The 125767-nt window shown below is 28.7% G+C and overlaps 13 protein-coding genes and 2 long non-coding RNA genes across 20 annotated transcripts in view; 7 read left to right on the top strand and 8 right to left on the bottom strand.

Annotated features, from left to right (window-relative positions):
- Window positions 1-224, bottom strand: part of LOC137830419 (inosine triphosphate pyrophosphatase) — a 6745-nt gene extending 6521 nt beyond the window's left edge. Inside the window, exon 1 of the mRNA XM_068637741.1 lies at window positions 71-224. Within this exon, the coding sequence (XP_068493842.1) occupies window positions 71-127 (57 nt within the window). The 5' untranslated portion in view covers window positions 128-224. The remainder of the gene's footprint in view (window positions 1-70) is intronic.
- A 6320-nt stretch (window positions 225-6544) lies between these two features.
- Window positions 6545-7018, bottom strand: LOC137829986 (uncharacterized). The gene is made up of 2 exons (XR_011084122.1): window positions 6889-7018; window positions 6545-6774 (listed from the first exon to the last, which is right to left on the bottom strand). It is a non-coding gene; the product is annotated as an uncharacterized lncRNA (long non-coding RNA).
- Window positions 7019-11157: 4139 nt separating this feature from the next.
- On the bottom strand, window positions 11158-11621 carry LOC137830208 (uncharacterized). Its single transcript, XR_011084170.1, has 2 exons — window positions 11497-11621; window positions 11158-11382 (listed from the first exon to the last, which is right to left on the bottom strand). It is a non-coding gene; the product is annotated as an uncharacterized lncRNA (long non-coding RNA).
- A 22082-nt stretch (window positions 11622-33703) lies between these two features.
- Window positions 33704-40015, top strand: LOC137830420 (protein PAM71-homolog, chloroplastic). Of its 3 annotated transcripts, none has more exons than XM_068637744.1 (10): window positions 33704-34025; window positions 34579-34741; window positions 35654-35834; window positions 36412-36459; window positions 36985-37081; window positions 38559-38722; window positions 38917-38982; window positions 39255-39305; window positions 39410-39514; window positions 39594-40015. In XM_068637744.1, the coding sequence occupies exons 1-10, from the start codon at window positions 33905-33907 to the stop codon at window positions 39657-39659; spliced, it is 1062 nt and encodes a 353-aa protein (XP_068493845.1). In that variant the 5' UTR covers window positions 33704-33904; the 3' UTR covers window positions 39660-40015. The 3 variants fall into 3 exon arrangements, 2 of the variants coding, with proteins under 2 accessions (XP_068493845.1, XP_068493843.1); XM_068637742.1 differs by having other exon boundaries at window positions 33720-34025; window positions 34573-34741; XR_011084214.1 differs by having other exon boundaries at window positions 33738-34025; window positions 34573-34741; window positions 38917-39168.
- A 1331-nt stretch (window positions 40016-41346) lies between these two features.
- LOC137830421 (beta-glucuronosyltransferase GlcAT14B) lies at window positions 41347-45528 on the bottom strand. Its single transcript, XM_068637745.1, has 4 exons — window positions 44612-45528; window positions 43761-43836; window positions 43511-43626; window positions 41347-42309 (listed from the first exon to the last, which is right to left on the bottom strand). The coding sequence occupies exons 1-4, from the start codon at window positions 45216-45218 to the stop codon at window positions 41798-41800; spliced, it is 1311 nt and encodes a 436-aa protein (XP_068493846.1). The 5' UTR covers window positions 45219-45528; the 3' UTR covers window positions 41347-41797.
- A 2338-nt stretch (window positions 45529-47866) lies between these two features.
- Window positions 47867-52273, top strand: LOC137830422 (uncharacterized). Its single transcript, XM_068637746.1, has 3 exons — window positions 47867-48180; window positions 50271-50659; window positions 51253-52273. The coding sequence occupies exons 1-3, from the start codon at window positions 48140-48142 to the stop codon at window positions 52074-52076; spliced, it is 1254 nt and encodes a 417-aa protein (XP_068493847.1). The 5' UTR covers window positions 47867-48139; the 3' UTR covers window positions 52077-52273.
- A 994-nt stretch (window positions 52274-53267) lies between these two features.
- LOC137830423 (hydroxyethylthiazole kinase) lies at window positions 53268-58583 on the top strand. Of its 2 annotated transcripts, none has more exons than XM_068637747.1 (3): window positions 53268-53867; window positions 55973-56392; window positions 56871-57011. In XM_068637747.1, exons 1-2 carry the CDS (start codon window positions 53430-53432, stop codon window positions 56363-56365), a joined length of 831 nt encoding a protein of 276 aa, XP_068493848.1. In that variant the 5' UTR covers window positions 53268-53429; the 3' UTR covers window positions 56366-56392; window positions 56871-57011. The 2 variants fall into 2 exon arrangements, with proteins under 2 accessions (XP_068493848.1, XP_068493849.1); XM_068637748.1 differs by lacking the exon at window positions 56871-57011 and adding an exon at window positions 58367-58583 and having other exon boundaries at window positions 53359-53867.
- LOC137830424 (dirigent protein 16-like) lies at window positions 56912-57827 on the bottom strand. Its single transcript, XM_068637749.1, has one exon. The coding sequence runs from the start codon at window positions 57825-57827 to the stop codon at window positions 57084-57086; it is 744 nt and encodes a 247-aa protein (XP_068493850.1). The 3' UTR covers window positions 56912-57083.
- A 677-nt stretch (window positions 58584-59260) lies between the features above and the next one.
- On the bottom strand, window positions 59261-60177 carry LOC137830425 (dirigent protein 16). The gene has a single exon (XM_068637750.1). The coding sequence runs from the start codon at window positions 60111-60113 to the stop codon at window positions 59379-59381; it is 735 nt and encodes a 244-aa protein (XP_068493851.1). The 5' UTR covers window positions 60114-60177; the 3' UTR covers window positions 59261-59378.
- Window positions 60178-61509: 1332 nt separating this feature from the next.
- LOC137830427 (uncharacterized) lies at window positions 61510-66585 on the bottom strand. 2 transcript variants are annotated; one of them, XM_068637752.1, is made up of 12 exons: window positions 66475-66585; window positions 65944-66020; window positions 65540-65699; window positions 65321-65345; window positions 65154-65243; window positions 64596-64767; window positions 64287-64360; window positions 63667-63736; window positions 63097-63168; window positions 62586-62719; window positions 62393-62466; window positions 61510-61771 (listed from the first exon to the last, which is right to left on the bottom strand). In XM_068637752.1, exons 3-12 carry the CDS (start codon window positions 65682-65684, stop codon window positions 61680-61682), a joined length of 948 nt encoding a protein of 315 aa, XP_068493853.1. In that variant the 5' UTR covers window positions 65685-65699; window positions 65944-66020; window positions 66475-66585; the 3' UTR covers window positions 61510-61679. The 2 variants fall into 2 exon arrangements, with proteins under 2 accessions (XP_068493853.1, XP_068493852.1); XM_068637751.1 differs by having other exon boundaries at window positions 66312-66549.
- A 4536-nt stretch (window positions 66586-71121) lies between these two features.
- LOC137830429 (PHD finger protein ING1) lies at window positions 71122-76723 on the top strand. Of its 2 annotated transcripts, XR_011084215.1 has the most exons (8): window positions 71122-71273; window positions 71401-71472; window positions 73814-74001; window positions 74466-74529; window positions 74684-74786; window positions 76144-76306; window positions 76391-76617; window positions 76668-76723. XR_011084215.1 is itself a non-coding variant. In XM_068637755.1 (7 exons), exons 1-7 carry the CDS (start codon window positions 71246-71248, stop codon window positions 76499-76501), a joined length of 729 nt encoding a protein of 242 aa, XP_068493856.1. In that variant the 5' UTR covers window positions 71122-71245; the 3' UTR covers window positions 76502-76723. The 2 variants fall into 2 exon arrangements, 1 of the variants encoding a protein (XP_068493856.1); XM_068637755.1 differs by having other exon boundaries at window positions 76391-76723.
- Window positions 76724-76993: 270 nt separating this feature from the next.
- LOC137830428 (chaperonin CPN60-2, mitochondrial-like) lies at window positions 76994-81614 on the bottom strand. The gene is made up of 18 exons (XM_068637753.1): window positions 81380-81614; window positions 81100-81124; window positions 80823-80954; window positions 80371-80530; window positions 80043-80218; window positions 79860-79955; window positions 79572-79676; window positions 79361-79447; window positions 79189-79278; window positions 79021-79101; window positions 78869-78937; window positions 78579-78656; window positions 78366-78461; window positions 78166-78265; window positions 77984-78087; window positions 77661-77766; window positions 77475-77553; window positions 76994-77333 (listed from the first exon to the last, which is right to left on the bottom strand). The coding sequence occupies exons 1-18, from the start codon at window positions 81415-81417 to the stop codon at window positions 77228-77230; spliced, it is 1728 nt and encodes a 575-aa protein (XP_068493854.1). The 5' UTR covers window positions 81418-81614; the 3' UTR covers window positions 76994-77227.
- A 1473-nt stretch (window positions 81615-83087) lies between these two features.
- On the top strand, window positions 83088-86616 carry LOC137830433 (NADH dehydrogenase [ubiquinone] 1 alpha subcomplex subunit 13-A). Its single transcript, XM_068637759.1, has 3 exons — window positions 83088-83539; window positions 86077-86148; window positions 86249-86616. Exons 1-3 carry the CDS (start codon window positions 83325-83327, stop codon window positions 86391-86393), a joined length of 432 nt encoding a protein of 143 aa, XP_068493860.1. The 5' UTR covers window positions 83088-83324; the 3' UTR covers window positions 86394-86616.
- Window positions 86617-90889: 4273 nt separating this feature from the next.
- On the top strand, window positions 90890-105048 carry LOC137830431 (protein BLISTER). The gene is made up of 13 exons (XM_068637757.1): window positions 90890-91437; window positions 93829-94525; window positions 94673-95175; window positions 96464-96583; window positions 97240-97305; window positions 98084-98194; window positions 99551-99627; window positions 100625-100692; window positions 101619-101723; window positions 103090-103268; window positions 103442-103510; window positions 103899-104054; window positions 104374-105048. The coding sequence occupies exons 1-13, from the start codon at window positions 91360-91362 to the stop codon at window positions 104452-104454; spliced, it is 2310 nt and encodes a 769-aa protein (XP_068493858.1). The 5' UTR covers window positions 90890-91359; the 3' UTR covers window positions 104455-105048.
- Window positions 105049-106968: 1920 nt separating this feature from the next.
- On the top strand, window positions 106969-114813 carry LOC137830430 (7-hydroxymethyl chlorophyll a reductase, chloroplastic). The gene is made up of 19 exons (XM_068637756.1): window positions 106969-107108; window positions 107221-107308; window positions 107626-107710; window positions 108146-108257; window positions 109375-109459; window positions 109570-109611; window positions 109716-109794; window positions 110683-110734; window positions 110833-110895; window positions 111050-111147; window positions 111349-111384; window positions 111469-111530; window positions 111671-111698; window positions 112477-112556; window positions 112727-112796; window positions 112873-112930; window positions 113110-113174; window positions 113261-113355; window positions 114432-114813. Exons 1-19 carry the CDS (start codon window positions 107054-107056, stop codon window positions 114523-114525), a joined length of 1347 nt encoding a protein of 448 aa, XP_068493857.1. The 5' UTR covers window positions 106969-107053; the 3' UTR covers window positions 114526-114813.
- Window positions 114814-125767: the final 10954 nt, after the last annotated feature.

Below are 125767 nucleotides of genomic sequence, written 5' to 3' on the forward strand. Positions count from 1 at the left end.
TTCAATTTTTCTCCATGGGCATCACAGAAATGAACTGGAACTTAATTCTATGAATGAATGCTCTTCTTACCTGAAGGAGCGCGCTTCTCCTCAGAATCAAACCATATTCATCTATATTTATAAACATTTTAATGCAAGTATGGCTAAGCGGTCAGCCCGCCCAGCAGGCCCTCCCGCACTTGACCCACAGAATAAGGGTTGGATTGGCCCGTCCCACAGATTAAGGGCTGGTTCACGATCTCTGGATCAGCCTGCATTTAATTTTTTTATTATTTTCAAAAATTTAATGATTTCTTTTTATTTTATTTTTAAAAAAAAATTGTCATAAAAAACAAAGACATAAAGATTAATTCAACTATAAACATTAATGGAATGTTACATAATTCAAGTATCAATCTTTCAATATTTTTCACTTACTCTCTGTCTAATATATCCATTATTATTTATTACAAATTACATGAAAAATATCATATCTCTATTTTTATCCCTAAAACTAGGCCAAAAAGGAGTCTTGAGGAAATTATAACTCCAATAATCCTTGTAATTTTCTATCCCAAATTGAAAAATGAAGAAAAACATAACATTTACTCTATTGCTGCCAAAGTCAATTTCTTTTTTGGCTTGCAGATCAACCTGTCCCGCCTGTTGCTGGCCCGTGCGGACTGCGAATTATGCGGGGCGGACTAATGCGGGTTAGCAGGTTCGCGCGGCCCGTCCCACATTTTTTACCAGCGAGTCGTTGTCATCCCTTTGTATTCTTAAATTTATTTTAAATAAATTAATATTAATCATAGTTATACATATATATTAACAAAAGAAAAAACAACACTATTGGGACTTTTTTTTGCAAGAGATGATATGAAGAATAAGAATAAGAATAAGAAGAAAACAATAATTTTCGTTGCACAAGAAAATTATTAAATAATAATTAAATTTAGATATAAAAATAATTAATTATTATATTAATTAAATTAGATATTAATTTAAAATTAATATATTATTATTTTTAAAGTAGTTTCTATTATTAATAAAAAATTATAAAATGATTTTTAAATTTGCATTTAAATTAACTACCTAAGTTATTAGCTACTAATATTTTAAATATCAATTTAAAAATTATTTTATAAATTTTTATTAATAATATAAACTATTTTAGATATCAATAGAATTTTTTTTATTTTATAAACTGACATCTAATTTAATCAAATATTAACTAATTATTTTAATTTTCAAAAATAATTCTATTTAATAATTTTTTTAGTGTATATAGGTTATGACACTTAGATCCTTTGTGGTAGTTTTTTTTTAACACTTTTATGATATATTTGTTTGTTGACATGTATTTATATATAATATACATATACTTTCGTTTGAAATACACCTATTATACATCTTTTGTGTTTTTTTTCTATTTCTCTCCTTTTATCACATTATATATATAATTTAAATTTTATTTTCATAATAGTTGTTAAAACTGTATATAACTTAATAATTATATTTAATAAAAAAACTTCAAGAAATCATTAATAATGTTTGAGTGTTGTACTTAGTAAAAATTTATGTGTAATATATAAAATAAGTTGAAAACTAATTATTGATGTCAAATAATACTTTTATTTTAATATTTGCAAATCTGAGGTTTGTTTTTTATGCCTCGAGGATGCACTTTGTTCCAATCTTCTATAATACTTGATGGATTAATTATTTTACCGTATAACTTATATTAGTCAAATCATTTTATACTTTAAATAAAAAGTTATTTTATTATTTATGAATGTTTTTGACAAAATAACAAATATTGATGTGTTTTATCTATTATATTGAAACATAGTATAAAAATAATAAATTAAATTTTTATACCTACTCCAAATTAAACATTCATTAGATTAAAAAATAACAACGTAAACAAAGTTTATGAATAACTTTGAAAGTTAAAAGTTACCCTTATTTTTTTTTCTATTTTTAATAATGACAACAAAAATAAATTTTAGTCAAATATTCAAGACAAAATTTAACATAATGGTTAAACAAATATCATAATATTAGTCAAATAATGAATATTTTTTTAGTACGAATAAAGAACAAATTTTATTTGTTTAATAAAAGAAATTAAAATTTTAGAGTGAATTATAATTTTTAAGTAATGTAATTTTAAGTTTATTACTAGTTAAAATAAGAGTATATTTAATATATATATATATGTAATTTAGTTGTAATAAGGTTATAAACGTCATGTTTATATATTATTGAAGGAATACATTCTTTGGTCGCAACCAAATCCAGTAAGATCTAAATTAAGAGAATTGTTGAACATATTAGGAGCAACAACATAATGTCCCTGAACATTTCCCTCCCACGTAACCTATGACCTTGCAGTGAGCATCACAGTCAGGAAATTGACCACATGTTCCGTGACAGTTTGGCGGTACATGTTGACTCCCAACACCTACATTATGGATTATTCAAAACTAAAATTAGGAACAATTCACCAAAACCAAAACTCAAAGATAAAACACACATGTTTCACAAATATATGTTCTAAAATATAATTTATACATACCAGATGAAATCACAACAACAATTGTTGCTAAAAGGAGAACTTTGAACAAAACTATCCAGATTTGTGAATAAGCAGACATTCTTACAATTTTTGTGATTTTTGCTCAATATACTTTGTTTGATCTATCTATATCTAATCATGTACATTTGCCTTTATATACATGTGAATTCAAATTGAACATATCTAATACTTATTTTTCATAATAAATTAATATAATTGAATACTTGTGAGTATTAATGTGTAAGTTTTAAATATTAATTAAAAAAAATTACATGATTTTCTTTAATTTCCATTACAGAAAAATCATTAAATAGAAATCAATTTTAGAGAAAAATAATAATTAATTATTTAATTAAATTATATATTATTTTAAAGACTAAAATAATTGATTGGTATATAAAGTAGTTTTTATTATTTATAAACTAGTCTTTAAATTGATATCTGACTAATTATCAAGATTTTAGCTGCCAATTAATTTAGATTTTAAAGTTGGTATCTAAAATCTTAAGTAATTAATTATATAGTAATTTAAAAACTAATTTATAATTTTGATTAATAATAATTATTTTAGATACTAATATTTTTTAATTTATAAAATAATATATATTTTAGTAATATAATAACTAATTATTATTTTTAATTAATTATTATTTAATAATCTTTTTATTGTTTATAAAAGTCAATGTATCTTTTATGTTATCATTGCCGAAATATGTTAATTCAGGAAGATTATTAATGTGTAGCTTTTAAATATTAATTGAAAAATAAAAATTTATATGACTTTTATTAGTTATTAATTTTGTAAAATTCTATGTATCATTTTAAAGATTCGATGTATCTTTTTAGGATATTTTCATTAACGAAGAGTTATGCGTCATTATATAAACTAAAGAAGTTTATACATGAACTATTAATGTATGATATTTAAATATTAATTAAAAAAATTACATGACTTTCATTGATTTTGTACAATTTAATATATCCTTTAAAAACTAATTATTAATGTACAAAGAGAAACTTTCATTTTAATATTTATAAATAAAAAATTATTTTTTGATGATTAAAGTGATGAAATTTGTTTAACAGACATACGTTATAATGTTTCTGTTCTTGGTTTTGTGTATATCAAGTTAAAAATAGGAAAATAGATGTTTAATGAATAAAATAATTTTAATATATAATTTTTATAATAGTTTAATATATATATAATTGAATATCAATTCTTACATAATGAAAAAATTTAAATATTATCATCTATTGTTATTAGCAAAGAATTATATAAAAATATAATAAGTTTATTTATAGAGTATTAACGTCTAAGTTTTAAATGTTAATTGAAAAAGAAAAGTTAAGTGTTGTTATTAATAAAAATTTATGTATAAATAATAGAATAATTTCATTTATGGAGTATTGACGTGTAAGTTTTAAATGTTAATTGAAAAAGAAAAGTTTATATGACTTTTTCTTAATTTTTGTAAAACTCAATTTATCCTTTTAAAGATTGAATGTGTATTTGTTTTTATGTTGTTATTAATGAAATTTATGTGTTATTATATAAAATAAGTTTATTTATGAACTATAAGTGTAATATTTAAATATTAAATAAAAATTAAAAATTTACATGAATTTAATTAATTTTGTAAAAGTTAATATATCCTTTTAAAACTAATTAATTCTTTGCAAATGAAAACTTTCATTTTATTATTTATAAATATGAATTAAAGATTAAAGGGATACTTAAAAGAAAAAAATATGAATCATGTTTAATATAGTTTCACATTGTTTAGTAGTCGAGGTCAAAAGCAGTTTAGATACATATTTCTCCCTTAACTACAAGAGGTGCCTTTAAAGGACAAAATTGTTACGGATTTCCGAATTCCAAAATGAACAATACCTCGTATGCGGGGGAATCCTCCCCTTAGATCTCGTTTGCGGTGATTGGATGTACCTCGTATTGTATAATTGTATAAGTTTGAACTTAATTAAGAGAAGTAAATTATAAATTTTGTTGTTATCTTAATGTAGATGATTTGGAAGTAGGTTTAACTTAGTCACAATATTAAGTAGGTATTGTATTTGTTTGAGAATATTTAGAATGTTTTAAACTTTGAAATTTAATAATTATATGTTTATGAAATTTGAAATGTTTGAGTTAAATGTTTTTATGTTTGTAATATAATTTAATACTTCTAATATTTAGTTAGTGGTGTATTTATGATTCATATGTTGGATTATTGAAAGTAAATATCATATGACAAATAAAATTGGTTTAGTTTGAATGGATGAAGTTAAAGTAAGACATGTTATATGTTTATTAATTAAATAGGTATACTATTGTAATTTGGTCAAATTGGTTGAAGATGATGTTATTTTTAGGAACACATTACTCCGTTTTATTTATAAGAAGGAGAATAGAATCCAGCTGGATCAATTTGGTCAACCTATACAATTTTGCAGAAGTACGAATTATGCAGAGCCGATGGACAATCACTTTATTCACCCAACAAAATTCAATTAATTAATTTGAGAGATTTAGTCATTGGGCAACTAATTTATCTGCATAACGAAATTCAATTTATTGAAAACTCGAGAAATTTATTTCTTGAATGAAAAATTTGTTTACCCAACAATATTCAATTAATTAAAAATTCAAGAGGTTTGGTCATTGAGAGAGTTTACTCCTTTAGCTGAATAAGTAGAATGATGAATGAGTAAATTTTAAGGTATTTTAAATTCCCTAGAGAAGTAAAGTGGTGACTGAGCGAGAATGTTTTATCATTTATCAATATATTATGCTTAATATTATTATAAGGGGATGAATGATAAATTTGTAATTTATTAGTCTTTAAATTGAGTTGAAATATATATTAATGAAACCATATGATGATATGGTTGTGATGTGATATATGGTGTTTATAAACATAGTTACTTTCAAGGAGGAAATACTATGCTGAGATGTTTATGTTTTGTATTAAATTTGACTTTGAAGGAGATGGTTCTACCTCTATTGATATTGGACTCATATAGAAGAAAATATTTGGTGGTGAGAGTCAAAGGAGATTACTATGACATAATTTGTGGTGTGTAAAAAAGAATTGTATATGATAAGTCATATGGATTTAACCAATCCAGTCACATGATTGGATTCATCCTATTATGTAGCATTGTTGCGTGAGACAACTTAGTAAAAGTAGTGTGATATGTGTATATATGTTGTGATGTTAATGTCGATGACATATCAATTGTCAATAATATATAAATACTTTGTTCTAATTATCTACCTATCAATATTTGGAATTATCAATAATAATGAAATAAAATATGAATCAAATTAAATATGTTACTTAATGTACTAATAATTTCGTGATACAGGTTGGATAAGTAAAATAAGTTATGCGATGACTATTGATTATAAATGTTTTTGATCTAAAAACAAATGTTTGATCCAATAGTTCATATCATGAATTCATCGACATATTTTACATACAAAGTAAAAATAAAAAAATTTATCTATTATATTGAAAAATCGTATAAAAGTAATAAATTAAATTTGTATACATACTCTGGGTCAAAGACTCATTAGATTAAAAACAACAACAAACTCATTAGATTAAAAACAACAACGTAAACAATAGAGTAACCAAAAATAAAAATTAAACATGCAAATATTTGATCTAATAAGTTTTTGAATAACTTTGAAAGTTAAAAGTTACCCTTAATAAATAAGTTTATCTTTTTTTTTATCTATTTTAACAAGAACAAAAATAATGACAATAAAAATAAGTTTTAGCTAAATATTCAACACAAAATTCAACATTAAGCGGATGTTTTTTAGTACGAATAAAGAACAAATTTTATTTGTTTAATAAAAGAAATTAAAATTTTAGAGTGAATTATAATTCTTAAGTAATGTAATTTCAAGTTTATTACTAGTTAAAATAAGAGTATATTTAATATATATATATATATAATTTAGTTGTAATCAAGGTTATAAACGTCATGTTTATATATTATTGAAGGAATACATTCTTTTGGTCGCAACCAAATCTAGTAAGATCTAAATTAAGAGAATTGTTGAACATCTTAGGAGCAACAACATAATGTCCCTGCGCATTTCCCTCCCACGTAACCTATGACCTTGCAGTGAGCATCACAGTCAGGAAATTGACCACATGTTCCGTGACAGTTCGGCGGTACATGTTGACTCCCAACACCTACATTATGGATTATTCAAAATTAAAATTAGGAACCATTCACCAAAACCAAAACTCAAACATAAAACACACATGTTTCACAAATATATGTTCTAAAATATAATTTATACATACCAGATGAAATCACAACAACAATTGTTGCTACAAGGAGAACTTTGAACAAAACCATCCAAATTCGTGAATAAGCAGACATTCTTACAATTTTTGTGATTTTTGCTCAATATACTTGGTATGATCTATCTATATCTAGCCATATACATTTGCCTTTATATACATATGAATTCAAATTGAACATATCTAATACTTATTTTTCATAATAATTTAATATAATTGAATACTTATGAGTATTAATGTGTAAGTTTTAAATATCAATTAAAAAATAAAATTTAGATGGTTTTCTTTAATTTCCATTATAGAAAAATCATTAAATAGAAATCAATTTTCGAGAAAAAATAATAATTAGTTATTTGATTAAATTAGATATTATTTTAACGACTAAAATAATTTATTGGTATATAAAGTAGTTTTTATTATTTATAAGTTACTCTCTAAATTGATATCTAAATAATTATCAAGAATTTAGCTGTCAGTTGTTATCTAAAACCTTGGTAATTAATTATATAGTAATTTAAAAACTAATTTATAATTTGTATTAATAATAAAAATTATTTTAGATACTTTTTATAAAATAATATATATTTCTGTAATATAATAACTATTTTTTTTTCTTAAATTAATTATTATTTAATAATTTTTTTATTGTTTATAAAAGTCAATGTATCTTTTAAATATTAAATGTATCTTTTATGTTATTATTGACAAAATATGTTAATTCAGGGGCATTATTAATGTGTAGCTTTTAAATATTAATTGAAAAATAAAAATTTATATGACTTTTATTAGTTATAAATTTTGAAAAATTCTATGTATCATTTTAAAGATTCAATGTATCTTTTTAGGATATTGTAATTAACAAAGAGTTAGCGTCATTATATAAAAGAAGTTTATATATGAACTATTAATGTATGATATTTAAATATTAATTAAAAAAAATTACACGACTTTCATTGATTTTGTACAATTCAATATATCCTTTAAAAACTAATTATTAATGTACAAAGAAAAATTTTCATTTTAATATTTATAAATAAAAAAATAATTATTGATGATTAAAGTGATAAAATTTGTTTAACAGACATGCGTTATAATCTTTTTATTCTTGGTTTTATGTATATCAAGTTAAAAATAGGAAAATAAATTATTAATTTAATATCACCATAATCATATTCGTAAGTTTTATTTATTTTTTGTTTGTTTTGGAAAAAGAGTGAAGAGAGAAAGTGTTTTACAAGCATGTCTTTAACACCACCGAATAATACTTATTAAGAATATTATAAATAACATTTATTATACTAATTTTTAATATTATAGATACTCAAAGTTTGAAATTTTTTAAATAAAAAAAATGGTTTAGTTTGAATGGATCAAGTTAAAGTAAGACATGTTATATGTTTAGTAATTAAATAGGTATAATATTGTAATTTGGTCAAATTGGTTGAAGATGATGTTATTTTTAGGGACACATTACTCCATTTTATTTATAAGAAGGAGAGTAGAATCATGTTGGATGAATTTGGTGTCAACCTATACAATCTTGCAGAAGTACAAATTATGCAGAATCGATGGACAACTACTTTATTCACCCAACAAAATTCAATTAATTAATTTGAGAGATTTAGTCATTGAGCAACCAATTTGTCTGCATAACGAAATTCAATTAATTGAAAACTCCAGAAATTTATTTCTTGAATGACAAATTTGTTTACCCAACAATATTCAGGTAATTAAAAATTTGAGAGGTTTGGTCATTGAGAGAAGCGACTCCTTTAGCTGAACAAGTAGAATGATGAATGAGTGAATTTTAAAGTGTTTTAAATTCACTAAAGAACACTACAAGAAAATCATCAAATAGAAACCAATTTTTAAAGATCAAAATAATTAATTGCAATAGTAACTAAATTAGAGACCATTTAAAAAAAAAGGTTTCTAAATTAATTTCTATTATTGTTAAATAGTTTCTAAATTGGTATCTAATGGTTTTAACTACCAATTTATAAATCATTTAACAATAATAGAAATTAATTTAGAAACCAAAAATTTATTTAGTCCCTAAAATGGTCTCTAATTTAGTCATTATAACAACTAATTAGTTTTTGTTTCTAAAATTGGTTTCTATTTTATGATTTTCTTGTAATGGAAGTAAAGTGGTGACTCAGTGAGAGTGTTTTCTAAATTTTGAAAAACATGTTTTAAGATATCTATAAATATTAAAAAAAATATCTTTCATTTTATTATTATATTTTATCAATATATTATGCTTAATATTATTATAAGGGGATGAATGATAAATTTGTAATTTATTAGTCTTTAAATTGAGTTGGAATGTATATGAATGAAACCATATGATGATATGGTTGTGATGTGATATATGGTGTTTGTAAACATAATTACTTTTAATTAGGGAATACTATGCTGAGATATTTATGTTTTGTATTAAATATGACTTTGAAGGTGATGGTTCTTATTCTATTGATATTGGACTCACATAGAAGAAAATATTTGGTGGTGAGAGTCAAAGGAGAATCCTATGACATAATTTGTGGTGTGTAAAAAAGAATTGTATATGATAAGTCTTATGGATTTAACCAGGCACATGATTGGATTCGTTCTATTATGTAGCATTGTTGCGTGAGACAACTTAGTAAAAGTAGTGTGATATGTGTATATATGCTGTGATGTTAATGTCCATGACTTATCAATTGTCAATAATATATAAGTACTTTGTTCTAATTATCTACCTATCAATATTTGAAATTATCAATAATAATGAAATAAAATATGAATCAAATTAAATATATTACTTAATGTACTAATAATTTCGTGATGCAGGTTGGATAAGTAAAATCATATTTTTGACTTGTTATACTCTTAAGTAAAATAAATTATGTGATGACTATTGATTATAAATGTTTTTGACCTAAGAACATATGTTTAATCCAATAGTTCATATCATGAATTCCATCGACATATTTTACATACAAAGTAAAAATAATAAATTTTATCTATTATATTAAAAAATCGTATAAAAGTAATAAATTAAATTTGTATACATCCTCTAGGTTAAAGACTCATTAGATTAAAAACAACAACGTAAATAATAGAGTAACGAAAAAATAAAGATTAAACATGCAAATACATAAATATTTGATCTAGTAAGTTTTTTAATAACTTTGAAAGTTAAAAGTTACACTTAATAAATAAGTTTATCTTTTTTATCTATTTTTAACAAGAACAAAAATAATGGCAGCAAAAATAAGTTTTACCTAAATATTCAAGACAAAATTCAACATGAATGGATGTTTTTTAGTACGAATAACTAAATCTTATTTGTTTAATAAAAAAATTAAATTTTTAAAGTGAATTATAATTTTATTGTTAATTTATTACGAGTTAAAATAAGAGTATATTTAATATATATATATAATTTAGTTATAATTAAGGTTATAAATGTTGTTAAAACTGTATGTAACTTAATAATTATATTTAATAAAAAAATTTCAAGAAATCATTAATAATGTTTGAGTGTTGAACTTAGTAAAAATTTATGTGTAATTATATAAAATAAGTTGAAAACTAATTATTGATGTCAAATAATATTTTTATTTCAGTATTTGCAAGTATGAGGTTTGTTTTCTATGACTCGAGATGCAATTTGTTCCAATCTTCTATAATACTTGATGGATTAATTATTTTGGAGTATAAATTAGATTAGTCAAGTCATTTTATACTTTAAGTAAAAAGTTATTTTATCAACTATAAATCTTTTGACCTAATAACAAATGTTGTATCCAATAATTTCACGAAATTCTATTGATATCTTTTATCTATTATATTGAGACATAGTATAAAAGTAATAAATTAAATTTGTATACATAGTCCAATTTAAACATTCATTAGATTAAAAACAACAACGTAAACAAAGTTTATGAATAACTTTGAAAGTTAAAAGTTACCCTTAGCAAATAAGTTATCTCTTTTTTTTATATTTTTAACAATAACAACAATAATGACAACAAAAATAAATTTTAGTCAAATATTAAAGACAAAATATAACATACTGGTTAAACAAACATCATAATATTACGTCAAATAACGGATGTTTTTTTAGTACGAATAAAGAACAAATCTTATTTGTTTAATAAAAGAAATTAAAATTTTAGAGTGAATTATGATTCTTAAGTAATGTAATTTCATTATTAGTTTATGACTAGTTAAAATAAGAGAATATATATATATATATATATAATTTAGTTGTAATCAAGGTTATAAACGTCATGTTTATATATTATTGAAGGAATACATTGTTTGGTCGCAACCAGATCTAGTAAGATCTAAACTAAGAGAATTGTTGAACATCTTAGGAGCAACAACATAATGTCCCTGCGCATTTTCCTCCCACGTAACCTATGACCTTGCAGTGAGCATCACAGTCAGGAAATTGACCACATGTTCCGTGACAGTTCGGCGGTACATGTTGACTCCTAACACCTACATTATGGATTATTCAAAACTAAAATTAGGAACAATTCACCAAAACCAAAACTCAAACATAAAACACACATGTTTCACAAATATATGTTCTAAAATATTATTTATACATACCAGATGAAATCACAACAACAATTGTTGCTACAAGAAGAATTTTGAACAAAACCATCCAAATTTGTGAATAAGCAGACATTCTTACAATTTTTGTAATTTTTGCTCAATATACTTTGTATGATCTATCTATATCTAGCCATGTACATTTGCCTTTATATACATGTGAATCCAAATTGAACATATCTAATACTTATTTTTCATAATAATTTAATATAATTGAATAATTATGAGTATTAATGTGTAAGTTTTAAATATTAATATTAATTAAAACATAAATTTTAGATGGTTTTCTTTAATTTTCATTACAGAAAAATCATTAAATAGAAATCAATTTTAGAGAAAAAATAATAATTAGTTACTTGATTAAATTAGATATTATTTTAACGACTAAAATAATTTATTTGTATATAAAGTAGTTTTTATTATTTATAAGTTAGATGCCAATTAATTTAGATTTTAAAGTTGGTATCTAAAATCTTGGTAATTAATTTTATAGTAATTTAAAAACTAATTTATAATTTGTATTAATAATAAAAATTATATTAGATAATAATACTTTTTTAATTTATAAAATAATATATATTTCTGTAATATAATAACTATTTTTTTTTCTTAAATTAATTATTATTTAATAAATTTTTTATTGTTTATAAAAGTCAATGTATCTTTTAAATGTTAAATGTATCTTTTATGTTATTATTGACAAAATATGTTAATTCAGGGGATTATTAATGTGTAGCTTTTAAATATTAATTGAAAAATAAAAATTTACATGACTTTTATTAGTTATAAATTTTGTAAAATTCTATGTATCATTTTAAAGATTCAATGTATCTTTTTAGATATTGTAATTAACAATATAAAAGAAGTTTATATAAGAACTATTAATGTATGATATTTAAATATTAATTAAAAAAATTTACATGACTTTCATTGATGTTGTACAATTCAATATATCCTTTAAAAACTAATTATTAATGTACAAAGAAAAACTTTCATTTTAATATTTATAAATAAAAAATTAATTCTTGATGATTAAAGTGATAAAATTTGTTTAACCTGCGTTATGATGTTTCTGTTCTTGGTTTTACGTATATCAAGTTAAAAATAGGAAAATAAATTATCAATTTAATATCACATGATCATATTCTAAGTTTTATTTATTTTTCGTTGGTTTTGGAAAAAGAGTGAAGAGAGAAAGTGTTTTACAAGTATGTCTTTAACACCACCGAATAATACTTATTAAGAATATTATAAATAACATTTATTATACTAATTTTTAATATTATAGATACTCAAAGTTTCAAATTTTTAAATAAAAAAATAATATTACAATGAAATGGAGATTAATGAGGGTTAGAATTAAAAAAATCATATAATAAAAACATGTTTTACTATGTTTATAAATACTATAATTTGTTTATCTTTTTCACTATATTATTATATTTTATTAATGTATTATGTTTAATATTATTATAAGGGTTTTTCACTATATTATTATATTTTATTAATGTATTATGTTTAATATTATTATAAGGGAATTATTGGTAAATTTGTAATTTATTATACATTTATTTTTAAAAAAGGATTACTATATAGAAATGTTTAAGTTGTGAATTAAATTTAAGTGCTTTGATATTGAATTCACATATAGAAAAATATTATGTTCTTGAAGAAAATTTTTATATGTGGTGTGAAAAAAGAACGGTGTATGGTATGTCCGATGAATTTTTCTATCACATTAATGAATTCGTCATATTATGTAACATTATAGTGTGATACGTGTAGATCTATGGTATTGTGATGTTAATGTCAGTAACTTATGATATGAGAAGTAGTCAATTAGGTGAGAGTTTAACGTGGTGATTCAAATAGATGTTTAATGAATAAAATAATTTTAATATATAATTTTTATAATAGTTTAATATATATATATATATATATATAATTGAATATCAATTCTTACATATATTTAATGAAAAAATTTAAATATTATCATCTATATTTTTTAGAGTGTTGTTGTTATTAACAAAGATTTATATATAAATATAATAAGTTTATTTATGGAGTAATAACGTGTAAATTTTAAATGTTAATTGAAAAATAAAAGTTAAGTGTTGTTATTAACAAAAAAATTATGTATAAACAATAGAATAATTTCATTTATGGAGTATTATCGTATAAGTTTTAAATGTGAGTTGAAAAATAAAAGTTCATATGACTTTTTCTTAATTTTTGTAAAACTCAATTTATCCTTTTAAATATTGAATGGATATTTTATTTTATGTTGTTATTAATGAAGTTTTACGTGTCATTATATAAAATAAGTTTATTTATGAACTATAAGTGTAATATTTAAATATTAAATAAAATTTAAAAATTTACATGAATGTTATTAATTTTGTAAAAGTCAATATATCCTTTTTAAAACTAATTAATTAAATGAAAACTTTCATTTTATTATTTATAAATATGAATTAAAGATTAAAGGAATACTCTTTGTTTCTAACCACCACTTTATAATGTTGATACTTAAAATTACCAATAATACACAATGAAAAGAAAAAAATATGAATCATGTTCAATATAGTATCACATTGTTTAGTAGTCGAGGTCAAAAGCAGTTTAAATACATCTTTCATCCTTAACTTCGAGAGATGCCTTTTAAGGACAAAATTGTTACGGATTTTTGAGTTCTAAAATGAACAATACCTCGTATGTGGGGAATCCTCCCCTTAGATTTGGCTTGCGGTGATTGGATGTACCTCGTATTGTATAATTGTATAAGTTTGAACTTAGTTAAGAGAAATCAATTATAAATTTCGTCATTATCTTAATGTAGATAATTTGGACGTAGGTCTAACTTAGTCACAATATTACGTAGGTATTGTGTTTGTTTGAGAATATTTATAATGTTTTAAACTTTGAAATTTAATAATTATATGTTTATGAAATTTGAGATGTTCGAGTTAAATGTTTTTATGTTTGTAATATAATTTAATACTTCTAATATTTACTTAGTGGTGTATTTATGATTCATATTGTAATAAATCTTATTTGTTTAATAAAATAAATTAAATTTTTTAGAGTGTTATAATTCTTAAATAATGTAATTTCATTGTTAATTTATTATAAGTTAAAATAAGAGTATATTTAATATATATATATATATATATATATAATTTAGTTGCAATCAAGGTTATAAATGTCATGTTTAGATATTATTGAATGAATACATTGTTTGGTTGCAACCAGATCTAAACTAAGAGAATTATTGAATATCGAAGGAGCAACAACAATATCTCATTGTGCATTTTCCTCCATCGTAACCTATAAACTTGCAGTGAGCATCACAATCAGGAAATTCAGCACATGTTCCGTGACAATATGGCGGGATATGTTGACTCCTCACACCTACATTATGAATTGTTCAAAACTAAAATTAGGAACAATTCACTAAAACCAAAACTCAAAGATAAAACACACACATGTTTCACAAATATATGTTCTAAAATATAATTTATACATACCAGATGAAATCACAACAACAATTGTTGCTACAAGGAGAACTTTGAACAAAATCATCCAGATTTGTAAATAACCAGACATTCTTACAAATTTTGAGATTTTTCTCAATATATAGTCATGTACATTTGCCTTTATATACATGTGAATTCAAATTGAACATATCTAATACTTATTTCCATAATAATTTAATATAATTTAATACTTATGAGTATTAATGTGTAGGTTTTAAATATTAATTAAAAAATAAATTTACATGATTTTTTTTAATTTCCATTACAGAAAAATCATTAAATAGAAATAAATTTTAGAAGAAAAAAAATAATGAGTTACTTGATTAAATTAGATATTATTTTAAAGATTAAAACAATTTATTGATATATAAAGTAATTTAGATTTTAGCTACCAATTAATTTATATTATAAAGTTGGTACGATAATTAATTATATACTAATTTAAAAACTAATTTATAATTTTTATTAATAATAAAAATTATTTTACATGCTAATAATTTTTATAATCTCTAAAATAATATATATTTTAGTTAATATAATATAGTAACTAATTTTTTTCTCTCTTAAATTAATTATTATTTAATGATTTTTTATTATTTATAAAAGTCTATGTATCTTTTAAGTTTTAAATGTATCTTTTATGTTGTCATTATTAATTATTACTGTATCCTTTAAGTTTCATCACTTTTATTAATTATTAATTTTGTAAAATTAAGTGTAGCATTTTAAAGATTAAATGTATCTTTCCTTGATTTTGTAAAATTCAATATATCCTTTAAAAACTAATTATTACTTTACAAAGAAAAACTTTGATTTTAATATTTATAAATAGGAAATTGATTATAGATGATTGAAGTGATGAAATTTATTTAACACAGTTGGGTTATAATGTTGATATTTAAAATTATCAATAATATATAAGGATGGAAACAAAGTATGAATCAATTTAAAGTATTATAAGTTTTTTTTTTCTGGATTTGATGTATATCAAGTGTAAAATAGGAAAATAAATTATGAATTTATTTTTTATTGTGTGAAACAATTTGTACACCTAATATGGGAAAAAGATTATTTGACAACTACTTCTCTATTGCACCATCAGATTACAAACGTTGACGTTTGGTTAATTATATATTCAAAGTATTTTTTACCATTCAACAAATTTATCCTCTTTATCTTATTTTGACTTTTGTTATTGTAATAGATGTACCTAATCTATACAAAAAATGCAAAACATTATCAAATATTGAAGTCAATCAAAGTTTTTAAATAAAAAAAAATCATATATTCTATTTTTTAAATTATAATTTATTCTTTATTCTAACAAAAATATTTGTTTAACAACCGTGACAATTGTGATGTGACATTTTTCTAAAGAATTACAAAATTAGAAAATTATTCTTATGATATTTTAAAAAAATTATTTTGATAACTTTCTTTTCTGATTTTACATATTAATTATTTTCAACTAATAGAAAACTTTTTAATCTCACATTATATATAATATCACCATTGTCAATACTTGTATATATAATGAAATATCTTATACTTAAATTAAAAAAACTAAAAAATATAATTAAAATTTTGATATTATTAATTGTTAAATGTAACACCCAAAAATAAATCTAACTATTACAATACAGGTTCTATGTATACAAGCTAAAAGTTTTTCAAAACATTCCTAATATCTGATTAGGACGCATAGAAAAACAAATATTTACAATATAAAATTCAAAAGAACATCCTAAAGCTTTCCGGGACCTCCAACACCTGTGTGGTCATCTTGCTCGTGTACATATAGTACAGTTATCACAGTTCACAACATAGCAAGAAAAACAAGGGTAAGCTAGTGAAAATAAAATTTTATAATTACATAATTAAATTTAAAAGAGAAAACCAAATTACATGATCAATTTATCAAATTATTCAATCTTCTTCAAATCCCAACAATAAAACAATCACATAGATCTCACATGGATCTACACATTCAGGATATTCAACAAACAAAATAACATCTGGCACCTTCCGGAAGAAGTAAATCCTACCAGATACTAACACTTGATCCAATGATTACTAGTGAATCCAACAGAAATGATCATGGTAAGTTCAATACAACCCAAGTCGTGCATCTCATATGTCACGGTGTGCATGAACTCCCCCGTCAACTTTTCATCGCATGATATCTTAGTCTATGTGACTTAGATCATCACTGTTACCACATATGCATCAATACTTAATACACATACAAACATCAGTCCATGCATTATCCCAAATGTATGAATTCAATTCCATTCAATTTTCATCGTACAATATCATTCAAAACACGATCCACAATATTCAAAAGTCTATTTAACATAAAAAGACAACACTTAAATACTAAACCATCAAAATTTAATATTTTTACAAGTTTAAATAATATATAAACAAATAACACAATATATAAAGACACAACATCCTACAAGAGAAATTGAATATTGGGACCACGTCCCTTCCACATTTAGATCTTCTATACTAGGGTGCTATTAAAAATTAAATTTAGCTTCCATTACCTTAATTGCCAACAACTTCTAGAATTTTATTCCCCACCGTCCGGATAAGCTTCAAGATTTACGGGCCTAATGCAAGTTATTCAAATAGAACAAAAATTCAGTATATAATAAAATAAGTTGAGAGAATTAATCTTTTCAACTAACCCCACCAAGATTGATGAATAAATTCTAAGAAAAAACAGAGAACAAAAGATCTTTAGAGCAAAAATGAACTTACTCTGTTTGAAAATCTGATCGGGTAGAAATGTTCCTTAACTCGCCAATGAAGATTGGGAGGGGAAAATAAGGAGGGGAAATTAAGAGAGAAGAGAGAGATTTAGAGAGAGAATGAAAGATAAAGAAGAAAGAAAAAAAAAATGGTGTGTAGGGAGGGGTCTGTTGGGTAAAGAAAAAAAAGCGTTGTTACATTAAATAATTGATTTTTTGAGATATTAAATTTTTTTATGTAATTCGGAAGTGTTAATTTTTTACTTTTAGACTACGTAATTCAGTATGTTTATTTTCTTAAATAAGTTATTGATTATGTAATCCGGTAATGTTAGTTGTTAAAAAAGGTTCCGGATTACATAATTCAAAAGTGGTAATTTTTTATTTCTGGATTATATAATCTGAAAGTGATAATTTAAATAGGTTTTGGATTCCATAATTTGGAAGTGATAATTTTTTATTTCCAGATTATGTAATCCATAGTGTCAAACATTACTTATATTTTTATCTTTTACTAAAGGATAATTTTAAGAATTTGAAAACTTATGAAAGTGTCAGAAGAAGAAGTTATGGAGGTGCAGTAAAAAAACAGTCCTGAACCTACCTTCTTATTTCAAACTGTCTAAGCACAAGAAAGATTGGCCCAGACCAATAATACAAAATGACCTAATATGTATATAAAAATATCTTCTCTAATAACCATCATCATCAGTTTCCTACCATAGTTTCAGCCTATTTTAAGAAACCATATGCTTCTTCTACTTTTCTACATCAGTTTTATGCTAAGTTCATCTCAGCACACAATGGTTAAGGGTGAAAATGAACTTACATGTAAGTCCCTGAAAAAGTTTAAAACAATAAATCAAAATGTCAGGTTGTATAATAATGCTAACTTTCATGAAAAAAAAAACAAAATAATATCTACAAGATATAATATACTTTTTGTAAATTAATTCCATTAGAAGTTTCTTACATGTAAATTCCTTTTTAAACATGTTTATATAAAGAATATTTTAGTTTATAAATAAAAAAATTATAGTTTAATATGTTTTTAAGTCCCAAGTGGACCAATAAATAAAGTTTAATTATGGTAGATTGTCAATTTTATTTGCAATTTATTAATTATGGTATTTTTACAAATCTAATATATTCACTAAATTTAATAGATATAATATATATTTTGATAAATTTGTTAACAATAAAGAAAAATTAAAAACAGTGACGAAATAAATATATGTTTTAAAATGTAATTCCTGATGAAAATACAAGCACAGTAATTTTGGTTGGAGATAAACTTTCAATGAAATCGTTGAGATAACTGAATAATGAGACATTCCTGTGTATGTATGTATAGTATATAGGTTATGACACTTTCCTTTGTTGTGTTTTTTTTAATACTTTTTATGATATATTTGTTTGTTGACATGTATTTATATATAAAATATGATATACATATACTTTCGTTTGAAATACACCTGTTATACATTTTTTGAATTTTTTCTATTTCTCTCCTTTTATCACATTATATATAATTTAAATTTCATTTTCATAATAGTTGTTAAAACTGTATATAACTTAATAATTATATTTAATAAAAAAAACTTCAATAAATCATTAATTTCAATAATTTCATGAAGTTTTATTGATGTCTTTTACATGGGAGACTAAAAATAATCGTATAAATTTTATCTATTATATTGAAACATAGTATAAAAGTAATAAATTAAATTTGTATACATACTTCAAGTTAAAGACTCATTAGATTAAAAATAACAAAGTAAACAACAAATATATTTTTAATCAATGCAAATACAAAAATGTTGGATCAAATAAGTTTTTGAATAAATTTGAAAGTTAAAAGTTATCTTAGTATATAAGTTTATCTTCTTTTTTTTTTATCTATTTTTAACATAATAATATTCACAACAACAAAAAATTAGTAAAAATATTCAAGAAAAATTTAAACATACTACTTAAACAAACATCATACTATTACATTAAATTAACAGAATTTAATAAAAGAAATTAAAATTGTACAGTGAATTATAATTCTTAAGTAATGTAATTTCATTGTTAATTTATTATTAGTTAAAATTATAGTATATTTAATATATATATATATATATATATATATATATATATAGAGTAAGTTTACTTGTAATGAAGGTTATAAACGCCATGTTTAGATATTATTGAAGGAATACATTGTTTCGTTGCAACCAGATCTAGTAAAATCTGAGAATTGATGAACATTAAAGGAGCAACAACACAATCTTTCTATGCATTTTCCTCCCTCGTAACCTATTAACTTGCAGTGAGCATCACACTTAGGAAAATCAAAACATGTTCCGCGACAGTTCGGCGGCACATGTTGACTCCTCACACCTACATTATGGATTGTTCAAAACTAAAATTAAGAACAATTCACTAAAACCAAAACTCAAACATAAAACACACACATGTTTCACAAATATATGTTCTAAAATATAATTTATACATACTAGATGAAATCACAACAACAATTGTTGCTACAAGGAGAACTTTGAACAATATACTTTATATGATCTATCTATATCTAGCTATGTACATTTGCCTTTATATACATGGGAATTCAAATTGAACATATTTAATACTTATTTTCATAATAATTTAATATAATTGAATACTTATGAGTATTAATGTGTAAGTTTTAAATATTAATTAAAAAATAAAATTTACTTGATTTTCTTTAATTTCCATTACAGGAAAATCATTAAATAGAAATCAATTTTAGAGTAAAAAAATAATTAGTTACTTGATTTAATTAGATATTATTCTAGAGACTAAAATAATTTATTGGTATATAAAGTAGTTCTTATTATTTATAAACTACTCTTTAAATTGATATCTAACTAATTACTGAGATTTTAACTACCAATTAATTTAGATTCTAAAGTTGGTAGTTAAAACCTTGGTAATTAATTATATAATAATTTAAAAACTAATTTATAATTTATATTAATAATAAAAATTATTTTAGATACTAATAATTTTTGTAATCTCTAAAATAATATATATTTTAATTAATATAATAACTAATTATTATTTTTTCTTAAATTAATTATTATTTAATAATTTGTTATTGTTTATAAAAGTCAATGTATCTTTTAAATGTTAAATGCATCTTTTATGTTATCATTGACGAAATATGTTAATTTAGGGGGATTATTAATGTGTAGCTTTTAACTATTAATTGAAAAATTAAAATTTATATGACTTTTATTAGTTATTAATTTTGTAAAATTCTGTGTATCATTTTAAAGATTCAATGTATCTTTTTAGGATATAGTAATTAGTGAAGAGTTACGCGTCATTATATAAAACAAGTTTATATATGAATTATCAATTAATGTGTAATATTTAAATATTAATTAGAAAATAAAAATTAACATGACTTTCATTGATTTTGTGCAATTCAATATATCCTTTAAAAACTAATTATTAATGTACAAAGAAATTTTTTCACTTTAATATTTATAAATAGAAAATTAATTCTTAATGATTAAAGTGATGAAATTTGTTTAACAGACCTGCATTAATAATGTTATTTAAAATAACCAATAATATATAAGGAAAGAAAGTATGAACCAATTTAAAATATTATAATTATTTTTGTTCTTGGTTTTGTGTATATCAAGTTATAAAAATAGGAAAATAAATTCTCAATTTAATCTCACCCTAACCATATTCCTAACTTTTATTTATTTTTCGTTGGTTGTAGAAAAAGAGTGAGGAGAGAAAGTGTTTTCCAGGCATGTTTTTAACACACTACTGAATAACACTTATTACGAATATTATAAATAATACTTATTATACTAATTTTTAATTGAAAAATAAAAGTTTATATGACTTTTTAATTAATTTTTGTAAAACTCAATTTATCCTTTTAAAGATTGAATGTGTATTTTTTTAGGATGTTATCATTAATGAAGTTTTCCGTGCATTATATAAAATAAGTTTATTTATGAACTATAAGTGTAATATTTAAATATTAAATAAAAATTAAAAATTTACAGGAGTTTCATTAATTTTGTAAAAGTCAATATATCTTTTTTATAACTAATTAATTCTCTGCAAATGAAAACTTTCATTTTATTATTTATAAACACTACAAGAAAATCATAAAATAAAAATTAATTTAAAAGTAAAAATAATTACTTGCTACAGTGACTTTTCTAAATAGTTTTTATTATTGTTAAATAACTTCTTAATTGATATCTAATTAACTACCAATGTTTTAACTACCATTTATTTAGATTCTAAATTTGATAGCAAAAACTTTGGTAGCTAATTAGATACCAATTTGATAGCAAAATTCTTAAGTAATGTAATTTCATTGTTAATTTATTATTAGTTAAAATTAGAGTATATTTAATATATATATAGAGAGTTTAGTTGTAATCAAGGTTATACGTTCGTGTTTAGATATTATTCAAGGAAAGGAATACATTGTTTTGTTGCAACCAGATCTAGTAAGATCTAAACTAAGAGAGTTGTTGAACATCTTAGGAGCAACAACACAATATCCCTGCGCATTTCCCTCCCACGTAACCTATGAACTTGCAATGAGCATCACAATCAGGAAATTGACCACATGTTCCATGACAAGTCGGTGGTACATGTTGACTCTTCACACCTACATTATGTATTGTTCAAAATTAAAATTAGGAACAATTCACCAAAACCAAAACTCAAAGATAAAACACACACAGATGTTTCACAAATATGTTATAAAATATAATTTATACATACTAGATGAAATCACAACAACAATTGTTGCTATAAGGAGAACTTTGAACAAAATCATCTAGATTTGTGAATAACCAGACATTCTTACAATTTTTGTGGTTTTTGTTCAATATACTTTATATGATCTATCTATATCTAGCCATGTACACTTGCCTTTAATTGAATACTTATGAGTATTAATGTGTAGGTTTTAAAAATTAATTAAATTTTTTTTACATGATTTTCTTTAATTTCCATTACAGAAAAATCATTAAATAGAAATCAATTTTAGAGAAAAATAATAATTAGTTACTTGATTAAATTATATATTATTTTAGAGACTAAAATAATTTATTGGTAGATAAAGTAGTTTTTATTATTTATAAACTACTCTTTAAATTGATATCTAACTAATTACCAAGATTTTAGCTACCAATTAATTTAGATTCTAAAGTTGGTAGCTAAAACCTGGTTAATTAATTAAATAGTAATTTAAAAACTAATTTATGATTTTTTTTAATAATAAAAATTATTTTAGAAACTAATAATTTTTTAATCTTTAAAATAATATATATGTTAGTCAATATAATAAGTAATTATTATTTTTTTCTTAAATTAATTATTATTTAATAATTTTTTTATTGTTTATAAAAGTTAATGTATCTTTTATGATATCATTGACGAAATGTGTTAATTCAGGGAGATTATTAATGTGTAGCTTTTAACTATTAATTGAAAAATAAAAATTTATATGACTTTTATTAGTTATTAATTTTTTAAAATTCTGTGTATCATTTTAAAGATTCAATGTATCTGTTTAGGATAATGTAATTAATGAAGAGTTACGCGTCATTATATAAAATAAGTTTATATATGAATTATCAATTAATGTGTAATATTTAAATATTAAATAGAAAATAAAAATTTACATGACTTTCATTGATTTTGTACAATTCAATATATCCTTTAAAAACTAATTATTAATGTACAAAGAAAAATTTTCATTTTAATATTTATAAATAGAAAATTAATTCTTGATGATTAAAGTGATGAAATTTGTTTAATAGAACTACGTTATAATGTTGATATTTAAAATAACCAATATTTTATAAGGAAAAAAAAAGAGTATGAACCAATTTAAAATATTATAACTGTTTCGGTTATTGGTTTTTTGTATATAAATTAAAAATAGGAAAATAAATTATCAATTTAATCAAACCCTAACCATATTCCTAAGTTGTTTTTTTTTTTTAAAAAAAAAGAGTGAAGAGAGAAAGTGTTTTACAAGCATGTCTTTAACATTACTGAATAACACTTATTATGAATATTATAAATAACATTTATTATACTAATTTTTAATATTATAATACTCAAAATTGAAAACTCTTTAAATAAAAAATAATAGTACAATGAAATGGAGTTTAATGAGAGTTAGAATTAAAAAAATCATATAATAAAAACATGTTTTACTATGTTTATAAATGTTATAATTTATTTATTTTTTCACTATATATTGTTATTGTATTTATTATATTTTATTAATGTATTATACTTAATATTATTATAAGGGAATGATTTGTAAATTTATAATTTAGGTATAATTACCTTATTCGTCCTTACATTTAGGGTCAATATTCAATTTAGTATAGTGGTTTTTAAAAGAATAAATTTGGTTGCTATGTTTTTAAAATGTATCCAAATTGATCATTTTTGTTATATACTTATGTGGCAGAGAGATGTGCTTATGTGGAGGACACGATGTATTTAAAGTCATTTGTATTTAAATTTGCTACCTATGAGCGACTAATATTTTAAATATCAAATTAGAAATTATTTTATAAATTTTTATTAATAATAGAAACTATTTTAGATATCAATAAAAAATTTATTTTATAAAATTATCTCTAATTTAATTAAATAGTAACTAATTATTTTAGTTTTAAAAAATAATTTCTATTTAATATTTTTTTTTAGTGTATATAGGTTATGACACTTAGATCCTTTGTGGTGTTTTTTTTTTTAATACTTTTATGATATATTTGTTTTTTGACATGTATTTATATATAAAATATAATATACATATACTTTCGTTTGAAATACACCTATTATCTTTTATCTTTTGTGTTTTTTCTATTTGTCTCCTTTTATCACATTATATATATATAATTTAAATTTTATTTTCATAATAGTTGTTAAAACTGTATATAACTTAATAATTATATTTAATAAAAAAACAAATCATTAATATTTTTTGAGTGTTGTACTTAGTAAAAATTTATGTGTAATTATATAAAATAAGTTCAAAAATAATTATTGATGTTAAATAACATTTTGATTTCAATATTTGCAAATCTAAGGTTTGTTTTTTATGACTCAAGGGATGCACTTTGTTCCAATCTTCTATCTTCTGTAATACTTGATGGATTAATCATTTTATACTTTAATAAAAATTTAATTTATCAAGGATAAATCTTTTTGACCTAATAACAAATGGATGCAATAATTTCATGAAGTTCTATTGATAAAGTAAAAATAATCATATAAAAATTTTATCTATTATATTGAAATATCGTGTAAAAGTAATAAATTAAATTTGTATACATACTTCAAATTAAAAACAACAACGTAAACAACAAACTAACAAAAAAGTAGAGATTAAACATCGAGCGGATAAAAAAAATGTTGGATCAAATAAGTTTTTGAATAATTTGAAAGTTAAAAGTTACCCTAGGAAATAAGTTTTTCTTTTTTATCTATTTTTAACAAACAAAACTAAATTTTAGTCAAATATTCAAGACAAAATTCAACATACTACTTAAACAAACATCATAATATTACATTAAATTAACAGAGTTTAATAAAAGAAATATTATAATTCTTAAGTAATGTAATTTTATTGTTAATATATTATTAGATAAAATAAGAGTATATTTAATATATATATAGAGAGAAAAAAAAAGAAGACATAGAGAGAGTTTAGTAAACGTTGTGTTTAAATATTATTGAAGGAATATATTGTTTAGTTGCAAGCAGATCTCAGGAGCAACAACACAATGTGCCTATGCATTTTCCTCCTCCAATGTAACCTAAGACCTTGCAGCGAGCAGCACAGTCACCAAATTCATTACATGTTTCGTGACAGAACGGTGGATGACGTTGACTCCTCACACCTACATTATGGATTTTCAAAACTAAAGTTACCAACAATTCACCAAAACCAAAACTCAAAGACACACAAGTTTCACAAATATATGTTCTAAAATATAATAATAATAATAATAATAATAATAATTTTTATATACCAGATGAAATGACAAGAACAATTGTTGCTGCAACTTTGAACAAAATCATCCACATTACTGAATAACCAGACATTCTTACAAATTCTCTGTTTTTTCCTTAGTATACTTTATATCTTCTATCAATATACATTCACCTTTATATACATGCGAATTCAAATTCAACATATCTAATACTCAACTTTAAACTTTAATTTCCTAATAATTTAATATAATTGAATATTTATGAGTATTAATGTGTAAATTTTGAATATTAATTAAAAAATAAATTTTACATGATTTTCTTTAATTTTTATTCAAAATCATTAAATAGAAATCAATTTTAGAAGAAAAAAAAATTAGTTATTTGATTAAATTAGATATTATTTTAGAAACTAAAAGAATTTATTAGTATATAAAGTAGTTTTTTATTAGTTATAAATTACTCTTTAAATTGATATCTAACTAATTATTAAGATTTTAGTTACTAATTAATTTAGATCCTAAAATTAGTAACTAAAATATTAATAATTAATTATATACCAATTTAAAAATTAATGTATAAATTTTATTAATAATAAAAAATATTTTGGATATTAATAAATTTTTAAAACAATATATATTTTAGTCAATATAGTAATTAATTATTTTTTATTTTTAAAATTATTATTTAATAATTTTGTTATTGTTTACAAAAGTCTATGTATCTTTTAAATGTTAAATGTATTTTAAATATTAAATGTATTTTAAATATTAAATGTATCTTTTATGTCTGGCTGGAATGTAACTCTGTCTTGGTTTGTGCTGCGTTTACTGTTAGGACCAATGTTCCTTAGATGCTTCGTAATCGATGAAATACTTATCTTAATTACTGTTAACAGGTGTAGGGTTACTCATATTTTTTGTGAAGGTATGTATATGCTGATAAGTTGACTAATTTAAGATTTATTCATAGAGAATCCTTTATTTGGTATAATAGACTTCCATCTAGTCTGTTTTTTTTAGAATTCTTTATTAATAGGTATAGTATACTTATGTATCGTTTTTGTTAACATATGAGTTTTGGTCTAGTCCCCCCATATTTTTGTATTTTTTTTAATAATATTTTTTATGTGATGATAAATGATTGTTGTTACCTGAGGTGTCAACCTAGTTGAGATGTCAAGTAACATAGTGATGCCTAACATGAAAGTTTTTTATAAAAAAAAATGTATCTTTTATGTTGTCATTGAAGAAATATGTTGATTCACGAATTATTGATGTGTAGCTTTTAAATATTAATTAAAAAATAAAAATTTATATGACTTTTATTAATTATTAATTTTGTAAAATTCAGCGTATATTCAATGTATATTTTTAGGATATTGTCATTAATGAAGAGTTACGGGTCATTATATAAAATAAGTTTATATATGAATTATTAATGTGTGATATTTAAATATTAATTAGAAAATAAAATTTACATGACTTTCATTGATTTTGTAAAATTCAATATATCCTTTAAAAACTAATTAATGCTGAAAATTTTCATTTTAATATTTATAAATATGAAATTAAAGATTAAAGAGATGAACTTTGTTTCTAACCCACGAGTTTATAATGTTGATATTTTAAAATTACCAATAATATACAACGAAAAGAAAAGAAGTATGAATCAATTTATTATTGTATAAGTTTAGTTTAAAGTATTTGTTCTGGTACGTTCATTATAGTCCCATATCGCTCACTAGTTAAGGTGAAAGACAGGTTAAATACATTATTCATTTAACACTGAAAGAAGTTTTTTAAGGACAAAACTGTTATAAGTTTAAATTTGATTAAGAAAAATCAATTATAAATTTTGCTATTATCTTAATGTAGATAATTTGAACGTATGTCTAACTTGATCACAAAATTAATTATTTTTGTAGGAATTGTATTTGTTTGAGAATATTTGGAATGTTTTAAACTTTAAATTGAATAGTTATATGTTTATGAAATTTGAGATATTTGAGTTAAATGTTTTTGTGTTTGCAATATAATTTAATATTTTTTATATTCAATTAGTGGTGTACTTATGATTCATTTGTTGGATTATTGAAAGTGAATAATATGACAATAAAAAAAATAGTTTGAATGGACGTAGTTAAAGCAAGACATGTTGTATGTTTAGTAATTAAAGAGGTATTGTACTTTGGTCAAATTGGTTTAGGGTTTAGGGTCAAATTGGTTCAAGATGATGTTATTTTCAGGGACACATTACTCTATTTTATTTATTAAAATGAAAGTAGACGCACTTTGTTCCAATCTTCTATCATACTTGATGGATTAATTATTTTACGGTATAAATTAAATTAGTCAAATCATTTTATAAGTTATTTTATCAACTATAAATCTTTTTGACCTAATAACAAATGTTGGATTCAATAATTTCATGAAGTTCTATTGATGTCTTTTACATAGAGATTTAGTTTGGTGTAAACATTTTTTTGACTGGGAGAAACCTATGGTGGATTAGTTGTGTCAGGCTTTACTTGAGGTTATGATGGATTTGGGAGAGGGCGATAGGTGGATTTGGAAGGTAGGGGGTCTTCGGACTTTACCAGTCAACTCTGCATATTCTCTTGTTAGGAGGGATTGTGAGGCAGATTTCTCTCCGGTTGTCAGTAAGTTATGGAGTTGTTGGAGGGTGTTGGAGAATAAGATTGCTACTGGGGTTAATTTGGAAAGGCAAGGGGTGTTGGTTGAAAGTTCTTTGTGTGCTTTGTTTCCCTTTTCCAGTTGGTGTTTGGAACCTTTGGAATGTATGAGAATGGTTGTTTGTTGTAGTTTAGGTTTTCTAGTACGGTTAGTGCTTTTGTTTGTTAGTTTGGTAGCTTTAGTTAGATGTTGGTTATTGTATCTTTTGTATAAGGGTTGAATTACCCTTGAAGGGATACAAAAATATTGGATCAAATAAGTTTTTAATTAAAATTGAAAGTTAAAAGTTACCATTAGTAAATAAGTTTATTTTTTATTTCTATTTTTAACAATAACAACAATAATGACAGCAAAAATAAATTTTAGTAAAATATTTAAGACAAAATTCAACATACTGTTTTAAACAAACATCATAATTTAGTACGAATAACCAAATCTTATTTGTTTAATAAAAGAAATTAAATTTTTTGAGTGAATTATAATTCTTAAGTAATGTAATTTGATTGTTAGTTTATTACTAGTTAAAATAAGAGTATATTTAATATATATATATATATATATATAATTTAGTTGTAATCAAGGTTATAAACGTCATGTTTAGATATTATTGAAGGAATACATTGTTTGGTCGCAACCAGATCTAGTAAGATCTAAATTAAGAGAATCGTTAAACATCTTAGGAGCAACAACACAATGTCCCTGCGCATTTCCCTCCCACGTAACCTATGAACTTGCAGTGAGCATCACAATCAGGAAATTGACCACATGTTCCATGACAAGTCGGCGATACATGTTGACTCCTCACACCTACATTATGGATTGTTCAAAACTAAAATTAGGAACAATTCACTAAAACCAAAACTCAAAGATAAAACACACACATGTTTCACAAATATATGTTCTAAAATATAATTTATACATACCAGATGAAATCACAACAACAATTGTTGCTATAAGGAGAACTTTGAACAAAATCATCCAGATTTGTGAATAACCAGACATTCTTACCATTTTTGTGGTTTTTGCTCAATATACTTTATATGATCTATCTATATCTAGCCATGTACACATGTCTTTATATACATGTGAATTCAAATTGAACATATTTAATACTTATTTCCATAATAATTTAATATAATTGAATACTTATGAGTATTAATGTATAGGTTTTAAATATTAATTAAAAAATAAAATTTACATGGTTTTCTTTAATTTCTATTACAGAAAAATCATTAAATAGAAATCAATTTTAAAGGAAAAAAAAAACAATTAGTTACTTGATGAAATTAGATATTATTTTAGAGACTAATTTAATGGTAGATAAAGTAATTTTTATTATTTATAAACTACTCTTTAAATTGATATCTAACTAATTATCAAGATTTTAGCTACCAATTAATTTAGATTCTAAAGTTGGTAGTTAAAACCTTGTTAATTAATTATATAGTAATTTAAAAACTAATTTATAATTTTTATTAATAATAAAAATTATTTTAGATACTAATAATTTTGTAATCTCTAAAATAATATATATTTTAGTCAATATAATAACTAATTATTATTATTTTCTTAAATTAATTATTATTTAATAATTTTTTTATTGTTTATAAAAGTCAATGTATCTTTTATGTTATCATTGAGTAAATATGTTAATTCGGGGTTATTAATGTGTAGCTTTTAAATATTAATTGAAAAATATAAATTTATATGACTTTTATTAGTTATTAATTTTGTAAAATTATGACTTTCATTAGTTATTAATTTTGTAAAATTATGTGAATCATTTTAAAGATTCAATGTATTTTTTAAGGATATTCTCATTAATGAAGAGTTACGCGTCATTATGTAAAAGAAATTTATATATGAACTATTAAGGTGTGATATTTAAATATTAATTAGAAAATAAAAAATTACATGACTTTAATTAATTTTGTACAATTCAATATATCCTTTAAAAACTCATTATTGGCGTGCAAATGAAAACTTTCATTTCAAATTTTATAAATACGAAATTGACTCTTGCTGATAATATCAATTTAAAGTATTGTATAATTGTATAAGCTTAAATTTTAAATTTAATTAAGAGAAGACAATTATAAATTTTTACACTATCTTATTGTAGATAATTTAGATGTAAGTGTGAGTGGTCACAATATTAATTTTATTTTTCTGGAGGAATTTTTTTTGAAGATATTTAAAGTGCTTTCAACTTTGAGATGAATAATTATGTATTTATGAAATTTGAGATATTTAAGATATTTTTCTAAATTTTGAACGAGAGTGATTTCTAAATTTGGAAAATATATTTTAAGATATTTTTAAATGTTAAAAATTATTTATCTTTCATTATATTAAAACATATAATGTTATGGTTATGATATGTGTATTTGTAAACATAGTTAGTTTATTAAGGAAATACTATTTTTTATTTATTTTATCTTATAAGTTAGTAGGATGTTACAATTAATATTTAACACATATATTAGTTTAATTGTGATTTTGGAGTTGTTGAATAGGAATTCATTATTTAATTTTTTTAAAATTATCTTTTGATTGAATATTTTAATACTAATAAGACTATAAGTGTTTTGTTAATTTGATATAAAAAAACTTGAAAGAAACAGTTTCATAGTTCTTCACTTTTTTTTTCTAATGTTACTATCGTCCCTAAATGATACCATCTTAACCATTAAATATATAAAAATAACTAAAGTAATATACATTTAGTGATTTAAAAGATTTAATTATAATTCCAGAGTGTATAAAAAATTGGAAAATAACTCATTAATCAACTTACAATAGAGATTATGATATCATCTTCGACCTAAAACATTATGATAACGAGTTTCTGATTTTTTTTTATTCAGTTTTATTTTATTTCAACTCAATAACTCGTACTTAAATTCTGAATAATATAATTTTAATATTTTGAGCGTGAAATAATGTGTTGAAAGCGATTATTTGTACGATGAAATCCAAACAATATTAAAAGAAAAGTAGAATAAAATAAATGAAATTAATGAGAATGAGTAGGAATGAGTTTTATTTTTTAATGGATGATTATTGAAGAAATACATTGTTTGGTTGGAATGATAAAGAATTATTTGGCATAGTCTTAAGAGCAACAACCCTATTTCTTTGTTGTTCACTAACGATTTAGGAGTTAAAGTTTAGGATTTAAAGTTTTTAATGATTTAAGATTTATGATTTATATTGATGTTTATCATGAAAGTTTTTATAGAAAAAAATTATTGATAAAATTTCATAAAATCGACATATAGGATGAAATTTTCACCCACTAATATATGTAATATATTTTTATAGAAATGTTAAGAAAAAGTAAAATAAAAAAACGTTATTAAAATAAATGTGTTTTAAATTTTAATTTGTACAAGGAAAATAGAACAAGAATTGCAGCAGCAAGGATAAGTTTAAGCAAAATGGTCCAGATATTTTTGTGTATGTATAAGATATGAAACTTTGGATCCTTTGTGCTTTTTGCTTAATATTTTATATAATATCTATCTCCTTCTCTATGTCTCTATATATTTATACTAAGAGTTAGAACCTATTGTAGCCCATAACTTCAAACTTTTTTCTCGTAATATTAATTGGAATAATAAAAGCTTACATGATTTTTAATAATTTTGTAAAAGTCGATACATGAAGACTAATTAATGTTGTGAGAAAAAAAACATTTCAACATTTGAAATATGAAGTTGGCTTCTGAACCGTCCCGGATTTCATCGGACATATACCGATCAAGTTCAAGTTGAATGTATTCTATTTCAGTCTAAACCATGAGAAAGTTAATGACAAAGTAAAATTAATCATGATTTTTGTGACTATTATTATAAACCTCCACATAATTATGTTAGTGTAATAATATTAATTTAGATAAATATATTATGAAAATCAATTTTATTATGCACTTATAATATATCATATTAAAACTTGAAGAAACTAGAATTAAAGATTAAAGTCCATGAAAACTTATAAACACATGACAATTCAGAGGAAGTACTCTCAACTTACTTGAATTTTAACAATATATTTACTATATACACAAGATTTGATGTTCTTATTGATTTGAGCATATTTTCTCCACGTGGAACTCCCTCATTTCGTGAAAGTTGAATATATTCAAAACTCATCTAGATTTCGACCAATCTCGTCTTGACAAAAACAACTTCTAATAAATTATTTAAAATTATTAATGATATATAATGAAAGAAAGTATGAGTCAGATTAAATTATTGGATATTGGATAACACATTATCGTTTAAAGTTTTTGTATATATAAATTGGAAATATAAGAAGAGTATTATTAAGTGTGTCCTTGATGGTGAGACGGTTAATGTAATAATCAACATCTTATTCTTTTATGTCGGTTGTAGAAAAAATCAATATAGAAAATGTTGTACCAACACATCTTTTACTAGTAACTAGATAAAGTTTCCACTTCACCTGCATCTATATGCTGATTTTAAAATTAATATTATGTGATAAAAATAATAACCATTTAAGAAAAGCAATATCGTACTCTTTATTTATAACATGTAAATAGATAAAAAAAATGTAATTATATATAAACCAAATTAAAAAAAAATATATTTTTATTTATATATAAACTTTTAAAAGTCTAACCTGATATAAATTATACACATTACACATAATTTTTATTAAAAAAATAAATTTAACTTAATCTTATAAAATTGAATTTAAAAAATAACATTTATCACTAATATATATAAAATATATATTTATGAAAGGTATGATAAGGATTGTTTAATAAATTTTTACTTAAATAAATTTTAAATTATTAATTCTTATATATTATTAAAAGATAAATTCAAAATTTAATTTAATTTTATAAAATCAAACTTTTTTTCTCACTACATATTAAAATATGAGATCTTTAACATCTTTCAAACCAGATTAAATTTTACCCTAATAAAAACATAAAACCACTAAAAGTAGAATAATGTTTTAGAGGTAGTTAAATAAAGACAAGAAAATATTTACATAGGCTTAAAATATATCTAAAGGGATAATTTATAATATTAAAATATTTATAATCATGAAATGTATAAAAAGTATTTAAAAATGAGCTCAAACATACATTTTCTCAAATTACAATTTTTAATTATAATTAGCAAATAATTTGAAAATAACATTTCCATTCTCTGAAGATGGTAAGAAAAAGGCATGAATGAATGCGTGGCCACTTCATCCATAATTTGGCTCTCCCCCTTTGCATACGTGGCAACCGTCAAGAACTCTTGTTCTAGCACCACCCTTAGCTCAACTTGTTTCCTTCAAAGTTTCTGAGTTTTGCAGAACCCATTCAACCCAAAAATGGAACTGTAGAACCACTTTCACAGAAAACATGAGAGGTTTAGGTCCTCATGCCCCTTTGGTTTCTAGGGGAAAGCCTCCTCCTTCCTTGGTGGTGGTGGATGCGTTGCCTTGCTCTTCCCATTTCACCAGAACCACCATCCTGTACCCATGTAAGTTCTAACCAGCATCTATGCTGTTTTCTTACACCCCATTTCAAAAGTTTTCATTTTTATGAATTATGCTCTCTCAAGTCTTATCCTTTAGTTTTAAATTCACATGCTTTTTTTGGTGGTACTTGTTAAATGGGTTTTCTTTTTGTGACCATGAAAGGAATTTGCTATGGGTCAAGTCGAATTTGGTGGGTCAATTTCAAAATCATCACCCTTTGGGTGTTTGATGAGAAGTTATGTTTTTCCAAGTAATTATGATAACAAATTTAAGATTTTGTCCTGTGGTTTTTACATTTTATGTTGTAGTTTGAAGTGATGTTTCTTTGTCTTCAATTGGTGAGATTAATGCGTAGTTTAAGTAGTTATGGTTGTATTCATATGTTTATCTCTAATTCTAATCCTTGAAGTCTGAATCAAATCTTATGAGTGGATTTTGTGCTCTCTTACATTTATTAGACAACGGTTAGCTGCTTAGAGTTCTTTATGTGGATTATATTGTTTGTACTTATGATTGTTGGCTTAGTGAGTGACATTATGCCTGAATTAGATATAGTAAGACGCAGACAGAAATCAGGGTTGAGCTTTGCCCGTGGCACAGTTCGAGCCCTAGCATCCAATATTAGTGGTGTTCAACCAGGAGATGATGGAAGCCATAATGAGAAAGATGGCCACAATGTCTTTGAAAAGAATGCCATAGAGGACAGTTCTTCTAAAGTGTGAGTTCCACAGTTCCACTTGATTGATTTCATTTGCTATGCAACAATGAAAGGTGGCTCTAGGAACTTATCACAGTGGACTTTTAGTCTTAGCACTTTCAGTGGTGTAATGTTCTTTTGCTTTTCTGATTATATACTTCCTTGAAATCCCTGCTTTTATATGTAAAATTAGGTTGTAAACTTGCCATATCACATGTATATTTATGAAATCGAGGTGTGGGTGGAATTACATGCTTCAGTTCTTCTTATTTCTACACTTGATATTAGAGACTTGTAGTTGAGGTTTTTGATGGACAAGGTTACCAGCCACAATCCTAATTCTTAACCTCAAATCTCAAATTGGCAACATGAGCTTTGGGTCAATAAACCTGGTTCCTCTGCAGCACAATCTTTCTCCTCCCAAATTATTTGTTATCAGTTTGAGCCTAATCAAGCATGGCCATTTCCCGTTAGTTTTGTTCAAACAATCTTAGATGATCCTCTGCTTCATTTGGGATCAAATTAATTTGTTTTTGAGGAAATTGCATTCCTCCATGCAGTAAAACACTTATCATATGCTCATACTGGCTTAGCCCGATGAATCTATTAAAGTGCGAAATATATTTCTTTAGCAGATAAGATTTAAAAGATTTGTACTATAGTAGGTAAAAGTTTGAAGAGAAAATTGACAGTATTCATATCATCATTAATAAAAGATTAGTTATTTAAGCCACACATGTGGTTGCATTCAAAGGGAAACATTCTCCAATTTATTTAGCAGATTGACGTTAGTTTCTGCATCCATTATTTAGTTTTGTTGAGTGAATTAACATGTCAATCAAATCTTTTCGGTTGCTTTTTTAAGTTACTATTATTATGATTGTTCATGGCTCTATGACAATTCTAATGCGCATACATTTTATGGTTTGGCAGTGTGAAACCTCCTCAGATCCCTTATCCTCTCTCTATAGCTTTTGTGCTGTTGGGATGTGCTCTTGTCTTTTCACTAATTGCCTTTGTCAAAGGGGGGCCTTCATCAGTTTTAGCAGCAATTTCAAAGTCAGGATTCACTGCTGCATTTACATTAATATTTGTTTCTGAGATTGGAGACAAGGTAATTAGCTATTATTATTTAGACTCTCTTGATCCTTTTTCTTCACATTAACTTCTCATGGGTGCCACTTAGGCACTTTTTTCTCCAAAAAAAGGGAATTTCTTGTTCTGTAGCTGAGAAATAAAAACTTAATGAGCTACTATATGAATAGTTTTTAAGTTTTTCATATACTTGAATGAGCAGAACTCTTCAATCTGAATGTTCTTAGAAAATATCAGCTTTATTACGAAAATCCTGCAGTGACTAACATTTAACATTTTTTTGTTTTGTTTTTAATCCTGATTGGAGTTTTACGTGTTGAGTTTTGTAATGCTACTAAACCAAAATAACAAAATTTTAATCAATAGATATATTTAGTTTGTCCAAATAGATGTCACTAAATTTTTCCCGCCTCCTACATCAACTTTGTTTAGATTTTTTTATCATTATTACATTGAAATTATTGCATTGCTTTTTACCATATGGATTTCTATAACCATGACAACTACAGGTTTAGTTGTATTATAGTTTTTTATTAAACATTCATTTCCCCTGCATGTATTCATGGACCTAAAGTTGGCATTTATTCTTTTGACAGACATTCTTTATTGCTGCACTCTTGGCAATGCAATTTGAGAAGGGATTGGTGAGTCTTCTGACTTCTTTTTTCAACAATTTCTCCCTCCCCCCTCCCCCGTTTCCCAGCTTTTACTGCAATCCAGTCCATCATTGATGTAATATTATCTAGTTTTCTTTGTTATTGTTTTAATTTTGTTGGCCTGTATACTCCTAAATTTTAGAATTGAAATAATTCTTCTCTTTATGGTTTATTTTCTCTCTGTTCAACAACCTCATCTGTTTCTGTTACATTATTACATGTGTCTTTACTATGTTTTGTTGTAAAAGGCTAGACAAACAATATTACTTAAATACAGGTTTCTTAACTTGTGTAGCAGTCGTCCTTTTCCTTCCTGCGCACACTAATTTGTTTGTCAATTCAGTAGTTTTAATATTAAAATAGCATCTGTTTAATTGATAATCTTGTAGTGTACTCATTTTGGGATTGCCATACATCTCAAAGCTCATAGTTCTAACTAATTGATTTTCATAGCAGTGTAATTTGTATTTTGAAACATCTTATATTTTTACTGAGATTTTATGTATTAACCAGGTCCTATTGGGTTCAATGGGTGCTCTTGGACTCATGTCAATTCTATCTGTTGTTATTGGCCGAATCTTTCAATCGGTGCCTGCTCAGTTTCAGACAAGTAAGTTGTAGCATATGGTATTTCTCGTACTGTTCAGATTTACCATATTTTAGTATGTCTTTATAGTGAAGGAATTTGACTCAACATTTTAGGCAATGCATTCTGTTCTGAAGTACTGTTTTAGTGTAATCTGTTTGATAAACATAGACTAAAGCTTGCTATTGAATTAATATTTTGTATGAAGTGGAGTAAGAAAATTACTATATCTTATATCTTATGCTTTTCTGAAAAATTTCATAACTTTTATAGTTTAATGAGAACTAGTGATTGATTTGTGTCATTATTTTTTTTTTCACAGTATGGCTTGCTTTAACCTCTCCAATTATATCCACATATTTGTCTCTTGTTTTAAATCTGTTTTGATGTACAGCAATCAGTACTACCAACTGTAATTAGCTACCTAAAATTGGGCTTCTCATGGAATGAGCTCCATCTGGTTGTACACACTACACATTGTTTATGGCTTTGGAAGCTCTTTCCAAACTGACATTATGATTCAAGTAGGTAAAGTTCAATTGGTCGAGCAGTGAGTGAGTTGTTGTAAACCCTCTGGTACTCATGTGAAGTACTATGATAAGTAAAAAACTGACATGATGATATATTTTAAAGAAAAAATAATTGCTGCTGATGCAGTACAAAACCATCTTTTTCACTGTTCTTATTTTCAATCAAAATATGATGTAATTGTCCATTTGCATCTACATGGGCAAATAAAAAACCCTCTTGATTGGCCATTGTTAAATTAGAAGCGTTCCCTTGGCACATAATTTAACCAAGTCCACATGCATGCTAACATCTGTCTCCCACTCTCCCTTCACAATTAAGATTAGATGGATCATGTTGGAAATGAAATGATAACAGTAGAAATTATAGCTTTGGAGAACTGTTGAGATGTCCCACATTTTCCAGTAATATGGCCAAAGTATTCCCTATAAGACTTGGCTAATCCTGTGTTCTTGAACTAGCTTTTGAGATTGAGCTTGGCTCAGTTAATTTCTTTCAGAAACATTAGGATTGTATACAGAATTAGCCATTGGGAACATTACCGGGATAGAAAATAATCAATTTTTTTGTTCTTACAAATATAAGTTGGAAGTTGTTTCAAGTATCTGAGATTAGAATGCAAGTTACAATTACCTTCCTCAACATTGATATAAACAGAGCTGTCATGTTGGTCCTTCTGAAGTTCCACTACAAGAGAGCTTGAATTTTATTGATCTGCAATAAGTAGCTTTCGATTTTTTCAGTGTGTCAATCTTCATTATTCACTGCACTTTTACATCAGATAGAAATATCTGAAGTTTGTTTTTCATAATTTTCTTTCATCTTTGTCCTACTTTAATTCAATACTTTTAGTTTCAGGTAATCTCTGTTCTGTAGTATTGAATTCTCTTTTCACCCTGGCAGAGTGTTGATCTAGATCATTTGTTATGGTAGTAAGTAACTGATGTTTCTGCTTTATGTGGTCTACCTACAGCCTTGCCAATCGGAGAATATGCAGCAGTGACCCTTCTTTTGTTTTTCGGCTTAAAATCAATAAAAGAGGCATGGGATCTTCCATCAGATGTGGTTAAGAAGGGTGATAACAGCAGTCCCGAACTTGATGAACTTGCTGAAGCAGAGGAGCTTGTGAAAGAGAAGGTTAGAAACCCTATGCATGGCCAACAGTCCTGGATATTTGTGCACATGTAAACGTTTTGGTTAAGTTTTTATGATGCACAACTCAGTAATATATCCAAGGCCGGCAGCATATGTGGTTACATTATTCTACCTTCATATTGGCAATTCAACTGTCATGTATACCCTTTAACCATGTCTTTCCGAATTACCTTCAGGTATCAAAACGACTTTCAAATCCTCTAGAGATTGTATGGAAGTCATTCAGCCTCGTATTTTTTGCAGTAAGGCTCCTCTTTTTCATACCGATTTTATCAAGGAACAATTTAGCATAAATTTGTGATTGGAAAATCACCACTATAATAAAAAAAAGTGTGTTAGTTAATGCATTGTGAAAATCTTACTGAATCTTGCTTTTGCTCAAAATGTTCCCCCTGATCAATATGCTGAGTCTATGTTGTTGGCACTAGGTACTGATTAATCAACACTTAACTTATATCATGAAGCAATTGTGTTATCCTGCATGAATTTTAATTTAGTTACTGGAATTATGTAGGAATGGGGAGATCGCTCTATGCTTGCAACTATTGCACTAGGAGCTGCTCAGGTGCACTTTTAAATTCTGTGTTGACCCAACACTTTTTACTTTATATATATATATATATATATATATATATATATATGACATGAATAATATGTTATTTGTTTCAGTCTCCTTGGGGTGTGGCAAGTGGAGCCATTGCTGGACACCTACTGGCAACAACTATTGCCATTCTTGGAGGAGCATTCCTTGCTAACTACATTTCTGAAAAACTGGTAAAAGTCATAACTTAATTGAACATTGAATGATTGAATTTGTAATTTAATATCTAATAATGCAATTTACTTTCATCAGGTTGGCTACTTGGGTGGAGGGCTGTTCCTAACTTTTGCTGTGGCCACCTTTTTTGGGGTTTTCTGATTCATTGTTCTCTATCCTCACACCTTTTTTGTATGTAATGTATCATTTATGGACTTAGAAGGAATAAAACATACTCAAAACACAGAAAGATTGGTGAGAGAACAGAGAAAAGCTGATATTTTAACTTTGTTAAATTTCTTTAGCAGACATTAGGGGCAAATTGCTCACATTGTTAGAGAATAAGAAGCATGAAATGTGCCATTAGAGAAACTTGTGCAATTCTTTCTGGAGACTAGCTTTTGTGGGGGTGTGCTGATTTGTTGTATTAATAAAACTATATCACAGATTCAAAGACTATTGAAATTCTTGCTAATGATAAATATCAATGAGAAATGTCATCATGGTTGGATTCTTAATGGGCACCACCTTGGTTGTAAAACACTAAAATTCACAAATTTCACATTCACTTTAATTAGTAATTCCTTCCAATACTATTTAGTTAACCCTGAAATCTTCCAAATTTCTTCTTCTGTTGATTGTCAGATTAATTTAGAGTAATTTATGATATTAAGACTTTATCATAGCAATGTGTAGACTTTGAGAATGAACATAATGTCTCTGTTTGATATGTGAAATTAATATGCAAATTAATGAAAAACCGAGAAAGATCTTAGTCATGAAGTTCTGAAATAAAATTTGAAAATCAAAATTTTATTTTGGAATATCAATTTCATAGTGCAAAAGATACGTTTTTAAAAAAAAGTCGAAAAAATCTCAAAATATATTGTGGAAAAGAGATCTATAATCCATAAACTGTTCTGGAAATTTAAATCTGAAAAGTATTTTTATCCGCAAAGAAATTCCGAAATGTATTTTTATCCGCAAAAAAAACAAAATTTAATTTGTACATAGAAATATTGTAACGCCAAAAATTGGAAAACAGACTATTAATTAGAAAATTATTGTAAGGAAGATATCTATATGCAGGCTTTTACTTCCTGCACCCCCTAATTTGGTGAAATGACCAAATTACCCCATCTGCTTCTCCTATTGCAACCCACCACCACTACAAATGTTGCAAGAGAAGAAGATAAAAAATATCTCTGGAAAGCTTTTTCCAAAAACATTTCATTTAATTTAAATTTAATTTAATGTATTCCAAAAAACTTGTTTTGGAAAATTCATTCTGGAAAATGTATTCCACGTATTATACATATTCCAGAAATCTTGTTCCATAAATGTATTTCATATGTTAATCTTGTTCTAAAAATCTTATCCTATTCCGGAAAACATGTTCTACAATATATTTTATGAACTCTAGAAAGTGTTTTGGAAAAGCTTCTAAAATAAGCAATCCAGGAGTCACTTAACGAAATGGTAAAATAGTCATTTTAAAAATTGTGCAATGCAGATTCAGAAACAGGGGTGCAGGAAGTAAAAGCTTCAATTCCAATAGGCACCCAATCTGCTATTAAAATGACAAAAAATGCCCCTTCTAAATGATGAAAATAACCTTACATAAAAGGAGGGTGTAAATGAAAATTACTTCCAAAACCTTTTATCCAGAAATATCTGAATTTCAATTTCCAGAACACATTTTTGAATTCCAGAAATTCAATGCATTTTTAAGTGTGTTCCAGATTTTTTTGTCCTGAATGTATTTTTTTACTTTTGAATTATATTTACTTTTGGAAATTTGAAGAAAATGATAAGGCACAGGTTAGAATTGATATGGTACAAGAAGAAATTGCCAACTAAAAAATATGTTCTGGACTACACAATCTGAAATATTTCCAATCCATCAATAATTTAGATTTTTCACAGGTGGAGGAAGAAGGTATGGAGGTGCTAAAAGAAATTAGCTCCTAATTAAAGACCGAGATTCAAATATCTTCCTCACAAGCTAATAGTACATTTTAATGGAAGGTGTGGATACTCTGATATGCACGTTCCAAAGCTTTAGAATGATTGATCTAAGATTTAGTTGTAAGTAACTTGGAATCCATGTTGCAAGTATCTGAAGGTGAATGATAAAAAGGGCACTCAGAAAGAACTGCAAAATTTTCAATGATGCTAACATAATACATACCTATCTTGTGTAAAGATCTATACCCTGATTATGCTACAAGAGTTTCAGCAGACAAGGCACACAAACCATTGTTACAGTGTTGTGATGTGATGTGAGGCAAGAGTCAGGTTCATTCATATATGCACTGGTGTGATCGGAATATCCCATTTGCCAGCACTTCAACAATCGCCTTCTCAAGCCGTTGAGAACCTGTTCCAGGTCTCAAGATCTTGGCATCACCCCATGTTAAACAAGTGTTGTTCCCAGCCTCACCTAAGCACCATCCACCGGGAACAACTGATCTAGGAGTTCGACCAAGAAGATTTTGGTCAATGAGATCAAGCACAGGATCGTCTTTCTCGAACTTTTCAGCAAAGATAGCTCCACTCCCAATCATGTCATCCAAATCTGTGGAATTAAGTGATCGAAGATCATTTCTGTGGCTGTCTTGGACACCATATAGTAAGTTTTGATTTATGACTGTTCTGTTAAACTGCCGGGAATTGCAGAGAACTGTGGGGAAATAGTTGGACAAGGATGAAGGTGTGTTTGCAAAATACATCAGTAGAATCCTTGGGAGGTTGTCTTCTCCCAGGATGCAGAACTCCATGAAACTGCGACTTAAGATAGAAAAAGATGAACCTGCACAAAAAAGACCAAGATTTACCCAACCCTTTTCACTGAGAGTTGAGGCAAGTATAATTATAGTGAAAAACAATGTATGCAGAAAGTAACAAGACAACCAATGTCTGTGCATAAGTACAAGATAGAAACTCCTTTAAAGCAATCATAAATGAAATACCAAATCTATAACCTTCAATGTATAATGAGTACTTTGTGTGACCATAAAAAGCTTGTAATATGTTGTAGGGATTAAAATTCTAGGCATTCAATTGCAATGGCAAAGGAAGAGATGAACACATACAAGAGGATGTTGCAATAGATGAGTATGTATGACAGTTTGGATAGAATAGGAATGAGATCTTTCAGAAAGGAGGTTGGAGTGGCTCCTATAGAGTGAAAATCTTAAGATGGTTTGGGCAAATGAAACAATCTATATATACCTGGGTAAGGAGATCCTAGAATACTGACAATGCCCTTACAAAAGATGTTAAGTTGGAGTTATTAATAGCATACCGGAGAATGGAGACTACCAAGAAAGATCTAAGGCACATTGTTATGTTAGTTTTATTCCATTTAGTTGGATTTCAAACAGAGTAAAGGCACATTTAGATTCAGTGTCATTGATAGTAAAGTTTTACACTGACAAGGAACCATATGTGACGCGCATAAGAACCAATAGAAGCTATTTTTGCAAGTGAAGCCCTTTAGTTATTACAATGATTTGCTATTTTCTTGTTTTCTGATAGTGCAAAAAATTTGTTGTGCGCCACTGAATCAACAACTGAACATTTATGATAATTTCTGATGCGTATATATGCTTACGTCAACCTCAACTTTGCACTAAAAGATGTTAATCAAAGTTCTGCATATCTATTCTGATTTCTCCTGTCTTCCTCTGCTAAATTTAATTGGATTACCTTTCATTTGATCCATTTTCTAATTAGAGCCTATGCTGGTGTTTTACTCAAATGTCCAACCCACCATAGACAATTTTCTCATCTTCTCCTCAATACATATACAATCCAACTTTGTCCTAAAAAGTAAAAACATTTGATCTTGATGTTATCTTCCTTTTTTCTAAATGAATGCCAATCATTCATCAGTACTTAACCACTACAGCTCTTTTCCACTCTTGCAGTCATTGGCACATTAACTAAATAAAGTGAAAAGCCAAAAATATGCAGAGACTCAGATACATTACACTAAAACACATTAATACCTGTGAACACACGGTAAGCACTAGGAAGTTCTCTCTTCTGAGTAGCATAAAACATTTCAGTCCCTTCAGATAGATACAGTCCAGGATCAACGATAATAGGTTTCAATTTCCTTGCTCTACATCACCAAAACACATGGAAAACAAATATCATTGTTGCAGCCCATATAACATCAACCGCTAATCATAACGGTCCCCTATGCAAAACAAACAATAACAACAAAAGAGTAAATATACAAGAAAACAAACTTACTCTTTCCATCCAATATAACTTGAATGTTTCACAAAGTTCATATCCTTAGGCAGAAACGACAAAATGTGGAGAAGATCTGACATACCACAAAAGATTCATCATCAAAATACCAAATACATGGTTATAGGCAACATATAAGAAAAGCATAACATCATTTTAGCACCTGAAAGGCAAAAATCATCATTTTAATCCCTGAAAAATGAAATTTCCAACCATTATAGTCCTTTATTTCAACATCAATTTGAACACTTAAATTACTAAATTGATTCACATTTTAATCTTTTAGGAGGTTAAAATCATGATTCCATCTTTCAAAGACTACAACAGACAATGAATCTTTCAGTACCTAAAACTAAAATATTTTGAGTTTAACTTTTAAGCCCATCATTGCACTGTGAACAAACTTAACATACACAATTTGTGATTGAATTAGATTATTAGTACACTCACTGCTAAGTCCAAAAGCTCCAAAATCTGAAAAACACCATTTTCACACCTCAAGACTAAAAAAGTCAATCCATAATTCCGTATAGCTCTACATTTAAACCCAATTTAGTCCCTAAAAACAACTAAACCAATCTAACTCTATTTTTCCAGTAGAGAAGCTCTCAAAAGCACTTTTACCTCCTAACCAAACATGTCATCAGTCACATTATTCCAAAAGACTAATTTTCTCCTCTCAAAATTAAAAAAAATCTATCAACACAATGCAATCCTTTAATCTCAACATTTCAGTACTCTCTAAAGACAACAAAATCCACACACATTTTCGTCTTTCAAAACGACCACCACCACTTTCAAATCTTTGGAACCAAAATGGCATTTCACTCAAATTCATTCAACACTCATACCATCTTGCGTAACAAGAGGGTAAGCATCGGCGCTGAGGCTAACGAACCAGTCCCAGTGCCGCGAGAGGCGGAGCAAGACGGAGGCGGCGTGGAGGCGCAGCGAGACAGGGGAGGACCCTTTGGGGTAGGAGAAATCGGGCTTCCCCACGACGTGGACGTTCTGCGCGGCCTTGAAGATGGGGTGGGACTGGACGGTGACGGCCACCAGCTCGCGCTCTGCATGAGGGGCGGAGGGGTCAAGGTGGAGGAGGTAGATGTTGAGAGGGTGGTAGGTGGCGTGCAGGAGGCGGAGGATCCGTGCGGCATCGCCCCGGGAGCCTGAGATTAGGTAGGCGACGGCGGGCGGAGGAGGGGGAGAGGGTTTGTGGGGGTCAAAGACGAGGCGATGTGTATGGGTCGGGTGGAGATACGGGTCGGGTCCTGAGTGGGTGGGGATGGTGGAATGGGAGAGGGTGAGTATGAGGGTGAGGGAGAGGAGTGAGAGAAAGAGGAAGGTGCAGAGAAGGATAAGGGTAGGTTTTGGCTTTGGATCTCTTAGGTTGAAGAAGGTGGAGGAAAATGATGATGACGGTGGTGGTGGTGGTGGTGGTGAACTTGGGTTCTGCATATTTTTGGTTCTTCTGTGTCTGATGTGTAAAAATGGTTACTTTTTTTTATTCTTCTAGTGAGATCTCTCTCCTTTGCTTCACCTTTGATGTGATCAAATGTTGGTTGGTTCAGTTCTGGTTTTTTTTTCAAATGGGATCTCTCCTTTTGCTTCAACTGTGGATTTTCATGGTGATGAAATGAAAAAAAATGGTGTTGGTTGATTCAGTTGTGTTTTTCCCTGTTGCTTCAGTTGTCTCTGTTTTTCTTTTTCTCTGTTTGCTTCAGTTGTGGGTTTTGGATTGGTTCTCTTCATTCTTCCCTTCACCAACTCAACTAAGGACATGATCTATTTAGATGAAAAAAAAATCATAATAATATCTAAAACAGAAAAAAAAATATAAGTTAATATTAATTTGTATATAAGTAAATGTGTATAAATAATTAATTTTAACTTTAAAAAAAATTACTTCATTTTTTCTATTGAAAGCTACCTTAATTTGAAAATCACTTTCCCCACATTCTTAGATATTGTCATTAATGGATCTTATATATTAGATTTAACAAAATTAATACTCCTTTTACTGGTTTAATTCGTTAGTAATTTCATCGCCGAAAAAAAAATTATTACAATTTTATTAACTTTTTTTTATAAAGCTTTCATGTACAATTTTACTAACTTTAGAGATCTAATTTTATTTTAAAATTGTAAGGACAAGATTCAATTATAAATATTTTAAGCTTAACGATGTATATACTTGAGAACTGGAAATGGCTTTATATTTTTATTTGTGCTTTTTCAAATATGATGATTTTTTGCATTTTGATTTTGAAGAAAAAAATATGGAAAACGTGTATTCTAATAAAAATTGATTGAATAACTTCATTTAAATGGTGATAGCATTTTAATGGTTAATAAAATTTAACTACTTGTTTAATTAGTAGTATACTTTATTAAACATTAAAAATATAGGAACCCTATTTTTATTATTTTTATAGTAAGTTAAAAGTTACAAAATTATAATTAAAACCAATCATAAAATGGAAGAGAAATAATAACATTTCATAAAATTAGTTTTCAATATTTTCAAAATTATTCTGAATATATTTTGGAGTTCTATTTGAAATGGATGATAATTTTGTTTATGGTGAAAGTGTTCTTCTAATTAATTATTCAGTACCAAAATTAAGAGGAAGATAATTAGCTTTTTTCAACAATTGATATGTCATCACCAAAGTTTAACTTTTTTTATTTTTACTTAATCTAAGATTAAAACCCACACTAAAATTTCTAATAACAAATTAATAAAAGAGCAACCTTAATTTCCATTAAAAAAATTGTTTTTCTCTAAATTTACGGTAAAAAATATATCAATGTTAAGTATAGGTAGCTAAAAAAAATTAGATAAACAGTTATAAAACAAGTTAGTCATTATTTTTTATTATACTTGTAAGATAAACCTCTAAACTTAAGTTTGTAAAATCCATTTCATTAAAGTTCTTTTAAATGTATAAATGACAGTTTTAAACAATCTAAGTATTAATTTTTATTTTTTCAAAGTATTTAAGAAAAAAAAATCTAAAAAGGAAAAGAAAAAAATTCAAATAATTTAGATGATATTTTTAATAACTACAAGTGAATTTTTGTATAGAATTATAATAATACTTTTATATTATAATTACTCTTTTTTTTAAAAAAAACTAAAAAAATAAAAACAATACATCCTAGATTAGAGAGATTCACACCTACTAATAGATGATTTCGGTGGAAATAGCATGAATGGTTTTTAATTTTATTCATATTTATATAAAAAAAATTATGTTGAATTTACCCCTCTCATAAAAACTAACTACAAATACGTATTATGGAAAGGATTATTAGTTATGTAACACTGAAACGAATACCGAAATGAATACGGATACGGAGATATGTTTTATCTCTAAAATGTAGGATACGGAGACACGGATTTATATATTATATAATTATGAATTATATAAATTGGTAATAAAGATTTATGTGTACAAGTATGTTTCAGTTTTTTTAGCATAAATATATTTTTTATGGCTAGTTCAAAAGGATTTGTTACTTATTTTAATAATCATACTAAAATTACATACAATAAATTTGAATTTTTTAAAAAATTAATGTGTTTTTCCTTTTTAAAATTGTGTTAAAATCGTGATAGAATTGTCAGAAATCCAACAAATATTTTTGAATCAGACACTTCACCCATAAGTGTCCTACAATTGTCTTTTGAGTGTCGATGTCCGATATGTGTGTCTGACACGGATACACCATTTAACATTTAAGAGGAGTGTTTGGACCTAATAGATTATCAATAGTGAAAAAACAATAATATTTTAAAGAGGGATAAGTCGCCATTGACCCAAATAGATCCAAGGGATCATAATATTTGGTTTCCACATAAAACACAAAAATAAAATGAGTAAATGCTAGTATTAGTTAATGTATAGTATTTATGTATTACATAATCTTCTTCTAAGTTTTTTTATATCATGTGGTATATATTTTAAGATGTTCTAATAAATTTGTTTCAACAATGAAGTCTAATAATAAAAACAATATTTTTATAAATTTTTTACTTTTATTTTAACTTTTTTTTTATATTAAAAATTTAATATATTTGACTCTTGAAATTTGGATATTCTTAAATTTGAACCCTGGTTAAAAATCCTCGAGATGCTCTTAACCCCCTTCTCTATATCAACAATTATGTCTGAAGCATTTTTGGTTTCTCATCCCCAAATCGCTCCTCCTCTCCAAACGCCGTGACACTCTCTCCGGCAACCTACCACACGACGGTTTGCCCGGGTTTTCCCCTTTCTTCTTCCGCGGTGTCCCCTCCGATTCCCTTAATTCCGACATTTCCAATTTCTGCGTATTTGTCCCAATTCATCGGCGACCATTTTCCTCTTTCACCCATGGATCTCTCAGACACTCCAGAAGCTCTCATTCTTACTAGGTTAATTTTTGCCCCCTTTTACTTCTCAGTCCTCTTTTCTGTTCTCACTCTTGTTGATTTACCATTTTTTTTCAAGCTCTTGTTAAAAAAAAGCATCTTTTTTTATTTTATTTCTTTTTGGGTTGCTTGCTCTGGTTTTTCTTACCGCTAAAGAGAATGTGTGCAGTTATGAAATATGGGGTTGGTTGTTACACTGAGATCAGATAAGCCATGCGTGCCTTTTTATTTATGTTATGTTTGGATGTATGTCTTGGGATCCAGAGGCACTTGTTGGAGAAGACAAACTTCTCGAAGAAGAGTTGGAGGAGGGGAAAATAAGAAAAAAAATGCATTAGATGTTATATAGTTTTTTTTTTTTTTTTTTTAATTTAAACTTTTTAACTTCTGCATGAGCTAATTTAACTTACCAAGAGGATTCATTTCATTTCTTATTTTTCTCTCTTAGGAGTACTTCTGTAAAAGTTGTCCAAACAAGCCCAAAAGGAGGGAAATGAAAATGATTTTTCCTTTTAACCTTTGAAGGAAGTCAAAGATTCATTTTTTAAGCTTAAAAATTAGTTATTAGAAGAAGAAGAAAACAAATATAAGAGACCTGAAAGAGCTACCATGCAAATTAGAAGTTAAGAGATCTTTACCGAAAATATAGTTTTTATTTTTCTAACAGAAACTTCTCAAAAACTGTTCTAGCTTTGGGTTCAAACTTAGTCAAATGAACAGTTTGTTTGGTTTCATTGGTATGTTTAGGTGAAATAATTATGAAGAAAAACACGAGCATGTTTCTCTAAAATTAAAATTATTTTATGTATAAGTTAATTAATTGATATGTTGTAGTAAAAGATGATTTCTAATTTGTGCTCAAACTTGTGAAGTTTATTCAAACATAACCTCAAAATAAACTAATTTTAGTTTAGGAATGTGTGTTTTCATTTCTTTTTAATTCAGGATTATTTGTTGTTTTCCTTGTTGATTTCTCAGTTGTTGACCATAATTGGGTTGTTCATGTCAAGTTCTGTGTTCTGTGAAAATTCAATGAAGGTCTTACCCGTGTAGTGGACTTAACGGTTAACTATCATGAATTTCTGTGCTTTTATATAAGAATGTTGGGCGTTGAAAAAATAGTCTTGTTGTAAGGGCCATGCTTATTTGGATTAATTTATTTTGAAGAACACTTTAAGGAAAAAGAAAGAAACTTTTTTGAGAATTTTCTTTTTTCATTTTTTAAAGGTGGGAGAGTCCTTTTGATGTTGTTGTTGAGGATGTTATTGAGGGAAAAAATTTAAGGTAAATAATATCTACTAATGTTTGGTCTTGAATTGAGTCAATGGTGTCATGTCATGTGTGATCTATGCAGTTCATGTGTGGGTTTCAATTAAGAGAGCTCTAAACTACTTTTACTATCAAAGAAACATATTTTTCCTTCTTCATTTTGTACAATGAACTTCAGAATTAAGTTGATCCTAGAAGTACTTTCCCATCTTTTATCGAAACATGGCCTTAGTCTACTTCACCAAATGGGATAACGCTTTATTCTTTATTTTTTTTAAATGTTCTTTCTTTTAAACATGAGTGAGCAAGACAATCGAAATGTGGTGACCGAGTAATTATTGAAGGCTCGTAATACTTTTTTTCCACCACAAATCTTTCACATATCAATCATTTTTTGCCTTACTGGAGTCTGTAAAGCTATTTTTTTTCATTTATGCGGTTTATAACACATGCCACACTACTAATAAGTTAATAACACATGTTAAATCTCGGTGAGATTATGTTAAGCACTGATTGTTGGCCCGTGGTCATGATATTACTATTTAGCTCAATTCCTAAGTAAGTGGTGAATGAGGTCAGCAACATTTTCACCTGTGTACCCAGTATTTTGTGATCATCTTCACACTAGTTGGCTTACATTTGCACAATGGAGTGACTTAAGTAGTGAGGTTAAGTTATAGGAAATTTCATTTGTATCATCAAATTTATTCTACAAGCACATGAGTACATTAACAATTATAACGTGCTAATATACAGGAAAAAGTAACCAATAGTGTGTTTCTATGGACTCTTCAGCAGTTGGCATTGTCTTTTTGTTATTGCAGTCTTCAGGATGAAAAGGAACCCTTGAAGGATGACTCTGCAATTGGCAGCAATGCTTATAAGGATGTGACAAAGGATAAAACCTTTGATCTTCAATCTGTGTCATCTTACTCTTCTGGCGAAGGTTTGCCATATGCACCTGATGGGTGGCCAAATGCTGGTGATGTATGGGGCTGGAAAGTGGCGGGAAGGAGGTCCAAGGGTGGATATTTTACTGACAGATCCCTTATCCCTCCAGCATCTCTTCAGAAGGGTACTCGCAAGCTAGAGTTTCGGAGCAAGGCTGATATTAAGAGATATCTTCATTCAAATTTTCCTAACATGACACTTGAAGCATTCTTTGCTTTATTTAGCTGGATGATTCCCTCAGCTGAGGAAACCCCCACAAAAGGTTAGCCCAAAACAGTTTCACAATTTTCTTTTTCAACCCTGTGCTGTTATTTTTTCATTCATCGTTGCCTAGTTTCTTTTAATTGTTTTTATTTTGGTACTGTTTCGATTGGCTGTAGTTTAAGTATTTCAAATTTTTTTCCTGCATGAAAGCCCTTCTATTTTGTCTCAGTTTACTTACTCTTATACTTTTCCTCCATGGTTATCATGAGCCCCTACATTGTTTAACATTTACTCCCACCAAAATGATTCACGGCTTTTATTATTTGTTGGTGGACTTTCTTCCTTCACGCTTCTCCTTGTATGAGGGTGAGCACTAGGAGGCCAGTGATGGCTCATATTTTGTATGTTTCCTCAGTTTTTTCTTATTGTGTGGTGGGTCAGTTGTTTTTCTAATTGATGAGATGAGTTGGGATCTTATTTGCTAGAAAGGAGCAAAGCAAGAATCTTTTTGGTCTGAAGTTCCTCTTATTATCTACATAGTAACTTGACTTCTAACTCGTACCTTTGCAACTTTTGTTGCCCTTCCATCTTGTGTATTTCTCTTATTTCATGATGTATATGTCCTTCTAACCTTACAATCACCGGAGACAGTAGAAGATGATGATACTGGCTCCCAGAGAAAGTCAAGACGGAAAAGTGTCGGTCGCCCGAGGAAATCCTCCGCCCTAGTTCCTGTCAGGCCCTGTGTAACACCTGATCAAGTTGCAAAATTTGATGCTTATCTTGATAACTTGGATGACATGCTTGATATGCCTCATACTGAGACGACAGCATCGGATCACGCTACTTGTGCTAGTGCGTTGGATGCTGAATCGATAGAGTGTTGCAAGAAGAAGCTTTCCTCCCTTCTTGCTCTAGATTTCCCTTCATTGGTCTCAAGCAATGATGTTGCAGAAGTTGCAATACTTGCATCCCAAATTCGTGAAGATCCCAATCTCACTGTTGATCAACTGTTTAAGTTAAAATTGGTGGAACAAGTTCCCTTAGCCGGTGAGGCCTTCCTTGAGGCCAAGGAGAGCATTGAAGAGGCAGACAAACGCATGGCTGACCTTCAGGCAAAGAAACTCGAAATTCCAACTCTGAAAAAAGAGTACAACGAATTGAAGGAAAAACTGTCTGAGAGAGAAGCTGAAATGGACATAAGTACTTTATCTATCAAAGAAATTGATGATCAAATTCGGCAACTTCAATTGAAAAGGAACCGAATATCTAGTGCCCTTGAAACCATGCAGAAGGATAAAGATAAGCTCACTTCTGAGCTATCAAACGTTGCCAACTCAATTTCAACCATTGTTAATGAGATTCAGTCGGGTTTATCACAGAAATCAAAATGGGATCTGAAGAAAGCCAACAATGTCCGACGTGTAGCTGAGATACAAGAAAAGTTCGTGACTTTAAGAGGGTTAACGTTTTAATGAAACAGTTGTGGAGTTTCTGATTGTGTTAAGAACTCTTTAGGATAGTAACTATTTATGACAGTGATATGTAATGTATCTATCTATGTTTCTAACTAATCAGTCTGCATCTATTGGAGGCTTTGTGATATGTGGTAATGCCTGTAGTCAACTTAAAACTGCAAATCACCTGTTTTATTTTAACTACTCTTTCCTTATGATACCTTTTTTTTTTTATAATTTTATGTAGATTTAATATTTGATTGATGATATATATATATATATATATATATATATATATATATATATATATTAGAGTAGTTTAAACGAAAAAAAATGTCTAAAATGTAGATTACATTGTAGAAACTAAAAGTGAAGCAAAAGTTGTTTTTTTTGGTAAACACTCTTCATGGTGTTAAGTGGATATGTAATTTAATTTTATAAATTTTGTAATTGTTCTTCATATTAATGCTTAAAATATCTTTTTTATTAATTTTTTATCATTCAAAAGTATAATATCTCTCGAGCAACGTATATCATGTTATGTTTTTGATAATAACCAAATCATTTAATTTAACCTCCTACCTTCTTTCGCATGTTTTTCAGATATTTTTTTTAAAAATTATTCAAATAAATTCATTGTCAAAATATTTGGCAAATTCTCCCTAAACCTTCATCTAATTTTTAAATACTAATAAAAGAATATCTAATTTTTAAATACTAAAAGTATCCTCCTTTTTAAATTTGGTTTGAGGTTCTAGATTGACTAATATGGTATTCATTTCAAAAAATTATTTCAATACTTATGCATTATTTAAAACAAATTATTGTTGATGGAGTAATTTATTTATTTTTGTTTTTGGTGGCGAAGGAGTATAGTTGAGAAATTGTGTAGATCGAATTTATAATCTGGTTTGTGTTTTATATTTACAAATTGGATTGTATAATTCAAGATACAATCCTAAATCCAATTTAAAATTTTGGATTGGTTAATTCAGTATTCATTTAAAAAAGTAATAAATTTAATATTTTAAATAATGTAAACTAATTAAATTTAATAATTTATATATACATTTTCATAAATTAACATTTTTTACGTTTTTCTTTTTCTAAAATTGTTTGTCCAAAAAAAAACTGAAAAAAAAAATTGAAGGCAAAAAAGTAGGGTTTTTGAGATTCAATTTCTACTCAATTTCAATCATAGTTGAAAATAGTTAAATTTTAATTAAGGTGTGTTTATGTTAAACATTCTTAAAATGTTAAGAAAACGATGCTTGGTGTTCTAGTGAATTCAATATATTGTTGTGTTGTTTGTGTTATGTAGTTATTTCTTCTTCTTCTTCTTCTGCTTTTTCTTCTAGATCTTTCTTCTCTATGGACTCAAACCAAACACAGTGGGCTTCCAAGGCATGGCACCTTCTATCTCTGCTTCGCGCCCAATCCCCTCTCATCCAATGCATAACCAACTTCGTCTCCATGGATATCGTCGCCAACACCCTCCTCTCCGCCGGCGCCTCCCCCGCCATGATCCACGCCGTCCAGGAGCTCCCTGACTTCACCCCACGCGCCGCCGCCCTCTGCGTCAACGTTGGCACTCTCACCCCCTCCTGGCTTCCCGCCATGAAAGCCGCCGCCCAAATCTGCAACACGCTCCGCACGCCCTGGGTCCTGGACCCCGTCGCCGCTTCCGCCTCCTCCTTCCGCTTCGAAGCCTGCCAGGAACTGCTCCGTCTCCGGCCCACCGTCGTCAGGGGAAACGCCTCTGAGATCATCGCACTCGCTTCTGCGGAACCGCACGCCAATGCTTCCAAGGTAATCAATCAATCAATCCATCCAACAATTTAATTTCTAAACTATCAATAGCAATGATTAATTGACACTAAATCATATTAAGTTGTAATATTTATAGATTAATTTATAAACTTTTTCCAAATCTAACAATTAAATTAGAATTTTCTTTATTTTAAGGACTAAATTGTGACTTAGGATCACGGGTGTGGAAGGGACTAGACCTAACCGAGTCAGCTGAATCCGACAATTTTTTTTCTTCTGTCATTTAAACATTTTTTGTTCCACTAACTTTCACATATTTATTGCATATATTGATTGTATTATTAAGTGATTTGGTTTGAGATACTTATTATAAATAGAGTAGAATCACCTATTCCACTAAACATGATACACAATTACGAGATAATATTACACATATGTACCTGAAAATATGATACACAATTAGGAGATAATATTACAAATACATGTACCTAAAAATCAAAGTGTAAACCTATTTAAAAGGGGCGAAAATAAGTGAAGTCTCCAAACTAAATTATAATGTCAACTTAAATAAATAAAAATAGTAAATAATTTGTTTCTGTAAGTTCAATGTAGTTAAAAATGATAGTTTATATACATTTTTTTTACATAATTATGAATTTCAAAACGGATAATATATTGAATATAGTTTGAATAGTGATTGACCTAGTGTTATTATCTCAATACTTAAACACACTTGAGGCCGGATAATTATAATAGAAAAATGATTTTAATGATCGTATATTAGTATCAATTTGGGTATTTTATCTTATACTTTATTAAAACAATTTAAACTAATGTAATTCATACATTTTTATTCTTAATTTTTTAAAAATTAAAATATCGATTCAATTATTTTATTAAAAACAATAAAGTGAGACTATGTTTATAAGCAACCGGATCCTATAGAAGATATTAAACTTATTTCTAAGAAACTCTACATGTAAATTGTTCTAATGAGAAAATAATAAGATGTTGAATCTTAAAAGGATATTTATGGTTTTGTTAAAGATTCTGTAATTAGTGTAATACAGTTTTATGGTTACGAGTCCTATGTTTACACTTTTAGCCAATAAACATTATCGTTGATATGAATTTTAAGCAGTTAATGATAGATAATGGTTTTGCATCATTGACATATAAACTATTTTTCATCATAAATTTTAATGTGTAGTTTTTTTATAATTTATATAATTTGTTATTGGTTGATATGGTTAATTTTTTACACTATAGTACATGAAAATTAAACTCTAGTTTTATATTTTTCAATTTTTTTAAGAAAGAAAAAAATTGACAAGTTTTGTTGGCTCATTGTCATAGGAATTAACAAACATATTAAACTTTTTCATTATTTATAAAAGTATACAAAAGTAAACATAAACATAATATTCTATTTTTATTTTTACAAATATTATATATATATATATATATATATGTGTGTGTGTGTGTGTGTGTAATTTTAATTAAAAAAAAATATTTTTTCAAAATCTTCCAAATAACCTCTTGATTTATGTAAAATGGAACTGGTGAACGGGTTGGAGTGATTTGTTTTGTTCGTGATTGTTTGTTCTGGGTGATTATTTTTGGAGTTTAGAAGCCACAATTGGGTTATATATAGATTTATAGTGGATCACGAGGGTAAGGTGCTGCTGTGGCTGAACGAGATAATTTACTAGTGCACACAGCATTTCTAATAGGCTGTAGTCTCATAGATTATCTAATACCCTTTAACATTAGCCCCATTGGTGAATTTTGTTCCCTAATGGTATAAAAATGGAAATATAGTACTTGAATTTTTATAACTCAGTTATGGGTAAATCAACTTTGTTAATACCAAATATTGTTAATAATGTCTAGGGATTGATCGGTGGTACCAATTTCGTAGATTAAATTGATGTTTTACTTATTCTTCCAATGATTTTCTTGGAATAAACGTTAGAATGCATGTAAAAGAGTTATGACTACTGGTCCAATGTATCTTCAAGAAATGAAAGAAAAAAGGATGCTTGAGGCTCACTGAATATTCAACTAAACATTTATAATTTGTTCTCTCCCTTAAATCTGATAAAATTTGTCATTACACTATGTAATATAGCTCCATTGTCCAGGGTGCGGACAGTGTTCACGACTCAATGGATGCAGTTGAAGCAGCAAAGCTCTTAGCTCAGACAAGTGGTGCCGTAGTTGCAGTGTCAGGAGCCACTGACATTGTCACGGATGGAAATCGAGTTGTTGGTGCTCTCAATGGGGTGGCCATGATGCAAAAAATAACAGCAACTGGGTGTTCAGTCACTGCACTGATTGCTGCCTTTGTTGCTGTTGACAAAAGCCATGCTTTGGATGCGACAGTGTCAGCATTAGCAGTATTTGGTGTCGCTGGTGAGCTAGGAATGAAGATGGCCAAAGGTCCAGCATCGTTGCGAATGCACTTGATCGATGCACTCTATGGACTTGATGAAGCTGCCTTGAATTCTCATGTTAATATCACCAGTCTGTGTTGAAAATATGAAGATCCTGCTTGCGAATTGGTAATTATCATAAAATTCTTGTGTCATAATTTTCTATCTATGGTGTCCATTGATTGAAGAGGAATGTGGACTGTTAATTCAATGACATGGTGCAGTAGAGATCCCTCTATAATTTATGATAACAATCACTGGTAGCTACTTAGTAACAACAGAATCTTCATATAGTTTTAAATAACTCACCATTTCACCCCTTTCTTAGTAGAATGGTCATCATTGTGTAAGTATAGGTTTTTGTGTTCAGATTTAACTCCTAACGAGTGTATGCATATGAACTAATAAGTGACCGTTTCTTCCATTTCATGATTCATATGCAGTAAAAAATTTCATTGTCTGAATTTTTCTTGATTATCTTTCATCATGCTTTGTCTTTTTTTCTCTACAGCTTATGTTGACACCATACAGCTAATGCTTTTTTAGAACATAATGATAGCTTATTACTGATTTGCTTAATTTTATAGTTTTACTTGTAAACTGCCAGGCAATTATTGCTTCTGCTTGTATTCAAAAATCAAAATCCGATCAGAAATAAGCGCCACAATCTATCATTTTCTGTAAAGAAAAAAAAGAAGCAAAGCAGCATATGGTTTCTTGGGAATACAACTAGAATTTCAAATACATCATGCAAACAAAGTATCAAACTGACAATATACAAGACCAATCTCAGTCATCACTGATCAAACAGCACCCAGTTTTAGTATTTCAAATAGATAGTGATCCTCAGCAAGGTCTCTGCACCATCAGTGGAAATCTGTCCTGGTGGGATAAGAGCTCTCAGTTCCGCAAAACCCCTTGCATTCTTGAACTTCCCTGTGCCCCCTAGTACAGATATTCGTGACATGGTGCTTCCTATCTTATACAGGCCATAAAAGTTCAAGCTATCACCATATTCCCCTCCTTCAAACAGGGCTGTAAAAGCCATCATCTGTCTAGTCCCATCAGCTGAACTTGCCACATACACTCCTTGAGCCTTCCCAACTAGTTGGGACCCCTCTTCAGGTTGAGAGGTCAGCATATCATCAATGACAGTAATTGTACCAAAGCTTAGTCCCAGTCCATCAGGTCCTAACTGCAGCTGGGCATTGTTTTGGTTGTTGTTAGCCGAGTTTGGTGCAAATGAAGTACCAGCCAATCCAGTTCCTAGTGGAATACCAAAAACTCCATTGACAGTGGGGTTAGCACCGTTGGCATTGGGGATGGGAATCCCACCTTGGGGGGTGTTGAATCCTACTGGCGTTGCAAAGGGTATTTGACCACTGTATATGCTTCCCAGCAAGCCGGTCACTGGTCGAGCTGTCGGGTTACTACCCCCCAGAATGTCGTGCATGTATAACTCAATAACAGGTTCTTTCCCAGTGGCTGCAACTGCTGCTACAGTTATGGCCAAATTTGCACAGGCAAGCAAAATTGCAAGGGAAGCTGCAGTAAAGGATCCCATAACCGTCTTGTTTACTAGTGTTTCATAGGTATTCTTCTATATGGTAATGAATTTTATGAGAGAATGTGGAATCAAATGCATGTCTTAGTGTTATATAGGAGGGAACACACAGTGTGTTGGAGTGGTTGAGACACTGTCGATAATGAAGTTGTTGAACATAACAGGAAAGTAGATTAGTTGTGCCTTATACTCAACCAAATGAGTCAACATTTGTGTTCAATGACATTGTTTAGATGTAAGGAAAGAAAGTGGCTGTGCTATGAGGTTCATTGTGTAGGATTCCATGGAAGAAAAAAGTAATAGTGTGCTGTGTCACAACCACCCTATTAACCTGTAATAATTTACATAAAAAAGATAAACCATATATTTTAATGGAAATTAAAATATTAGGATAGCTTTCTGTCACAAAACTTATATCGTCTCAGGGATAAAGAAAGAATTTAGAAACATGAAAAATGAGAATTTTCCTGCTAATGCAAACTGTTAGAAATAGCAGTAGCAATGTAGCTATGAATGTAAGGAAATAACGATCATTGCAGGAAGTAGAGTTGTTGTCCATGTGATGAAAAAATAGATTGAGAGAAGATGAAGCCCTTGGAGCATATGATGTGTACAGATAGACAGTTCCACATATGAAGTTATTTTTGATAAATTTTTCCATTGGTTGCTGTTGTGTAAGTTCATTCCGAAATGGTTCTCCAATTTCTTACTGAATGGGCAACTTAAGTTGAATAGCATATAAAAAAAGTCAGTACACATAACATGCATTACATTTATTGGTACCTTATTAAGGTCATATTAACTAATTTACATACCCAGGGTATATCGTGAGCACGTCTCAATATGTAACCACCATGTTCAATATGGCTAACTCAATCAAACTCTTCCGCAATATACATAAATGTATATTTAGAAATAAACTAACACATTTTTATACAAACTCACATAAAAGGGTGTCTCACAACATATAAATTCTTCTTAAAAGATACTCTTTAATTTCACTGTACTGCAATATTGTTATGCCCCAACAAGTATGTAAGTCTTCCATATTATTTTAAAGCATCCATGTCAAATTCGAATGAGCAAATTCAAAATTGGAAATTAAAAAAAAATGTGATGAACAAGTTTTAAAGTTCATTCATTAAGTAAGAAAATCATTCAAATGATGATTTAGAAGTTATGGATGAAAACAGGTTGAAAGGAATACCAGTAGCAAATATCCATTATATTTTTCATCTAACTAATTAGCTTTAACCCTTTTGAGTACCTTATTGCCAAAGTATTTGTAAATTCTTTTATACTCTCGTGCATGTACATAGATACTTTTCATTTATTTATTTATTTTCGATTAAAAAAATTAAGTTGTCCCATTATCAATAATAATATATATGATACACTGTTAACCAACTTAGTCCAAGTTACAGATTCTCATGTAACAATTCACCAACAGGTTTTTTCATGGGATTATAAGTTGAAATACATTGAGAAAAACACAAGACAAAATAATCTGATAAAAACAGAACTAATCACAAATGCATCCACATCAGTAGTTCAATAAAAGTGAATAGTGATTCTGAGCAGTGTCTCAGCACCATCAGTGGAAACTTGCCCTGGTGGGATAAGAGGTCTCAGCTCAGCAAACCCCCTTGCACTCTTGAACTTCCCTGTTCCCCCTATCACAGACAATTTCGACAAGGTGCTTCCTATCTTGTACAAGCCATAAAAGTTCAAGCTATCACCATACTCTCCTCCTTCAAAAATTGCTGTGAATGCCATCATTTGTCTGCTCCCATCTGCTGAACTAGCCACATACACCCCTTGAGCCTTCCCAACCAGTTGTGACCCCAACTCAGGTTGAGAGGTCAACACATCATCAATCACAGTTAGTGTGCCAAAACCAAGCCCTAACCCATCAGGTCCTAGTTCCAATTGTGCACTGTTTTGGTTGTTGCTGTTTGGTGCAAAGATGGTGCCTGCCAAGCCAGTGCCTAGTGGAATGCCAGTGACTCCATTCACTGTGGGAAAGGCACCATTTGCATTGGGGATGGGAATTGAACCCTGTGGGGTGTTGAACCCTATTGGGGTGGCAAAGGGCACTTGACCACTGTATATGCTGCCTAGCAACCCTGTCACCGGGCGTGCTGTAGGGTTACTGCCCCCAAGAATGTCATGCATGTACAATTCCATCACAGGTTCTGTGGCTGCCATGCAAATTGGCACTGCCACAAGGGCAAAGGCAAACAACATTGCAACACCAAAAACTGTGGCAGATGAGCCCAAAGACATGTTTTGTACTTAGTTTGTTTGTTTTAGGAGAATAGAATGGTTATTTTGAATTGAGTGAAATGGAATTCATCTCTTGGTCTTATATAGTACTAAGGAATTAATTCAGTGTGTGTGTGTGTGTTGGAGTAGTTGTGAGAAATGGTGGTAATGAAGTTGTTACTGCCATAACATATTAGTTGTGCTTTCAGCAATTTGGATCAGTCAATTTTAATTGGAAAAAGTTTCTTTAAAAACATATATTAGACAAACATTTATATTAATATAATAATATTTTGAATTAAAAATAAAATGAAAATAAATAAAATATTAATTTATTGAAATGTGAAAGATATGTTTTTACTGTTTACAGTGTTAACATATTAGCATCTGAGTGAAAGGATTAATCGAACAATTGCTTTAACCGGATACCAACTTCTTTCAAGGATTTAAAATTTGCTACCTAGAAACTTCAACGTGGTACGACTTTTAATTCTTTTTTTTTTTCTGTTAAGCAATATTTTAAACTCTTTTTATGCAAAATATATGTATATGATTTGCAACTTTAATCATCATAAAAAATTAAAATTCATTAAAATCTCTTCATCTCTAATTTCTAACTGATTTAATTTTTAGTGTTAATATTTTTTTTAAAGTTCGAAACTTAATAAATTTATTTTATTTTATTTTAAATATATGATATTGTCTGAGTTAATTAGTTTCACTGCCCACATGTTTATTGAGTTAAAATACGTATTGCATTGTCCAAAAATACTAAAAAATTATATGTATTCAATTTCTTTTATTACTAATATCATCAGTATATGTCATTATATATTAGTGGTTATGATAAAAATTAAGTTGAGCAACCAAAAAAAAAATTCAAATATTTTAGGATCATTGAAAGAGCCAACAATAAAAACAAAATATAAATAACTATTTCTTTTCTAGAAAAAATTTCTCGTTTATTAAACACCTAATTCAAAAGGAAAGTTCCTGGTTTTCAAAACAAATATATGTTACATATTTTAATTCAAAAGTTATATATGCTTTTAAACTTTAATAAATTTTTACTTCCAAGGAAAAAAAAGTTCTATACATATTGTTACCAAGTAAATAAATAGGTTTTATATATAATCCATTAAAAGCATAACTGTTGGGTGAATTTATACCAGAAGAAGTTGTCAACCATTTTTTTAACATAATCATGATGTAAATTTAAATAATGAGGTCAACAAACACTTAATACAAATTGCTGCCAACTAAACCATTAGTTTGTGGTCCTCAAGAGCTAAACCAATTAGAACTCATATTACATCAGATCATAAACCTTACTAACCATGATTTGAATTTAAATACTGTGGTTATAAGCACAAAGTGATGAGATATGAGAACCATGAAGATTTGAAAATGTCAGGTCTACCTCCTAAAGCAAAATATTTTATCATTTTATTGCAATCTCCACTTTTTTGCCTTTCAACCATTAAAGAATAAGTGAGTTGAAGAGTAAAATACTATTATGGAACAGAAAAATTTTAAAGGGAAGATTTTTTGTGGTTTTAAGAATGTTGGTGATTTTGTCTTTGTTAATCATGGCATAACTGAGTCAACTGTCTCCTGCACAGATCCACCATTATCCATGATTTTGTTCTGTCTCACAATTGGGGAAATCAGCATCCATACTGTTTCAATCAAATAAATTTGAAACCAATTAATATATGAATTGGAAAGGTGGGTGAATTATTATATGTCTATATTAGATAAGCTTGTTTAGAAACACTTTAAGAGAAGAAAAAAAATAACTTTTTTTCATAAACTAAAATTAGTTTATTCATAGCTTAATTTTGTAAAAATATTTCCATATTAACTCCCCAATAAAATGTTTTTTATTTATAAATAAACTTCATTCTTTCCTCAACAAAAGTTTAGCAAAAGTTTCACTTGCAATCCCCAATTATTAATAAGTTAACTTTAAACTTAACTCAACCTTACAAAACAAACTTATAAGAGAGGTTGTGAAATCTCTAACACCCCTCGTATCGAGACTATGTATTTATGGATGGTTCGATAGCGAATGACTTTCCAACACAATTCTCATTAGAATATGTTATAAATAATATATTAAGAAGTCGACTTTTAAGCCTAACTAACTCAATTTTACAAAACAGACTAAAAAAAAATTTATACTCACTTATCTATTATAAAATGTTTTATCTGTGTTGTTAATATGAGTAGTGGTTGAATCTATTGAAAATTTGGAAAACAGTTTTTTCTACAGATGTAGATAATAGTGATTCACTTACTGTAAATTGTTGCTGCAAACCACTCATTGATAACTCTCACCCATGCACTTATCCAGCCAACATCAATGCTCCACCTGGTGTGGTTTGATGTGTGCATGATTCATAAAAGTGATGAAGAAGATGTAAGATGTCATAAATTATCATGATCATACAGAATGCATAGAATGACTATATTATGAATTAGGTTCCTCACTTTCTGGCTGAGTTATTCAGATCCCAACTGATGAATAACATTGCAAAGTACATTGCCCCTAAGGAGAATACCAAATGAAAAAATCCATAACTGTAAGGAATATCATCTTCATGTTCAACTTTATCTTCTGAAAACTGAAAAGGACAAAAAAATCGCTTCAATATGTGGGCAAAAACATCATTTTACGATTTTATCATCATAATCACACTGATCTTTTCTATCTGTCACAATAAGGAAGTGGCTTTGCTTTGATTAAATAATGTTGTTTTGGATATTGAGAAAGCCATGAAAAGATTATGGTCTAACTTTTTCACTGATCATAGAGGGATAATTTTCTCTTGACTTTTTAAAGAATTTTTTTTTCAACTTGCAGCATGCTTGAGTTGTCTTGTTAGATCAAAGAATAGAGATTCAGAAACTCCTTAAAATGTAGGAAAGGGTTGAAAATGGAATTTTGAAGAAACAAAAATTTTCTGAATTTAATGGGGGAAGACTCAGAAGAATGATTCACCTGAAAGGATTTGGAATCAATGCCTGTGGAAAAGGCTGCTATCACAATTGCAAATATGGCGATAAGGAAGCCCTGTTAAGAAAATAATACATGATGCAAAATAAACAGGTGGACTAAAACATTCAGGTAAAGAAACATCAATAGTATGTGAAAATGTGCATATTAATTGTAATCCACAAAACACAAAAACAAAAATATGAATAGAACATTATGAACCAAAGTGATTTTCCTCAATCATTATTTACCAAGCATTTACTCAAAATGTTAATTTTGTAGAGCTGCAGTTAAAATAGAGGAAATAAGCATCCCAAGCTACTTCTCATGCAAGAAAAAAAGACAAATATATCACCTTCACATAATAAACATAAGATATACACCTACTTCTACTTAAACATTCTGCCAAATCTGCCAATACTCAAACAGAAAATCTACTTTTGTTAACCTCAATAATTACCTATAAAAGACTGAAGAAAGAATGAATGCTTTGGAGTTTTGGACTCTAGAGAAGTGAAGAGGAAGTAAACAAAGGTTTTTTTCAAATTTAACATGAAGATAGACTCAAAAACTTACAATTATAGTTATCCAATCACTGTTTCCTTTCTCTTGATTCTCTGTAACACATCTTGCAGTTGCAGGTTCACTGAAACTCCATGATGGAGATCTATAAGTATACAATCTCTAGAAGGAATTTCCAAATAAAATATACGATTTGAAGTTGACACTGAATTATGTTAGTACATATATAATTCAAATTAACCCTCTTTAGCAAAATCAAAGTAATGATCATGGAATCAGCCACAGCTGAGTATATTACATTCCATGTAAGAAGGAAATTTTGATCTATCTTCATCTAAACAACATATGCTAACGTGAGTCATACATAAAAAGAGAAGTTATGCTTCACAAAACCTTAATTTTGAAACAAAATAAAAGAAAAGTGACAATTAATCCACTGAGGTGGTAAAACAAACACAAAATTACAGGAATCAAAGGTGAAGAAAAAAAATTAGTGACAAAAAATGTGACTATATTTTATAGATTAAATACATAATTAAGTTAAAGTGATATATAGTGTGTTTGGTTTGACTTTTGAAATCTCAAATCCACATTTTGATGTGAAAAACTGAAAGCTATTCAAAATAGACATGTATATAATATCCAAAATTAGACAAAGAAATGAGAATCCTGACCTTCTCATTGCACACCAACAAAGGAAAACAATGTAAGAAGCCATAATCCCTGAAGATAAAAGACCTCTATTAACCTGTAAGAATTAAACAGATAAATGATAAACCACACATTTTAGTTATTTTAATGGAAATTAAAATATTAGAACATCTTTCTGTCACACAAAAATTTCTCATTCTATATATAAAGATTAAAAACATGTTTAATCCCAACTTATATCATCTCAGGGATAAAGAAAGAAATTAGAAACATGAAAAGTCAGAGATTTTTCCTGCTAATGCAAACTGTTAGAAATAGCAGTAGGAGTGTACCTTTGAATGTAAGGAAATAACCATCATTGCAGCAAGTAGAATTGCTGTCCATGTGATGAAAAATAGATTGAGAGAACATGAAGTACTTGGAGCATATGATGTGTACAGATAGACAATTCCACATATAGAGGCAACATAAAACAATGTTGACATTAGAAGTCCAAAGGAGCACCTGTGAAAACACACTATTATTGATTATCTCTGATTTACAGTTATATTCCTATATCAAATTGACCTAGATTTTATCATTCATAAGCTTTAAACTTTGATGACTTTATTATTAAAAAATATACATAAATAAAAATCACAATGAACTGGTAATAGGTATTCACTAGTATGAGTATTAGTATACATTTAGTTAACAAGGGGTAATTAAGATATTTATTCTAGTTATCTCCATCTCCAGGTATTCATTAAAAACACCTATTTTATAAATTGTATATATTGAGAATTTTAGATGCAGATATCCAGTCAACAATCTCTAACCAGAGTAATGAAAACATGAAAAAGTTGATTTTTTAAGTTTAGCTATGAACTTTTGCAGCAATATGTACCTACCTCTGCTTCCTTTCTTGATCTGGAGTCCAGTAGTTATTCCACCAAGTGATAAATTGGATGACACTCACAAGTTGTAGAAGAAGAAAAATTCTGTGTGGGCATGAACCACCACATGCATGAACAACCTTGTATTGGTAAAAAAAAGTGAAAGATTTTTTGAAGCTTACCCTGCACCAATACGAGCAACCTCACCTGCAAGATTGTACCTATGTTAAGATTCTTATCCAATGATATTCAAGGAAAAGGCAAAGAAAGAAAGAAGTTCTGTTTTCAATGAATGAAAAATAATATTGTACTCAAAGCTATTTGAATGATAACCGCTACTTAGAAGCATCACTATTAGTACTATGTGATAGTCAAAATTATCAAAAAAGCAAAAAACTTACCATATATTTGAACAAGTTCTGAAGGGAAAAAGAATGGGAGTGCCATTGATACAAGCAGTATAATAGACTTCACTTCCCACTTCCCAGAATGCCATAAATTCCGTTGTTCATGTAATTTTCTTGTTTTGACTGTTGTGACTAACATAACTAAGAAAAATATCTGTTTCATCGTTAAGGAAGATAGTTCTTGTTATGAATCAACATTCTAGCATATTCTGTTGGGAATCCAAATCAGAAAGTTATAAATTCTGTTGGCATTTCAAGGATGTTGGCAGAAGATACAAGATTACTATATAGTAAGTTAATAAATAAACATTGCTTTGTTTAGAGGGTTATATCCAGAGATACAGTGACAGTATATAATGATTCGTCATGGAGCTGAAACTCTGATAACTGAAAGATACATAGCATCCTAAGCTCACGCGAAGAACTCCCAATGCATGAAAACAGTCTTCTCCTTCTTTTCCACAAACTTTGATATCTGTACAAATTAGAACAGTATGAACAACAAGAATGAGTAACAAATAGGTCCATGAAAAATGTTTAATGGATTGTTGTTCCACTTTGAAAGCTTCATCATGAAGAAATTGGATTATATAACTTTTGGCAACAAGAAGCGTATTTATTTTAAGATTTTTCTGGGAGATACAAAAGCATTTGCCATGACCCTCCTGATCAACTTTGAAGTATCCATTATAGGCATGGAAGCTTAATCATTTCAGTGAGAATCTAGAATTCTTTACCAAGGTATAGAAGATAGATTTACTCTTACAATGAATAAATGGTAGAACACCTTGTCCATAGTCACGGAAAAACCAGGCAATAAAATTCATTATCAAGAATATAATGCCAAAATAATAGCGAGCTCTCAGTGATTTCTTTCTTCCCACTGCATAATCAACCCTGTTTAACTCCAAATAAGAAACCACTTCTACCTGAAGCACACTCTCTGTGTCCCTTAGATTAGCATGTGCTGCTGTTGCTTCAGTTGTTACTTCAGAGGCACTCATTCTGCAATCAAACCAAGCAATTTATCAAACACTGGCAGTGTCACATACCAACAGTGTTTCAAATATTACCAACTATCAAAATGTGTAGCAAAACATTAGCCTAGTGTTACACTAGAAACTAGATTTAAGTTAAAAGATAGTGAAATGTGCTCAAAAGATGGAAACACCCAACAAAGATGCTCATCTTACAAACTACAGAAAGGAGAACAAAGCCAACTTAATGATGCTCACACAAGAAACATTCAATAATTGACTAAAAATAAAAACTCTGATTACAAGTAGACCATGGAGTAAGAGTTATGAACTCAATGCAGGAAATGCCTTTTAATGCATGAACCAAGTACAAAGTTCTCGCCTTCTTTTGGTTAAGAGTGCACTCAGAAGCAAAGACACAGTTGAAATAGAGAAATAGAATAAGGGTGTTGTTGATCCTACTTGGTAAAAGAAAATGCCAAGTCTCAGCTTGAGAAGCAGCAGGTTGAGAAGTGTATTTGAAGACAGAAGAAGGAGGGTATGTGATATGTAATGTAATAGCTTGAAACTGGTGTTTTCACACCCGTTGGAATGGATTCATTGGAACAATTTTGTTGGTGTCCACATTTGACATGTTGTGATACTTTAACACATCAAATATTTGTTTTTGTCCTTTCTTTTTGACTTTCTGCATCATTGTAGTAAATCTTCACATTTTGGTGCAGCTCACTTATGTAGAAGCTTCCTCTTCTTTCCATAATATTAATTTACAGAAAAACTAGCCAAGAAATATAATGTTAACAAACTAAGTACCTTCTACAAGTAGAAAAAGCCAGCTGTTTGATGAAATTTTCACAAGATGTAATATTATTTTTAGTCCTTGTGCTTATGCTAGTTCAAACTCCTATTGTAAAATTCACTCAACTGTTGTGTTTAAACTTGATAGCAGCTAAAACAAGAAATTATTGGGTGGTTAAGAACTATGACCCTTCTATGGTCGCAACCAATACATATATTTAAATTTTTAATTTATGATCAAAGTTAATAACATTCAATTATATGTCATGCACAGATTAACAGGGATCATGATAATATACCATCATCTAATCCTTTTTGCAATAAACAGATTTCAAGAATCTATATTTAATATCCAAATAATTTGGATATACACTAAATTGAAACCAAAGTTTTATGACTTATATACTATAAGGTGATTAATATCTGAACAAAACTATATGATCTTTTTCTTTTAGAATTTTCAATTTAAAGAGTTTGGAGTTTATCCAACTTTGAGGTATGAATACTCTTCTATCTACTTTATTTTATTAAAAAATTATCATTAAATTTGTCTACTATTTTATTAAAAAATTTCATTAAATTTGTCTACTATTTTATTCAAAAATTATCATTAAATTTGTTTACTATTTTATTTTATATGTATAGGATTATTTAAATAAACTTATTCTAAAAGAAGAAAAAATCTTTTTTAGCCCTTGAGTATGTAAGAAGTGTGATTATGTTATTTCAAAATCAGATTTTAAGTTTAAATGTTATTTCTATTCACTTTATATATTATCATTTTTTTCATATCTTTAGTAAATGTAAAATGTTGAACAAATCAATTTATATATTTTTTATATGAATTAAATTAAATTTTTTATTATATGTTTGTTGAAGATTTCACATCAATTAATAATATATAAGTGAGTGTAAACCTAAACTTCAGTTGATATTGTAAAATTTGATTAGACTTGCTTAATAATATTAGTTTACATATTTTACGTATTTTAAGTAGTAAATTGTTGATTTATTTGAAAGCTAATCTAGATGAAAATGTACTAGATGCATGATTGATTGAGTAGAGTGATTATTGTTAAAAATGTTGGAGAAAAATGAGATTGGAAAAGGTGTTTGTTTGAATGAAAAGAAGTTTTGGACATTAAAAAAAGAAGTTAGAATATAGACAAAGAAGATGAAGACAAAAATGGGTAGCCACATGAAGAACTTTTCCAGCATTTGCTACATCATTTCAAAAAATATATCCAAACACGTCCTAACGCTTATTCAAATAAGGATTAGTAACCGTTGAATGTATCTTTCGCGTACCAACTTTTATTTATATTTTTTTAAGTTATTTAAGCTTCAAAAAGAAACAAAAACTTAATAAACTTTTATGTACTTTTTTTAACATGTATTATTATTAGATTGATTTTATTTGGATATCCATAATTGAAAAGTAGATATATTTTTATATCTATACAAAGAACAAGATTCATAAAATTTATTTAAAAAAATAAAAAATTAATTAAATTTGAAATATCTTATAAATTTAGTATTTTTAGTTAGGTTTTTTATTAAAAAAATAAGTATTTCTTAATGTTTTTTTTTAATATCTGAATAAGTCATTTTATTTAAATTAGTTGATGGGATGACTATTAATTAAATTTACTTATTTATTTTTAAATATTTTATTTTTATAAAGTAAAAATAGTTAATAGTTGGTTAAAAAATATTAAAATAGGGATAACAAATTAAATATAAGCTAATCAAATAATTTATAACTTATAAACTAAAATCGTTTAAAATAAAATATTTTACTCAACACTTTTATGGTGATAAAACTAACAAGTCACTAAAATAAAGTAGTAATTAATTTATTCACTTCAGAAAACATTTTTTTTTTCATTTATATAGTGTTATACACTCTAACATATACCTCGAACACATTATTAACTAAAATCTAATAAACACTATAAGTGAAATTCTTCAAGATTCTTAAAGGTGAGATTTATTAAATTTTATAATTTTTTCTAAATAAAAAAACAAGATATTAAAAAGTGTGTTGTTAATATTTGTAGAATAACTAAATCCATGTCCTATCTCAATGAGATAAAAAAAAATTCTATACAAAGATTTTAAAAAATTAAAATAAATTTTCTGTAAATTCAATTAATTTATTTATAAGCTATCTGTTTTTGAATAATTTAAATAAAAAATTGTATAAAATAGTTTATGTTTAAATTTATGAATAAATTATTTTATATTTTTGGATGTGAACCTGAGTTGTCTTCTTCATTAAATTGGTGTATTCTATTTACGTACAAAAGTATAAATAAAATTTGTGTTTGTTTAAAACGAATTGAAAAAAAAAAATTATAGAAATCTCAATATGAAAGGAAAATTTAATTTTTTATATATATTTTTTTTTCCATAAAAGATTACATGTTTTCTTGCTATATACTTTGCCCGTATTCTTAAGCACAAATAACTTATTTGTAAAGAATTTGAATATGTTTTGAAGTTAGGTATGTGTTCTTCACATACTGAGTCACAAAACTTGCAACTATGAAATTTATTTGTGAAACCATGCAGATTATGTTTGGTGAAAGTTGATAAGAATTAATTTGAAAAATATGTTTTTTTGGTAAAGAAAAAGACCAAGAGTAACAAGATTAATAAAAAATATAGAGAGAAAATATGAAAATGAAATAATTTATCTTTTGTTAAAAGACTTTTTAAGTACAAAACGTTACAAAGTACTAATTTTTAAAGTGAACAATATAATTTTCTTTTGCTATTTTAAAAATTCTTTAGTTAATCTCATTTTTTTAGATAAGTTTTATATATATATATAATATTTTGTCAAATTAATGTTATATATCAAATATCAATATATTAACTATACAACTATAAATTTGATAAAAGTATTATTTTTAAAAAATAAATTAAGATTACTTATAATAATAAGACAAAATTATAAAAAATTAACCAAAATTTAATTATAAAAACAAGAGTTAAAAAAAATATCTAGTAATTTTGGACAACTAACATTTCTACGTAAACCTTAAACCTTAAATCCTATTTGCGAAGATTTATCTAGATGATTAAATACTAATCATATAAAAATCTACTATTAAAATAAAAAATCAATAATAAAAAATAGTTGATAAAATAGAACTTTATTATAACTTAGTATATAAAATTATAAATTACATATATCTTATATTTATTATTAAAATTATTTGAATGCAATAATAATGTGATCTAATAAGATTTTTGCTTTCACAATTTGTAAAGATTAACAAAGAAAAAAAAATCAGATTGTCAACAAGAAAAAAAATATCTATGACATCATTAATACCTAGTACTTCTAGACAACATTTGTCAACATTAGTTGTACTTTAATCATATAGCGATTTATATATATTTATATATATATATATATATATCAATTTTTTTTACTATAACACATATAAAAGTTAATTTAATGAAAATTGTAACAAATTTGTAGAATTAATCCTACTTTGATGTCTAACAAATTACTAAATTATGTAACTGTTCAATTCCGGACAAATTTTTCTGTTCATAATATTTTTTTATACTAAAAAACAAAACAAAAATGGTCATGGTGAATATTTATAAAATAGAGACAAAAAAAGTGAAATATAGTAATTTATCATTAAGATTAAAGTAATCAAGATTTTTAAATATATGTAGATTCTTTTAAAAAAAATTATAGATTAATACATCTTATTATAGTAATAGATTAAACTTTATGACATTTTAATTTATTTTAAAAAAAATATTGATACAGGCAAAATTAAATTCATCTCCTACCTTCATTGTTTTTGTGATCAATTGTTACAGAAAATATTTTGATTTTTCATCTTAAACTGAACTCGACTACTCCGATTCAGCTTTCTGTCCACAAACCCTAACCCTAATGTCGTTCCTCGAGGAATTTCAAGCCAGTAATATATTCCTTCCTCTATTTCTCCATTTCTCTTTTCCCTTTTGCAGATTAGGATTTTTAGGGTTCAATCATGTGTTTGTGCTTTCAATTCCCAATTAACAAAATCACTCTGTGTTTTTCTACAGATTTGGATTCGCTGCCCGTTATTCTTCAGAAGAAGTATGCGTTATTACGTGACTTGGATAAGAGCTTACAGGGTAATTGTAACCATAAAATTCTATTTATTTATTTATCAAGAGTCTCTATTTTTTTTAGGTTATTTTTTTATGCGCTGTCAGTGAAAAAATGGTTACACAATCAAACAATAAGAATGTACAATTGTACAATTGGAAGTAGTCGTGTAAGAAATCAATAAACATGTACAATTCTTATCTATAACCAAAATGAAGATCATTGCCCTCAAAGGTTTTGCATTTCAAACTTTGGGAGCTGCTGCTGAAACTTGAATAGGTGGACACATGTAGCCTATTCATCAAGTAAAACCACACTAGACCACCAAATATTGTGATGATAAGACTCTTCTTCCTTCTCACATGTTTGTTGGGGATCTTTTCAGGAAGCATAGACTATGCATGGCTGTAACTTTAGGTAACTGGACCTACCTACCTTTTATCAAAGGGGTCTTAGCATCACTGCATAAAGAGAGATGAAATGTTGAGTTTATTTTGTGAAGTTTTTGGAAGGTGTAATTTGTAGGAAACTGAACCTAATTTTTTCAGAATCTTATAGGCTCTGAATAAGTAAGAGCAAGATTTTGAGTTTTTGGGAGTTGGAAGACAGGGCTAGAAGAGCGAAAAAGGGAGAACAGTAAAACAGAATAGAGAAGAGACAGGGAAAGATGAGAGAAACTAATATCATATAATTTATGCAGTGCACTTCTGTCATTAACATTCAATTTACATTCAATCTGTACAGAATACAATAGCCTACATTATTCACAGGCAGCTACCAAGCAGCTATGAACTAATAGTGTCTAACTAATTAACTAACATCATTCTCTTGTTTACATTTACATATCAGATAAAGGTTGAATTTCTAAAGAATTTGGATTGTCCTCTATGCATAGTTGATTTCAGAAACCCATGGTTAGTGGCCACCCGGATTCAAAAACTTGTTTTCGAGATCAATTTTGCATATTCTATCTTGCAAAAATAATCAGGATACTACATTGACATCAATTATTTGGTATAATATGTGAACTTTGCATAGGCAAACTCTAAAGCATAGTTATTATTCACCGATAGTAGCACATAGTGGTTATAACATGATAGCAGAATAGTGTGATAGCAGATAGTAGGATAATCACTATTCTGAGGAATGTAGATACTGGCTGAATAATTATATTAAACATATATAAATGCTAAAATAACTAAATATTTATGCATGATGAAAATATATTTATAATTAATAATCAGAAGCTACATTCTTAAGCTAAATACGCAAGTCAATTAGAACAAAAATAAAGAAATTGATTAAGTATAAGGTTCCCAAGTGGATGATGCTACAGCTACTTAAAGGGTGACTGATTAAAAAAAGACAATCAAAATAGAACCGAAACATAGAACAATAGGGGTGAGTGGTAGAACAGACCAAGAGATACAAATAAAAAAGAAAGGTGTGAGAACTGAAAGAAGTAGAGGATGAGCAGACAATTGACAGAACAGAGTTCATGCAAAATAGAGAAGTTTTGGCTGAAAACAACACCAGAAAGGACTGGAGTTTTTTTGTGGGTTGTGTGAATAAAGCTTTCAACAAAGTTTCAAGCAAGGTTTTGTACCCATCACAGTGGTGCCACTATAACGCTGAGTGAAATGTTATAGTTCTAATGTTATACATTGGTTAGACTAGAATTTTTAACTTTCAATGATAATTTCAGTATACTATGATAAGTTTGTGCTTGGAATTTTGAAGATCTTATTTTTGGTTTATTTGATTGATCATGTCCAGTCAATGCTATTGTTGGAGATTTCACATGAACTAAAAATACACTAAATTATAGTGTATAAGTAGTGCAAACCTCACCTTGCAAGTCAATTTTTGTGAGATTGGATTTGGCTTGGCTTGAAGTCCAATTTCTAGGATGGTATCGGAGCATATTCTACTAAAGTTTATTGGTTGGACAACCCACAAATATCTAGTTCTAAGTTTGAGATGTTTAGTCCTCGGTGTGAGAGGGTGTGTTGGAGACCCTATACCAACTAAAGACATGGTCAAATTATAGTATACAAGTGGGTAAAAATCTCAATGTGCAACCTACTTTTGAGGTTGTATTAAACTTAAAGTTCGCTCTTTACATTTACAATATGATATATGTTCATTATGTTGCTCGTGATTACCCATAGATATATATATTAAACTAAAGATACAGTGCACTATTTTTCATATTCATGATCAATATCTGCAATTCCCATTCTTCTATTGATAAATGAAAAAGAAGAAAAACGTAGTTGTGTGTGTCCGTTTCTATTGTTATCATATCACATCTTAGGTCTTGTTTAAGGTTTCCACTCAACATAAGCATTGTGTGTGTGTAAACAGATATTCAAAGGCAAAACGAACAGCGTTGTGAACATGAAATTGAAGATATTAGGCGAGGAGTTAGGTCTGGAAACATTACACCTGATACTTCAGTTATTAGATTCTCTGATGAAGCGCTTGATGAGCAAAAGCATAGTATCAGGGTTGCTGATGAAAAAGTTGCCTTGGCTGTCCAGGCATATGATTTGGTAGTCCACATTTATCTTGTTACATTCATTTTTAAGACCTTTGTTAATGCTTGGCTTTGAATATGTCTACTTGCACTTTGATATTGTGGTTTTTTTGGTAATACCTACTGTGATATAGCTGGATCAAAAGATTGTATTTCCACAACCCAGCTATCTGTATCTTGCTTCTTTACTGGTTTTTTTGTTCTTTTTTGGGTTGTCGATGATTTTCATTACACTCAGGTGTTCGCATGTGAAATAGTTATGCAAACATGGTTCGTGTACATTATTTTCCTTTTATTACGCACTTGTTTTGGCTATTGGAAGTTGGGTAAGGAGTTACGTATGCAAGTATTGTTCTTTGGTAAAGAGAAATTCAGTTCAGGAATAGATATTGGAATAAATTTACGGTGAAGTTAATGAAAACTGGTTTCTTGTTTTATTTTCATGAATTTAGTAATTACATATTTATGATTGTGTTGCAGGTAGATACACACATACAACAACTTGATCAGTATCTTAAAAAGTTTGATGAGGAGCTTCGGCGTGGTACTGCACTTCCTACCTTTTTTGTGCAACTTATAATCTGCAGTGTAAATGTTGTTAATAGTCTTCTATATGTGATATAGTTGAAGTGTATTGTATTTGATAACAAACTAATCCTACTTGTGAATAAAACCTAATTTTATATGATTAATGACAGAAAGAGAAAATGCTGCAATAACTGGAGTGCCTGCTTCCGGTCCCGAGGGTAATACAAAACCTGGAAGGGGTAATGAAAGTGGGACTGGTAGAGGACGAAAAAAGTATGTCTCTTCTAGAAATCATTTTAATCGATTTTCTAATAGCTTATAACTTATCCTTTATGCTTTTTTACTGTCACGTGCATTTCCTAAATAAGGATTCTTGCCTTTATGATACTGTTATGTGCTGAACTCAAGAATTACTTCTTGAGTACAAATGTGGGGTTTCCACCTAATAATATGATACCTTAGTTCCCTTTAAAGTCACCCAAATTAATATAAAATAACTTACTGTCACGTCATAATAACCTATAACTGCCTAATCCAAAATTAATGCAAAAATAACTTCCTATTACAAATTATAAGTGCCTGAATCAGATTTGGTCCTAATAATGCCTTCCGGTAAAGCACCTTGTCCTCAAGGCCTAAAATAATAAAGAAACTATTCCTTGCTGATCAACACTGAATTTGGTTTCATCAATTCAAGACCTTTGAATCTTCTCTTCTGTTATAGTCTCCCCCCAAAATAAGCACTCGTAACTTCCTTTTAGAACACCTTCAAAGGAGCCCAAATGGCTTGCCAATGGCCACATTGAAAAGAACAACCTTTTCTTCCCCGTTTTTTAACATACTCTTGATAAGGTAAATGCTTACTTCCATGATTTCTAAACATTTTTTTTTTCTTAATCATTAGCAACAGAGCCTGTACCTTGTATCTGCTCCCACTCCCTACGTGAAGAATAGAATGTCGTTGTTACTTGAATTCAATTTGTGATACCTAAAAAGCATTGACTCAGAAGTTAATGAATAGGCAGATATCAATTTTGATGGAAGAAATATATGATAATTTTCTGCTATCATCCCATGTTTATATGTTTTTTCTTCATTTAATACTTTCACGACACTTGACATTATGGTATGGTTCTTTGTTGTTATGTGCTTGTACATTGCTATCCGGATACCTTACTGTCATCAATCATAGCATCTATATGTAGTTAAACCTCAATTGATCCAAAATACTTTAAGTATATGAAAGTTCTAGATCCTCAAGTACTACTTATTCTGATACAAAACCCTAGAAGTGAAATATTTGGAAGCCAAATTTATTTAAAAAAATATTTACCATAATGAAAAATCCTTATGATGTAATAAAATGTCAGAATTTCGTTTTATAATTCCTTATGACTACCTTCGTAACAACAGCAGATTTCATTTTACACTTAAAAGAGCATTATCCTTAAACATTTAATAAATAAGTTTATGAAATGAAGAAGTGGTATTTATATATAAGTTTAGCTTTCTCTTTTTTCTTCTCCTGTTTTCCCATTAGAATACACTTATGCTTCATGTATGCTAAAATATATCAAACATAGCAAGCAAGAGCTTACAATCTGATGCATTTTTTGAACTAACTCTCCAGAACACGCCAAACCACATTGGTCACAGCGGCAGCAACAGAAGCACAAACCACAGCAAAGCCAACTGGCATGGATTTAGATTTACCTGTTGATCCAAATGAACCCACATACTGCTTTTGTAATCAAGTTAGCTATGGAGCGATGGTTGCATGTGATAACCCCAACGTAGGTGTTTGTTTTTCCCTTTTACATTTTTTGTCCATTTTATCTACATTGCTTACATATTTCCTTATCTATTCAAATTGACAGTGCAAAATAGAGTGGTTCCATTTCGGTTGTGTTGGCCTGAAAGAACAACCAAAAGGAAAATGGTATTGTTCAAATTGTGCAGCAACCAAAAATCGGCGTAGAGGCAAATGAGGCTGAAAGAAGTCTAAGAATAATTTTAAAAATGATTCAGTGTGTATATCTTCATATCTTCAGAAGGGTTTTATTTATATTAACGCGCAGGGCCTAGAAACTTAGCTTATGTAGCTGTTATTATTTGGGAAATTTTGAAAGTGCTAATTTCCTTCGACTTGTGGTGTATGTTTTTGCACAAATTTCAGAGCTATTATCAATGCTCCAATTGTTCTTCTCCAAGTCATAGAATAATGATTCTGCACAAATAATAAATCTAAACTAAACGGTAATAAACCAGATCTTGACCATCAAGGGTCAAAATAAAAGTGAAACCCGTAAGCAGATGGGAACTAACTTCATACTTTTCGACCAGATATGACCATGGAGTATTATTGTTTACATATAAACTGATTCATCGAGATATTCCTCATGTAAAATCCGGTAAAAAACTAGAACTAGTTCGGTTAAAAGATAAATTATGAAGATTGTTTTCAGTTTTGGAGAGTGTACTTGTACTAAATATGGACGGAATTCCTTAAATCAATTCAGTTTTGGGAGGAAAAAATTGTTCCAAATGTCTTGTAATTGGAATTATTACAGTCAAATTTTCTTACCTACATCTCGTTCTCTCACTATGATTACAGTGATGCCTTCACACAAATAATTTAACAACAAAAAAAGGTTGTGAGTGTGGGTTCAGCACCAATCTATGTCTTCAGGTGCAATGAAACCAATCGAAGCCGGTTAATAATCCATGCCACCCATTCCTCCAGCCATAGCTGGAATATCCTTATCATCCTTAGGAAGTTCAGACACGACAGCTTCAGTTGTTGTCATCAAAGATGATACACTGCAGAAAAAGGGTCATAAGCATTAACCAATATACACAAAACAAAAAGGTACATATCTAGAAGTCTGGTTATAACCAACTACATAACAAACAAACAGTTAAAATGCATCAATATCTACATAAAATTTCAGAATATCCTACCTTGCTGCATCAACCAAGGCTGTCCTAATCACCTTCAATGGGTCAATGATTCCAGATTTAACCATATCCACATACTCACCTAATTTCGGAATAGAAACAAAAATAAAAATATATCAGCAAAATCAGTATCTCTTCTGTCGAGGAACAAATACACAACAAGAGAAAATGAAATAAAAGAACACTAACCATTGGCAGCATCATATCCTAGATCAAGATCGTCCTGTTCCAATAGTTTGCCAACAACAACTGCACCCTCAACTCCCGCATTTGATGCAATTGTGAGCACGGGTGTCTGCATTATATTTTGGGGACAAGAAAGAATATAATGGCAACCCAAATTAGCAATTTCAGTTAAAAGTCTTAAACAATTTCATAGATCTTAAGAATATCAATTCATATAGCAGAATGAACACTAGGATGAGAAGAAAATCGTGGAGCAAGTTTTGCTTGCACAAGTGTCAGAATCAAAATGTGATATGGAGGAGCATAAGAGCAAATAAAAAACAGACCTTTAAAGCATTTTGGATAATCTGGACGCCAATCTTCTGATCGAAGTTAGCAGTTTGAAGTTTATCCAACTCTTTTGATGCATATAGAAGAGCAACACCACCACCTGAAATACCAGAACAAATTGAGGTCAGATATCATTCATGATTGTAAAACTAATAAACTGTTAGCATTAATATTTTACCGGGTACTATGCCCTCTTCAACAGCAGCCTTAGTTGCATTCAAGGCATCTGTCACTCTATCCTTCTTCTCACCAACTTCAGCTTCACTGGCTCCTCCAATCTGTAGAAAAGTATTTTTCAAATGTTACTTTTGTCAAAATAGAACAACAGTGGGATGTTCACCGCAGACAAACCATGAAACCAAGATGAAATAAGTATACCTTAAGCACTGCAACACCACCAGAAAGCTTGGCTAATCTCTCCTGTAACTTTTCTTTGTCATAATCCGAGGTACTGTTTTCAATTGCTGATCTAATCTGTTTATCAAAAGTCAATACAATCAAGTCAGATATGGCATTAAACCTGACATGTTGGCTGGAAATAGAATACATGTATTACGGGAAAACCAAATTTATAGATCAACTAAGTCAAACCTGTTCGCATCTTTCCTCAATTGCTTTCTTGTCACCAGCTCCATCAAGAACGACAGTGTCATCCTTAGAAATAGTTATCTGCAACAATAAATGAGTTGTCCACGTTAACCCTATGCACTTTCATGATAAGAACAGAGAACACAATGAAAATATATTCCAACATCAAACAAGAAAGTTGCTCCAGGAAATTCAACATCCTCTACCAGAACCAGTAAACAACATTAACTGGGAAAAGGTACAAAAGTTGTAAAGTGGATTCAAATTTTTTACAAATAAAGCTAAATTCTTACTTTTTTGCAACTGCCAAGCATATCCAAATCCACTTGTTCAAGCTTCAAGCCAAGTTCTTCAGTGATAAGCTATTGGGATACAGAAAAACTATCATTAATAAGTTCACAAAATAAGATTTAATGCAGCAGTAACCTCAAAACAGTAAACTTACTGCTCCTCCTGTGAGAACTGCAAGATCTTGGAGACCAGACTTCCTATTTTCACCAAAACCAGGGGCCTTAATAGCACATACCTACAGCAAAGCTTCATATATAATAACATCAACTCTGACTAATAATCCAAATAATCAGGAACCTACAGTCAAGCAGGCAAAACGAACCTTAATTCCAGCCCGAAGCTTATTTAGAATAAGTGTTGCAAGAGCATCACTTTCAACATCCTCGGCAATAATCAATAACGGTCTTTGTCTCTGAAAATGAGAGCAGGTGTCAGTCAGCCAGTATCAATATTTTAAAAGTCAGAGGCAAAAGAAAGTGAATGACACTTCTCACCTTCAAAGCTAACTCTAATACTTTAACTACAGCATTTATACTCGAGATTTTCTTCTCATGGATTAGAATGAGGGGATCCTCAAGTTCCTAGAGGCACAAGACATGCATGGTGGTAAGTATATAAAACAAACAAGTATTCATGAGCAAGGGATTTAACAGACTGCTTTTATAAATAGTCTAATGTTGCGAAGTACATAGATAAAGAACATACACATTTCTGGTTCTTATCATTTGTTATGAAATAAGGAGATATGTAGCCCCTGTCAAGCTTCATTCCTTCAACAACTTCCAACTCATTATATAAAGTTTTGCCATCCTGAAATAGTTCAATGATCAAGCTCATAAGCTACAAATATAAAAGGGGTACAGATCTAAACTACTAAACAACCCTCACACTTATCTCCACAAAGAAAAGCAAGACGTAATAAATTAAAATCTTTCTACAAGTAAAAATAGGCATGTAAAACACTAATATATAGCATGATCAGATAAAACTTACTGAAATAGTGATAACTCCCTCTTTGCCAACTTTCTCCATAGCTTTGGCAATCAGCTCACCAATTTCACGCTCTCCATTAGCAGATATTGTCCCAACCTATCAATTCAAATTCAAAACTCAGAGTCTATATTAGCATCTCCTGCAATATGCAAGGAAAGGCATTAACAGAGTTGTTCCACAAACCTGTGCTATTTCTTCAGATGTGCTAATCATCCGAGCTCTACTTTTCAAGTTTGTTACAACAGCATCAACAGCCATATTTATACCACGCCTCAGGTCCATTGCATTCATTCCAGCAGCAACTGATTTGCAGCCTTCAGCAAATATAGCTCGTGTAAGGACCGTGGCACACGTGGTTCCTACAAAACAATTGAAATGCTCCCTCATTATTTCAGTCACGGTAAAATTTAAATTACTACATAATAAAAGCTTGCTAAATGTCAGTGTGCAGCCTACTAGCATCTATACCATGTCCTGATATAATAATAAGATGTTAGATATGTCAGCTTACCATCACCAGCCGCATCATTAGTAGCATTAGCAACCTGCTTTACGAGACTGGCACCAACATTCTTAACTTTATCCTTGAATTCAATGCTCTTTGCAACAGTTACTCCATCTTTGGTTACTTTAGGGCCACCAAAACTTTGCTCAATTACCACATTACGCCCCTTAAAGAGAATAAACTCAACATCAATAAACTATTGAACAGTGACAATACCTCAAAACAGACTAGCATTAATATCGTTCATTATTAGTCAAATAGTACTTTTGTCCCTCTAAAGCAAAAAATTGACTTCATAGACAAATGAGATTCAGCCGTGATCATACAGAAATGGCATTCCTTCTACACTTACCACTTATTCTACCTCCTTTACAAACAATAACTCTCCCCATCTAACATCAACAAAAGAATGTAAGAAAACAACAAACACAAAGCAAACAAATAATCCACTTAGTTACCTTGGGACCCATGGTTACTTTGACAGCTTCTGCAAGCTCTTCAACACCCTTAAGCATCAGAGCCCGAGCCTCCACACCAAATCTAATGTCTTTAGCCGCATAATTTCGGCTCCAGCTCAACCTACTTCCAACCTAAATCATGCAGCAAAAGATAACAGACCAAAAAAAAGAACATAAACTAACGGTTTACCCTCACAAATCTCCAAAAAAATCACATTTTCAAATGTCAGCGTTACAATACTTAAAAAGAAGTGTCATTAAAACATTAGAGTTCCACCTGTTTGCTGCCACTCCGAGCAATCCTGCAACCAAAGAAACAGCAATTCAAAGTCAAAACAAAAACTCCATTAATCCCAGTCAGGTGTTAGCCTCCAAACCCACAACTTAGCACCCAACATGTAAGACTCAATCACACAATACCCAATGAGGTAATGATTAAAAAATCAAACTTTGATCCATTTTGCAAGATTTTCTGTAACCCAGATGAACAATTTGACTTCCACACAACACAGGAATAAGAGGGAACAAACAAAAGCAAGAGTGGATAGGAGGGTGACCTTGCTTTGGAGGCGAGGCTAGAAGCAAAACGATACATGATGCGAATAAGAAATGAAGAGAGAAAGTAAAGAAATGCAGCAATGGAGCACCCAATGCAAAGGCAAAGTGAGAGAATGGGAGAGAGAGTGTGTGGGGTTTTTGAAAGGAAAGAGAAGGGTCTGGAAAAAGCGGCTTCTTCTGCTCTCTAGGGTTTAAGCCAACAACCCCTTAACCACGTTCATAGTTCACGAAATTGTGTTTTTTTAATAATTAAATTGAAATTCAATCACTGATTTTTAAAAATAAAACAGTGTTTGTATGTTTGCATCCAACATAACAAATTTAATTATTTTTCATATTAGTTTTAAAGTATATTAGTAATAAAAAATAATAATAAGATTTAAAATGTTTGATTTTGAAAATATTTAATTCGATAAATGATTTTTCAACTTCTCTCTTTAAATAATCTTTATTGATAAAAGAATACATGATCTTAGATTTCAATACCAAGTTGGAAATAAATATGGAAAATGAAGTTGTCATTAAAATAAATTAAATAAAATATTGAATAGATCGAAATATATTGATTGCCTCTCATCTGAAAAAAAAAATATAGCAATACAAATTTTGATACACTATTCACATTTTCCCATGAAGATACTTTATAAATAAAATTAGTTCATTTTAATAAATCAAAATCATGAATAAGTACATATTTTATTTTACAAATCAATTTTCGATTCTAACCCATTAATACTGTTTTACAAACCATTATTTACAAACATATTATAAAATGAACATACGGTTAGCTTATATATATATGTATAATTTCCAATTTTTCTTAATAAAAACAAATAAACATTTTATGAGTTTTTTTTTTTTTTGCAAACATAGTTAAAATACACGTTTTGATATTTTCATTTTCAAAAATAAAAGTCAAAGAATAAACAAACATGTTATGTAAAAGTTAAAAATTTGAAAATGAGTATATAAATAGAAAATGAAAGATGGTTTTTTTCAATAAAAAAGACACCCACTTAATTATTTATCCCATTATTATTTACCCATATTCATTACACATATTGAGAAAAATGCTAACAATATATACTTTTCTCATCTAATTTGAGGGTAAAAAATTATTGAAAATAAATTACTCTCAAAGTGAAAAAAAAACAAGAAAAATTCAAATGTGATGATCTTACCATCTTATTCCAAAACTTTTATTCTTTCAAATTAAAGTATATTTTATTAACCATTTTTTTTCAAGATTTACCAAATCGGTGTAATTTTATAATATAATTATCAAAATATATAAATTTTTAAAATAATATCCATAAGTAAGTCATACTTCATGACTTCAGTTTTTTTTTATAGATTTTTGAAGTTGTATTTATCTAGTTTTTGTTACAAAAATAGTGTTTAAATTGATGAATTATAACTTTTTAATTTTTTAAAATTCTAAGCAGTAACTACTAAGACTTTCATACTAGAATCTATTATCTATCAAGGTTAACCAGACATCTAAATTGAAGTGAAATAATAATAATTTAATTTACTAACATATTTTTTAACAAATAATTTAATTTGAATGAAATAGAGAAAATTTTCTAACATGTTTTTTTTTATGAAAAAATAATTTTCAGATTTCAATGCAGTTAGCAGCAAGGGGACAATTTAATATTTTAACAAGCTCATAAATAGGGGTGCACATGAAAACTATGGGAGTGCAAAAGGAAATTACCTAAGTTGTGGGCTGGGATAAGGTCCAACAAAACGGGTTACACTGTAGGACTATCCACTTAGGAACCCGACCCGAATATAGAACCCGAATCCCTTTCAGTTTCCCTTTTCACATACTCACAGAGAGAAGAGAAACAAAGCAGAGCTTGAAATCCATTGTTGATTGTTACTACTTTTTCCTGTTTCCCACACAACGAGTGGCGGAAGAGAAGAGATCGGAAAAAGATGACGGAGGCTGTGATAAGGAACAAGCCAGGGATGGCCAGCGTCAAGGACATGCCGGTTCTCCAGGACGGTCCACCGCCGGGCGGGTTCGCTCCGGTCCGGTTCGCTCGCCGCATCCCTAACAAGGGCCCCAGCGCCGTGGCCATCTTCCTCGCTACCTTCGGAACATTCTCTTGGGGGATGTACCAGGTCGGCCAGGGCAACAAGATCCGAAGGTTCTTCTCTTCTCTTCTCTTTTCCATTTTTTTTCTTTTTGATTTATTTCTCTTTGTTCGGAATCTTTCTATCAATTGAAGTTTTAACATTTTGTATGAGGAGTGAATTCCATTATGTATTCAACTGTTTTCTAATTTAATCGAGGAATCGTCTTTGATTTCCTCATTTGGATTTCGTCATATTATTTCTTTAACTTTATATTTTGTTACTTTTTTTTTTAATTTCTTCTCCTATTGGTGTTTATATCTGAACACACGCCAGAATCATTTGGCTTGTTTAAAGTGTTTACATTATCATGATCAAAGTTTAGCTTATAAGGGAAACTAATTTAGTTTCTCCTTCTATTGGTGTTTATGGATAAACTAATCCAAACAAAACCCTTTTAGTGTTTTTGTGTCACTTTATAATCGTGTATCCTGTCGCCTATTACATATTCGTAATTCGAGTATTCTGTTATTGTTGGGTTGTTACTCTATCTTTTATTTGTCCGTGATTCTTTAACAGCATCTATTAATACAGAAATTTATGTTTTTAAATGTTATAATTTGAAGTGTTGTCAACAAATTCTGGGATTTAATTGAGCGTTTGGAGCTCCTGATTTGATATTCGAGACTATTATGTATCATTTGACTTCTAGATTTAATGGTGGCGATTAATTATTACTGTAGGATTTTGCTTCTTTGCTTGATTTCAAAATGACTACCTTGGAATCTATATTTCTTTACTGTAGTTGAATTTGAATGAAATGATGTTTTAACTAATTGCCCCGTGGTTGAGGACCATGCTAGCAATTGAAGTTTATTCATTCTGTACGAGGAGTGATTCCATTTTGTATTCAACAGTTAGCCTTGTGGTTGTTATCCCTGATTTTTATTTATTTTATTTTAATTACTTGTGGTTGTTATCCCATTTTTACAACAAGAAGGCTTGGGCCACTACTTGACCTAATCGTTTAAATTAATAGGTATTTAAAGTTTTAGTGTTTTTTGTAAAGCAATTTAGAATACTTGGAATAACTTCTATGAAAGTGTTTAAGTGTCTCACACCATGAGCTGTGGTGTTCCTTGATTCTTTGGCAAAGCCATAATTAAGTAGTCCACTTCCTCTCTTATAAAGGAAAACCTTAGTTAAATGTTGCACATCATTACTTGACACCAACCTCTTGATGTAGCATATAACCCATTAGTAACCTACAAATCATATTCCAATTTTGGGTTGGAATAAAGGAATTCTAGATATAGGCCATTGGTTACATCCTTCTATTTACTTTCATTGTTATTGAAAGACTTCATAATAGTTTCCTTAGGACTTTTCCATTGCTTCATAGATATGGCCAACAGTTTTTCTTTCCCCGTCTACAAGATGAAGTACATGAACAAGAGGAACTACGATTTTGAAAATGAAAACCACATGGTTCCAAGAACAAAGGCGGCAATGATAGGCCATAGGCGTGGTGGCACCGGTAGGCCACAGGACTTTTTAGAGCAATTGTTAGTTTATGAATTATAAAGGGAGAGACTTTTCGTTGCAGTGACTTGTATGTTTAATTATGATGATGAGTTGTTAATTGTTACTGCTGGAGTCTGCATCTTTCCTTGATTCCAAAGTGGCTACCTTGGAATGTACATTTCTTTAATATATTTGAATGAATATTCTGTTAACTAATGACCCTAACCAAACATTTTTGGTTTGTTTGCTTCCTCTGTGATTTGGTTGTTTCCTTGATTTCCACTTTGTATTTTCTTAACAACCCGGTTTGATTATAGCTTACATGCAAGCCAATGTATTGAAAATATGCTTTACTCAATCCAGTTAGTGGGAAATAATCGAGGATCCATTGTTACAGAAAATAACTTGACCGTGGAAAATGTTTTCAGTAGAAATGAGCTTCTTGAATTAAATCATTACATGAAATACTTCCCGCAGAAATATTTTCAGATGAGAACATAGAATACAGGAAAATTGAAAAAGGTTTTCCCTTCTTTTGATGGGTTGTACCGGTTGACCAGAAAGAATTTATTATATACTCTTTTCAATTTTTCTTTTGAAAAAACTAGGTTGGAACAATTCTAAATTTGTCTGGAAAGTAGAAACGAAAGGAGCCTGTATTTTCCTGTGTAAGTTAATTTGATACTGGAAAATTGTTTGTCTCTTGTCTCTTTGTGGGAAAAGGATATCTACAGAAGACGTTTTGGTGCTCTTGATTTTTCTATAAAAGTGGAGTTTCTATTTGTTAGCGAGAGGTGACGTCTAATTTTAATTTTGAAAAAGTATAAAAAACACCTAATTTACTACTCCTTAGATTTTGTCCATAAAAAGAAATGGATATTAGTGCATATTCTTGGATATTTACTTCTCACTGCGAGTCTCTGATTTCACTGTTTTTTATTCTTCTTTTATGATTGGTTTTGGGCATTGGTGGGATGTGGTACTGAAAAATAGAAATCTTCGTTGAAGGAAGAACCAGACACGTAGTTTTGTTTTCAGTTCCCACTCAAAAAACTAAAACTGATGTATAATGTTTCATTTCCTATAGGGCACTGAAGGAAGAAAAATATTCTGCCCGCCGATCCATACTGCCTGTGCTACAGGCTGAAGAGGATGAGAGGTATTTGAAAATGCTTTCACCAATTTTGTAATGTCACATACACAGGTACTATTGTGCTAACCATTTTCATCTCCATTATTTTGTTTGTTTCCTCCTCTAGATTTGTTAGAGAGTGGAATAAATATCTCGAGTATGAGGCAGAAGTGATGAAGGATGTGCCTGGTTGGAAAGTTGGAGAAAGTGTATATAATTCTGGGAGATGGGTGCCCCCAGCAAGTGGTGAGTTGCGTCCTGATATCTGGTGATGTTATTTCGGCCATCTCCATCAGAAATTGTGCTGCCTCTTGCATGTTCATTACATTCTGGTACTTTTGTCCAGTTTCTAAAATAAATTTGTATCTGGAACATTTGTGACTGCTTTGCCAAATTTTAAAACAACAATGCATTTTGAATTTGTCCTTCATGTTGGCAATTGCACTTATCTCCGATGTATGTCAGTACATAAATGCACATTCTTGGCATTGTAAACTGTGACTTTTTTTTTCCGTAAGTTGAGGAAAGAACAAGTATCGAACCCAAAAAGAGAGAAGTGGTGAAATTTTTAACAGTTTTTAAAACAGCATTGCCGGTGTTGTAGGGGATTAGATAGTACTCCATCTTATCTCTGATTTCTAGAACAATAAGGCACATGCTTAATCGGGGTAAAGAAGGGTTAATTCCAACGTTTCTCCACCCTCTTGGCCATTAACCATTTGGAAAATCTTTCATGTTCCTTGTTTCATATTTTTTCTTAGTCACTAGTTTTAAGTGAGGTGAGCTCAGAACGGCAACAGTGTACTATAAAGAACTGGTGCCTGACTCTGTATACTAAGTGTGATTAGATTTAGAAGTTTGAGGTTGATTGTTTTGAGGAATTAGAAACCAAGTGAAAGCCTTGGATCATATCATATGTTGTTGTTCTCTGATTCTAACAAGTTTTCAAAAGAAAAGGTGAAAAGGGTAGAGCCTAAAATTTGGGGATGTAGAAAGCAGCACATTTGATTCTCTTGGATTTACTTGCATCCCAGGTATTCCCTACATGACTGTTTCTTCCTGCACCTCCATATCTTCTCCTCTCATCTCCATACGCAACATGAAAATATATTTTTATCCTTTTTATGTCACTTCCATATAGTAATTTCCGGATTATGTAATCCGGAAACTCATTTAAAAAAAAACTTCTGGATTACATAATCCGGAAGCCAAAATAAGACTTATGGATTATGTAATCCGGAAATTAATCATGCATATGAAAAAATGTTTTCGGATTATGTAATCCGGAAGTTAATTACAAATTTGAAAAATAACTTCCAGATTACATAATCCGGAATAGTATAATCCGGAATAGTATAGAGGGGCATTTTTGGAAATTTGAAAATATATGGAGGTGAGAGAAGAAGGCATGGAGGTGCAGGAAGAAACAGTCTCCCTAAAGGTAAGAATTTTCAAAACAGATCAATTAAATTTAAACCAACTTTATATTATATTTTTATTTTATCTCAAATATAAGCTTGCTAAAATTTAGAAAAAATTATATTACAATTTTAGTTTGTTTTTTATTGTATTAGTTTTTTTTTCTATATTTTAACTAATTTAGGTATTGGGTATTAGGTATTGGTGTTAGTAGTATACTTCTTTTAACTCTCACGTGAATAGAATATTTACAAATAGTAATATTTATTATATTTTGGTTGTACCTACTTTTATTCGTCATTTCCGAACTACTCGATATAATTGAAAGAATGTTTGTATTTAAGTAGTGCTTGGTTAATTATATTAACTTAAACTTAGTCTAAAGTGAAAATTAAGATAAGAATCTTGAAGTGTTCTCTCTTAATTTTATAGTTTATCAAACATAATCTTGTATTTAAGTGAAAAAAGGGTGCAAGGTGTTATTGGATCTTCGGTTAAAAATTAATGAAATTGAGAAGTAACTCGATTTGTATCATATTTTTGCATTAAAAATGTTCAATATTGTCAAAAGGAAGAAAAACTTAAATTGAATAAATATTATTTTAATTGCCATCATTTTAATTGCCATCATGTTATTAGTAAGAGTGAGACTATAATTAAATATTCTAAATAAGATTTTGAATTCAAATATGATAGATAGAACAAGGTGATTAAAAAAAGAGAAAAAAATAAGAATTAGTTTTAAAAAGGGTACTGTGTATTAATATGTTCATAAATATTTATTTGTTTAAAAAAAAAAACTTTAGTTAAATGTAAGAAGTTTCTCGAGTTAGGTTACTTGATGTCCTAACTCAACTTAATTCAATCAATTGAATATCGTTTATAATTAGGTAAACTAACTTAGTTGAGTGATAAGTTTTTTATTTATTTATAAAAGCTTTTATGTATCATTCTACAACTTAACATTTATCAAGTTAGACTCACAATTCATGTAACAATATTCATCTGTCATTATATGAAAAAATTATTATTATTAAAAAAAATAAAAAAATATGGTAGAGCTACACCAAAATTCATATAAATTGAGTGATAGATTTTTTATCTAATACTCTAGACTCACTTTTATAAACTTTTATGAATAAATTTATGTTATGAATTTTTCATGTCTTAAATTAATTTGGATAACTTTTTTATGACTTTAATATATTGATTTATTTGAAATCTTTAATTATTTTTTTTAAGATTGTGTTATTTTTTTACATCAAAAATGTTTTTTTTTTAAATCTTAATCTAATTAACTAAACACAATTCAGCTGTTAGTTGAGTTGAATTGAGTTTAATATAAAAAATGCATAAACTCAATCCTACATAATTCTATATTTTTTTAATGAGTTGACTAAAGAATTTGTCCAAATTCTATCCAACTCAACCTCCAAACACTCTAACTGTAAATTAAAGATGTATTTAAATATATAATGTAATACTTATAAAATAATCGTGTAATTTTATTATTATTTTATTTGCATGATGGAACTTTTTATTATTATTATTATTATTATTATTTATTTCTAACATTTTTTTGTTTGCATTATGTTGTCAATAAACAAGGAATAGATAAAAAATGATGATGTATATAAACTAAACAAACAACTAAGTACATAAAATAATAATTAAATATTTATGTTTAAAAAAGACAAATACATAACAATCTTTTAAAATTTGTGGAAAAACTACAAATCACCATAAGAATAATGCAAATTTTCAACATAACTTAGTTATGTACAAAACCTTGTTACAAATATGAAAAAAACTTTCTTAGTTACAAATGAAGTATTTTTTTGCATACAACTTTCATGTAATGTGTATGTTTCATTTGTTCATTCTTTTATTAATCTTTCAAATATGAAAAAAAACTTACTTTTATAAATATTTTAAATCGAATCATTATATTTTGTCTATTTATCAATGTCTTTTCATAATCACATTTGACTTTAGACTGATACTATTTATTGTTGTATCTAAAGTATGGTGCAAATAAAGTCTTTAGGTAAATTTTTTAGACATGTTGTCATAGAAAAATATTAACATTTTAAATATGAATTTCATATTAAAACTTACGACTTATCATCATTATAATGACTCAATAATTTTAATAATTTTTAAATAACATTTCGTCAATTAAAAATATATTAAATAACATATCTTAAATTAAGAATATAGTGAATTATCATATGAAAACATTTAATATTGCATTGAACATCACTAAAATATTTTATAAATATTTAATATACTATTAATAATATAATTAATTATTTTAAATTATTAAATATCATTGCATTTAATATGCTATTGGAATATTAAGAAAAATACTTATATGGTTTTACAAAAATACTAAATATAAATAAATAACTGAGTAAGTGAGTTGGGGATTTACACTACTAGTGAAAGTTTCTTACAAGTTAAATTATAAAGCTTAAATCAAATCTTAAAACACTATTATACCATGTAAGAGAGTTTCAAGAATCATAGTAGAAACTTTCAATGATTTGTTCATAAAAAAAAAAAGACAATCCTATACATTTAATATATAACATAATTACTACAAATGTTTAACCTAAAGTTTTTTTTTTCTTATCTTATGACACATTTTTGTGCAAAACCATTAATATGTTATGAACTTTGACCAAAAAAAAAATTGTTCTCCATTGCTACTTTCTCCACCAATAATGGACTAAAAAGTATTTAAAAAACTGCATTAATTTATAATCAAAATTATATATAAAAAATAGAAGGTTAAAAATATATTCACCCTAACTCTTCATTTTGTCTTACTTTAACTGAAATATTAGGCATTTATTACATTGAAAGAAATTAAAAAAGTTACAAATATATGTTACTCTGGCATAACTTGATTTTTTAATGTATATATTAGTTTATAGCCATAACTCTAATTTAAAAGGGATACTTTTCATTCAAGATAAATAAAAGTATTAGAAATGAAGGAGTGAATTTAATTCCATTAATTATTTTTATACTTTTACAATACATGGATTGAATATATTTTCTTGTCAGTCAACAACACTGTATATAATAGATAGATAGATTATTTTCTCAAATTAATTTAGAATATCGGAAATAAGAAAATAAAAACAAAATTAAACAATTACCTAATGGGTTGAGTTTTCCTAAAATGTATGATTTATTAAAAAAACAAAAATATAAACCTAAGTTAAGAAATAAAATTGGATCTCCTATTAAAATAACATTTTCTTTATTCTGAAACAGTTTATTTAAAATAATTCACTATTTAAAGTTTCTTACATGAGAAATTGTTTGAAGTGAAAATGGCAAGGACACATGTCCTCTTTGGTAATTTCCAGCAAGGCACCCAAATTAGTTCAAACCCTCCATCACCTGCTTCCATCTTCTCAAATAATAAAAACGTTGCAAAACAGAGCCAAAAAAAATATAAACAAAAATAAAGCAAAAAATACAAAGAAATCCCAAATCCAAAACCAAGAGAGAGGCCCGAAATCTCTCTCTCCGATCAGATCGGGCACTGTCTGTCAAATACAATTTCGATTCCTTTCTTTTTCTCAACGTTTCATTTCTCAAATTTTCAAATTATTCGCCATTTTTATCGATTCCTTTTTCTGCACTCTTATCGTTTCCGATTTCCGCGATCTGGGGAGTTCCTTCCGATGTTAGGGTTTGTGGCTGTTTGATTCGGATCCATTGCGACGGTGATGGCGATTAGCGCGTTGAGGTTTTGAATTTCTGCCTATTTTTTCGCTCTAGATCGTTTGTTTGGGTTCTCTAATGGCTTCGGCTCAGGTGCTGCCTAACTCCTCCACGTCGTCGCGGAAGCAAGAGCATCTTGAAGCTGGCAAGCGCCGGGTATGGATTTGTTTGTTTGGTTGATTTGGTTTTGCTGTTTCTTTGTTTTTGTTGGAGATTGAGATTGGGAAATGTGGTGTTGTTGATTTGGTTAATGCCGTGTTTCTTGTTGTTATAATGTTGCGCATTTGTGTGTGCACGTGGGAGTAATGTGGGTAGTTCGGTATAGGGTTTAATTTTTGTTGTTGGACTTGGATGGAATTTATTATTTTTTCTTGTCATGAATATTTTGTAGCTATTGGATTGTGTTACTGATTGGGATGGGAAAGGGAAGGGAATGGTGAAATGATTGGAGGGGGCTGAAAGGAAGTGGAATTTTTGATCTTCAATGACGCATTGAATGCCAGTCTTTTAAGCAAGTTGAAGGGAAGGGAATAATGAGGGTGGTCCTGTTTCTGAGTATATGCAAGAGGAGGGTCTGTTGGATGGAGCTTGGTGATCTAGTAGCTGCTTGCATGAGGATCCATTCTTTGGGTTTACAAAGCTTATGCTATTCTTTAGGCTTCGACCAAGGTTTTGAATTATAGTCATGTGACTTGATATTGCTGGAAATTCCAGACAAATGTGGCTGCTATTGTGGTGGCGGATATTCGAACCAAAAACCATGACAGTACAGCCAAAGGTTGTGGTGGCAGGCCGTTTTTTAAAATCTTAGCTGCTATGTTTTGTTTTGGGGACAGGGAGAATAATCTTGGGAGAGTATCTTTTTTCCCCTTTGAGGGATTTAGTTATCCTTCTTTTTGTATGTTACTCATTATTACATAAACCTCAGCCGCACTTATGCTTTTTGTTTAGCACCTGACTGCTTAATATCTATAACCCACTAGTTAGTTCATTAGTAGCCTGGTCTGTTTCTTTAACCACCAGGTTATTTCGCATTGAATCTTGGGTTTGATTTGCATCATACAACCAGGGAGGCTGTTTGCGGAATAGTAATATTATATTATTATAGTACTGATCATTCTTCCCAGTTCCCGTTTTCAAGAGTCCTGTTTTAAAATAAGGTCCAGTAAACATAAATAATTCAAGCATGTAATAATTTACTATGCCCATTAGGGGAGTGATAAATTTACAAAATTATACCATTGAAATTAATAAACTAGTTAGTTTATCGTACAACCAGGAAAGCCATTACCGAATAGTAATAATGTTGTATATTCACCATTTTCCCCATGAAAGACGTCTTTTACTCCCAGCGTAGTCAATAGCAGACTATAGCAGCATCGTGGTGTCATGGCCATGGCCACCACTATGTTGGCTCAGTGACAAAACTTTCTATTTTTGCACCTTGAATGACAACATTTGGTGCTATGTAAGGTGTGAATTCTTGTGATTTTTCTCCTTTTAATTATAAATATGCCTTTATTTATTCTTGAGCCTCTATATATATGTAATATAAACTATGTAACTTATATCTGGAATTTCATAATGGTGGTTTTCCTGCCATAACAGTTTAGGTAGGTTGGCCACTCCGAGTGGCTATCTGGGACTAATAACTGTTTTTATCTGTTTGAAGAAGATTTTCCTAAGGTGCTAAATGCCTTAAGTTATGTTTTGTTTAAATGTTGGACTTTACATGTTTTGTAACATGTAATCTATCTCAGTAAATCTCACCTTGATTTAGTTAATCTAATTCTAGCCCCTTTGTGTAGTTATTATTATAGAGTGATTCAGTCATTTATTGGTTTAGAATATTATTTCCTTTTGAACGTTATTGAAATCAGCTGTCATATTGTCATTAATTGGACCCAAAGTTTCTGAATATTTTTATTCTCTTGGTTATGAAAGTGTTCACTACTTTTCTTAATCTCAGAATTCTCAGTTAATTACATTGGCCTCTTTGAATAAAAAGGGCGTTTTTTGTTTCTAATTTTTACTTAGAGGTTCTATATTGGTGTGTCACTCTCACTGTGATAGTTCTGCATAATCCAGCCTTTCTGTGTCAAGAACTCACTATCTCTACTTAAATTGTTGGGTGAAGACTGAATGTGGTTTTTATATTTGACACCTCGCCCTAAGCAATAATTCTTTGGGCTTTAAGTGTGGGCAATTCATAGGTCTACCTTAATCTGTTTTGAAATTAACTTTTAATTAAACAAATTGGGCCAGGTAACAAGGATCAAACAGTAGATCGCATGATCATTAGAGGCTTTGATACCTTGTCAAGAACTACATCAAACCTAAGCTCCACATGAAGGCACAGATGAATGGTTTCATGTCTTTAGATTCCTTATATTTTCTATGCAATTTGACTACTCATTTTATTATTAATTCTTTCTAAGTTATTGCGTTGTGCTACTTTGTAGTTTGTACTACTTCTGAAATGCTATTCTCTTTTTTGCCTTTTTTTTTCTGTCAATCTCAAATATTTTGGATTTTTGGATCTTGCAGCTGGAGGAGTTTCGGAAAAAGAAAGCTGCGGAGCGAGCCAAGAAGACTTCAAACTCTAGCCAAGTTCACAATTCTGATGATAACTTGAACAAAAAACAATCCTCTGAAGTTGAAAATGTACGCATTAACGATTCCGATGGAGTTACCACATCTGATGACGTGGGAGGAGCTGTTACCGACAGTTCAACTTTGGGGATTGGTAATGACAAGACTCAGAATTTGTTTAGCCAAAGTAGTAATCAAGGGTCTTTGGCTGGTAAAACTTCTTTTGCGAGGAATGATCTTAGTACACCATCTACAAGTTTGGTGGAGGCACATTCCAAAACTGATGAATATAATAGATATAATTCTTCTTTAGTTACCGCATCTTCAGATTTTAGTCAAAGAAATGAGACAAATAATGTGAATGATATGTATGGAATTTCATCAGGGGAAGCAAACCACCAAAGTGTTCCTCTCCACCTGCAAGAAAGTCAATTTGATAGTAATGCTAGTCAATTTAGTTTTCATGGGATGAATGTAAACCAGTCAAATAAGAGTAACAGCTCTTTGAAGGATTATGCGGTTACTGATAATCTCACTTCACATTTTCCTTCAAAAACCGTACCTCAGAACTCTGTTGATGGTCTACAGCAAATCAAGCTGACAAATTCTAGCACTTTAGATAGTGGCTACTCACATAGTTTGCTTTCTGGAGGTAACAGTTTATTTTTCACTTCTTTGCTTTTATAGTTTCAAAGTTTTGTAATTTGTTTCATTATTTTACCTTTTTCATACATACAGCCTGACAATCACATAGTGCTCTCTGCTGATGTAGTTGTGCATAATATATGTATTATTTCAGGTTTCAGTGAGTCTTTCAGCTCCAAGTTTAGAGAAACCGTTACTAGTTCTGATAATAATCTGCCCAGTCTTCATGGTGCTACTATGCCAAAATTTGATTCCGCAGGCTTTGAAGCAAGAAGTTCCTCTTATAGTACACCAATGGAATCTAGTTCTAGGAGGTCACGTCCATCTTTTCTCGATTCTCTAAATGTCACCAAAACTTCTTTGGGCTCTCCATTTCATCAATCAGAGCAAAGTTCCTCTATGTCCAATCATTTAGAATCAAGCAGCAATGATATACCTGGCTCTACTTATTTCCCTAAGCCATCTGAAGAGACTAAAAGTGTGTCACTTTTCCCAAATTTTAAAACTGAGAATGTTCATAGTCCACTTGAGCATTTAGCCCCTTCTGTTGTTGATAAAGATAATCATGGCGCTCTGTTAAGTGCTAAGGAAAATGGCTTGGAGAAGAATGCGTATTACTCATCTTCAAAAAATGAAGACTTTGCTGCTTTAGAACAGGTGATTTCTGCTAGTTATAGTCATGATATTACTTTCTTTGAGCCTGTTATATGATGCAATAGTGCTTTACTTTGTTGATGGGCTTGATGATTAGTATAAAATATAATCTGGTTCTGTTTATTGAGTTTTGTGCTTAATTTATTAGTTACAGAAATGTTTGTTTTTACAAGCATTTGGTTGATGGGAATATGATATGCCAAATAGGAGCTATGTACCTACTTTTTATTAGAGTTGGGGAAATTTTTGATGATTTTGTTTGTGCCTAAATTGTGAAAAGAAATGTCAATATGTTACAACTAAGATATTTCCATACGTGATTGTAATGTTTATATTTGTCTAGTTTAAACCAATGGAATGTGGATATAAATTGTCCATATTGGTTCATCCATTCTAGCAGCAGAATATTAGTAATTAGTATGCCATTTTGGGTAACTACATCCAAGTTAGTTAGTTGTTATATGAGTATATATGTCAGAAACTAAAGTGTCAGGTAGTAGCAAATTTATTAGAAAACAGTTGTGTTAGAAACTTCGGGATGGCAGTTAGGTGTTGCAAATAACTGCTTCAGAAAACAGTTTGTACTAGAAACTTCAGGATGGCAGTTATATGTTTAAAATAATTGTTATGTACCGAGTCTTTCCATCTGATAGTAGGTTGTGTAATTACCCAGTGCTAAGTTATTTGTAGTTTGGGGACAGAGTGTTATCTGTGTAGGAGACTTTTGTCTCTGGGACAGCAAACTCTGGTGTTGTCTTGTGTCTGAATCCGGTGTTCAATATTATAACTTATTACTTTATTAAATGGTGTTCTATCAGTCATACACTAGGGATGTAACCTCACTATTTACTAGTGCAGCGTTCTACTTTTGATATGTCAACTGTGAGTTGATTCTTTCTTTGGTTTGTGGGTATAAAAAATATTTTATCTGAGTGGTGAACTTGCAACAGTGAAAATGATGCATATTGGTTATATAAATAGTGTTAGAAGCTGAATATATTTGCATATTTTCTTTTGTACTTTCAGTCATCCTTTTTTGTGGGGGTAGTCATACATTATGCTTTGCTTATTTGTTTGCTCGGCATGTCTTTTATATGTCTCTCAACTTGCAAAAGTTTGTAATTGTTATGCATTAAATGAATTTATAATTTTTTTAGTTGGTATTGAAATTATTCTTGTGAAAATGCACTCATGTAATACACATCTTAGTTTTTCACTGTTTTATTATTATATGGGAAGCATAAATCTTATATTTGTTTATATTTTTGTCCTTTTTTGTTTTGTTTTGCAGTATATTGAAGATCTAACAAAAGAGAAGTTTTCTTTGCAACGTGCTCTTGAGGCTTCTCAAGTGTTAGCAGAGTCACTAGCTACTGAAAATTCAACTCTAACCGATAATTATAATCAACAGGTTTGCCTATGTATTGCAGTATATAATTTGAGGAATATTTAACTTTGCCACTGTTTTTAATTTTTATCACGTTGGTTTCTTATCTATTTTCCTCTTAAAGCCTATCCTACTGGTATTTGAGAACTCTATTAGTTATTATAGTTATAAAACATGCTTCAGTGGTTCTGAACTTAAGGTGTTTTTCCATTGAGCATATTATGATATTTCATGTTGAGCTATTTAATTTTAATAATTTAATATGAAGAACCTAGGTTCCCAGTAATAGGAGGCAGTCATTTTTATGATAGTTAGTGACTTTTTGGTTACTTGTACCGTACTCCTTTGATATTAGATCAAACATCTGAACATATTGGCCTGTGATTGTGGGTGTGTGAAGGAACTTAATTAGTTGTGGGTTACAGTAATAGTGTAAATGTCTCTTGCTTTTTGGTCTTTCAATTGTGGATGGGTGTATAAAGGAACTTAATGGCTGGTGTAGTTCTTTTAGTCAGCGGGTTAGTTTCTTACTAATTATTTTAGTACTTTGATCTTTGTTATCTTGGCATCACTTACCTTATTTTGAATTTAACTTGGTGCATCATGTTTACATTGGTGGTAAGATAGTTGTTTGTAAGGATATGAAGCAGTCACAATTTTTTGTTTCCTTTTTTTTGTAGAGAAGTGTTGTCAACCAATTAAAATCAGACATGGAGAAGTTACAAGAAGATATCAAAGCCCAACTGGTTTGTATCAACACTACCTAATCCCTGTCTAGTTGCACAATTTTTTGGCTGTGCTGGTAGCTTGTATTTCTTATACAAACATGCAATTTCATTTGGGCACTTGCTTCTATTTATTTTACTAGACCATATATTGGAAACATTTTTATATATTTAATTATTAGTTTTGTAGTTATTATAAGTTAAAAATTAAAAAATATTAAATATATCAATCATGTTGACTCATAGTCTTTTGAACTGAAATATTAGGGGGTTTAAGCTTGATTGAAATAGTATACTTAGCCTCATATAAAATTGATGCAGAGATAATCAAGCATCGAATTAAGCGATGCCTACCGAGCTTGTTGAATTGAGCTTATTGTGATTCCTTCCCATGTCTTCAGTAAGTAGAAAGTTTATGGTTGGATTAATTGGATGGCTCTTTGTATCATTTTGTCTGGAATATTAGTGATATATTTTGGTATACACAATACGCTTTCTTGACACCCATCCATTTCAATTGATATAATCGGTTTCCTGAATGTAAGCTACTGATCCTTATAAATATATAAATCTGAATCAGTAGAAAGATCTAGTTTAAGATCCCTTGAGCTCCTTTTCTCATATATTCTCTTTTAAATGTCATCAATGATTTTTGCAGTGTGGTGTTTATCCCAAAATCTAAGATTGTTGTGGTCCGATTTTGGAGCTACAGTTTTTAGTGCATTAAACTTGGTTTAACTTCTGCCACATTTATTGTTGATTGTCTTCGGTTGAAAATAGACTGGTTTCATATCAACAGGTTGAGCTTCAGGCTTTCAAAAGTGAATATACAAATGCACAACTAGAATGTAATGCAGCTGATGAGCGTGCAAAGTTATTAGCATCTGAAGTTATTGGTTTAGAGGAGAAGGTACTGATTTTTCTTGGTATGTTTGCCATTTGTACTTTTGAGGATAAAATATTTTTTCCCATCTTTTATCTGAAATCAAGTTGTTAACTTCACTTATTTTGTAATTTTTTAATCTTCATCATGTTGGCATTTTCTGATATTTAATTAACTTATACTATCATTTGAAATTAATTGATGACTAAAATATTATGCAAAAAAATATAGAAATGGAAAATTAAGAAACAGGGTGCTACTAAAATATCTTCTAATGATTTGTTGAAGGAATTATCTTAAAATGAATCGAACCAATAAAACTGATAAGTTAACTATGTCGACTGTTTTATTATGCTTCAATCTTCAGATATAACATATTCAAAGTTCAGTCAACATGCAGAATAATAACAAGTATGTAGGTAGAATGTTCCTGCTCAAAAGTTTTTTCTTGTTGGCTTGCATCCCACATTGGAAAATCCATAGAATCTTGAGATCCAAACTATTCTAGGAACCAGTTGAAATTGCATTGGAAATCGTGCAATTCCAATAAGAGCCAAACTGACCTGAAACTGACATTTGAATTACTTGCAACACACCAATGCCACTACTTATTAGTTTAGTGAGAGTGTTTGTTGTGGAAAGGATTGGGTGCACCTGCTTGGTTTTGCACCTTCTTGGTTGTGCACGCTGGTGGATTCTGTTCTAGTAATTGGGTGTCTGGGCACTTTGCTTTGTATCGGTACTATACTTATCAATGACTAACCATTGTGATATAGCCGTCGAGAGTTGCATTGTAGCCTCTGGCCCCTGTTTTCCATTTGCTTCAGTTGTGGCCTCAGTTCTAGAAATGATGTCCATTTGTGGAAGTTTCAATCTCAATTTATAACAGTGGGTTAAAAACTCTTTTTGATTGTTTTGTTGGCAATCAGTTAATCTCACGACTTTGTCCCCTTTTTATTCAGTCAAAGGCCCTAGTTTTGTGTTCACAAGCTGGATAAATGCATCTTTTCTCTTTGCTTGGATAAAACTCCTTTGATCCACGTCTATCAATCCTAATCTCGAGCCAACCTAGATGTGTTGCAGCCCACCCATCCCTGTTCAATGTTCTGCTGCTTTTGTGTTATCTGTGAAGTCAGCTCTTCCTTTTTGTTCCTTTTCCTTTCCCTTTGTTGTTAATGAGTTGTTTTTTTAAGATTATTTTTTATTCTTAATTATGAATATGCTGTTAATTTTTAGTAAATTTTTAATTTTCAAACTTATATACATGTCTAATATATATATGGTACTTAAAATATTATACACACATAATTGAACTTTAGAAGTTATTTAATGCAAATATATTAGATTATAGATTTAATTTGTTGCGTTCAACAAACATGTCAGGCACTCAGACTAAGGTCCAGTGAGCTAAAGCTGGAGAAGAAGTTGGAAAATGCACAAGCTGAAATTTCTTCATTCAGGTACTTTTGAGGTTTTAAAAGATCCTTCAAATGAACTATACATGGCAAGATTGTAATTTGTTGAATAGTCAATCATTGTTTCTGGCCAAAAAGATAGTATTAATATGAAGGTTACCTGTGTTAGAAAGTCTGGTCTTATATTTAATCTTGCAGGTGGGACTTGCAATTGAAACTTCTTGTGTCAATGTAATTTTTCTCTTGATATTGTGGTTTTTAATATCCAAATTTGATGGTATTTTGTCTTATATCTGAATATTTGAAATCATTGGACAAGCTCAAAGCATAGTTCTTTAAAAAAAATGAGGTCACTGGTGAAGAGATAGAGTGGTGCTAGGATGTTAGAGCCAAAGAATGAAAGAAAAAACAACCGATGCCATCCCTTATCCTTCATTGTCTGCCTAATCCGTTAAGAAACTTGTTCTTATACCTCTTTTCATGCATGTTTGGGTAATTGGTGCAGAGTTGCTGGAGTAGAATTTATTTCTGAAGAAATAAATTTGAAAATCATTGCTCATACCTAGTTTTTCTTCCCATGCTTATGTTTCTTGTATGGAGATTTCTTTTCCTTGAAGTTCTTACTTTTCCAAGTAAAATATGAAAATAAAGTTTCCTGGTGTATTGAGAAAATTTGGTAAACTATTTGAGAGAATGTTCACCCGCATTTATTTTTTGATGGTTGAGAAAGTAACACTTGAAACTACCTTTCACTGAGTTTAATTTTGTTTTTGGCCCTAATCTAACATTGGGTTGGCTGTCAGACATTGAAGCTTTTATTGTATAGATACCTTTTTCTGAACTTTTACTATTACTTTTTGATTGATATCTAATTATGGTTAAAATTGTGCATTTTCTAGTTTAAATATAATTTTACCTCATTCTGACGTTATTTGATTTTATGTCAGTTCTTCATTTCCTTCCTTTTTGTTGATTCTTGGGCATTTTAAAATATTTTGCTTATTTTATCTGGGGCAATAACTGTTCATAGTAAATATTGCAGAAAGAAAATATCTAGCCTAGAAAAAGATCGCCATGATTTGCAGTCCACTATTGATGCTCTACAAGAAGGTAATCAGACTTTAGCTGTTTTTTATTCTGCATTTTGATTCACGCAAAATTTGATGTTTCATTTTAAGTTGTAATTTTTATTTATTATTGGCCTTCCGTACTGTGTTTAAGTTTGGTGCCTATAATTATTTTGAAACTTATAAACTAGCAATGACAATAGAAAATAGAACACAAATGTTTTTGAATTGTAGATATGACATCTCTTTCTCTAGCTTATACTCACAAACACACATAATATTCATTATCGAAATCCAATAATCTAAGTACTTTGCTTCTAGTCCATAGGTTTTTTATTATTGAAAATAATGCTGATCTTTAGTGTTTTTAGAGACAATGTGATAATAGTTACTATTGTCCCTAGTTAGTTCACTTGGTGGTTAGTACTCTGTTCTATCAAAAGAACTGTTCATCATTTGTTTTAACTTTGTGCCATTGTCAAGTCTGATATCCATAACTCTTGTGTACTCTTTTGTTTTCTCCAACAGTTGCTTTTGAAACAAATATTATCTTTTGCATGGAAGTTTTAATGCATGTCTACTTTGATCTTTTCAGGGCTTAAGTTGCTGATGGTTTTTACATTTATTGTTTTTTCGGTTATATGTGGAATTCTATGATAGTGCATATTGCAGAATTATTTTGATGTTTATGACTTTAGACTGTTTATCTTTTTCTGGATATAGAGTTAAGTGAATTTATTTGTTGGTTCTTTTTATTGGTGGATATCATGTAATTAATTCATTTTGTTCTTTTTTTATTTACTTTTTTCTTTTCCTTATGAAGAGAAAAATATTGGAGATGTGGTAAAAAATCCTAGTTAACCATTCATTGCAAGCTCTTAATACGAATCACATGCAAACAAATTTTGTTTGAGCTGAAATATTATGAACTCAAACCCATTTTCTTGCTTTGCCATTGCCCTGATACAGAAAAGAAGGTGCTGCTTTCTAAGATGCGAAAGGCTTCAGGGACTGGAAAGTCTATCGAGAGTCAAACAAATAAAAGGGATGTTTCTACATCAACGGAGGATTTAGGTTTGTTTGCCTTAGTTTGCACTATTACTTTGTCTGTTTTTGGTATTCTTCATGGTGTTTTCAATTTACATATGCTGTATTCGACATCAATTGAGCAATTTTGCATACTAATCTTCTTTGTTCCATTATCCTTAAGTAGGAATAAGAGAATGAAATGCTTGGTATCCACAAATAAAAAATGCTTAAAAACAGAAAATTTCAGGTCTATAGAAGTTCTTATGTAGACAAGCATATGAATATATGATGTAATATACCTAGCTCAGGTTCATTTTATTTTACTTTATTATATTATTATACTTGAAGATTTAGAGTTGCTGGAAAAGCTTGAGTGAATGTCTATTCTCAGCAGCAATATGCATATATATATATGTGTGTGTGTGTGTGTGCGCGCTTATGAATGTATGCATGTATAGACTAGAGGGATCCACCAGCCCTTAGAGTAACTTTAGAATACTGCTCTTAATTTGGACCATTTTTTTAATTTCAAATCAATGGTTTAAGATTAAATAACTAAATCTCCTCACGTGACGTATCATTCATAGTAAGCTTTCTTCTTTTCATCTTAAACCAATTATCCACTATCATAAAACTCTCCAATCATTTTACTTCAGAGGAGTCCCCACAAGAGAACAACTGCAGTATGGCTTCATTGCACTGTCGCAAGTACAACAAACTGGTGCTGTGGTGCAATAGTGTCACCATCTCTGATGGGTTGATACCTAATCCTAACCACACACTTAACCATCACGCCTCTACTTTTTTCAACATAGTGCAAGCTTAGCACGTTGGAGCCCTCATCTGTGGCCAAATAGGAGAGTTATATTAGCAAAAGGAGCATACCGGATGGATGATAGGACCAGTTGAGACTAGGAGAACCTGCACCTATGTATAGACTTTTCAGACTACATAAAAAAATAGCTTTATGAAGCTTTACAAGACTATTTTTCTGTCAGCTGATACAACTAGTCTTTTCTCAACATAATTTCACTAACAGTAGGCACAACTGGTCTTTTCTTAACAATTTATATCATATTCTTTTATGTAACTTATTGCAAGAATGTCTTATACATGTGCAATGTAACCAACGTCTGGTATCCGATCTTTCCAGCACATATAAACGTGTATTCTTATATTTTTACGGCTAATGTAACCCTTGTTAGTATTTGCTCTTAATTGGTTCAAGTCACGAAAGATAAATAAGTTTTTCTTTTGGATCATATATCCCCCTTCGTTCAAGGATTTTTATTTGACTTAGGAGTCAAGACTGGCTGGCAACTGATACTTGATTAAAGTATTTGCTATTACTTTTAGTATTTTACTGGATTAGTATCTAGTTTGTTATGTTTATATATTTTATTTCATGCAGCAAGTGAAGATCCAGCTTCTAACACTTCCAACCCAGAAATCAATGATAATGCTGCTGAGGCCTCTAGTTCGTCGTCCTTAGTTCCTGAAACTAGACGCTCATCTCTTGCCGTTTCTCCTGTTAATATTCCTCATGATCAGGCGAGAATGATTGAGAACATTAATGCACTTATTTCTGAGGTAAGGTTCGGTGTTTTGAGAATTTGGTGGGTGGGATATACCCCATCTCTTGTTTTTTTACTATTTGGAGAATTTGTTTTGCCACCTATCTTGCTTTCCATATTTTATCAGAGTAGTGTGAATTTGTTATCAAACAAGCACACATATTCACCTGTCTACCTTTTGATATGTAGCTGGCATTAGAGAAAGAAGAATTGATAAAAGCCTTGACATCGGAATCATCTGAGTGTTCCAGGATGAAGGTAATTCAATTAGAATGCATTATATTAAATGTGGAAAATATATTTTTAAAAGAATAGGAGATGTAATATGTGGAAGAGCTTATTTCACTTATTCAAATACTTGTAATCTTATGATCAAACTGCTACCATCCTAAATCTAAATGATAAGCGACATCCTTAGAATTTGAAACATAATAATAATTCCTGAAAACTAAATTATTTGAATTCAAATTACAGATTTAGGCATATATTTGCAATACTAATAAAAATGTGGGAGCTGCCTCTCTAAAGTCAGTTAGATTTTCGAAAATTTTCTTGCTTTAGTTTTTCACATTCTTGTCTGTTTTGTCATTTTGGTTGTGTCCTTGTCTAACCTTGTGATATATGCTGTTTCTTTTCCTGATTGAAGGAAATAAACAAGGAGTTGTCCCGAAAACTTGAGGTCCAGACACAAACATTAGAGCTTTTAACTTCTCAAAGCATGGTCAATGAAAATATTTCTACTAAGCAACCAGATTCCCGTGCTGTGTATGAGAACACCCCATATGCAGATGAGGGTGACGAGGTAACCTATGTTCATTTTACTGTAGTTTGGTTATGTGAACTTATTATTGTCTGCATGTCTAGTGCTCGTCATTTATACATCCTCATGTTTATTTTGAAGTCTTGACGATGAATCCCAGCATACTATTTTGTAATTGAAAGCTTCACTACTTGCGAAGTTGCGAGTAGTGCAAGTATCTATATGAACTTTATAGACCTGGGTTATGTTGTTAGGTAGAAGTAGTGGGTTTGTGCTTAAATGATATCAAGTAGCTAAGATTATAGAGATTAGAAAACTTGAAAATGAAGAAAAAGGAATTGATGTCTATTTCTGGTACTAGGTTGTGGAAAGGGTGTTGGGATGGATTATGAAGCTGTTTCCTGGTGGACCTTCAAGAAGGAGAACCAGCAAACTTCTTTGATTGGATTTACATTGGACTGTTATTTGTTGTCACCAAAGTCTTACTCAACTGTTTGGATGAATCATGAAGCTGTTTCCCAGTTGCCGCCAAGGTAAAGAATCAGCACATTTCAAACCCAGTTCCATGAGTAACATGTCGACTAAAGTCTACCGAGTTGCTTTTTGTTCTTGTAACCTCCTCAACAGAGTGGAGGTCGTGATCTGTAAATTTTGAGTGAATTATCCAACAAATTCTTGAGAAGAATTTCTCTTTTGGGCTGCTGCTTATTGATCGGTGGTGAATCCGGCTGCAATTATTTTGGAAGATGGTAATAAAATCTGTTGTGTCGTTTTATCTCTGATTGAATTCCAAATTTTGTGGGTATAATAGTTGGGTATGAAAGAGACTGTACCAAGAAGCTTAGTGAGAGAGACAGATCAGTTGTTAGATAACAGTATGAGATGTGAGAACATTTGTTGAATGTATATGATGCTAGATAGAAGTGCAAACACAAGATTATTATATTGACACATAATTGGAGTCTGTATTTTTCACATCACTTATGAACATTATATTTCCTTAGTATATACAGTGAACTACATTTCACCTGATTCAGTTTACAGTTAGCCACTCATCTCCAATGATGCTTAAATCAAGGTTCCTATATCTTAATCAGGAATCTTAGAGATTTTCTTACTTTCTTTAGGGCTGATTGAGTGAAAATTGTTGAAAGACTCCAATTTTAGAGCGTTCTGTTTTCTGAATTTTTTTCATTAACCTTGAGAAAAGTCACAGGAAGAACTACGTTCAAAATTCTGATTTTGTTCTAGAATGTAGAATTTGAAATTCATATTTAGTATCTCAGATTATTTACTTTAGAATATTTCATAATCATTTTGAAATGTTTTCCCAAAAGCCATTTACAATTTATTCCAAAAGGTTATTTTAAAAATTTGAACATAAAAATTCTTTAGCACACCAGCATGACGACAAGTGCAATAGTAACTCGCCATCTCTCCCTATTAAAAAATAGGTACCATTTCCCTTTCTCTACCTTATTATTTGCTTTATTATTTTTTAGTTTTGGAATCCTTTCCGAATTCACTTTCCAAAAGGGCTGTTAAAAAACTCCATACGTGAAATGTCATTAAAGAGTTAAACAATTATTTAAAAATAAAATAACAATTTAACTGGAAGTTATTAAAGTTTTTCCTAAGATTATTATCATTATTAGGGAGCAGTATTCATTTGAGATTTTAAAAGATATTTTTACATAAAAAAAAGGTCCTGTAGATTTTAAGAGATTTTGTAATATAATCATTTAAGAAAAAAATTAAAAAACTTATAATTAGGATTTTTTTCATTTGAATTAAAAAAAAATATTTATAGGATGTGAAATTATAAGAGAATTTCACGGATTTGTAAGTATTTTTTAAAAAGCGATAAATATTTTTTGACGGTGAAATCATATGATTATGTTTTGTGATTCAAAGTAAATTTTAGTTATCATAAATGCTGATATTACAATAGATATAATTGAAAATAGTAAACAATTTTATTATTTTCATACGTTGTTTTAATTAGATAAAATGTTAAACATCAAATACAAAATATTTGTGAAAATGGGTACATGTTCAGTGACTCATTATTTCCAGCAAAAGTAAATTGAAGTTGTGATTAAGAATTTCTAAAATATCTACCAAAGTTAATGAAAGCTAAGGTTTCGATTAAGAAAAAAATATAAAACTAATACAAATTATAACAATTAATTGACTTGTAGGCACACTAACGAGTTGACATCTTTAGTAAGGTTATGCTTGTAGAATGCTTAGATTTTATTAAAGCAAATTTAAACATGATTAAATGTTTAAATAAGAGGCCAAAATAAAAAAATAAAACTAACCAAGACCTACATTGTAAATTAGGAAATAAAACATACTTAAAAGAATCTTACATACTAAAAAATTGACAAAGAAAATCCTATTTTGTAAGCAAGTCATAGAAATCTTTACGTATACGTAAATATGTGTCATCTACACTATCAGGACATGAACATGTGCAACTAAATACTTTTATACCACCGATTGAAAAAAATAAATTGAAAATATTTTTAATAATAAATACAACAAACATTCTATAGAGGTTACGTAACATTTTTAAATAATTAAATGTATTTTATAAATATTTCAATTTTGTTTATAATATAAACTTCGCCATTTTAAAATAACCGAAATTTAAATGTTTGGAAATAATTTTAAATTTGCTGTTTTGTTATTTTTTAATAAAATTTTAGTTTATTTTTAGATAAATTATATCAATATTTGTATTTGTAATAGATAAGAATAATACATTTATTGACAGTATAAAATTGCTTTAATAAAATTCTTTCAATAATAACATGTATTGTTACTTCTATAAATAATAAAACTCAAAGTACAATCATCTTAAAATATAAAAGGTATTAATATTTAAAAAAAATAAAAGGAAGAAAAATTGTTAGATATTTGTTTGTACGTGGCATGTTGGGGCCACATCATTATGAACTAGTGGAGCAGAAGCTAAAACAGTGCACAATCTAAGTTACTTTGTCACTCATCAAATCTTCCACTTCAACTCAACTATGTCTGCCTTATCTCTACCAATTCCCCTCACCATTCGTTCTTCTTCATCTAAAGGTTCATCCTTCATAACAAACCCTTCAATTTCTCTTACTCTGCATGCACAAATGCTTAATCTGATTCTCTTCTCATCCATCTTTTGTTTTCTTTACTTCCATCTGGGAAGCAGATACAGATAGTTCTTTGAGAAAGGACTGGAGGAAAAAATCCAAACCTATCCCACCAGGTGGCATCTATCCAGCAAAAGATACTTGCAGGTATATAATTATGTACTTTGTGTTTGTGTGTCTGTGTTAGTTACCCCCATTTTATTCAGAAAAAAATAGGGTATGTATTTGAAAGAGTAAAGAAGTTTACACATAATTTAAGCATAAATCATTATGTATAATGATAAGTGATTGACTTTTACTATATTTGTCTTGAAAGTCATAAATTTCTGATTAACAGACTATTACATTGAGAATGCATAACCATGAACTCCTTTATTTATTTATGGAAAATGTTCTAGTTGCTACATAGTTTTCTATGTTATTAGTTCTCATGGTTTGGTTTTGTTATTTTTCTTTTGGGACAGTCGTTGTGGGTTGTGTGATACATATTACATTGCCCATGTCAAGAATGCATGTGCTTTCCTGGGAGATGGAATGTCTAGGATTGAAGTAAGTCTCTTTCTTTCCTCTATTGCTTATATATCTGCAATGCATAAGCTAGGTGACACCCTTTGTTTTATTTTTAAATATAAGATTTATAAAGTGTTTCAAATGATGATACCTCTGAGAGAGTTTTTATGAATTAACAGGCATAAGTTAGAACTTATTGAGAAACTTATTTCAGTTTTTTCTCTCTTATTAGTAACTTATGGACAAACCCCTCTGAACAGACCCACATGTCAAATTGAAATTTCAATAGGCAATAGTTATTTGTTTTTTTTATTTTGGCTTTGGTGATTGAACTTCAAATTATGTATGACTAATTTGAATGTTACATGAGTATTTTTATTACCATACTTTGCTTCTAATTGGAAACTTTAGTCTTGTAAAAATATTTTGCCTAACTAAAGTTGCTTCTGTGCTCCCAATTGTTTTCCCTTTCAGAGACTGGAACCTGTTGTTCATGGTAGAGGAAGGAAAACTGATAACTTGGACGAGACCTACTTAGGGGTATATGAGGAACTTTTATATGCTCGGAAAGTTCTCCCTGTAGAAGGTATTTCTAGTTGAATTTCTGATATTTGGTTCTGGTTGCTAATCCTAATTGTTACAGATTCAAGGTAGTCAAGGTTCTGTACGTGGCTAGTTACTTTAAAGTTGTTTTCAGTAATGCTATATAAGATTTTTTATCACTTGTAGTTTGCATGGATTTCAGTTTGGGTTCCTCAACTTGATGGATTACCTTTTTAATATGAAGCTTTTACAGGTTAAGATCTAGTGATTTCCATTCATTGCTGCGTTTAACGTAGTCTTTTGTGGTAATCTTGAGGCGTAAGGAATATGGCGAGAATTAGACTAGATGCAAGAAGAAGGAATTTTCTCACATGTTGATATTTTTTATCAATTGAGGTTTCAGACTTAGGACAACAATTGGCAATAAAGGTTTTCTTTACTTGTAAAATGATATTTTGGTCCTTGGAGATGGGTTTCTCGCAATTTAGTCCCTGATTAAATTATGCATACATTTAGTCCTTTAGTTATTCAAATGCATAATGTCATTGACCTTATCAGAAATAGTACATAAAGTTAGGTGAAACAAATTTGACTAATTGAGAACTGAAGTGAAATGTAAATTAAATAAAGGGTCTAAATTATTGCATAATTTGGAGACCAATTTGATGAATGCTGATTTTATATTTTATGCTGCTCTGGAAAACCAAGAAGTCATGACTCATGAGGATGTTTATTCTTTATATTTTCTAAAAGGATGGTTACCATATTTTCTTTTGGTTGAGTTTGAGGAATATGCTATCAGGAATGCTGTATATGATTGATATAGGTTATAGTTTTAACCTAGTTAGGATTATAGCCTGTAAAGTGATGCTGTAGCATTCTTTATCATTTAAAAAAATGGAGAATTGTTTAAGCATCTATTGGGGAATTAACTGATTTTTGGTTTCAATAAGATGAAAAGATCACTGTTTAATATATTGATATGGACATATATATATGGACATATATATATGGACATATATATATATATATATATATATATATATATAAACTTTTGCTTATTTGGCATTTGAATATTAACAAAAGTTCTGTTTATTTCCAAGTGATTTAGACCAGGTTTCTTGACTAGGTTTTACATATAAAATTCTTTCTGTTTATAGGAGCTCAATGGACTGGTATAGTAACAACCATTGCAATAGAGATGCTTAAATCAGGGATGGTGGAGGCTGTCATTTGTGTACAAAGGTAATAGAACATAATTGCAATTCTAGATGGTAAATAAGATGCTATATTTTTTATTGCTGAAACTGACTTTTTCTTTGTTAATGCCTTTGGTGTAACTTTCTTTATTATAGTGATCCTGATGACAGATTCACTCCAAGACCTGTTTTAGCAAGGTCTGCATTTTCTTAATGTCAAATGGATCTAAGTTAATTTCCCATCATGATATTAAGGTTTTTTCTTTTTTAAAACACTGTTTATTTCTTCAAATTTCTTGTAGGACACCTGAGGAAGTGTTGGCTGCTAAAGGTGTCAAGCCAACATTATCACCTAACCTCAATACCCTGGCTCTTGTTGAGGTGTGCAAAATATCTTTTCACTGGAGAAAGAATTTGTCATGATCTAGGATAAATCTTGTATAAAATTTTTAGTTGTGTATTATTCCGAATTATTTATGTAAACCAGCTTATCTATAAATATGAAAAAGCTTCTGAAAAAGCTGTCATTCAAATGAATCTAGGCTAGTAAATGAATGTGAATGCAGTACTAGGGAATGAAATATGTTGATATAATAATGCTAAACAATATATGGGAATTAAAACCAAGGGCATTTTGACCTTTTTCTTCAAAATATAAGAGATATTGAAAGATACAAATGAGGAAAGTATTAAGGATATTCTCTGTGAGATTCATTTGTTTTGGCATTCTGTATGAGCTGTAGAAACAAAATGATTGCATCCGGTATATTTTCCTCATTCGATGCACCTTGGCTTTGGAGAGAATTGAATCCATTCTATTCTTTTGAGACCATTACATTTAATTTCAAGACTGGTATTCAATTTCTCCTTTGTGATTTTAATGTTCTCCTTCCTGATTTTGTTCATTTAGCATATTGCCCAAGAGCATTGGGGGTTCTCCAAAAATTTATTCTTTGCTCTGCACTGGATATATCTGATGAATTATATTTCTGCCTCTTAGATGAGAGAGAGCTCTGTAATCTAGCTCTTGATTCAAGAGTGTCTTAGATGTACAACAGGAAATTTTAACTTCTAGAAAGTTCTATGAAACATAGATCTTAACTTTTCCTGTGATACAAATAAAAGACAACCTGTCAACTGCCCATGATATTTTTTGCATATAGCTTATTGGTTCCTTAATTTCAGTTGTCATAAAATTTATCAGATGTATTCTTCAGAGGAAACCTATTACATTCATAGTTATTCTTTCTGAATTTTCATTACTGATAGGCTGCTGGTGTCAAGCGTCTTCTTTTCTGTGGGGTAGGTTGCCAGGTGCAAGGTATCGCTACTATAAAGATACATCTTTTTGCAAATTTTCATCATTTTCTCCATCGTGACTTGTAATGTTGTAATGCAGAATAATTTCTTCGATTGCAGCGTTAAGATCTGTGGAGCATCACTTAAATTTGGATAAGCTCTATGTTCTAGGCACAAATTGTGGTATGGAAAAGGTCCAGTGTTTGGCTATAAGCCTTTAAATCATTTGTTGAATATTTATAAAATCAGTAACATCAATAATTTCTTAGTGGATCTGTTTAATATTGTAAATTCTTGCTTGAAAAAATGGACTTGTACTAAAATTCTCTTTCTGCAGTGGACAACGGTACTAGGGAAGGGCTGGATAAGTTTCTAAAAGCTGCGAGTACATCACCAGAAACAGTTCTACATTATGAGTTTATGCAAGATTACAAGGTTTTCAGCTGAAAAATCCTTTCTGGTTTAGAGCAGTTATGGACAAATGAACATTTTGGTTTTGAAGTGGAAAATAAATTGATAATTTATGATAGTAGAATAACAAATTGATTTATTTAGAATGGTGCTTTATCATAACATCTTTCTCTATTACCAAGTTTATTTTATGTTCCTAAGTTGCTTTTTCAAACATTCTGGCAGGTTCACTTGAAGCATTTGGATGGTCATATAGAAGAGGTATACAATATCCCTTTATTTTACTTTGTTTATGGGTTTCTCAAGCATGAAACTTTGTTCAGTTTCAAAACTTACCCTGCACAGGTTCCTTATTTCTGTCTGCCAGCAAATGATTTGGTTGATGTTATTGCCCCATCTTGTTACAGGTAATTGTTATTTTACTTTGTCTAATGTGATGGCTTGAAATTTATATATAGGAATCATGATTTTGTTTATACTTCAATTTCTTATTTGTTCTTTCATTATATGTTACACTAAGTTGTCAATTTATTTTTCTTCCTTGCAGCTGTTTTGACTATACAAATGCTTTAGCTGTAAGTTCTTATCTGCTTGACCATCTTGTCTTTTTGACATGCATATTTTACTTGAACAGAGGAGGACTGTGTTAATTGCTTCTAAGTGTTTGTAAAGCTGTCTACAAAGTACAAACTGTTCACCTGCCAAATTCTTTCACCATATATTGTTTAATCACTTCCCATGATGCTAAAATGTTTCAACCTTTTTTCTTGATTATAAAATATTATGTCAAACTTGGTTTTGGTTAATTATTCCTTAAATATAAGACATAATAACTTGCCATAAACTTGACTAATTATTCAGTTGGTATTAAGGATTATATATGTTACTACTTTTATACTTTCACTTGCTTACATGCTCCCTTTTATTGCCTAAATTTGATCTGAAGTTGCATTTATGATGGCAATATAGTCTAACAATGAGATGACTTATGACAACTTATTGATTAGATATTATATTTTATCTATGCATTTATTTTGTTATATTGTAGGATAGACTTCAAAAGAATATTTTGTATGAGCTCACTTCTCTTCATTCTTTAAAAACCATATGCATTTTTTATCCTCTCGTAAGAATCAAATTTTCATGCGTGATACACCCTCAATTTGATCTTGTTAATATGTAACTAGAAACTCCAAGAAAAAAACTTCCATTTACTTTTGATTTTATGTGAGTGTGAAATATGAAGAACTGTTGTATATTGCCAATTTTGCCAATTTGCTTGATGTTCACACGTTTGTGCATATTTTTTCATGTTAAGGAACGGTTATTTGACACTAGAAAAATAATTTTCAGGACATGGTGGTTGGATATATGGGCGTACCAAAATATTCTGGAATCAGCATGCCACAACATCCACAATATGTTACAGTCAGGTAACTCGATGGACTTAAAAACCCATGTCTCTCTTTTTTTGCACAATATCATTGGGTATATGCTCTTCATCTATCATAAATGTTTATTGGCCAAATCATGCATTACTCTTTCTTGAAGGGTTGCTTTTTGGAAGGGTTGAGCCTTGTATATTTTGCTCTTGATATGACAGGAATGAACGTGGAAGAGAGATGTTGAGTCTAGTGGAGAACTTACTAGAGATTACTCCAACAATTAGCACTGTAAATACTTTTCCATTTAAGCATATTGTTTTTATTTTAGAACGAAGAAGAGTATGATTTTTTCCATTTGATTCAGGGGGATAGGCGTCCATTTGTCATGGAGACTGTTAAGGCTGATGATGAAGCAAAGTTAGGTATATAACATGTTCTTTGTGATAGAACTGGATTTTATGGATTCATCAATTCATATGATAGAATATGAGAGTTATTATATTATCTTAGGCTTAGAGTTTCTCTTCTCTGTTTGTTTTGATCAGTACTACTGTATATACTTTCAGTTTTGGTTACTTCTTTCTTTGAAATTCTTGATCAGGAAGAGGTCCTTCTCAACCTGCCCCAAAATTTGTTGGAAATCTGCTGGCTTTTATACTAAACCTGGTAAAAGATTCATAGCATTTTATCCATTTCTACAAGTATATTATGCACGGCATAACAATATTTTTGGCTCTGGCTTTTATGTTCAGATCGGTCCTAAGGGTCTTGAATTTGCACGTTATTCACTTGATTATCATACCATTCGCAACTATCTTTACGTGAATCGTTTGTGGGGCAAGGAAAGGTATGTAGAGTATACTCTATTGTTCAGATTTGATCAACTTGTGTGATTTGATCATATTGTTCAGATTTCTTTCTGAATACTCTATAATTAGGACATATTTGATCATTTTCTCAGATTCTATTTGATTTTAGTTCCTTAATTAGCTTAGGATAGATAATAGATATAGACTATGTATAACATATTCTTTTTCTACAGCAAAATTATCAAAGAGTATTCAGAATTGTACTAAAATTCCTTATACCATGTTGCTAAACCCCTCACTTTCATTATGATCATCAACTAATCAAGTGCATAGTAATTTCCACCCAAACTCTTTGTTCTTAGAGATTATGCTTCAATTCTTCAACCAACAATACATTTTTTATCAAAATTGAGGAAGGGCTTCTAACACTTAAGAACGGAAAAATGTCTAAGAGGGCACAATTATCTCTTAGTTGATTCATTCATTTATATGGGTTCTTACATCAGTAAAATACAAAAAGATATAATGATCTGCACATAGGTGCCAGATAGGTAATACAAAAGATGATTTAACCTATTCTAACAAGTTAACCCCTTCACACAAGTTAAGCAATTATGACACTCCCCCTCAAGCTGGATCATACTTATCATATACCAAGCTTGGAACCTATAATTGAATTTGAGGTTCTCTCAAGAACTTGTCAAAATATCTCCAAGTTGATCATTGGAGTTGACAAATTTCGTGCAAATTTCCTTGGACAACAACTCCGAAACAAAATGACAATAATCTTTGTATGTTTGGTTCTCATGAAATACACACAATACACAATTACTCTACTATTTCCCTTATCTTCATAGAGCAATCCTTGTCCTGAAGCCTTTTCTATAATTTTGATTAAATGGAATCGATTTGTACAGATTCTATTCGACTCTATTTCCTTAATTTACATAGAATAAACATATATGTCCATCTATTATCCACAAGCTTCTAATGTTATTCAGAAATTGTTTTTTCCTTCTTTCTTCAAAGTTAGGATAATTTATTGCAGACCCTTACTTTGGATGTTAAGGATATCAAGTTTGTTTGTTGTTTTGAAATGTAAAAATGTTTGCAGGGCTGATAGGCACATGCCTACATATGCTAAGAAAATTGTGGATCTGTACAACAAAAATGGTCAAATTGATAAGATGCTTTCTGACAGACCATAAGGTTCCAATCAGTGTCATAGATAACTTGAAAGCATGCATGGTGATGGAGTCTCTAGTTTTCATTTTACATTGAATTCATGAAAATGATCATGAGGTCATAACTAGCCTATGTTTGGCTAAAGAAGTGATTAGCAGTTTGAACAGCACTGGGTTCATACAAAGATTTAGGATAGAGTATTGAGTAAATATGAAGATTTAAATTCGAACTTATTGATTACAATCTACTGATTTTGAGATTGTTTTGCAAGCTGTAACAGGTAAAATGTGAGAACAATTTATCTTTTGTTACTTTTGTGGCATCATATGAACACATATCCTACCTAGTATCAGAAACTCCAAATTCTAAAATGTCTTGTTCCTAAATGAATCAATTTTAAGAAAATCTCTTAATAGCATTTTGGTTCGCCACCATACTGCATGGCACAGATTGTAAATCAGTGCTGTTCAAGCAACCTGAAAATTTCATCTGCCACCATTCTTTTTTTTGGGAATGTTCATTATTAATTCTTTTACCAATTTTCCCATATTGAATAGTTTTGTCTAAAACATATGTTTATCATTGGAAACAATCTTGCTTAATAGAAGGATCATTATGAATTGGTTGGTTTCTTTCATTTAAATTTGGAGCTTGTGTAGAAATGATTAAATTTTTCGAAGGTTAATACTTCTATGTATTACTTTTTAAGTAAAGTTTGTATGTAGAAATTAATATATAATATAATTTTTTAATTTTAATAAAATAGTTAAGGTTTTTATTGTCTTTTTACATTAATATATATACTAAAAATTTATTGAAAAGTAAGGATACGATTAATTAAAACATAATTAATATTATTTAAATTTTTGAAATTAAAAAGGAGTTTGTATATTTCATTTTTTTATGAAATAAAAAGTAAGATTATTTTCCAAGATCAAAAGAGAACCTCAATTCGACATTTCTTTAAACTTGTTTTAACCAATGGAATATGCTGACTTGTATTTATTGAAATTATTTTGATATTTTCTTTATTGGTTTTCTTCCTATTTATATGTTTGTAAAAGAAATTAAGGGAGATATAAACGAAAAGATGATTTATACCAGTAGATTCAAATTTTTATAACTGTTTCTTTTGTCATTTTTAAGTAAAAAAATAACTTTTTATTATCTATATCATTATACAAGGAGAATACAATTTTTTATAATTGTTTTTTTTTTGTCATTTTTAACCACACAATTTTACTCTCTACTAAATTAAAATAATTATATTATTTATTAAAATAGATAGCTATACAATATGTACTACAAGAACATCAAACTCAAAAATAATTAGTTGGTATAGTGACTAAATTAGAAATCATTTTATAGACTAAAAAAATTATTGATTTCTAAAATTAGTTTCTATTATTTATAAATAGTTTCGAAATTAGTATCTAATTAGTTATCAATGTTTCAACTATTAATTATTTAAATTTTAAATTTGGTAGCAAAAACTTTGGTAGCTAATTAGATATCAATTTAAAAACTATTTATCAATAGAAACTAATTTAGAAATCAATAATTTTTTTAAGTATCTAAAATGGTCTCTAATTTAGTTACAACTAATTTTTTTTATCTCTAACATTAATTATTTTTATTAATGATTTTCTTGTAGTCTTGTGTGATGGGAAAAACGCACGCGGAAGCAACACAATCACGAATCCACTGCAGAAACGACAAGATTTAATGTGGTTCGGTCGCCAACTGCAACCTACATTCACACGGACAACTATTAGGTTTTCATTTCTTTACTGTTGCACACTAATTACAAGTACAATAATCTCTTTAAATAAAAATTATAAAGGGACATAATGATTAAACTCACACACTAATGGTGTCTAGTCAACTCAACCCAATTGGTTATAACTTTCATATCCAATATTCTGTAGGAATTAAATGTTAGCAACATAGAAATAATAAAGTTTGTCTACCAAACGATCCCTTAGATGAACGTAAAAGTGTTTGGTTTGGTTTGGTTTGGAGTTATTCACAAGACATGATCTCTAATGCATGGACATAGAAGGCATAACACGTGCAAGTGGATAATTGTGTTTGCATCATGGTACCAAAAATGGTAACAATGTACGTGCACTCAACCCTCAAAGATCCATTATGTTTTTATAAACTTTAACATTATACTAATTAACATGTAAATTCAAATAAATACAATTAACAATCATATAGTAAAAATAAAAATGGTTATTTTTATAAGGAGTAAGTGCTTTACTAGTATTGCTCTCGAGTTTTAAATGAATGACGAAGCTAAGTAGAGGCAAAAACAAAATTAAGAAAAACATAATATTTTTTAACATCTCATTTTAGTGATAACAAAATATTTGTTATAATATTGACGAACTTATATACTATTTTATAAAATTTGTATATAAAATAATATTTATTATTAGTAAAAATTTATAAATTAGTTTTTAAATTGATAGATTAGTTATTAACTATTCTAGATTTTAAATTAATCACTATAAAGTTTAATTTAGAATATAAAATAATTAGTAGTTAAGGTTAGATATCAATTTAAAAACTATTTGATAATTTTTTATTATAATAAAAATTATTTTAGATATTAATATTTTTATAGTTTATAAAATAATATTTAATTTAGTCAATATAATAACTAATTATTTTTTGTTTTTAAAATTAGTTGTTTTTTTATGATTTTTTTGTAGTGTGACGGTCAAACATCTTCAACTTTCATGTATGTTCCTTATGTATGTGACGAACTTGAATATGGACGTTAAATTAAATGTACTCCATGTAACTTTAGATGCCTTGATCACGCTCAATACTTTTCTATGTAACATAACCTTTTGTACCAACTCATGGTAAAAAGTACACATTATATATGGTAGATACTTGAGTCAGAGTTGAAATGTTTTTTGTGTCATAAAATTGTTGAAGAAAACAACTTTAACTTGTGTCTTGAGAGATTTTGATGTTAACTTGAACTTGAACAACTTTGGTTAGAAGGAAGAAATGAGTATGTTATGTAGCATAACATGAGTGTACAAATATTTGAGTAATATGAAATTAGCTTAAGTTATGCTTATAAGATGTAAGAAAATATTAAATTGTATTGTATGATTTGTATTATCTGAGACACAACACTTGTGTTTGATATGATTTGTTGTTGAACTAAATAATCTTCTTTTAGATGAAATATGACCTATTAGTATTTAATTATTTTTAGCACTTAATTAAAATTTAAATGTGATTGGTCTTTCACTCTAATCTTATTTTTTACATTAAAAACATTTAAAATCTAAAATACTTGAAATGTTAAATATATTTTACATTTGGAGATTATCATATAATTTTGGTATAACTTATATAAATTGTCATTAGAATGCATTAATTCAAAATTATTTGATATCGTATTTAAATATATAAGAATTTGAATAATTTATTTATCAATGTTATTTTCTTAATACAATTTTGATAAACATTCAAGAAGTCTATATATATTATAATTGAACGCTTTTTGAATCAATAAAAATTACAATATATAATCATTTGATAATTTTTTTTACTTAACAATAACATACATCCATTAAATAAAAAAACTTATAGGGTTAAATTATTTAGTGAATATTTATACATAAGTGGTAGTGTTTATTATATCAGGTTGTTTTTACAATTTTGCAAAAAAATATTTTGGATAAAGTAAAAAAGAATTATACATCATAGATGTACTTCAAGTATCAATCAAATGATAAGGCATCGTGTGGCTAAGGTCTCATGCCATCTTAACAATATCTTTCTTTTGTTTTTAATCAAACTCACTCAAATTATAGTTATTGTCGGCCATTGGTTTAAATTTACAATTAAGGTTAATCAAGATTTATTGTCAAAATTTAAATTGTGAATACCTACCACTGAACACTTGGATTAGTAAAACTTAATTAAGTTCAAATTATGAATAAACAACTATATTGGATATTTGGAAAAATAATTTTTATCGCATATATATATATTAAATTTGAGAAAAATTGTTTTTGGTAGAAAATCAATGTTATTGCTAAAAAGAATTGTAAATTTGAAAACTTTATAACTACGAATCTATATATTACATCCAATTCTCAATTTGTTTAAGATAAAAGAGAAGGAACACATAGTTTCAATATAATATAAATGATAGTGTTTAATACATAATTTGAAAATAAATTGAAATGTAACATAAAATAATTAAAAAAAGTTATAGTTGTAAGACTCTTTTGTTAATTCACAAAAAAAATCATTAGATAAACTCCAATTTTAAAGATAAAAAATAATTAGTTACTATATTAATTAAATTAAAAATTATTTTATAAACTAAAAAAATTAGTGGTATCTAAAGTAGTTTCTATTGTTAATAAATAGTTTTTAAATTGAAATTTAGTTAGTTATCAAGATTTTAGTGATCAACTTTAGAATCTACTTAGTTGGTAGCTAATTAAATATCAATTTAGAAGCAATTTATTACTAATACAAATACAAATAATTAAATATGTTTTTCGTTTATGTATTTTCACCCAAAATTAGGTTTTGTTCCTATTCAATAATTTCCTTAGTACAAGTATTCACGAGGTCTGAAGTTTTGACTATGAACAAAAATCAATTTTGCATTCAAAAAATATATTTAACCCTAATATAAACACTTTAAATAATAATAATTTTCTTAGTCTCTAAAATAATATATAATTTAACTAATATACTAATTTTTTATTTTTAAAATTAGTCTCTAGTATATATATATATATATATATATATATAACATTTGTAACGAATGTTTTAATTGTACACCAACTTTTTTTTTAGTTTTAGTATAGGTTAGGATTATAACTAAATATGATCTTAAAATACATTAATGGTGTACATTAAAGAATTTCAATATGATAAAAAATAATTATAGTAATAAATATAATTTATATCTCCATAACAATGTATATGTAGGATAAGTTTAATATTATTTTTATTTCTTTTCGTTTATTAATTTAAACTAGTATAGTCTTGTATGAGAATTGGTTAAAAGAAAAAGAGTTGAATGATGTGATTTGCTATCAAAGATACAAAATCACATTGATTCATTAATTTGCCATATAGAAGATTGAAAACAATAATTGAAGATTCATCAAAATGACATGAATGAGAATAAAAATAATTTAAGATTGATGATTGAGTGATAGTATATATAAAAGAAGAAGAATAAAATTGTAATAAGTTATGATGTGGTAGTGGTGAAATAATATAATAATGGGTAAAAGAAAGAATTAAGAGGAGAACAAGGAGGAATGGGGTATGATAAGGGTGGTGCCACCCATGTGGTTTTCTCCATTGATGGCTGCATAGCTTTTATGAGAAACCTTGGAAGTTGCAACGTGAGTGAGACAAAAAGTACAGTAGTGTAATCAATGTTGATGGATTCAAGTTCTAATAGTAAATCTTTGTTCTATGACTCAAGAAAACGGTGCTTATGCCAACTCTCTATCATGGCTTGTCTTCCATTTCAGGACTTGTTATTCATTTCGTTTGAAGTGTGTGGACCAACACATTTCACTAAATTATTTACTCTCTCTCTCTCTCTCACTCTTATCATCATTTTTATTTGGTTGGTTTAGAAATGAAAGTGTCTTTCAATTTCTGAAACTGCTAGACTCTCACAAAACTTCTTTCTTCCTCTTCTTTGAGTGAACATAGTTTTGGGTGTTCAAAATGGAAAGGATAATCTTTTGGTACACTCATTAGTTCCATATTGTTTAGAATTCGAGGTCAAAACACTTCATATACATATTCTTTTTTTATGTGCTTGGATTCAGAAGAAGATTTGTGAGGAGAGAAGGAAGTGAATTTGTGAGGATTAGAGAATATGTGTGATGTTGCTTGGATTGAGGGATGATAGAATGAATTTGTGATGATGATTTATTAAAATATGTGAATGATGTGATCGTTGTTAGAGAATTTAAAAATTATTTTAAAGGTGTAAAATGTAAGTTTATAAACTTATTTTTGTTATTAAAAAATATTTGAATAATGAATTATGATATATTTTTTTATGTTTGAGTTAAATAAATTTTTCTAATATATAATATTAATAATTATTTGTACTTTTTAATAAAAATTAGAAAATATAATAGAAAATAATTTTGTGTTAAGTTGAAATAAATTTATTAAATATATTAAAATTTATGAAAAAAATATTTATTATTATATACCTTTGTTATTTTATATATATGTTTTGTTGATATTATAATTTTATTTTATTATTTTCATTATTTATAATTATATGTTGTTATTAATAGTATAATTAAATATTTTTGAAATTGTTAAATAAATTTATCTAATATTTGATTTTGTATATTATATCTATAATTATGTTTTGAAAATGCATGCACAAAGGTATTTGATTAAAATACCAGTGTTACTCTCTTTATTTGTGTGAAGAATAAAAAAATGTTCTCACCCTCCCCCATATCCTCTCTCATACTCTCAAAGCCACTGAAATAAACACAATAAGCACTCACTAGTCCCTCTCTACTCATTGCAAATACATAAAAACAAACCAGAGTTAATAATTCGATGTGTCTTTTAAGGACAAAACCGTGATGAAACTCTCAATTACAAAATGAACAATACCTCAAATGTTGTAATTGACCTTAACATGTTATCTTTATGAATTTGAGATTAAAACATATCACATTTTACACTTCTGAAATCAACTCACTATTAGGTTCTTCCTTTTGGTAAATAAATTGAAAGTTATGTTTTGAGGTAATAGGAAATGATGTATGGGATTATAGATTTGATGATCTTTGACAATTGGCATGATTAAATGTTTTGTCAGTTTGGGGATGAATTAGGAGTTTGATGATATCCTTGTGGCCCAAAATGTGGAGTCTTTGTGTGATTTGTGTGGTCCAGCTACATGCAATAACAAGTATAGAAGATCTACCAGGATCTCTTTCCAAAACAGATATTCCTTCTATTTTAGTTACACTATCTACATCTATTCCAATACCAATTCTACACTACTTTTACAATTCGAATACATGCCTAATCTATTTCACTAAGTATATAACTGATGTTGAATTATAAAAATATATAGATATTATCTACAAATTTTATGTTAGTTATAATCATAATCAAAGATATAATAGGTGTAGAAATCAACTTTTTTTTTTATATCTTGTCTATTTTTAAAGCATTTTTAAATTGTCAAATAAAAAAAAGGCAATGTCATGCTAAGAAAAATATAATTTAAATTTTGAAACAATCACAAATAAGCATATGAAGAAGAACGTTAGACACACATGTGTGTTTTATAGACACATTGTCAAAAATTCTTTTAAAAACTTGTTTCTGTAAAGTTCTTTTTCTTTAAGTCAGATGAAGATTTTTATAATATTTAATCTGACAAGATAAGGGATTAAAAAAATTTACCAAAACATTTGTATAGTGTATTACTTTTTTATCTCGTTTGTTACCTTAAAGTCGTCATGTGATCAATGTCTAAAAAAAAGTATTTTCTTCACAACAACACTTCCAAGTCGTCTTGTGACCACTCCTTACCTATAAGGAGTCGTTGTCGTAACTGTCAACTCCAAGTCTTGCTGCCATTTTGAAGAAGTTGTCGTCTACATTATCCTCCTCTCACTACTTTTAAGTGGTCATAATATTTAATTTTTTTAACTATTTTTAAATTAGGAAAATATCAAAATAATATAGTATGATAATTTAATTATTTGATTAATACTTTTATAAGTTTATTTAGCAAGTAAAATGTATTTGTTATAATTAGTTTAAGCCATTTTCAATTAGAAGTTGAAGAACACATATAGTAAAACAACTTTAAAATAAATAGTCACACACTACATTACATTCTTGAATACAATTGTGTTATATACAACTTTATAAGTAAATTTGTCTCACTTTCTACATCAATTAAAATTTAATATAAAAAATCTCTCACTTTTTAACATAATCTTATATCTTTATTCAATATATTTAAAATTAACATATATGCAAAAAAAAAAAACAATAGTAATCATGATTTAATTTAAAAAATATTTCTTAATATCAAAATGGTGATATCATAAAAAAAATGGAAATACTAAAGTCCAAGTAGAAGTTGTCATTATGATTGTGGTGTCTCTTATTACAAAGTTGATGACAAACTTCACATCACACTCTAACTTTGCTTCCAGATCTTATGTCTCTACTAAACACGTTCTATTTAGGGTCCAAATATTTTCAAAATCATAACCTTAGAATCCATTTTAGAGTGAATCATGGTTTTCTTCAAGAAAAGTCAATTAAAAAAAATGAAAGGCAAAAAGGAAAAGGCATAGAAAAGTAATAAAAAATGATTATTTTAGTAGTTTGGTATGCATATATATATATATATATATATATATATATATATATATATAAAATTACAATAATTTTGTTTGTTTGATTGAAAAAAAAAAGTGAAATAAAACAAAATGTATATAAAATAATAAAAATATCACAATTAAAAAATAAGAGTAACTTACGATTTAAATGCAATAAGACATTTTATTCATGATTTGAGGAAAATAAAGGATAGAAAGATGATGACTCGCAATTAAACACATGAACTTAACATATCATATATTTGTTAATTATTTCCTTTGTTAAATAAGAGAAAAAGACAAATAGGTAAGAAATAAAGTAAAAATAAATGGTATAAGTTGAGAATAAGATAAATGAGAAGAAAAATATCTATTTTTTCAATAAATATGCATCGAGTAAGAAATTGTTTTCTTTTCTTTGATGCTATTAATCAATGAATTCTTTTTTTTCTTTTATCATCTTTCACTTGTCACAAACATAGTTAGTTTGGAAGGAAGAGAAATATAAACATTACTTTTATATTTAAGAAAAATAGAAAAATAAAATAGAAAAGTGATGATGAATCACTACAAAAAAATAATGATGGTAGAGTCCCCAAAAGAGTGACGCAAATAGTAAAAGAGAGACACTACATGGGGCTAGCGTGAGTTTAGCGTCCCAATAAAAATGGAAGTTAATCTTTTGATGGCTATGCATTAGAAATAACTTCCAATGGGACACAAATTTACAAGATAGCGTTGGCTAAGCTTACATAAAAAAAAATATTATTTAACTATAACATAGGTTCGAGACACTAAAATGGATATAAATTAAATAATTATTAAAAAGTGGACCTTAAGTCTAACTCAACCTCATAAAACTAGCTTATAAGGTGAGGTTTGCACCCACTTATATATTATGAAATGTTCTAATTCTAATCGATATGAGATCTCCAACACACTCCCCTCACGCCGAGACTACCAACTCGTGCGTGAAACTATATATTATGGATAGTCTGATAATGGAACGATAAAAGGTGGCTTAATAAGCCCAACAAACAATCGCAAGGATAGACTCAAAATGATTTTGATACTATATTAAGAAATGAACTTTAAGTCTAATTCAACCTCATAAAATCAACTTATAAGGTGAAGTTTGCACCCACTTATATACTATGAAATGTCATAATCTCTAGTCGATGTAGGATCTCCAACAATAATTAAACTTAGCGTCGCTTTTGGGAACACTACGTGGGAAAGCAAATGTGAGTAAATTGTCGTCATTGGAGACACTACTTGGGAAACAAATATTAGTGTCGCCTAAACATACGCTAAATGTAATAAAATATTAACTTGCATCCATTTTGTGTCCCTATCCTCGATGAGTATCATTTTGCAACTTATTTTGTGATTGCATCTAATTTGTGTCCTCATTCTAAATGCTAACTTATTATTATTATTTTAATAATTTTCAGTGTGAGTTAAATGTCTCCATTATAGACACAATATTTGACATTTATTTTTGTGTCCAACTTGAGTAGACTTCACCCTTGCTAGTGGTTTCTTTTTAATAGCTCCCATTTTTTGTTGATAGCTAAAATGAATTTTTCTTGGAGTGAATAAAAAAATAACAAAATATATTTTGAATAAAAAGATGAAAATGATATCATTTAAAAGAATGAATTTGGATAAAGTGTTTGTGGGGTCTTTGTTTTTGTATTTTTCATAAGTAGCCATTGTTTTTGGTTGATAAGGTAAGGTAGCCATTGAAGGCCATACAAATTGTTTTTGTGTACGTAATAGTTGCCAGAGTTGTACGTGACACAACAAATCTTGTCAATTATATATGAAAAAATGTTATATGTCTATGCCAAATTTAAGATGCACTCACAAAGGAAATAAAAACTTTAAAAAAAAAGTATATATATTCACGGGAATATCATATTTTTCGTCTATAAATTCTTTGAATGTAAACAATTAAATTTAACTTTTATACTTAATCATCTTATAAATCAATTTGTAAAAATAGATTTGGATTCTAATTATATTATACATTTAATAATATTTCTAATCAAAATAATATCTTTCAATAGGTTTAGATGAAGACTATTTGTCATATCTTTCTTAACATTTAAAAGATATAAAAAAAGTAAAAACTTACGAATAATTTTATCATTTATTCTTATTTTTTATTCTTAATACATTTAATACTCTTTCTATGTATGCATATTTGGGAGTAGATATAGATAAGAGGGGAGAAATAAATCAAATACATTTTTAACATTAATTTAAGTGAAATATTTTGCTCATTATACTTAAGATTAAGTTTTCTCACCTCTCGTATTGCTACCTGTATGTACGGTAAAAAAAATTATTTGTAATTTAGCTTAAAAATATTTTATTTATACTTTAAAATGAAAATATAATTTGGTCCAAATTTGTGGAGCTTGATATATATTTATTTGCAGAATGTGATGTTTAGGGTGTGCACAATACAATAAAATAATTGAATAGAAAATAATTTTAGATAAAAAAAATAATTAGTTGTTATAATGACTAAATTAGAGACTATTTTAAAGACTAAAATAATTTTTGGTTTCTAAATTGGTTTCTATTATTGTTAAATAATTTCTAAATTGGTATTTAATTAGTTACCAATGTTTTAACTACCAATTATTTAGATTCTAAATTTGGTAGCAAAAATTTTGATATCTAATTAGATACCAATTTAAAAACTATTTAACAATAATAAAAACTAATTTAGAAATAAAAAATTATTTTAGTATTAAAATGGTTTTTAAAATTAGTTTCTATAGAAAGGATTTTTTGTAGTGGGAATGTATAATTTAATGTAGTTTTGGGAGGAGACAATTTGAATGGAAATAAG

This window comes from Phaseolus vulgaris, chromosome 7 (assembly GCF_000499845.2).
Source record: "Phaseolus vulgaris cultivar G19833 chromosome 7, P. vulgaris v2.0, whole genome shotgun sequence".
Lineage (NCBI taxonomy): Eukaryota > Viridiplantae > Streptophyta > Magnoliopsida > Fabales > Fabaceae > Phaseolus > Phaseolus vulgaris.

Bases quoted from the DNA above. Each gene is read 5' to 3' on its own strand.
- LOC137830420 (XM_068637742.1), top strand. From the start codon at position 33,905: ATGAGAGGTTTAGGTCCTCATGCCCCTTTGGTTTCTAGGGGAAAGCCT. The intron at 38,723-38,916 runs GTTAGAAACCCT...AATTACCTTCAG, and splicing joins AGGAGCTTGTGAAAGAGAAG to GTATCAAAACGACTTTCAAA. The intron at 38,983-39,254 runs GTAAGGCTCCTC...GGAATTATGTAG, and splicing joins TCAGCCTCGTATTTTTTGCA to GAATGGGGAGATCGCTCTAT.
- LOC137830421 (XM_068637745.1), bottom strand. From the start codon at position 45,218: ATGCAGAACCCAAGTTCACCACCACCACCACCACCACCGTCATCATCA. The intron at 43,837-44,611 runs GTATGAGTGTTG...GTGGTATGTCAG, and splicing joins CCCTCTTGTTACGCAAGATG to ATCTTCTCCACATTTTGTCG. The intron at 43,627-43,760 runs GTAAGTTTGTTT...TTGGTGATGTAG, and splicing joins AGTTATATTGGATGGAAAGA to AGCAAGGAAATTGAAACCTA.
- LOC137830422 (XM_068637746.1), top strand. From the start codon at position 48,140: ATGGATCTCTCAGACACTCCAGAAGCTCTCATTCTTACTAG. The intron at 48,181-50,270 runs GTTAATTTTTGC...TTGTTATTGCAG, and splicing joins GAAGCTCTCATTCTTACTAG to TCTTCAGGATGAAAAGGAAC. The intron at 50,660-51,252 runs GTTAGCCCAAAA...CACCGGAGACAG, and splicing joins TGAGGAAACCCCCACAAAAG to TAGAAGATGATGATACTGGC.
- LOC137830423 (XM_068637747.1), top strand. From the start codon at position 53,430: ATGGACTCAAACCAAACACAGTGGGCTTCCAAGGCATGGCACCTTCTA. The intron at 53,868-55,972 runs GTAATCAATCAA...TCCATTGTCCAG, and splicing joins CGCACGCCAATGCTTCCAAG to GGTGCGGACAGTGTTCACGA.
- LOC137830424 (XM_068637749.1), bottom strand. From the start codon at position 57,827: ATGGGATCCTTTACTGCAGCTTCCCTTGCAATTTTGCTTGCCTGTGCA.
- LOC137830425 (XM_068637750.1), bottom strand. From the start codon at position 60,113: ATGTCTTTGGGCTCATCTGCCACAGTTTTTGGTGTTGCAATGTTGTTT.
- LOC137830427 (XM_068637751.1), bottom strand. From the start codon at position 66,549: ATGAGTGCCTCTGAAGTAACAACTGAAGCAACAGCAGCACATGCTAAT. The intron at 66,021-66,311 runs GTAAGAGTAAAT...TAATTTGTACAG, and splicing joins TGTTCTACCATTTATTCATT to ATATCAAAGTTTGTGGAAAA. The intron at 61,772-62,392 runs GTAAGTGAATCA...TGATTGAAACAG, and splicing joins GTTTGCAGCAACAATTTACA to TATGGATGCTGATTTCCCCA.
- LOC137830429 (XM_068637755.1), top strand. From the start codon at position 71,246: ATGTCGTTCCTCGAGGAATTTCAAGCCA. The intron at 71,274-71,400 runs GTAATATATTCC...GTTTTTCTACAG, and splicing joins CCTCGAGGAATTTCAAGCCA to ATTTGGATTCGCTGCCCGTT. The intron at 71,473-73,813 runs GTAATTGTAACC...GTGTGTAAACAG, and splicing joins CTTGGATAAGAGCTTACAGG to ATATTCAAAGGCAAAACGAA.
- LOC137830428 (XM_068637753.1), bottom strand. From the start codon at position 81,417: ATGTATCGTTTTGCTTCTAGCCTCGCCTCCAAAGCAAG. The intron at 79,102-79,188 runs GTTCGTTTTGCC...GCTTTGCTGTAG, and splicing joins AGCTTCGGGCTGGAATTAAG to GTATGTGCTATTAAGGCCCC. The intron at 78,462-78,578 runs GTTTGACTTAGT...TTTGATAAACAG, and splicing joins TTGAGGAAAGATGCGAACAG to ATTAGATCAGCAATTGAAAA.
- LOC137830433 (XM_068637759.1), top strand. From the start codon at position 83,325: ATGACGGAGGCTGTGATAAGGAACAAGCCAGGGATGGCCAGCGTCAAG. The intron at 83,540-86,076 runs GTTCTTCTCTTC...CATTTCCTATAG, and splicing joins CAGGGCAACAAGATCCGAAG to GGCACTGAAGGAAGAAAAAT. The intron at 86,149-86,248 runs GTATTTGAAAAT...TTCCTCCTCTAG, and splicing joins CAGGCTGAAGAGGATGAGAG to ATTTGTTAGAGAGTGGAATA.
- LOC137830431 (XM_068637757.1), top strand. From the start codon at position 91,360: ATGGCTTCGGCTCAGGTGCTGCCTAACTCCTCCACGTCGTCGCGGAAG. The intron at 91,438-93,828 runs GTATGGATTTGT...TGGATCTTGCAG, and splicing joins TTGAAGCTGGCAAGCGCCGG to CTGGAGGAGTTTCGGAAAAA. The intron at 95,176-96,463 runs GTGATTTCTGCT...TTTGTTTTGCAG, and splicing joins ACTTTGCTGCTTTAGAACAG to TATATTGAAGATCTAACAAA.
- LOC137830430 (XM_068637756.1), top strand. From the start codon at position 107,054: ATGTCTGCCTTATCTCTACCAATTCCCCTCACCATTCGTTCTTCTTCA. The intron at 107,711-108,145 runs GTAAGTCTCTTT...TTTCCCTTTCAG, and splicing joins ATGGAATGTCTAGGATTGAA to AGACTGGAACCTGTTGTTCA. The intron at 112,797-112,872 runs GTAAATACTTTT...CATTTGATTCAG, and splicing joins TTACTCCAACAATTAGCACT to GGGGATAGGCGTCCATTTGT.